The 121896-nt window shown below is 40.2% G+C and overlaps 6 protein-coding genes across 11 annotated transcripts; 3 read left to right on the top strand and 3 right to left on the bottom strand.

Moving 5' to 3' along the window:
• Nucleotides 1-5982: 5982 nt before the first annotated feature.
• LOC119726678 (protein BTG2-like) lies at nucleotides 5983-8259 on the bottom strand. Its single transcript, XM_038198462.1, has one exon. The coding sequence runs from the start codon at nucleotides 7746-7748 to the stop codon at nucleotides 7242-7244; it is 507 nt and encodes a 168-aa protein (XP_038054390.1). The 5' UTR covers nucleotides 7749-8259; the 3' UTR covers nucleotides 5983-7241.
• Nucleotides 8260-11282: 3023 nt separating this feature from the next.
• Nucleotides 11283-46575, bottom strand: LOC119726677 (scm-like with four MBT domains protein 1). The gene is made up of 21 exons (XM_038198461.1): nucleotides 46478-46575; nucleotides 39696-41548; nucleotides 38918-39148; nucleotides 38529-38674; nucleotides 37617-37729; nucleotides 36560-36657; nucleotides 35484-35736; nucleotides 34737-34834; nucleotides 33386-33626; nucleotides 32439-32548; nucleotides 31676-31925; nucleotides 31065-31147; nucleotides 29501-29735; nucleotides 28292-28337; nucleotides 27923-28011; nucleotides 27001-27250; nucleotides 25944-26125; nucleotides 24052-24377; nucleotides 20896-21063; nucleotides 15337-15471; nucleotides 11283-11673 (listed from the first exon to the last, which is right to left on the bottom strand). The coding sequence occupies exons 2-21, from the start codon at nucleotides 41415-41417 to the stop codon at nucleotides 11533-11535; spliced, it is 4917 nt and encodes a 1638-aa protein (XP_038054389.1). The 5' UTR covers nucleotides 41418-41548; nucleotides 46478-46575; the 3' UTR covers nucleotides 11283-11532.
• Nucleotides 46576-47163: 588 nt separating this feature from the next.
• On the top strand, nucleotides 47164-59170 carry LOC119726676 (store-operated calcium entry regulator STIMATE-like). The gene is made up of 6 exons (XM_038198460.1): nucleotides 47164-47645; nucleotides 53265-53313; nucleotides 54121-54219; nucleotides 55630-55864; nucleotides 57317-57400; nucleotides 58313-59170. The coding sequence occupies exons 1-6, from the start codon at nucleotides 47387-47389 to the stop codon at nucleotides 58556-58558; spliced, it is 972 nt and encodes a 323-aa protein (XP_038054388.1). The 5' UTR covers nucleotides 47164-47386; the 3' UTR covers nucleotides 58559-59170.
• Nucleotides 59171-74722: 15552 nt separating this feature from the next.
• LOC119726675 (non-structural maintenance of chromosomes element 3 homolog) lies at nucleotides 74723-88347 on the top strand. Of its 6 annotated transcripts, XR_005270851.1 has the most exons (11): nucleotides 74723-74829; nucleotides 75723-75839; nucleotides 76745-76861; nucleotides 79149-79212; nucleotides 80134-80326; nucleotides 81681-81760; nucleotides 82671-82716; nucleotides 83454-83519; nucleotides 84167-84281; nucleotides 86996-87198; nucleotides 87705-88344. XR_005270851.1 is itself a non-coding variant. In XM_038198454.1 (10 exons), exons 1-10 carry the CDS (start codon nucleotides 74764-74766, stop codon nucleotides 87131-87133), a joined length of 1002 nt encoding a protein of 333 aa, XP_038054382.1. In that variant the 5' UTR covers nucleotides 74723-74763; the 3' UTR covers nucleotides 87134-88347. The 6 variants fall into 6 exon arrangements, 5 of the variants coding, with proteins under 5 accessions (XP_038054382.1, XP_038054387.1, XP_038054386.1 ...); XM_038198454.1 differs by having other exon boundaries at nucleotides 86996-88347; XM_038198459.1 differs by lacking the exon at nucleotides 74723-74829 and adding an exon at nucleotides 74853-74871 and having other exon boundaries at nucleotides 86996-88346.
• A 6440-nt stretch (nucleotides 88348-94787) lies between these two features.
• On the top strand, nucleotides 94788-102254 carry LOC119726937 (monocarboxylate transporter 12-like). Its single transcript, XM_038198780.1, has 4 exons — nucleotides 94788-95034; nucleotides 99635-99778; nucleotides 100642-101505; nucleotides 102028-102254. Exons 1-4 carry the CDS (start codon nucleotides 94839-94841, stop codon nucleotides 102171-102173), a joined length of 1350 nt encoding a protein of 449 aa, XP_038054708.1. The 5' UTR covers nucleotides 94788-94838; the 3' UTR covers nucleotides 102174-102254.
• Nucleotides 102255-111265: 9011 nt separating this feature from the next.
• On the bottom strand, nucleotides 111266-114666 carry LOC119726409 (monocarboxylate transporter 12-like). Its single transcript, XM_038198063.1, has 3 exons — nucleotides 114662-114666; nucleotides 111890-112758; nucleotides 111266-111351 (listed from the first exon to the last, which is right to left on the bottom strand). The coding sequence occupies exons 1-3, from the start codon at nucleotides 114664-114666 to the stop codon at nucleotides 111266-111268; spliced, it is 960 nt and encodes a 319-aa protein (XP_038053991.1).
• Nucleotides 114667-121896: the final 7230 nt, after the last annotated feature.

Raw genomic sequence — 121896 nt, 5'->3', positions numbered from 1 at the left:
CTCCATAGGAAAGTGCACATGTAAGCAAAGTGTGACATCATCAGTACATAGGCTTATTAAAAGCCTGGCTTTGTTACTTGGAAATTGGAGCTGTTTATTACATTTGTACATTTTTATTACTTGGGTATGTATAATACTTGGAACTACTTGGGTATGTATGTACATGTTTTCACACTAAAACATCTGTTCACATTTTCTCTTTGGCTTGTTTACTGTCCATGCAATTGTCCTGACACATGAGGGCGCTGTTGTTGTGATACCATGTCAGACACTCCCAGTTTTGAGGAGTTGGCTTTTGCAAAGTGAACTTTATAGTAGTTTACTGTAAGAGTTTTTGCTGAACCTTTTTCTTATGGACAACCCCAAAATGAATTTCACTACTAAAAAATCTATAAAGCTGTCACCAATTTGCTCATGAATATGGAAATTTGTATATGCATGAGAACAAAATGACCTTGCAACACACTTCAAAAGTGGCAATTCAACTATAAAATGGACACATAATGGAGACAATATGGTGCATTACATGGATTTCATTGAAAATGTTCTATTCATTTCATGGACTCTTTAATGCCCTAACCCTCATCAGGTTTTCTTTGTGTACCTGTTAGATGTCCAACATCAACAATATGCAACAATATCCAAGACGGTTGAAATGAGAACCCTGCTAAATGCAACACACTGCAACAGTGGATTCTGTTGCATTGCACAGTGAACCCAGTACACATTAGCCATGACACTGCAGTTACCATGCAAAATGCAACAAACTGCAACAGTGGATTCTGTTGTATCAGCCTTGGTACTATGGGCATTTACCATGTTTACCCTACTAAATGCAACAAGATGCAACAAAGCTTGGGACTTGAGTTGACTACTAAATGCAACAGTCTGCAACAACTTGTTACCACTGTTGCAGCAAAATGTGACAGTGGATTCTGTTGTATCAGCCTTGGCACTATGCTAAATGCAACAAGATACAACCACATATGGGAATCGCCTGGTAAATGCAACAGTATGCAACACATTTTTGCTATTGTTGCTTTCTGTTGCATTTAGCAGGCTTTTGTAGATTGTAACATGGGGATTGATTTAAATCTTTTGTCACAGAAAACTTTGTGAAAAGTATCAAATAGTATGACAAGTTACCTCAGTATTAATAAGCTTTTTGTACATGACAAGAATTAGTTCCTTTTGTCTGGTATAATTGTTTCGAAAAATTGTCATACTCTGTCTAGATTGCTCAGCCTACTCGATGGCCAGTGTAAGTTTGAACAAGAACGAGGTTTGTGGATAACCCCATGTGATTTATTTATCTCTTCCATGAAGAACATTTGCTCTGAAAGAAACGATGGCCAGAATAGTTTGTCAACAAAAGTGAGACTGCTTTTCCAAAAAGCTAGCTTTTATATATCTACTTATCCTGTCTGAAATTGTGTTGCCCGGTGTGTAATTTTGCCAAGGGTGACATGTTTACGATTGTAACAATTACATGAAGAATTTATTTTCAACATGCTGTATATCTGTTTGAAAAAAAAATTATGAAAAACTTATAGAACATTCACAGAATAACAGGTATTTCTTTACTACACAGTTTTGGCTTTATTGAACTCTTAAATTGTGTTTAACTATTTATACCAATCCAATTTTGAAATTCTGGTGACGGTTCTGGTATCCATCACTAGCCTGAGTGCCCATCACACGTATAGGGGGGGGGGGGGTCATGCCATATTTTCAATGGGGAGCGCCAATAAAATCCTAAAATCATTCACACTATATTAACTACAAATGCACCCTTGTCACGACTATTTCTTTAGGGGGAGACCGTTCGCATGTACATCACAATCCTTCTTTTTGCTAATGCAAAATCTTTTTTACGGAATTTATTTTGGGGGGGCTAGACAAAATTTTTGGGGGGCTAACGCCACTGGCTTTTAAATGTTAGTTCATTTCAGAAAATTAGTTTGCAACAGTCAAATTGTTGGGTTTTTTTTAAAGTAAAGTATTACATAAACTGGAAATTGAGATGCCCAAAAAGAACTGAAAAGTATAATTTTGTACCCCAGCATTAACATGAATAATGCAACTGTGAAGCAGTATTATTGTTGTTTCATCACAAAACCTCTTTGTGTTTATTTTGTACATTCTGTGTTCCGTGTAATGCTAACTTTTCTACCAGGCAAATGGTATATGTTTTATCCTCATATACTGTACAATGTATATTTTTTTAAAAACAGAGTGTAGAGGAAAATAAATGTGTGTTTGCTGACATTGTTCCTGTATTTTTTGTTTCAAGAGAATTGCCCCTCCTCATTCAGCATCTTTCCGATTTCTCATCTTAGCTTAAAATCGAACACCATGACAAGTAGGATTCACTCTATGGATGGATTTCATTTTTTGTGTGTCTTGAACGTGGATGGTCAGTCAGCCACTGTCTTGCAATGCACTGTGTATACACTTGCTACATTTTGAATGTAGGCCTACTTCTTGCAGCCTGAGCTTTTTTTGCTGAAGACACCTTGTTGGATATTGGGTACTAGTAGTATACGTAGCCCTCCTACTGTTTAAACAGTCACAGACAGTCAAAAAATTCCATCCACTTCCCCCGTCATGCCTTTTACACAGGCTAGTCAAACAGTCAGATCATATCTTAAGCAAACACTCTGACTAGTCAAATTCAGTCAACAGACAGGAGCAGGAAACTGGTGGCACAGCTGTCTTATCAATCACCTACAGTCAAAGCATAGCTGTAGCAAGTTACATAAACAGTCACAGGCAGTCAATCCTGTTTTATGTAGGCTGATGGGAGCTCTTAACTGTTGAAAACAACTTGGCACAGACTGTATGTTTGCATAGGAGGGTTAATACTAATTTTGTTGCTACTACTACACATTGCACCTATAGACAAAGATAACATTTCCTATTTACTATTGTCAGACTCTGGCTTAATTACAAGTTTTGTAATTAAGTGGACCTGACAAATTTGTCAGAATTGACCACTGCACTGTGCTTGTCGGGTCGGATGGACTTGAAGGCAAAATGAATGCCATCATTGTGATGACAGCATGTAGGTGAATGTGCAGAATTTTCTGGATAAGACAATTCATTAATTAGTCCATTATCTTTCATCGACCATCAAGAGCGGTCTTGTAGTTGTATGATGTACTTGTGATTGGTCAGCCCAGCCTATATTTTGCTGTGCACTGTGTATACATGCAGCCCGAACCCTTTGAGTTCTTGGGCATTATTTTCCCCAGTGATAGTCTCTAAAATCAAACTGCAACTTTGCATAATACATTTGATTGTTACGCGCCTATCGAATGTCCCCCCCCCCCCCCTTGCAGCCCCAGGTCCGATGTTGGGATTTGGTCACATTTTTCATGCCCCAGGGTGGGGATTTTGGTCACTCAAATTACATTGTTACCATTGGCATGCTACATGGAAATGCATTTACTAGTGGGCCCCTAGTATGTATGTCAGGGCATGGTCGGGGATTGTCAATTAAATTTTGCCCGAGGGGTGGGGATTTTGTCACTTCAAAAGTGACAATCCCCACGTCTTGGGTGGGGCAGCCGGGGGGGGGGGAACAATTGATAGGCGCATTAATTACTGCTACACCAAGTACAAATGCTCAAGTAGAAACTTAGATGTAGTTTTCCCATTCACAGCTCATGCTTTAGTGCTAAATTAGACCAATTTGCCAAAAAGGAAGGTTTGTATTGTAATTATGTTTTGAAACCTGAATGTTGCTCATTCATGACTGCAGAGGTGCAGGTGTAGATAACAGTGAAAATTATTAACCATCCTTTCAGATACAACCACTCTGACAATGATGGCAACTAGCTATAGGTGGATTCGTTGACTTTTCTTGACAATTACGACAATTCGTATTGTTGGTTCATTATTGATTATTTCTCAGTACTGGGATAAAAGCAAAGCTCCAAACACAAGATAGGCCTATACATAAATCCCCTTCCCCCTGAAAATAAAAAGAACGAGGATTTCCAGATAAAACCCCCTTCACAACATAACAATGACCGATCCCTTCCCGGATGCCCATTATCTTGCTTTTCACGGCACCGATCGCTTTGTGTTCAGAAGCATAGTGGAGTTTGGATTTGTCAACAATAGGCCTAATAATGCACAGTATCAATAGACTTGCACTGGGCATGAACGTACACAACATATTGACATGCATCATGCACGGATATTTCTTGGAATATGGCTCTTGATCTGTTGCTTGGAAATATCCCTGTAATCTTCATAAATACCTCTGTTTTGGTAACAATTCATCTAGGTCTCAAGTTGAGCATTCTTTTAAAAACCTGAAGGAAAATCGAAGGGCTTAAAAAAGGCAAACAGAATGAAAGAATTTGACACTCGGCGATTGACTCTTTGAAAACAACCTAAAAGCTTTTTCTGAAGTTGTTGAGAAAATAAATATAAAAACGCAAACATAAACAGGTAATGGAATAGTCCAGTAATTCTCCACTCATTCTCAATCGTAGCTGCATTTTACCTTAATCGATACATTTTAATTATTATCTTCAAGGACATACAATTCTAAGTAAACAAGTCCAGACAAGTCCGAGTGAACAGACTCCCAGAGTTTCGCTGACGGTCCCTAATAATAACAAAAGCGTCGTAAAAGAAAAAAGTTGTACAGACTTTCGGGGCGACAAAAACAGGTTTGTCCTTGGATTGCGGGGGGGGGGGGGGGGGGGCTTGGCCTGTACTAGCTTGAGGCTCGATCAGCTGTGGGTCAAATCGTGCCAGAGCAGTGGTCAGATCGACCTGAGACGTCGGCCCGAGGGCGCTGGGATTATTGTAAACACCTGGGCCCGATACGCCAGTTGCCGAACTGAAAACATTGCTTAGCACAAATATTGACAGGGAAACACTCTAACTTTACAACATTGCTTGAAAATTTGGCTGATACTGTTGTCTCCCTTTTGGCAAGCAGATTCTTACTGCTTAGCTCGTTTCGTGCATGGTGACTCTCCATGGTTTCGGCCCCTGTGGTCGCAGGAATTCAAGGAACCTTATCAAGGAATCCCAAGTAGTATAGACCTGCAGGATATTCCACCGACAATATCAGGTGTTTTTGCTTCAACTGGCCGACAGATTTGGACAACTTGGACACAAAACAATGACATGGTATCCTTAATGCGAGTGACCCTTACAATAAAATCTCTGATGGAATGTTATTAAAAAATACAAGGTATAAACCCCCCTCCCATGGAAAAAAACATAACCTGAACAATAACATACCGTATTATTAATTTAAATGGACATTTCCAAAAACCAGTCTTTTGGACAAGATGGCATCCATATTTATAAACAAGAAATTAAACATGCACACAATTCACAATTTTTTTTTCAATGCTTGATATTAGTGAACACATTTATTACAAACACAAAAATTCAAATTAGAATAGATCTCAAATAGTTTTTCTGACAAAACATACAAATTGCTGCCTTTTAAATCGCACTGTGTTACAAAGTAACCAGAAACCGTTAGGGGAAAAAAGCACCATATCAAAATAGACCATAAATTTATAGGCATTTACATTATACATGTACTTGTAGCTGTTACACAGAAACAAGCCAGTGAGTTATCAAAGTCGCTTAAAATATGTCTGTACATGTACTTTGACTTTACATTTTTTTTTTACAGCAAGGCTTGTGCCAGTGTTTCGATGACTCACAAAATGCTATGATATGCGTTATGCAAATGCTTTGGTCTCACCTCAAAAAGGTACTGGCTTGCTGTAGGAAAATACAATGTGACTTCAATAATTCTGCAGAAATTTACATTCAGCGCCCATTCACAAGGACGGAAGTGAAAACTTTACAATATCTTTTGTGCTCGACACAGCTCAGTGAAGTCATATTGTCAACTCATATCACTGATAGTCTGATAGTGCTACAGATCTGCAAATGTAAGCAGTTTCAACATTTTACTGACAAGACAATTTTTTTAGTAAAAACAAATCTGATAGTAGTACCTGCATTTTGGATCAGTTGACTTTTTCATCCATGATTCTCGATAGAGACGGTTACCCTTTTTTCATGAAAACCTAGTACATGTAGTGTACAACTTGGCAACCATTTGGTTGGCAGTCTTGGCAATTTATAAATATGCACTACTTGGTTTTTTTGGGGGACATCCCATTGATCAAAATATGCTGTTTGAAATCTATGGCAAAGGTGTTGAATCGTTTTTACAAATAAGAATCAGTTCCACTCGTTGTCTTTACGATAGAAAAGCAGAAATTTCCAAACGCTGGATTATTGATAAAAATGACTTAAATCCAAAAGTGTATGCCATTTACAGCATATGGCATAACCGTGTAAATTGGGTACAGATAATGCGTGCCTCATAAATACTCATGTAATTATCTGACTTTGTGATCATGACGACAACAGTAGCATTGAAATCTAATGAAGGAAGGTCCACAAACAATGAGCCCAGTTAGCACATCATTAGTAACACACCGTTTTTTTTTTTAAATATGGCAAAACTTTGAAGGATAAAGTCCCTAGACTGTTGCATATCCGGTGTATAGGAGGTAGATGTCATTCTAAAACACGAAGAAATACAATTTCTGGCCTTTTTCTTGACGGAAAAATCCACATTTTTTTAACCTACCAGCTGCTTTTTCTTGTCACAGATATTTGGTTCTGATATACAAGTTAAAAAAAAACCCAATGAATCAAAAAACTAAAATTTAACGATCAAGCTCAACAGAGCCTTTGGTATTTATATAGTGTACATGTATTTCAATTATCAAGTTCTAGTTAGTAGAAAGATCATTTACAGTGTCTGTTAACAAAAACAGGCTACAAAACCCTGGACATGTTGAGTTGTGTATGTTACAAAGTATAATGCACATCAAAATAAAAGAACGAGGAAAACTAAAATGAACTGTTTTAAGTGATGAAGCTGACAATAAACATGATGAACGGGCAATAACATTCTGGAATTAATAAAAACTCGGGTGGTACAATTTCTCAAAAAAATTCAATAACAGGAGTTTCACTCAATTCACACCGGACTTAAAAAAATATTGGCATCTATATTTTGTCAGAAAAAATATTAAAGGATTGATCCATTTTTTATAATAATTCAACGATAAACACAGAATACATTTCAGTCCTTTGTCGGGTTCAAGCGGTCATAAACTTTGGTAAAAATCCAGCCGTTTTCATAGAGTTCTTCGTGTGTTTTTTTAGTGGTTGATTCAAGCCTGAACGGTGACGTCATTTCGGTTAAAGTCTGCAGTGTCCAAATGCTGGCGGGAGACGTTCTGGTTGCGCAGACGTGCCCGCATCTTGCAGTTTAACAAGTCCAAGGCACTGAGCTTCGTCTCACTGGTAGTTTGGGTGGCACCGTCATACAGGACGCAGATGGAGCCTTCCTCTCCGATCCGGTAGGACACCTCTCCCGGGTCAACCCACACCGTCAACTCGTTGGGAAGCAGTAGCTGCATCTCCTGCAAGGAAATGCTGACGCATTGGCCCGCCTTGGCGACCAGGGGATCCATCAGCATGTCGTTGATTCGCAGACAGCGGTAACCACTTCCCCGGAACGACTTGTCAGGGAACCAGTGGGACTTGTAGTGCTCGCACACCAGGTTGATCAGGATCTGGGAGAACCTCTCAAGACGGACGGTTTGCTGGCCCAAGTCCCTGCTTGAACGCAGAAAGTTCACCAGAAAGTGGACAGCACAGGTTACTTCTGTCTTCATGATTAATGATGTTCTTCGGGTGGAATGTTCGATGATGGCGTACAAAGTCAAAACAAAGAATCAGCCGTGACTACTTGGGAGCATTCACTGATAATTCGTGGATGGTTGTCTCGTCCTTCAAGCATGGAGGACTCCGGGAAAATGGTGAGAAAATTCCGATTTTGCTCGGGAGTACACTAAGGCAGTAGGCCTACCTGGCGCTTTATTGCAGGATTGTTCAGTGTTGATTGTGTACTGTACAACCTGTTATGTATGGTATACATGTACGTACACAGCATTTGGTGAGAAAACTGAGAAGATGAAACGCGGAAAATCTCTCCGTAAATCGGGAAACACTCTCCAATTCTTTGTACATTCAGCACTTACAAGAAGAGGCCATCCTGAGCAAGGGAAGAGTCCTAAAATACACAGAAAAGCAGCAATATTTACAGCAGAACTAGAGGCCAACTGCTACGGAAAACACCAAACGCTCAGAAAGACCGAGCAGGCAGCTAGCTGTGAAGCCTCTGGATTGTATGTAAATTAACAAGTAATCTCGTGACGTCAGACGCGTGCCTTGTTTGACCAATCGAAATGCTGGAATTGATATAGTGATGTCAGGTCAATTAATAGCCGACCAATCACAGTCCGATATGCTAATAAGTGTGTGGGAGATAATACGTGCGTCATTATAGCCGAAACCATAACATGAAAAATACTCCTAGGGGGTCGATTTTTTTCCTCACGTAACTTCCACAAGTGTAAGGGACCTTGTAAACAAACCAGAAATAAATATGACGAACAGGGTCGACCGGTCACAGTAGTACGAGCTTTTTGATTCGTCAGAAATGTCGGAACCTCGTAAATTTAATAAGTACTTTTGGTTTTGGTTGGTTATACGAGAGAAAAAGAGAAGGAAAGAAACAATTGTACACTTGAATCATTTGGGCCAGGATGCGTGTTCTCTAGTAGAACATGCATTTTCACTTTCATGACTCTGACACATGAATTGTACATTTGTTATATCAAAAGCATATTTATAAATATATTGTCATATCAAAAGAATATTTATCAACAGAGAAAAAAAAACACAACAGACAAAGCAAAAAACATCCGTTATTTGTAACAACTTGCACAGTTTATTCATTTCAACATCTCAGTGACTTCCAGTGTTTTATTTGTATTTTTTTTTACAACACTAAAAACATTACTCAAAATAACAACATAAAAAAAACACTTGAAACCTTTCTCAATTGAAAATATTTTCCAGTTGTTCAAAAACAAAATTTGTACATTTGTCATATCAAAAGAATATAGTTCTATATTACATGTAAGTAAATACGTTCAAAATAAAAGTCGTTATTCACATGTTCTCAATTCAAAATATTAATGTCGGATATACATTGTATTAAATGTTCACCAACCTTTGAATAATTCAGGTATTTTATTTTTGCAACAAATTTAAAAAAAAAATTGTTCTATGCATTTCTATAACTGTGACAACATTTTTGGCGACAAAAGACAAAGAAACCAACTTAACTAACAGATTTATATTTTCTTTTGCAAGTACTTGAAACAAGTTTATTGGTCTTTGATCACTGTATATGGAATCAACTGTCACTTTTGTAAATAATAAGTGTACAATAGTGAAATACACCCAGTAACAATTACATTTGACTCTTGGGCTACAATTGAATTTTTGTTCACGTATTTCACGTTGAAGAGACTGAGACCAATGATATTTCAAAGCACCAGTAACTGAATACAATACTTGTATTGAACCAAAAAACACCATTTGAACACCATTTTGCTCTCAAAAGGCAATACAAATAATGAGTAAAACAGGGTCGTTGGCATCAACCATAATGTCTGTTGGCATTTTACCACTAAGAATCGCATAACCTATTGTCCAATGAGCTGTGCTGAAGTACCCCCTCATTGGTAAGATGAGGACACTTGAGGGAGGCCACTGACAGAGACATTTGAAAGATGAAGATGACATGGCTTTGTGCACATACAAAATAAAATAAGTCGTGCGCACTTTGCGTTAAACGCACGAACCATTACGCAGTAAAAAGCACCCTCTCTTGTTTGCATACGGAGCCCATTGCGCCCAGTCCTAATGGACAGCACCCCATAAGTCCGATTCCTCCAGCTCAATGTCTTCGTTTAAAAATAGGACAGGATATCCTCTTCACTTTTCATGTGGGGTGCTGTGGTCCGATGGTTTTGGTGTTTGACTCGTGTTATGATTACTACACCACATGGACTGTGGTCCAATGGTTACGATGTTCGACTCGTGTACCGTGGTACAAGGGTTTGAATCCTGACAGGGAACATGGTGCTTGTGCACTTGGGCAAGGCACTTTACTATGATTGCCTCTCTCCACCCAGGAGTATAAATGGGTACCTGTGAAGGTACAGACAATATTGCGCGGGTCTCGAGCTGTTGCAGGGTCTCATTCCTGATGAACAGGGATAATAATTGTGACGCGCATTTGATCACATTCTTATGGAATTTGCGCAATATGAATGTATAAATTATTACAGTGGAACGCCACTATACCGAACACCGCTATACCGAACATTCGGCTATACCGAACATGGTGCTTGGCATTTTTTAAAACAAAACATACTGAACATTGTTGTTGAAAAATGTCATCAGAAGAGCGACAGGTGGCTATTATTTCCCCAAGGAATAGAAGGGGAAAGCCACCCATTGCTGTAAGCTCAAAAACTGTGTAATGACATGATTCAATAGTCGTCACATGTTCAAAGTCGTCTTTCAGTAACTATAAGTACCAGGACGTGCAAGGTGAAGTTCTAAAGGGAGCTATTTATTGAAAAATGAGTACCAGAGCACCGGCGGCTAATAATATCGTTATACCGAACGATCGATATTACGAACAATTTCTGTGGATCCTGCGATGCTCGTTACAGTGGCGTTCCACTGTACTATTATTATTACTCTGTACTCTAATATGAGTGGAAAACAATGCCATCACAAGGCAATCACAAGGCAAATATCAGGAACTAAACAATGACAAAGTAATGCCTATGTCACAGTTCATTGCAACAGTTCGTCTCTTAAATCCAGACTTGAATGAATTGTGAAACACCTGTGATGATGACGTGGATGCCATTTTGACCCCACCTTGTCAAAATGTCACATTGTTAAGGTCCTCTTTTGGAATGGGAAAACCTACCAAAAATGACATTGGAAAAATGCCAAATTATCTTTTGCTTACGTCTTCCATGTACCTTGTTCTAGTGATAATGAGATCCCGAGTGACTTTGTTATTAGTGATTCTAAGTATAGACATGTTTTCATGTATTTGTCATAGCTGGCTCTCTCCACATGTTACTACATGTAGTTTCAATTTTGGATAGCACAACTTGCAAACTAAATTTCATTTTTCTTTTAAGTCCAAAAAAGACCGAATTAATTTTCAGCTCTTTACTATAAACATGAAAATGTTTGATTCTTAGCTCTCTACTGTTAGAAGGGGTTATATTTTGTGGATATACAAAGTGATTTTTGTTTTAGTATGCGTTGCAAACCAGATACTGCAACTACTTTAGATTGGCAGATTGGGGAAGACAGGCTTTGGCCATGGTCCAAGTAATGATGGTAAGGATATTAATTTTGGGGGGTTGGTTAGGTTAAAGGCTGTGAGGGAAGGCTGGGGACTCAGCACACCATGTGGGGAGATAAGCTTGTGGGCGAAGCGCTATAAAAGTTGAAAGAGCAGAGCAAATCCTTGAACTTTTACAGTCGTTCTTGGCAAACTGCCCCTGGCAAGCCTCACTTGGCAAACTGGTCGTAGAAAGCGATCTTGACTCTCTCGATGTGGTGGCAGAGCTTGATGGCAGGCCCCAGCTTCAGGTCCATGCATTCCTGCACCGTGGGCAGGGTGAGCAGTAGTAGCGCCTGGCCGTCAATTTCCTGTTGGGGGGAAAAAGTATTGAGATGTACAAGGGAATGAAAATAGCAGGGAATTAGAAGAGGGTTTAGAGGAAAATCTGTTGTGACCCTGAGTCTCCCGCTACATGCTTTTCAATGCAGTAACACCGACAATCTCCTGTAATTATGAACTTCCCCCTTACACCATGTACACTCTTGACTTAGTAACATGTCACTTGCCATTTTTGCCAAGTGGAATTATACTGAGTGGCATCAAGGGCAAAAACTTGATAAACGTGGACTTTTCAGAAAGAATGATCTGATACACCGTACCCTCTGGAGACGTGTGTACAATAGGGAACAAAAGATCGTTTACGTCTCCACAGGGCAATTTCTATAGATGACGACGTCTCCACAAGGTTTTCACAAAATAGATATATGGACTTTACTCAAAAACTAGGAATTTCTGTTGATCTGTCACAAATGGAAGAGTTTTAGAAAAGAGATATTATGTCCGAATTTCAGCCAAGGAAATTAATTCTGGTCAAAATAAGAGCATTTTTAAACTACACTTTCAAACTCGAAAACTTTAGTACACGAGAACAAAGGAATGTCTCCACAAGGATACAAATTCCAGTATGGGTGTGTTATGCAAGAGTCACAGCTTTGTGCCAGCTAGAAGCTATTTTTCAGTCTATTACCTTTAGCTGGGGAGGGGAATCTTATTTTTTTTAAATTATTTTTTTTAAGTCGGTCTCTGGTCAGCGCGCGCGTCGATTTTAATCATGCGCGTCAATCTTTTTTTTTTCCAAAATGTTCTGCAGTAGCTCCAACAGCGCCCTCCATTGCCGCACCTCCTCAATTTTTTTTTACCAAAGAGCACCAAGGAATGGGAAATTGCACCAAGGCAAATGATCGAGAGCACCAAGGCAAATTATGGAGGACACCAATGTACATGAGGACACCAAATAGCAAAATAGTAACCCACCTTGTCTGTACAATCCAAGCTTGAAGAAAAAAAAAAAAAGCCAAAAAAAAAAAAAAAGCCGCGTCCCCGCGTCAATTCCGGAATTTTGGTCTGACCAGAGACCGAATATTTTTTTTTTTTGGCCTAACTGCTACATACATGTATTTTTTTCGTCAATCTATAGTGGTGTTCCCTAACATGGCGCACTTCCACATTTACCCCGACTTTCCACATCAGTGTTGCCAAACTTCTTTGTTGACAAACTTCAAATTCATTCACTGAAATACTGGTATTTTTACCTTATTAATGCTTGCTATTTTACCTCTGTGAACAATTTCAGTTTCATAAAATTTAATCCGAAATTCAACAACGGTGGCGTCCGGAAATTGGGCACAATTTAAATCGGCTGAGTGTGCCCTAACATGGCGCACTTGAATAAATCTCAGGAAAATTCCAAATTAACATTTAAGAATTTCTGTAAAAATGATAAATTCTGATAAACAATTATTATCTCTACTTACATACTCAACTACAAGCTTGTCAAAAAATTATTTTCTATTTTTTCAGGACATTTTCAAAGGGTTCACTGTGCACTTCCCAAAAAAATTGGAAAATCATGCCGAAATAACATTTTCCTCCAACTTTGTAAAGGGTAGATAAACTCGTGATTTATGAACGGGAGTGTTTAGAACTTGATGAAATTTCAACTTTTTGTGAAATTTCAGTTAAAACTTTTGCTCCAGCTAGGCGCTAGCAGGCGAAAAATCAAAGTGCACCACGTTAGGGGCCGTGCCACGTTAGGGTACATCAACAATATGTACTTTTAAAATTAAATGGTTGTGTCACTGCAAAAAAGTACACAATTTGCCAAAATTCACAATTTTATTTAATTGTAATGGTGTAACACTGAGATTTCTCTCAACAATTTGACATACTTAAAATGTAATAAATTAATTTTATGCAGTTTTTGTACGTCGTTTGTCAGTTTGTCTCAATATTAACCCTAACAGTCTTGCCACCTCCAATATTAATATACTTCACACACCCTTACTGCATCCATTTATTATACTCTCAGCCGTCACAAAATAAAAAAATTATTTTTTTTCCTCAGCATAAATTGCTTGGAAAAAAAATGAGATACAAATCTTGTATAGGCCTGTCAAAACAAATATCATTCGGCTCCAAAACTTGACTTACACAATTTTTCATTTGACTGATTATTTCAACATCATCCCCTACAAAATGATTGAAACAGATTTGCACAATATTCAGTGTACGGGTTGTAGCCTACGGCACGATTAACAGATGGTCCAATCAAATTCATAAAAAAATATGCCAGTCAACTTCAGCACCGCTGTTCAAGACACGAAGCAATTTTGATCATAATCCTTTATGGTATGATGGCATTGGTTTTCCGTTACATACAATTCTAGCTGATTTAATTTCCCTGGTATTAACTGACTACAGAACAATTTTGTGCAAACAAACCGGCGTATTTGTTTTCATTTTAATGACCGGCCATCTGTCATTTTAATTACATGCTCTGCATGCAATTGTTTTTTTTTGACTGGTTTGTCAAAACCTATTTTGGACCGACAAAGCCGAATCGAAAAAAAATAAAGGTGATCTATTGAAGCAGAGAAAAAATAACTAGTTTGAAATATTTGCAATGAGATACCGGTAGAGATGTGAATGTCACAAGTGTGCAGTAATTTGCTCTCTGGAAATTCCACATAGACCACATATCTTTACAAAAAGGAAGCCATCAATTGGATGTGTGCATTTGCAACAAATTGTACAGTATTAAATACAAAATAAGGACCATACTGACAGCACTGGTTTTTACATACTGATTAAAAATGTTTCAATTTTACAATGTGGTTATCCTGGATATTAACCATTTGATTTGTACTTAATTGTAGCTCTACTTTTTTGAATTTTGGGGGCACGTTGAAATGTAGTGAAAATTTAGATGATTTTTCATTTTTGGTAAAAAAAGAGAAATATCACAATATGTAAAAATTACAGAATACTCAAACTTGCTGAAACGAGGGAAAAGTGATTCAAAACAACAAACTCTTATGGCAGTAATAAATGACAAGCTTAAGTCATTGTGGGCTGTCAAAATCAATGCATTTATACATGTACGTGTACATGCATGTTCCTGTTAAACTCATGCCATCTTATCATTCGAGTGATTCACAATGCAGTGCGACACCAAGAGTTTGCTATGGAGAGTCCATTTTTCAAGTTTACAGTCGACAAAACACGGCCAATTTGAATGAGTCTCAGTAGATTTGAGGTAATATGCTATAGATTGGGGCATAGCGTTTTGCCGCCTTACAAAATTACCATATTGAGAAAAAGAAAAGAAAAAGGTCAAACAGATCCTCGAATCATACGCTTACGAAACTATACTGGCCGGAAAAACTAAAAATTTCATAATTTTCCGAGCTGTGAATTTGTCGACCATCTCCCACAATGCACTGTGAAACATGAACTCTCCGTAGCCAACTCATGGTGGCGCACTGCATTGTGAAACGCCCGAATTGTTACATGGTTGCATTTTAACAGCAACAGCTAATTAACATTTTGCCAAAAAATTGTCACTTAAATATCCCATCTTCTTCTTTTTTGTGCGTGGCACTGTTTGGGGGGGGGGGGGGGGCAGAGGACGGGTGGGGGAAGGGAGGGGTGGGGAAGGTTTTAAAATTGTGTAAGATAATGCATCTCCTGACCTGTTCTTCAAATATCCTGGCTAGTGTTGCACAGTCGGTTTTCTTGATGAATTTGACCACTTCACTGATGGTCCACTTGAGTGGATTGGACGTCAGATGAAGCCGGTCATCTGGTTTGTTGTTTGTTAACAATGCCTGGAGAGAAGAAGAAATTGACATCACATTAAAGCCAGAGTCCATCATTTGCAATTATCCAAAAAGTAAACTGACGTAATTATTGTTGACAAACATACTTGGTTGAAAGATAGTAAGGGGACTAAACTCCCTGTGAAATGATTCTTTCTGGCAAGCTGCCATTTTGAAGAAATCAACGAAAGAAGGCCTTTCCAACGGTGCGTCTTTATTTCCGTTAGTAGTTCTTTTTTTTTATTCGGCGAAGCATGCGCAAGCCTTGGCACGACGCACACGCGGCTGCTATAATTCGTCGGATCGGTGCACGACATCGCGTAGCTGCAATGAGAACGTGTCTCAGACACTGAATTCAGGCCCAATTCAAAACATGATTCAGCAACTTTTGATTTGAAATCGAGATCCTAGAATGCTGTTTATCTCAAAATATACAGCTGAAGCTGAGCTGAAACTTCATCAGGTTAGTTGTTCAGCACCCTTCTTTAGATCTTGAGCACTTTTGTTGATTCAAAACGAACAAAATGCACAAATTACAAATGATGGACTGTACCTTTAAAGAATGTGTCCTGAATTTACAAAATCTTATCTCAGATGTAACGGGGACAAGAAAAATTTGGACCCCACATTTATGGACTGATCCACATATTAAAGGGAATATACATCATTTGCTTTTGCTGTAATTTTCAGAAATGGATGGAATTGGGGGGTTGGAAATATATAGCAAATATAGTTACACTGACTTTTTTGAGGTTTTGGGTTCGAAAATGCTATAAAAACCAAGAAAAACAATCATTTTCCTGTAGTCTGGTTCCCTGACTCCATATAAGAAGAAACAGAGCAGTTTACATACATTGGGGAATTGTAAGGTCAGGGAACTAGTCTAGCTGGCTTGTACCCGTTCATAGGTGTGTAATCAATTGCAAACAAGTGCGATGGTCAATTGGGGCCAGTATTTGAAAAAAAGCCAGTTTTTTTCCAACGCTGGTCGGCCGACCAGCGTTGGAAATTGATACAAAAATACCACTTTTCTTGAAAATGACAGTATACCAGGTGCCATGATTTTACAGGATGCTTTACACTGTCATTCACTAACAGTTCAGCAAGGTATTTCAAAATGATTTGGTAGTTTTTTTTTTGATGTTTGCAAATGTTGTATTTTCCCTTTAACCCATTAGTACCTGCACTGTATTTATTTACAGAAGAATCCATAAAAGTATAGAGTACTCTCGCGTATTCAGCTGGTATGGAGCATTACAGGGACTGGTTAAATAAACCAGCGTCGTAAAATTGTAAATATAGGCCTATTTGTAAAAAGATAAATTGCAGGCTCCTTAATAAAATAGAACAGTTTTAGAACACAGCTGCTACCGAAAGCATAATCTATTTGTAATGATTCAAAAATGGTCCAAAAAACGTGTACACTATAATCTTCATAAAAGTGGGGCTGATAGGGAAATATATTTGGGGGAATTGTGCCTTTGATGATACAAGCATGGCATTTGGCACACAGTCAGTGTTCATGTATGTATTAAGAAAGATATTTGGCTATAGGGCTATCGCAGATTTGTACTTTGAAAAAAAAAACATTGGTAGAATAACAACCAATTTTCAAAATTTTCAAAATGGCTGCCATTGCTTGTTATTCTACCTATATTTTTTAAAGGACAAATCTGTGATGGCCCTATAGCCAGATATCTTTCTCATGACACACTCTGACTGTGTGCCAAATGCCATGCTTGTATCATCAAACTCAAAGGCACAATCCCACCACCTATCTGCCGTGCCATAAGATTTAATGGTTAAAATACAAACTTGCATGGGTAGAAAAAAATGTTAAATGTTCCGTCTGAAAAAGTATTCTTTTGAAATAAAACCTGGGATTTCAGGTATAAATACACATAGAAATTACAGTGTAATCTTAATTTAAGGTCAGCTTATTAATAAACAAGCAAGGGTACAAAAAATCATTCTATTAGTGTTCAAATAGTGTTCTGTTCTAGGAAAAGGGACCACACACATGTTTTTATTAAATTGAAAAGACTTGCCGCAGACTGTAGGATTTCTATATAGAAATTCCCAAAGCCTAGCTTTTAAAGCAATCAGTATGCAAATTTGAATTTGAAAATTTGTTCAGATAAGATACCTCCCTAAAATGCACAATTTCTTGCAAAATCATTGTCATCATTGATGAAGAAATGATTTAAGTACAATTTCTCATTGAATGTTTAAATGCAAGTAGCTGTGACGGCGATTTATCAATTTAAGATCACCCCAAATCTCAATGTACACACACACACAATTGGCCAGAGGCTGCTGATAGAATTTCATTACGCGATTTTACAATTGAACAATATCCCATTTAATAATACCGGTATGTAAAGCACCACAAATACTATTTTTTTTCAGCGGTGTGCTGCCATTTCGGGCTTACTGGTCAATTTGTTTGTTTTTCTGATAGTTTAAGACAAATTGACCTTTAGGACTTGTTTAAAAACATATTTTGTTCTTGCTGTTCACACCCAAGTCAACAATTAATTTTATCACTGTGGACAATGACTTAATTTGCGCAAACACATTGGCCTTTAGACAGAATCCTAAATAAACACTATATTGCACTAAGCCTTGCATCTAACCACAAATAATAGTCGATTCGCTTCTTCAAGATATCTTGATTATCACACGGAACCTTACAAAACAACCTGCTCATCTAAATGTCAAGTCTAAAAAAAAAGATAAAAAAAAGAAATAAAATAAAAACACTAAATGGACTTGTTATTCGATCTTCAGTAATCTAGCTATAAAGATTGAATCAGTCATCTGATAGTTTAACACGAGACCTCCTGAGGCGGAATCCACTTTTCTAGGAGGAGAATGATTTTCACCTCTTTATTCTTGTGGAGTTTCTAATGCACATGTAGGTCAGGCAACCGATAGGTATCATCTATGCCAGAGGCTAGATAATAGGCAGGAACTGAGGAAAGATTTGGCTGAATTGTAGCGGATGCAGGTTTAAGATTTCTATCCTAGAATTTCCAGGCATACAATTTATACCCTTGCCAAGGTTTCTATTCTGTATCTTTTATTTAAAAACCTCAATGGTTTTGCTTTTATTTCAATGTACCTCTCTCTTTGGTTCTTCTCAGAACTACAAACAGTTTGGGAACTACAAACCTGAGTGTAGCTTGATAGAATCTAAAAAATGAAAGCGACTTTGAAATTCTATCCTGTTTTGAATAATGGAAAATGAAAGGATGCCTGGTAAGAAAGTTGAAGGAAAAAAAGAAGTCATTCGCAAGTTATTCTTCATTTCTGTGAAATTTAAACCCCCCCCCCAAAAAAACCCCCCAAGGTCTGACTGCCATAAAAGACATTTTGTGTGCTGTGCCAATTCCTGTAAGATAAAAACAAATCTTGTATTTTTACTGGTTTACAGACATTAAAGTATGTCTGAAATAAATTCATGGCCAATATATGAACAGACACCGAGACAAGATCGGCTCAAAATCTGGCACTATGATTTGTGCGAAATAATTTTTACAGATCAACTAACAGATTATATAGCATTTTTGTGTTCAAGTGGCTGTGGCACCGAAGCCCCCACATAAAGATGACATCACTGTTTTGCTCATAAATATGGAAATTCACATTAGTATTAAAATTCCAAAATGCCTAAGAAGTACCATTTGACATGGCAATGCTTGGCCTGAAAAAAGAAACTACATGGGCTACAAATTGGCCTATTAAAAATAAAGTATGCTTCAAATAAACCCATCAAAAACGAAAAACTATAAAGAAATCTGGCACTTGCACAATTTTCTTAAAAAATAAAAACATTGCCACTTAGTGTGAAATTTGAGTTGCACTTTATGCATGTGTGCAAACATCTATACCTAACCCTCCCTCCTGCCTACAAAACCCAACAAAACAGGGCTTACAAATACTCAGCAAATGCACTTTAACACGTTGACTGCCGACAAAACTTTTACAGGGTGCCCCCCCCTTTGACAAGCGATGTACGTATGCACGCATATTGGTACTTACATGTACTAAAAAACAATAATTTGATAATTTAAACGTACTCATTTGATAGGTTTTTATTCCCAAACTGCCAGCAGCTAAATTTATTGCATTTTCAGTGATATAGGCCTATGCCAGTATATTCAGTTTACAATACAAAAGCCTTTGATTTACTACGAACATACTCGTAGTGGCCAAATCCGGTACGCCTGTCACTACGAATATATTTGTAGTCAGCAGGCAACACGTTATTAACTTATTTGAGTGTTTACGGTCACAAGAGGGCGCTGTTGTTATAATGAGGAAATGTGGCTTCGCTATGGATAACTTTATGGAATGTGTGCTATCCAATGGTGTATCTTGTAGGTGGGGGCTAGGCACAATATTTCCAAATTAATGTCCAAACATGTAGTACATGCTGAAAAAGCATTTGCTAAAAAGATATATCCATTTGATAAAAGTGAAAGAGTGAAACTGTTTTGAAAACTTATAGAAAATACACAGTATAACAGCTGTTTCGTAACAAAATTATTCACTTTATTGTATTTTCTTAAAATAAGGGAATCAACATGTGCTTGGCTGGTTTTACCGGCTAGGGGCCTGGTCGCGGATAATGGCCCAAGCTGAATCGGTTAAAAAGTCAAAATAAGTTAAAAACTACAAAATTCCAACGATTTCGTTCAACAATTTTACTGCATGTTTTGTGAAACACCCCTCTGGCCATGTGCATGGAAAGTGCCTCTCGTACTTGGGGCTAAAAATCTCCTTATATGCGCGATGGTGCGCAGAACGCAGAGGTGTTTTACTGGCGGTTTAAAACCAACCATGTGATGGGCTCTTGACCAATAGGAATGGGTAAACGGTCTCAGGTATTTATGAAATGTGTTTGTCTTTATAACAGCCGTCGATACTGACACTGGGTAAGCAGAAGAGGGTGGGATTCTAAATTTTTTGATTTTTTTTTGATTTTTGAAAACGAACTAAAAAACCAGTTTGAGTCGAACACACACTGGCTGTTTTTGCACACAGGCACAGCTGACGGGTTAATTAAGACGTCAAGATTGCCTCGACTCGCCTCCGGGTGACGTCTAAACATGCTAATCCCTCGTGCCTTTTGTACACACACACACAAGGTCCTTGAAGTTTGTGGAGGCGGACAGTGTGTTGATCTTGAATTGGCCGTTGTGCAGTTTTGGAACATATGAGGTTTCGGCAAGAAATATCGTACAAATACTGTTGAAATGACTCTCGCAAATCAGTATTTGTGGCGTATATCAGAAGTTGGCTGGTAAATTTTGCCTTTTGCGAAAATCCAAATTGTTCGGCAAAAATAATCCCGGCGCGAAGTGGTTATTCCAGACATTTCCCTTAAAGCAAATCTACTTTGTCAAGAGGAACAGAAACACCACTCACTTTAGTCTTTGGCTTGTTGTGGTTGACGGTGGAATTATTCTCTAGTGGTTTCTTCTCCTTCTCGACTTTCTTCTGAGCTCGGTTGGGGTTCAGAATTGCAGCAAACGTCTTCAGCTTTGTGCCTCTCTCTCGGTGCGGTAGTATCAGCTTGGGTGGCAGTGGATGGATCTGACAATGTTAACACAAGGTGTTCTTGTTAAAGATTAGCTATTTCGGTTTGCAGGCAGCAATATCAAATGAAGGAAGTTTCTGGGAATAACTTGTAATGAGTGAACTTCAAGAGAGCTGTGAACTTAAAGGAAACATGCAGTCCAAAGTTTTCATAACGTATTTTATTTTATATATACATTCATTTATGTGTATTAAATGTGAATTAAAAGCAGAACTGGTTCTGGTGTACGTTTAGTGAGGTAATTTGCCGTCCAAAATTGAACCCCCCCTTTTTGATTTTCGCGGCAACTCCAAATGAGGGCGCTGTTCATGACATAAACAAAGGCAGAGAAATCCAGGGCCCGTAAATGACGTCTGGGTATGAGACGGATTAGCGAAGCTACTGTGCTGTGTGCAGCCGCCGCGTACCCGTACGTGGCATTATATGCACACGTACGAATGTGTCTACATGGGATATGTACAGTACACACGTCCACGTGGACGTGCCACGGTGCCACCGTTGTCGAATGAACACAACGACGACCGTCATGACCGTAAAAGTTCCGAAGACCGTCCTCTTCTTTCCTTAGCGAATCCGATGAAAATGGTACAGATTCGTCCGATTCGAATCAGAGTTCTAATGATTAAGACACTGACTCGATGTTTTTTTAGGGGCATGCCCAAGTTGCTGTACAGACCAGCATCAAAGCACGACGGCTCAAAGTGCAGCGCAGAGGGCCGCGAACTCACTGGGCCCGGACCACTTTGCTCTGGTATTTACCTTCACTTTGGCTCTCCAAATGCTCCGATATTTCGGATTTACTGGAAACAAATGAAGGCTTACTCCATCCTTGGTAGTTTTGCTACACCCAGCAGCCACACACCTTGTCGGCATGGCCGAAAATCGGGTGTTATTTCTCCTCGATTCCGAACGAAACACCAGAAAAACTTTCAGTGCCGCAATGTATATGTACATGTATTATGATGCACGCCGCAATGCCGGTGCCCCCGCAGCGCGGCAAGTCTCTGCCTTCGCTTGCGTCATAACCCTCGCGAAGTTTTATGTTAATGAAGCTTCCCTTTGTGGGGCGGAGTAGTTTGACCAAACATGTTCACAAATTATTTTCCCCCATTTATCTTAGAAAATAAACACCGCCATACACAAAATATTGTTAAGAACATCATCCTTTATTGATTTAAGCAAAAAAAATGCAATCAAAATTTTATTTCATGTTCCCTTTAAGTTTTTTTAATGCATACTCTGTCCAGTTTTAGTTTATTGATGTTAACAGATTACATCTTTTGTCATTAATTAAATAGTAAGTAAGTAAATTCTATCAAGAGCCAATGTGGCCCATCAGGCCGGTCTTCATCTCCGGTGTTACTCCCCAGCTAATGTCGGTACCCATTTATACTCCTGGGTGGAGAGAGGCAAGTGGGGGTGAAGTGGCTTGCCCAAGGACACAACTTATGGCCAGTGACTGGATTCGAACCCCTGACCATCTGATCATGAGTCACAAACCCTAAGCACTAGGCCACACTCCCCCACTCTGTCTATCTAGAGTGGGAAGATGACAAAAATTCATGTGATTTTCAAGTTGTTGGAAAATCGTCCTGCACTATTTATGACAAATTGTTCACTCTCAGCAGTTTGTACTTTGGGCCCTAATTAACTGTGCTTCCGTGAAACGATGACCGTTGGAAAGATAGATTTTAATTGATCACACAACTACAAGTGAAAGACTTGTGGTTTTTATGAAATCAACACAGAAATCAGAGATGAAACTGGCATATGGCCAAAAAATCGGAAAATAGGCCGAACAAAAATATGTGTCCGAAATCTGGGCCGCGCTGCAGTTAAACACATGTACATGCATGTACAATACACTTCATGCCCAATTTCCGTACACCAACTCCTGCTTTATCATTTTCGATTCAAACAAAATTTTACGATGAAAAAAAAAAGGTCAGTGTTTTCATTGCATAAAACGCCTGAATTACCGTTAGAGTAATGCAGTCATCAACAAAGAAGTTCACTTCTTTATTTGAGAAAGTCGAGGAAAAAGTCTGAAAGACAAGGGCACCGTTCATGGTGCTTCAATCATGTCCATGATTCAACCACACAACTCAACTACTCCACTTGCATTCGTACGTGGGGAAAAATCAGGCATTATCGTCTTTTTCTTCCAACAAATGCCAGTGAAATGTTTCGCTAATGCTTTCTTCGCTATCCTCAAGATAATCAGCATGATTTTTAAAGCATTGCATTTTGTACAATTAAATCTGAAACCTCCGAAAATCGCACAACATAATGATTTTATCCACTGGATCGTTCACAAGGCTACCCGTTCCCCAGCGGCCATGTGCTAGCGCCGTACGGTGCGGTACGTACGCTGGTACAGTTGCATATCTTCTTTGTAAAGTACATATGAACGTACGTGCGACACAGTGATTTTTCCATGTCACCTGTCAATGTTTAAAACATTGACAGGTGACCTTTTGTCCAGCCGGAAAAGGCTCCGATCAGTGTTATGGCCTGTGTTTCTACCGTTGAAACACTCCAATAACGACTGGTAAAAGAGATTAAAACTACGTTCGCGATGATTTTAACGTGCCACTTCCATGGACTCTTCATTGACTTTTCTTCGAAATTATGATTGAAATAAAATGACATTTTGTGAAAAAATCGTTACAAAATCAAATTTTTGTAGGACACATTGTAAGAAAATCAGCAATTTCATTGGAAAATTCAAAAAGTCGGATTTCCGATTAAAATCTGAAAAGTTTCATCTCTGAGAAATGAATTTCTAGGTACGAAATCACTTTTTCAAAAACATGGCCTGTAAAGCATGCGCTGTCATTGTTTTAAAGGTCCCCACGCCTTTTTTATGTTTCAGTTTAAATATCTGGGGATGGGGGAATGATTCTATAGCCCATTCCAAACAATAGAGGGATATATCCCCCAGGATTTCTTACACCCATGCAACCCAACACTTAGAGCCTCACCTTTTTTCTCTTAGCCGACTGCAGCAGTGCGTGCGCCACCGTCTGAGACGTGGTGTTCTTCTTCATCCCACCCATGCCACCTCCTCCCCCTCCCCCTCTGCCCATCTCTTGTTTCCTCCCATCTTCCATCTCCCCATCTTCTTCGTTTCCGTCTGGTTCCCCGTCTTCTTGGGACAGGATGTGCTTCTTGCGGTGGACAAACGGCTTGCGCCTCTTGCGCCGCTTGCTGCCCCTGCGGACCGGGGGCAGGAGGGGTTTGACTGGGTTCTTCCTGCCTGGCGGCCGGCCGATGTGGTGGAATTTCCTCTTCTTGCCATACTGGTAAGCTGTGGGATGAAATATAGAAAAAAAGTTAAATGAGTGGGATTACTGTAAGAGAAGGGTCTTTTACCCTTTTGGAAATTACACTTCTCTGCTCTCTTTCAGACCACTGCCGTAACTTGATCCAATTTCATGCATGCGAATGTTTTGTAAACCTGTTGTGTGAGTGACTGAAAGGAACACCCATTTGTGGGTGCAGGTAGGATATGGCACACAAGTTGTATTCAATAACATCTGCCAGTGTTGCAGGTCGTATCCATCACAAGTCCAGTCAAACGTAAATCACAAGTCCAGTCACAAGTGACACATGATCAACAAAAGGCATGCTTTCGTCATAATTTTTTTAAACAGCTTGTGACTTAAGACTTATGGACTTGTGAGGACTTGTGATGGACTCGACAATAAAACCAATGACACATGCCGCTTGCATTTTCACAAAGGAGGATTTTCTTACAATGTATGCACAGAGTCCAGTTGGGCTCTGAGGAATAGCTATGTATTTCATGCTTAAACGGAAAGCGAAAGTGGAGCCACTTTAAATAAGGTAGGTTCACAGTAACGTTCTCCACTACCCTAACAAAGTCACTTTTCTCTTTATTTGAGTGAAATGTAAACCAGCCTTTAGAGAGGTTCTCTCTCACACCAGTGCGTGAAATTACAGTCGGACATCGGACATTTTCCGACCACTTTCATGGTTTGTCCGACCAAATGCAGATGTGCTCGGACAAAATGTCCGAGCGATTTATGTATTCTTTGTGGAGTTGTCTTTTTCAGAAGTATGAAATAAACGCTTGCACTCAAAAGTATTTTGTTGTTTATTTCCGATGATCCAGTCTGTAATACTTACCGTACGCTGAGCGGCTGCTAACTACATGTACGTGTTGTCTTATATTCACGCAATAGATGCAACGCGTTTACACCCCAATCATTACACAGTCTAGTACAGCGCGGCGTGCACAGCGATAGATTGGCATTCGTACGTACGTGCCGTTTGCCAAAAAATAGACGTGAAATCAAGTCGATAAATTGTGTTTCGATCAGCAGTCTTCGTGTTTCTTCTACAAATCAGTTAATACAACTTTTTGTACTTTTCAAGTCATTTTATGGAAATGAGCAGTGGCCGTTTGTGGAATTCCCAGTTAATTTCTATTGGGCAAAAGTGTTAAATTGGACCTGATTCAACCTCTATTCCTTGCTATAATGATTCGAACGAGCCTCTTTGGACATTCAGAACTGCAATTTCACCCAGTTTAAGTTATGTGTTCTGCAGACTTGAATCGAGTCTGTATAGTGACGAGTCGAAATATAGAGTATTATAAGGACATTGACGCGCATACATGTAATGAGAATTTAGCAAGATCAAAGTACGTTGTGTTGCGCGGTATGCTTTAAGTGCGTGATTGTTACTAAATTCTCACAACGTGGCTTACTACAGAAACGAGCGCGTGAATCAAATTTGGAACGCTAAATGGCAGATCAAAACTTGACAATGGCAGAACACTTTTGATTGTGCTCGGACATTTTGTCTGACCACTTTTTTTTGTCTAATTTCACGCACTGCACACACTTACTATATTTGGTCTTGGTGAGATTGGTGCAGTTGTCGGGGCATTCCTCCTCGTCTCTGACACACAGGAGAGACACCAGGTTGGGACAGCACTCCAGTTTGATGCACGCCGTCCTCAAGTAATCCGTCATTTCAGCCGAGGATTTGCAGATCTCCACCATGGATCGGTAACTTTTGCCTTTGTACCTGGTGGTCAATAAAATCAGTCCATGATACATCAAATAATTATCCCCAATAGTACAACACAAGTGGTGCAGTGGAGTTGCTCGTGATCTATCAATGACAAGACATCACAAGTCTATCACAAGTTAATTAAAATATTTCAAGTCCCCCCCCAAAAAATAATACGGCAAATATGTGATGGGATTGTGCCTTTGATGATACAAGCATGGCATTTGGAACACAGTCAGAGTATGTCATGAGAAAGATATTTAGCTATAGGGCCATCGCAGATTTGTCCTTCGAACAAATATAGGTAGAATAACAAGCAATGGCAGCCATTTTGAAAATTTAGAAAATTGCTTGTTATTCTATCTATATTTTTTCAAAGGACAAATCTACGATGGCCCTATAGCCAAATATCTTTCTAATGACAAGCTCTGACCGTGTATCACATTCCATGCTTGTATCATCAAAGGCACAATTCCCCCAAATATTCCCCTATCGCCCAACTACAAGTCAAGTCACAAGCTTTTTCAAATAAACCGTGACCAAGGCATTTTACTGTTCATCCCCTGTTATTGTACGTGGCAATGGACGTGTGAATTTGCTTGTGATTTACTTGTGAACAGACTTGTGTTGTAGTTAGATCCATCACAAGGATCTAACTACGACACCTGGACATCACCTGACCAATTGGGGCATGGGGCATGACTGGACACTATGGGACAGTAAGTGGTGCTATTCATTTTATGCACACCTCCCCTTTAGTGACAACCCTGCAGGTGAGTATGGTAGCTCAGTCAGACTCAGTCACAAGCACTGCCCACAAACAAAAGATGGGCAGGGCTTATTACCGAATCCGGAATGGTCCATTGCAAAATCTTTCGCCAGGTACTCACTTTGCTTTCATGACTTGCAGATGGCCGTTCATACCAGCGGTTTCCTCGTTCTCAATCTCCAGTTCCTTGAGGACCCGGGGAGGCTTGTAAGCAGCGTTGATGAGCAAGGACAGCACCTCACGCAGAACCAGGACCACAATGCCCGGCCCGACGGCCTTGGGCAGCTCAGCGATGCGGCCTTTGCTCAGGTAGGGGCCCGAGAAGCACTTGTGGTTGAAGAAGACCTTGCCTGTCCAGTCACTGTCATGACCTGCAGTGGGTGTAGTGCAGGGTGAGTACAAAAACACGAAACCCAAATGTCGGGACTATTGTTTTAGTGAAGCTCTGCATGTAGCACTTTCAAAATTAGGATATGAAAGCCCAATTCATAAGCTTTCTTTTATTACAAGAATCATTCAAATCACTCATGTACTTTTGAAGTTGCGGAGTTTAAACGCACTCACCGTTTTAAAGTTCTGTCCACGGATCACAAAAAAAGGTGTGTGTTCTTTAAGCAAACCGAAAACAATTCACACACATCCTTATGTGAGTTGTGTTCGTTTTACTGAAAGAACACTGCACTTTTTTGTGATCCGTGGACAGAACCTTAAAACGGTGGTTGTGTTTAAAATTCTGTAACTTGAAAAGTACATGAGTGATTTGAATGATTCTTGTACTAAAAGAAATCTTATGAATTGGATTTTTATATCCTAGAATTTGAAAGTGCTACATGCAGAACTTCACTAAAATAATGGACCCGACATTTAGGTTTCGTTTTTTTGTTGACTCACCTGTAGTTGGGAAAGTGTCATTTTCCCAAAGTGTGCATTCTGAATGCAATGGGGAATTTCTAATGGAATGGAGGCATTCTTAAGTTCTGGGTATTTTTGTTCTGGGAATTTTTCAATTCTTAGAGTTGTTTTTTGAACTGGTAAGACGTTACCTTCTGCAGAGTCCTCGTCTCTGCTCAAACTCCGGATCTTCTGATACAAATCTCTGCCCGGACTCATGGGGGAAATGGATGGCTGACGACTGCAAGGAGAAAAGGATGATTGCGCTGAAGGTTTGTGTTAGGTCCTATAAGAATCAGTGTCATCAAGTGTCTCACATATTTGCTGTAGCCCTACATGCCGCTCTATGTACAGACAGATTTTCGAGGGCTGTTAAGTAGAACACTTGCCCAGTCCACGAAATATATAGCCAAGTTTCATTCACAAAGTCATAAATATTACGAAGAAATACATGATAAAACCAAAGACCCTAGTAAGAGAATGTGGAGGATAGGAAACTCTTAAAAATTCAAAAATCTCACCTCTGTTTTTCTGGCCAAACAATGGCAACCTTTTTGGCTTTCCGTGCTGTTGAAAGGAACAAAAAATAGTGCATTTTACAATATGTTTACAGATTATTGGCTATTTGAAAGGGATGGATATCATACAGTCTATGCATAACTATTCCCTCAGAAATTAAATTCAATTTTGTTTTACTGGCAGACATTTTAGTGCCGCTTCTGTCACTTGCATCCTCCAAGCGCAGGTGTTTCTCTATATCCAAAACACTGTAAGTTGTACACATTCACACACCGCACTATTTGTGCAAACAGTCTTCGCACAGATGATGTGTTCTTTCATGAGTGCTGCATTGTGCCTGCATAAATAGTTTGGCGCCATCCCATTAACCCTCCGGTGCAGAATCTAGCCCTTTTGGGGACCCAATTTGGTTAATTACCTTAATTAAAAAAAAAATTCCAAACCAATTCTGGTGATCTTCCATCTAATCCAAGCAAGAGACACCCTCTACGGATATATGCAGTCACCTTTAGTGTGTGACCCCGGGTCAGGCATATCTGAGCATGACAACCTGGGCTAAGGACCGACGCAATTTCTGCCCATCCGGGGACCCACCATATACACGTGCACAAAACAACTCCGACGCAATTCTGCCCACCCGGGGACCCACCATATACACGTGCACAAACAAGGTCACTTGCGGGTAGACAGTGCACGGCTTGACCACAGACAAGGTATACAATACACCTCCTTAGTCCACAGACATGGCAAGATTGTGTTCATGTGGATACAGTGTTGTGTAGCCTCAAACCGTGGCGCTAAATATTTGGGTCCCCGGGGGACCCCTTACTGTAAGTGTGTTACTAAATGGGCTTTCTGCGTCGGAGGGTTAAACCGTTAACACTGAATGAAATACGTTCAGTGAACTCGACAAAAATAGCCAAGTAAGACAAAATCAGCGGACAAAATTGAAAGCCATTACTGAAGTGGGACCACGCTTGTGCATGTCAGGCGTGTTCTTAAAGTTGAGGTACGAGTACATTGTCATAACCCCATTGGTTGAAGTAACATTGACTGTGTGGGTACCAACAGGATGCGAGTGTGTCATTATATAGATATCAGTAGTTCCACCTCAATAATAATGACAACAAAGATGTGATCCACTTTGACAATCAAACTTGTACTAAACTGCACCATATAAACCCCATTATCATTGCATCATTATTATTTACCGATGAGTTTCTTGGGAGCCTTGAGCATGTATCCGTTGCTCTCACACCATCCCACGGGGAAGATGTCGAAGGATTCCGAGTCCACTACCAGATTGGGCAGTTTGCTGTTGTCAAAGTGAATCCACATGTGTCGGTTGACCACTTTGGTGATGGTGGCCACGCAGATCTCTGAAGGGCAGAAAGGGTTGACGGCTTCCAGCTTCATCATGGGACGGAAATCATGGTCTCTGGAATACTGCCAAGCAATGGTAAAATGAGTCTCAAAATTAGTAGTGAATCACATAGTGAGTATGAAATGAATTTCTGTTGACATGGAAATCAGTGTGTTTCTTAAAAAAAAAAAAAAAGTTCCGGGTAACGTTTTTCACCCCAATGTCAATCCTGATTGCATATCGATGTTCTTGATTGGAGTGATTTAATTTTGTTCATACAGGGTGAGTAAAAAAGAAAGTGACCCGGATTAAAGATTTTTCTTTTTTTAAAAGCAATCACATTTGATACACCAATGAAGTTTGTCTTAAATAAGCATGTTCTTCCACTCATCTGAAAAAAGAATTACTGAAATTGAGCCACATCAGAAGTTCTGCATGTTTTACTAAAAAAAAATATTTTTCTAGCTGTCCACTGAATATCACAGTATTAAGCTATTGAACTTAGTGAGAATTACAGATTACACACAAACATTCAAATACAAATGAGATTTTAATAATTAAAATCAAGACTGAAACATTATTTTTACTGTCAGATATTGTGTTTTGAATATGAGGACAAGTCAACTTTTTCTTCTTCTAAAATACTGATGGCGATTTTTGTCTGTTTTCCTTTTCATCCATGGAGGTGGGAAAACGTCCAGGTTTCATTGTACTCAATAGAACGGTAAATGATCAGTAGGGGACAGCCGAGTTTTGTGATCTTTTTTATTAAAAAATAGCCATAACGTGGGAGTAGATTATGCAAATTACGTGAAATTTTCACAGTTACAAGTGAATAAGATGTACTTTATCCCTATGTTTTTTTTTATAAAATGGAGCGAGCAACATAGTTTATAACCATTTTCCAAATGTGTTCGCATTCTTTTTGACTCGCCCTGTATTTTGAAGTTCAAACACTAAACATCCTTTTACATTTTCACTGAAAAGTAAAATCCCAACGTGGAAGTGATGACACTATGGCTCCGTGCGCCAACAAAAGAGGGCACATTTTACCACTTTTGAGAGCTCCATGGACACGACACACAGTGTGTGCGTACTGTACTGTACTGGTCCGCGCGCGAAGAACGCACGACTTCCTGAATGTGCAAAAGCTATTAGCCACAGCGTCTTCGCGCGAATGTCAAGGAGTCATCGGCGAGAAAACGTTGGAATTTAACTTGCAATGGTCTCCCAGACTAATCCCCGCCCCCAATAACTTTGGATCATTCGAAATACACAGTGGATGGACCGGGAACCAGTCTAGGTCACCCCCAACTCTCCTTTTCTGGCCGTTGAAGGAGTACTTGTGCACGGAGCCCATACAGCCATGCCTTCTACTACTCTCTTTTAAGACTTGCTCTCACATGACTTACAATTCTGAAGAGATCTCTGGGTGCTGCTTTTGCGTCAATCTTTCTCAGATAGGAATTCCACTGAAAATGGGGCTCTCCGTAACCTGAGGGAAAACAATTACCAATTCAAAATAATTAATAACATTTCTGAACATAAGATCTCTCAGGCATTGACAACTTTTAAGTTGAAATAATACATATTGGCCATTTAGAATGCTAGATGGGCATAGATCACACTCTGTGTCTTTGCGACACAGACTACTCTGATGAAATTCCAACCAAACACCACTTGCTTAAAAGTACAGGGGTCTGATTTAACTTCTGCTAAAGAGTCCAGCCAGGGTCACGGTGCGTGTGCCCTTGAGCAAGGCACTTTGTCACTCATTGCTTCTCTCCACCCAGGAGTAAATGGGTACCTGTGAGGGCAGAGATGGTTATTGTGATTGATTTAGCTTGCTTGCGCCTAACAGGCAGCATCGAGCTGTATACTCCCCAGGGAGCTGAGATGGTATTTGGAATGTTTAATTGGCCCAATGATCAGGGTTAATAATAATTCTGTGAGCGCTGTGATTTAGTTTACTAAAACGAGCGTTCTTAAATGCCAATTATTATTAAAGGCAAAGCGGCGATACCTTTAGGTGGCGTGAGTATGTATCCATACTTCTCACACCAGTTGACGGGGAAGATGCCGCCAGAGTCGGCATTGCACATGAAGGTGGTCTTGTATTTCTCGTCGGTCAAGCTATCGATGGTGACCAGGAAGGACTTGTCGTTCAGCCACTCCGAGACGGTGGCTGGACAGATCTGGGAGGGCACTTTTGGGTTGATGGCTTCCAGACGCATCCCTTTCCTGAAGCGATGACAACGGATCTTTGGCTGGTCCTGGAGTTTAAAAAAGTTTTTTTTTTAAAATGTGAGCCTTGTTTTAAAATGATCTTGTCTTGACAGGGTCATTTTTTTGCAGTTCACTTTTGCTGATTCATTTCCATGAAAGAAAGAAATATTCAATGCAAGTTGGTCTTTGGAAGAAGACAGAGTCAATACAACAAATTATTTTAAAAAAAACCCATCAAAATTGAGAATTGACAGCAGTATTTGTGTGGTCAGTTTGAAGTCGACACATCTGTATTTGGCAAATGTGTGGAACATTAAACTCAGATTAAGTATTCAAAACCAGTCGTCTTAAACACTGCTCTCATAAATGTATTTCTGAGAAATGGAACAGATTTGAAATCATTTTACAACATGGAACTTTGCATGCAGTTGGTCTTGAAAGAGACTGTTATATTCAAACTAACCAGCAGTCTTGATGTTCTTAACTGCCCGGTTTGCCAGTTCAGTAAGTTTGCAGGAATTTCCTCCCATGGTTTTAGGTTATGATGTACAATGTTTTACCTTGAAGAACTCTTTAGGGAATGAAGCTTCTTTCAGAGCTGCAGACAGTGCGTATTGGTACATGGTATTCCAGGCTGCCTCCGTGTTATTAGGAATCCGCTTTTTCACAACTATAAACATTCAACAAAAACAAAACAAATACTTTGAGTATTTCCAGTGAAATAATGGCTTTGGTTTGTTTACTGAATTCTTTGCCCTAAGGTATTTTTTTGTGGTGAAATTTGCCACTGGCATTAACATGCAGATTTATTTAAGTTTTCAAAGATCTGGAGCAAACATTAACTTGTTAACCAGAATTCAATTGTTCCAAAATTTGAAGCTTGTCAGACCTACTTTGCAAACTTTCTGGATAAAAGAAGTTCATCCTACAATGATAATATGTCTCAAGTGGTAAAATGGTCTTTCTACAATCCCATTACTCACTGCTTTGGCAGTGATTTACATTATAAGGCAAATCAATCACAACCCAAAATTACAGTTGTCACAGTTCATTTAAAAAGCTTATCACTTGACTTAAGAATGGATGACTTATGATTAATTTGTGATTGACTTGTGATGGACTTATGATTGACTTATGATCGACTTGTGACTGACTTGTGATGGCTTGTGATTGGTTATTGATTGATCTGTGATCGACTTGTGATTGACTTGTGATTAACTTGTGATTGACTTGTGATGGACATGTGATGGACTTGTGATGGACTTGTGATGGACTTGTGATTTATTTGTGATTGACTTGTGACTGACTTGTGATGAACTCGTGATGGACTTGTGACTGACGTATGATCGACTTTTGACTTTCTTGTGATTAGCTTGTGGTTATCTTATGATTGACTCGTTATTGACCTGTGATGGACTTGTGATTGACTTGTGATTGACTTGTAATGACTTGTGACAACTTGACTTTATGTAACAACTGTGTTCCTTGTTGTGAGTGTTGTGTTTACCTGCAGGGGGCTTCATGAAGACCAGTTTCTCCTTAGCCCAGCCGATGGGATGCACCCTCCAGGAGAGATAGAAGAGCCAGAAATCATCAGTATTGTCTTCGATGCCTGCATAGCGTAGCCTGAGCCGGCCTCCGTACGTCTCCTTGATGATGGCTATCCATGCGTGGCGGGGGTTGAGGTCGTCCTGTACCTCCACACGCATGCCTTTCTTGATCCGGTCCACTGGAGTTGGGCTGGACACCTGAACAAACAAGAGAATTATCTGTTACTTGGAAAAGAGGAAATGTCTGATGCGATGGGTATCAGTCTGTTGAGCTTGTTTTCTGACTTGACAGTTTAGGATTGTTTCTTCCGACATTCTTAATTTTCTAATGAAGCGGCCCATTCACAAAAGAAAAATTTTACTAAGACACATAATGTTGGGCTTTTTACTCTCACTTTGATAAACCAGTTTGCTAAATTGTCTACCACACATCCCAAAATTTGTAAAATATCTTACATAAAACATGACGTAATAGGAAAAGTCCACTGATGAGGAAACAAGTAAAATACAATACTTTTTCCTTTAGAAACCACACAATCTACTATTGTTTCCAGAACATTTTTATGGTCAGTGTAATATCCAAAGTAATATCAAACCGCCACTATTTTTAAAATGCTTCATAATCCCTTAATATCCAATTTGGAACCTCTTCGGTGGTTACTTTCTTTTGTACTCTCTTTGGCATATAATCTTTGAGTGTTTAATCCACAGACTGATTACAGTGCTTTTCACTTATTTTGAAATCTAACAAAGAAATTGACGGGAGGCAGGACTTTAATTTGTAAAATCTGGAAAACTGGTCCTCTTTCTATTGTCTGATTTCTTTGATGGTGCTGACAAAAAGTCATTTTCTCCTCAACAAACATGTCTTTAAGGGGAGACACTTCAGCTGCAGAATGACACAAGATATCATATGGGCTATTCCGCGGTTACTCACGTTACATTTTTGATGTACTTTCGAGTTTCCTTGGGCTGTAATTACCTTACTGAAAAGGTTTAATAACTGTTATCCCCATGGTAGATAGAGTAGACCTAGATCTACCTCAGCACCAAACATGACATCCAGAAAAATGTGTTATGTATGATAAACAAGACACACAAATTCGGTTTTTCACGTTACATTTTCATAACGAGAGTTACTTTTATTAAACCTTGAGTTAAAACCTATGAGTTATTTTCATTAAACCTTATCAGTAAGGTAATTACAGCCCAAGGAAACTCAAAAGTACATCAAAAATGTAATGTGAGTAACAGTGGAATTGCCCATATATCCATTACATACTTGTACTGCTTAAGCGAGAAACTCACCTTTCTGATGTACAGCACATACTCCGGTATACTCTTGGCCCCAGTGAGATAAGATACCAGGTAATCCTCCCAGTTTCTGGGGCCTTTATTCAGCAATTCTAGAGAAAAAAAATCGATAAACAAACTCAATGAAAGGAAAAGGGAATAAAACATATACAAACTTGAAACCTTAAACCAATGACCTGGAAAATACAAGTTGCCGAAAACAATTTCAATATGAGTGACTGTTACATGACTGTTTTATTGCAGTAAAAAGAAGTTAGGAAGTTACGAACAGAAATGTAGGTAATACAAACAGAAACAACCAACTGGTTGTTTTCCTTTTTCTTTGCAAAATTGGCATGTTATCCTTCCATAAGAGAAAAACTTCCAAACAACTAATGACTAGGTTGTACGGCGCTGTAAAGTATTCGGAATATTGGAATCATTTTTGTTTTTCAAATAATGAGATAAAAAAAATCGCAGAAGAGAACCAACTTCACAACATAATTCTTCATCAATGTCAAATCATTTTTGCAACCAGCGAAAGGATTATTAAGAAGCTTTTATAATGACGATAACCCTCAGTTTTATACAGTGTATTATTATTACAACTGCTTTTGTTATTTTGCTCTGTTGAACCAAAACCCTTCTTCTGGTAACATAACATAGTTGCATTAGGCATTTGGTCAAATTGCAATTTGCATATTTGAATACCAAATTATTCAAATAGCATCAACATTAAAACAACTCATGATCTTTGCATACCATCAGGAGGCCGTAGACTCCGCCCATTCCTGGCACACCAGCCAATCGGATGCAGCTCCCCTGTGGCCATATCCATCCAGAAATCAGCCGACCTGTCGTTGCCGTAACCGCCGTACCTCAGCAGCAGCAGGCTGCCGCAGGCTGAGACTACGCTGGCCACCCAGTAGGTCCTGTAAGGGACGTAAGCGCTCTGTTTGTTCTGTACTTCCACCTTCATGCCCAATGTGACACCGGACTGTAAGCTGGCCTCCACCTTGGGGACAATATATAGAGCAACATCTTGTTAACAAACAACATCACCAAGAAAGAACCACGATGGCAATAGCAGTTGCTTTTGCTGACATGCTCTTGAAACCCTAACCAGTGCCATTACACGGGCCCTGTACTTGATGCAATTGCAGGGGATGCATATCTTTGGTCAAGGCTTTCGACGATAGTGTGTTTAACGATCAATGGTCGGCCGCTAAAATAAACAATAGCCGCGCGCTATGTGCACTCACTTGTAAACTGTACAAACCACGAACAACAACCTCACGAGGCAAGGCTACAATATGCAAATCAGTTGTTGGATATGCAAATCAACTTGTTGGAGAATGTAGCCACACTATCCAGCTCTCTATCCATGTACAATATGAGCCTCCATGACCAAGAACTAATAATAATCCCACCGTTATTCACATACAAGGTCGCCGCTGGAAATCCAGCAACAAACTAAAGAAACCACATAAGGCAAGGCGAACGGTTATTCCAAGACGTCTGTTCGGCACCAACTGATTTGCATATTGTAACCTAGCCACGTTTTGTTAGGTCGCTGTTTGCGCTTCGTACAGTACTTGTGAGTGCATTGCGTGTGGCTACTGTTTATGTTAGCAGCCGACCAATCAATCATAGGACACTATCGTCAATCGCCTTGACCAAAGCTAGGGGATGCATGACTTATAGTGCTTTACTATTAAAGGGGTGCATGAGAAATTTGCAGATGGTTAGTGACAACGTCGACCCTAACAATGATGAAATTGTTAAGATGAGCCGTACTCTTGTTACTGGGATGTGTGCCTTAATCCATATGTACTTACATGCTTAAAGGCTGTATGAGGTGCAGCTTTGGAGCCTGTGATTTCCAAGTAATCCTCCCATGTGAACTCAATATTGTCTTCATCTTGCGCATCTGGGGCTGCAATTGCAACAGCGAAAAATAGCCCATCAGAACATGCAGAATGAAATCCTGGTTCAAATCATTAGTCGCGTTGTATTTTTAAAAAACTGGGACAAAGGAAACAAAATAGACTTTTCAAAACTTTAATCTGATCTTTTTGATAAAAAAAACCAACAGATCTGTCGAGAACACAAAAAATACATCCTTATCCTTTTAAGTTATATCCTTAAATCCAAACAAAAAAGAAACAATTTCTATTACAACACTCAAGTACTTCAATGAGAGGAGTAAATTTGAATTACTCAAGAAGCCAAAAAATAAAACCTTTTGAAAATCTGCCCCCCCCCAAAAGCAATATAACTTCGCCCATGTAAAAAAAAAGGAAAACGAAGGGGGGGGGGGGGAGAAGAAAACAGGAAGCACAGGAATATCAAAAACCAAATGAACAGCAAACACTTGTTAAATGTAATGTAGTATGGAGCCATTTTTATAGATTTGTGCGTCCTCTCTATAAGCTGCTGAAAGCTGCTGAATGACCTATCTATGTGGCTTCACAGGAAGCAAGGGCCAGAAGAAACAATCGGGGAAGGAGGGACACTACTAAACTTAACATAGTCAAATTGGGGGCCTACTGCTATAGAGAAGATGTACAGTCTGACTACATAGTCCGAGCATCACTCGTTCTTCAACAGAACCCTCTCCGTAGCCAACATCTGATACATGGGAGCAATGCAAATTATATGTGACCCTGCACCAGCCGGTGTTTCTGGCCTTCTGTTAATACTCCCAGGGCTGCGGAGTATTTAGGAGAACCACCAACCAAGTACCAAGTACAGAATACGTCAGGAAACACTCTCATCCAGTTATTTAAGATCCAACACTTGACAGTAGAGACCGATGGCCACATGACGTCATCCACAAACCTTATATTCTAGAATTCATGTCAGCAGTCGAGGCTTTGAGTCAGACTTACTAACCTTCCTTTTTTCCCTCTTCCTTAATGGTCTCTTTCTCCTCCTCACCATCTTCTATCTCGGAGTGTCTCCGCTTCCGCTGCGGGATGGGTGCTTGAGGGTAAGGCATATTATACCTGGGAGCGATGTACAAATAAAAATTACTTTGCCGCTGCTTTCTCAGTTCATGAAAGCTAGATTTGTGAATTATGCAGGTAAATTGCATTAGAGGGAGATGTAAATGTTAATATATCAGGTTTTACTATTAACACCGACTTCAGTGCCCATTCCTTTATCAGTTTATAACAAGCCAGCCGAAACTGGCAAGCACAGTGACAAAGTGGTTATGATGTTTGCACTAGTAAGCTGGAGGTTGTAGGTTCAAGTCCTGCCTGTGAATTTTTTTTTGCTCACCCATTCTCAGAAAGCAGAGGGTAAAAATAAAACCTGCTAATCAAAATTACATTTGTGAAGGGCAAGCGGGCAACACCAAATAATAAGAATTGGACATAAAGAAACCTAGGCAAATGTAAGTGGATCGCCGTGGTCCAGTGGTTACGGTGTTCGACCCACGTGCCACGGTACATGGGTTCGAACCCCGACAAACATGGGTTTAAACCCCGACGGGGAAAATGGTGCTTGTGTTCTTGGGCAAGACACTTGACTATAATTGCCTCCCTCCACCCAGTAGTATAAATGGGTACCTGTGAGGGTACAGACCAGATTGCGTTGATCTCGGCTGTAGAAAAGTGGCCTCATGGCGACAGGGGTAATAACTGTGGAGCGTTTTGAGACCTACCTTTGGTGGAAAGCACCATATAAGCAACACAAGTTATTATTATAATTATTATTAACCTTGACTACAAAAATGAATTACAAAGCAAACTGAATTGGCTGAACGGTTGTATTCTGCCTAAGGAATGCAATTATCATTACTTCAAAGCCACGTCGATGCTAGACATGGACTCCTTGGCAGCATTCTTGTCACCATCGGCGGTGATGGGAGTAAGTACTGGATGCGGTGAGCCGAGTTTGGGCGAGGGCATCTTGGGAGCGATCGGAACTGGCATGGACACTGGGCTCTGCATTGGGTAAAAGGATAAACAGACATAAAAATGCTAACTCACTGTAATTAAAACAAAAGCTCTCCTTCCAGATATCCTGTACAAGTCAATATCATTAGTCAATTACAAGTGAGGCCACAAGTAACAGGAGATGAACAATTAGGAATGCCTTTGTTATTGTTAAAACAATTGAAAAAATGAAATACCACCACTTGATGCCAGTATCTGTGAAACAGTCTTTGCAAGAATTTGGTACACTACCTGAGAGACTTGCTGGCCAGACGGCATGGGCAGTATAGGCTGCTGGGGCTGGGGCACGACCTGCAGATACTGCTGATTGGGCAGTCCGGTCACCTGCAGCAACTGGGGTCTGTAGGTCATGGAGCCCTCGGTCTGAGAGTGGGGGATAGGGGCCTGGACGGTTGCCCTGACGATGGGCTGACTGAGGGTGTTGACGGTTGCTAGGGACTGCTGTGACTGGGATAGGTTCACCTGTCAAGTTGGATGGAATCTGAATAAATAGTCGTAGCTACAAAACAGTTTTACTGTTTAGTTACTCATTAAAGTACTACATATCTACATGTATTCTAAATATATCGTTAATGTAATTCTTGCAGGAGGGGATCCGGAAGGCCTGGTGGGGAAAGTACAATGGTTTTGTGTGATAGTTTAATTTAGCTGAAATTCTGAGGGGCTCAATCACTGAGAAGCCTTTAAAGTCAGTGCATGCATAAGGCCACCAGCTGATAAAATACTTTACCATATTTCTTTTAGGCAAATTTAGGAACTTGCCCAGACCTGTGTTTGAATGTATGAAACCCTGGACCAGATCCAGGTTTAGAAGGGGAAGAGTAGGAGCAGGGTTAGCTCTTACAGCTGAAGGCATGCACCTGCTGAGAGGCAGAAGGCATGCTCCCCTAAGAAATGTTAAAATCTGCGACAATCGAGGGTAAAAGAAAAACATCAATGTACACAACTGGAATAGAATTAAAATGTGTTAAATCATTCAGTCGAGAGCGTAATGCGCTGTATTTCTTACCTGAATCAGTCCAATGGTTGCCTGTGCACCACATGTCTGTATGAGGTGAGGCTGTACAACCGAGGGTGATGTCGAACCCTGGACCACTGCAGCAGAGGCTTGATTTCCCGCAGCGCTTCCCGCTTTCAGCTGAGCTTGGGTGTATTTAGGCAGAGCTTGTAGCATGATGTTGGTCTGGAGACTCGCCTGTGTGGAGCTACCTCCTTGCACTGGAGTCTGGATAATCTTGGCCTGGACGGTGGATAGCGGCGTGCTTCCAGACTGGAGATTGAATGGTAGAGTGGATGGTACGGGAATGCCAGATGCGAGGATAAACTGTTTTGGAAGGATGGTCAGCGGTGTCTGCTGAGGGGCCAATATATTGCCCCCTTGGGTGTTTGCGCCTGCTCCCATACTTATGTTGGTCGATGGTGTTGTGGTGGATGTTCGGTGGTGGACGTTGGAGATGGCACCCACCTGGCCCAGGGTGATTTTGGATCCTGGTGTCAGCGACTGGATCTGCTGCTGTTGCAGCTGCTGAGCTTGGGATGTTATGGCTAGCGGGATCCTTGGTGTGAACTGAATCTGACCCAGGGTGGAAGTAGATGCAGAAGTCCCCACTGCTTGTAATTGTGTTGGTGTGATGGTTACCGCGGGGGAAACTTGAACGGGGCTTGTTGCCGTTTGCTTGAGGGCAAGAGGCCGTTGACCCATGGCGTTCTGTGTGATTAGATGTTGTTGCTGCTGCTGCTGCTGTTGCTGTTGTTGTGCTACTGCCAGCGCTTTTTGATATCGCTGCTGCCGTGCTAATTGAGCGACTGTCGGGGTCACAGTTCTGGTAATGCTGGCAGCTATGCCTGCTGTTGGTCCAACAGATGTCGGCGATAACAGGTTTCCCTGGGTGTTGGGGACGATTGTGAATCTCTGCCCTGCAGTGATTATGACAGGTTTGTTAGGTCCTGTCTGATGTGCTGTCCCTGTTGGAGCGGCCTGGACGATGATCTTGGGAGACATGGCTGTCTGCAACAACAAAGGCTGGCTCTTAGCATTGGAAGTTGGGCTACTTGCGCTAGACTTTCCTGTTGTGGCAACCACTTGGCTTCCAGATGTAATGCTCACACTGTTTGCAATGCTTCCCTGTAGCTGCTTTGGCTGCAGCAGAACGGCTGAAACCTGGCTGGGCTGCATCTTTGGCTGCATCAATCCCTGCATCTGTGCTGGCTGAGTTAGGGCCCCTGTCTTGACTTGTTTCTCAATCTGCTTAAGCTGCTGCATTTGTATTGCCGCAACAGATCTCTTGTACACTCGCTGGGGGACCTGCACGGGCTGTTTTGAGGGTGGCTTGAAGAAGGCCCCCACCTTGTTGGGGTGTTCCGCAGCGTCCTGTTTTCGGCCCTCCAATGTCACCTGCGTGGCCCCTAGCTTGGGCATCGTGGCTCCTGTACTGATCCCGGGTCTTGTCGGCTGTGCGGCAGGCTGCACAGTCAGGGTGATGTTATTCCCAAGAGAGAGATTGGCATTCTGACCGAGCTGGGCCTGCTGCAGATTGAGCACCAACTGTTGGCTGGATGGTATCCCCGTTGCAGTTGGGATACCCTGTGAAGTCGATGAAGTTTGCGAAGTACCTGCTTGATGAGGAGTAGTCTGGGCTTTATCCTGTTGGATGCTCACCTTTGGTACTATTAGAATAGTGGGCGGGAGTCCGGGTACTTGACTTTGGGATTTGGGCTGGTTGGAGGCCATTGTTCAGTCTCACTGAAACCCTTTCACACAGTTGTTAAGGCCATTTCAGTCAAAAAAAAGTTATTGGTTCTTTGTTGACTTTTATCAAAGCCCCATTTTACTGTTGACCAATGAACATCGCGATAATGACACTGTGAAGAAACAGAAAATGAAAAATTACTTTCTGAAAGTTGCAGGTTCAATTCCCAATTCCAGGCTATTTCTACTGTTCTATTGATTTTTGGAAAAAAAACAAACATTCTGTCAATGATGGGAATTGTTCTTAACACTTGCACAGATTGCATGCTTCCTTCATCTTTCAGTCTACAAAAAGTCAACAAATAAAATTGATTCCAAAGAAACTTTTTGACTCTTCATGAAAACTTTTGCTGAAAAAGTTATTAAAACACTTCCCCAACTGAAGGTTTTTACTTTATCTGCAAACCACACCATTATTTTTGTGTTTGGCAGATTTTGTTTAGATAACTTTTTTTCCCTCCAGAACTTTTTTGATGTGTAATAATTTTAAATTTCACATTAAAATATAATGTTAATGCAATTCGAGCGATTCACAATGCAGTGCGCCACCAATAGTTTTTCACGGAGAGTCCATTTTTCAAGTTCACGGTCGACAAAGCACGGTCCATTTGAATGAGTGTAAGTAGACAACTTGAGCTAATTTGATATAGATTGGGGCACAGCGTTCTACCGCCTTACAAAAACACCATAAAAAGAAAAGAAAAAGGGCAAACATATACTCGATTCAACGCTGATGAAACTATTGACAGGAAAACTAACAGTTTCAAATGTCCCCCGCTGCGAATTTGTCGACCATCTCCCACAATGCACTGCGAAAAATGAACTCTCTGTGGCAAAGTCTTGGTGGCGCACTGCATTGTGAATTTCCCGAATTGCTCATATTGTCTTTTATCAATTTATATAACTTGAATAAAATGAACTCAATCAATTACAAATGAATTATTAATTGTTCACACTTTAACCCTTACCCTACTAGACCCTCCAACGCATGCCAATATGTGCCTCAAGAAAATCTCCTATGTTTTTTGCATGGCCCTCCAATATCTGCCATGTCATTTCAAGGGTAACTGGACAGGCACTCCAATACATGCCACAGAGAACAATGAGAGTCCTCTGATAACAAAGTGAGTGCCCCCAGCTGGTCAGTATCAGGCACCCTCCAGGGCCTCCAACTCCTGCCAATTGGAGCCTTCACTGCTACATCAAAGTATCCTCCAATAAACTGCAGCTGGAGGGCATTGGCATAACCAACTGACATGCAGTAAACTACCCTCAGAGAGTAAGGGTTAAAGTTGCTCTACCCATGAGATTTTTTTAACATTTCCTACTAATTAATTTTTAATTTTCAATTTTATGGAAAAAGCCACTTTTCCCCTCTTTTTTTGACGTTTTCAATCCTCTGAAAATATGCTTTGTTTTGGGTTGCTTTTGCACCCACAACGCACGAGAGTCAATGTTTTGGTTGATGTCCATTTCAAAAGTGAAGTCAATGTATCCATGATCTTCTATAATTTTTTTTAAAGGGAATGTACATCATTGGCTTTTGCTGTAATTTTCAGAAATGAACTTTTTGAAGGGTTAGTATAATAGATCAAATGTTGTTTAATTGACATGTTTGAAGTTTTGTTTTCAAAAATGCTTGAAAAACCAAGAAAAACAAAAATGCTTAAGTAATCTGGTTCCCTGACTCCAATAAAGGTAAAATGGATCAATTTATAGATGTCGGAAAATTGTAAGGTAAGGGAACCAGTCTAGCTGGCCTGCACCCGTTCATTTGCAAATATTCCCTTTAACTAAAGGCAAATCTTGAAAAATAAAATGAAGAATGAAATTACAAAAACTTTTAAATGTTATAAATAAATGTTGAGTCTAGCACAGGGTTGCGCTGAGGGATTACTGGCAACTGAATCTAAAGCCGGATGTATTTAATTCCTATTTTTCCCGAAAAATATAAGATCAATTTCCTATTTTCCTGAAAATATCTAATGTCACATAGAATCCAGGCATGCAACAGGGAATAAAAAAAAGAGGAAACTCTAAACAACATTGTACAGTGTTTATCAATTTGTAAATTTGGCATTCATGAGAAGTAAAAAAACGAGGAAATCAGCGAATCGGAGGAAAAGTTGCCTGCCTGAGAATTACATCCCTATCATATTTTGTACACTGACCATCTTTACCATATTTTTTTGTCAGGCATATGCAAACAAGATACAAGGCTTCAATTGGTGTTCGAGCGTGCATAAGATAACAGTGCAGCAGTGGAGTCCTTTACTGAGTCTGACAAGTAAAATATAAGGTGGCGTATCAGGTATAAAAGCCTGTGAACCTAAAATTTGGCTTTTGAATACTAGCAATAATCATGACTTTGGTGTAAATTTCTATACATCACATTACAATGTCATTCAAAATACTTTCCTGAATGGGGGGGGGGGGGGGTTAAAATAAAACATCTACATGTCAGTTGAACAGTTGTCATTAGGAGAACATAACCAACTTTGTTGAAGAGCACTGACAGTAAATCAGTTCAAATATTTTTTTTTTTTTTTGGGGGGGGGTTTAATATAAGACTTATCACCCCCTCAAATAAATACAGTATTTTCAAACCGAAGTTCAAATTAGCTAGATCTAATTATGAATCATCAAACAAATAAAAACAGGGAATTGAGAAGTGACAACACAATTCCAGTGCAAAAAGTGGGAATCAATATTTTTTGGGGGCGCAAGTTTCATCAAATCATGTACAAATGCAATAAGAAATGGTAAATATTTAGGCCGAGTACATAAAAATAAGCAGATTCTCATCCAGCCTTTTTGTAAAAATGAAGTAGGCGGGTGATTTTTTCCTTCCTCCCCCCCCCCTTCCCCCTAGATGGTGGACTTTCCAAGATGACGGATGGAGTCTTCAATGATCTCGACTATTTTACTGATACAAACTTGTGTTCAAAGGAGCCATTACATAATTTTGTTGGAAACAAATAAAAAGACAATATAATATTGACAATATACTGGACAAAAATAATTGCATTTTTATGTATGAATTAAAAAAACACCCAAAAAACGGCCAGGATAAAAGGAAGCGGCGGAGACAAGAAACTGGTTTATTTTTGTACTCTGCTTTAAAATTGAGTGTGCAACTTCACTCCCCGAATTTGTAATATAATATGCAACATCATGGTTAAGCATTTTAACAAAAATTCTCAACATTAATCAATGTTTTCTTCAAAAGCTAGAGCACAGTAAACATAATCTTAGAATGTCTTAATTACGGGAGTTGAGTTCTGTCATTCAAGGGTTTGAAGTCAGGCACGCACCTGGGAAATTAGAAAAATCGAGGAAACTCCCAAACCACACAAGACATTGTACAGTGTTTTTTAATTTGTAATGGCATTCATGAGAAGTAAAAAATGAGAAAATCAGCGGACCCGAGAAAAGTTGCACGTAAAGTTAAACATTTGTAAAAAAAGAAAGAAAAGACTATTGCATGGATCATTTCTCTGAATTATTTTGAAACATGATTTGGTCATTTAAACGATTGTTTTAAACACATGGGCCTAAGACTTTAACAAAATCTGTATTTTGATTTTTTTTTCACAGCAGAATCAGTGCATAGATCTAAACATGATGGAGGCCACTCTAGTCTGTGACTCCCACTTCACATGAAAATCTCGACATATTATCAGCCACTTCGGAGTTACAAAAATGTACTACAGCGCGTGCACACATCAGATTCAACGATTTAGTTTCGGGGGATAAAAAACAAAACAGATAAATGCACACAAGTCTATGGGGGACATGGTAACCAAATTCACATTTTGCAATTTTTCATCGAATCAGAAAGAAGATGGAACCTTCTGTTCTCCAAAAAGTTGGAGAATACAAAACAACTTAAAATCACGGTGCCATTAAAAAAAACCTCAAAGTTTGCATTTACTTCAAAACAAGAACTTTTCTTTGATTTTGTTGGTACCCCGCTTGGATTTTGCACGCGTGTTGCGAACCTTTCATCCATAAAACTAAATCATTGTATCTGATGTGCCCATGCACAGGAACACATTTTTGTAACTCTGAAGGCAAAGTGGCTTATTCACTCCGATTTTTTATGAAAACTTGTTGGACAATTTGTAAATAGATACTCTTGATTTGAAGATGGTGATGTGCTTCTATTTGGGCTTTAATGCATGTAATGGTTAATAGTTGGTTAACGGCTGGTTGGTTAATGTATGGAGAAATAATTCCTCCATGGTTAATGCTAATGGTTAATAGATATGAGAGGGTATTTTAACAATCAAATACACACACATACAAATAGTTCCAGGAATATTTTTATTTTACACTTGTAGTTGTAGGGTCTCAACAATTTAAGGATGACACTTGAAAGTTACTTTCAAGTATAAAATGCAAATTTAAATGTAATAATAAAAATAGGCCTAAAGCCCTTGAAGTTCAATCAAATAGTGAACAAAATGTTGAAAAAAAAAAAAATCATGTTTTTTTTCATTTCATTGCTGTTTTCATTCTCCGTTGGGAATTTGTTGGGAATTTAAAACTCAAAATGTAACCTGCAAATTGCAACTGCATGCCACTGAATTTCAATTTACGTCACTTTTTAACCAAAATTTAACTTCTTTCTGCAATTTCTTTAAATACAAAACACGCTCAAGTGACTGATCAAAAACTTATAAAATATTGGTGAAGTATTTATCGAAATATATTCCATTAAAACTGCAAAGAAGTGACCATTCTTAACGTCTTTTTGCTGAAACCGCTGCGCTAGTCCCTAAATGAACCCCAGCGATCCACACACCATCTCATACCCATGGCGCTTTCTGCATAACTAATGAGTATGCAAACACCCCTGTACGTACATGACGTAGCGTTCGTACGTACGCATGAAGTGCACGCTAGGGCAAAACAACTTCCTTGCAAGCACACTGACAAACATTCGGCAGCAGGAAATCCACAAATACGACACAAAAAATCAATCAAGTACTCCCAGTACATGGTATAGGTCACACACTTGCGAACAAAAGTATTCTTACCCCACAGATGCGGGTTTTTGTGGTGCTTTTCGACAATTTTCCACTCGTTTCTGCCGCGATCACCCTCTCAAATCTTCAGCAAAATGGCACCTGGTAAAGTAAACTGCGCATGTGCAGAATCATGCATTAAATAGAGGGGTAAGATGTATGTACAGACGGGACTTTTGCATATTTCGCTATCTTCTTTGAAGGTCTAATATAACCAGATCAATCAACATTTAAATTCAATAATATTATCAAAACACTTTAAATATTTGTAATGGAAATATAAAGCCTTAACTTCAGAAATGTATAAACAAAGTATACGAATTTGAAAGCAATACCTATACTTTGTTCTATGTCGACGAATCCTAATCAACATATGGGTAGGTGGAGTTCGCGTTGGTGAAAAAAAAAATAGAGGCAGGGGGTGTTGCAATTTCGGGGCAAATTACACAAATATTTGAGGTACATCAGTCGAAAAGACAATAGTTCTAAGAATAATCAATGACAGTGCGCCAGTTTTTCTTGAAGACAAGATCATTTTCATGAGGTCTCTCGCTCTTCGATGCAAAACTGTCTGCACCTCCTGGTTGTGAAATAGAACGAGACGTCAACACTTGTTATATGAATATTTATAAGGTGCAACAACACCGGTGCCGCTGTTTGGCTGCGATTGCCAAAATGCAAAATAGGTGAGCACCACGTGGGCGTCAAGACGTGAACTTTGACACACCGCAGGATCTCGCGCGAAATCGACTTTTATGCGGAAACATGACATCATTGCCATTGACAAACTGATTGTGATTGAACTTCGGAATTACTCAAAATTTAGAAATGTGATGGGAAAGAAGCAGATTTCCATCTTCGAACAACTGATTATTGCCCCGTTAAGTTTGTAGTATCACTGACCACTTGACTCGTTCGGGAATGTCGATTTTTCTGTTAGTTTTCAGCGTGGTTATTGCTCCCTTCGCGAACAGTCTGTCGGCCGATCCGGGCGTAACTATGCAATACATGCAATATGAACGGGAACGTGCGACTTCCGAGCGAGACATGCTTCGTAACATTAGCCGGGTAAACAAGACGGAATCACCCGCCGAACATTGCCGTCAAGGGGCTCTCACTGACGGGTTTGGCATGATCATCCAAGGCATTCTGGCTGTGCTGGCATTTAGTAGCTTAATTGGTGAGTTCCATGAGAAAATTGTTTTACTATATATGCTATACTATTAATTACTAGACATTGCTAGACTAGACAGAATGTTGCATTCGATTTCAGGAGACACCAATTGTTGGTTTATAAAGGTCAAAGAAGGGCCTACCGCCTAGGCCAATAATGTTTTCATTTTAACAAACAATGTAGTTTAATGATTAATTAACGATTATTTAGGATAGGTAGGGGCGGGCTGAGCTGACATGACGGTCATCCGATGAAAACATCTAGGGCGGCCTCGATGTACCAGTTTTCGAGGATGTAAGGATTTATTTCAAGCAAGAGAAAAACACCGACATAGCCTTCGCGTTCCAATTTTTTTGTGGAACACGTACCGCACACAACAAATCAACTAGTGGTTGTGTGGTAAGAATCTGCGCGTGTGTGCGTTCATCCCTACAAGATCAAACCTCGAAAACTTGATGCCTCGAAACAGGTACACGACAGAGCTGAAAATGATCAGCCCTGTGGATGTGCGGGGTGTCTCTGGCTGACAGTGACAGGTTGTCAAGTGAGGAATTGAGGAGGGGAGTTTGAATGGAAGGGATCTTTATCGTGTTGAGGAGGCACAGGCTGAGGTGGTTATGTTCACATCATTGAGAGAAAGGATGATGCCAGTTGGGTCAAAAGGTGTACCAAAATAGACGCGGGTGGGCCCAGCGCCCACACCCGTTGGCTGACCGCGCAAGACGCGGCAGAGTTCCGTGACTGATGACATGCGACTGCTTGGAGTCAATGCGAGGGACGCGACGGACAGGGCCAAGTGGAGGAGAGCCATAGGGAGAAAGCAGGCCAACCCAGAACAAACTGGACAACACACAGCCTTATTTATGCCCATTTATGCGCACATGCGTGTTTGAATTTGAATTTTTTTTTAGTGAACTTGGTCTATGGTTCTTGAGTCTGGAGTTCTGTATAGCATAGGAACTGAACTGATAGAAACTGGTGTGCAAATGAATGGATGTTTTCATTGGATCACTCTGCCCAGTTCTAATTCATTTGCACACCAGTTTTCATCAGTTGCCTTCTGTAACCAATCAGCAGAAAGAAATTCTGGCCAACTTTACTCACTCTTAAGCTGACAAAATTCTCCAAAATTGTCATGAGGCAAAGACAAGGTCCTCAGTATTTCAACAGCCAAGCTCAATTCAATATTTAAAGACTCTCCTTCAACATGTTGTGCCAGTGAGAGTGAAGCCAAGTGATTTAAATTTGAATCCTTAATGCTAGGCTTTGGCTCAAATACTGGTATTAATTGTGAGCCACACAGTGGGGAAAAGTTGGGGTTTTTTGGAGGAAATCAAAATTGGGAGTTTTTTTTACTTGATATTCACAGTGTGAGATACCTACCTGGTTAATATTAAACCAGGGAAAATCAAAATGCTGACATCTTTTTTTTGGTTGAACTCAATGTAGATTTTGCCTGAAAATTACAAGATAACTAGACGCCTACAGTAACAGAACTCAATTTTTCCTGGTTTTTAAAAAGGTCAGTGAAAAACACAGTCCCCATTTGGATTTCCTCAAATCAATTTTTCCCCACAAATACTCAGCATATGACCACCATGTGGCTCCCAGTTCAGAGGAAGCAGTGGCAATGGTGTGTTTAAATGTACACCAAGCATTCCTGTTCCGTATGACTGAGTGGTCATTTATATAAAATCAAATAAATAGGATTTGCAGCAATCAACAACCAGTTGCTTTGAAAGCAAGGGCACAATTATAGAGTACCGAAGTGTGGAGTTAGAACCGGGACGTGCAAACGAATGGAGTACGCGTGCGTGTACTTCACGGGCTGAATCACGCGCTAATGTCTTTTACACACATAATTGTGCGCGTGATGTATTCACTTTGGGTACACTCTTTAGAGAGCAGGTCTCATCTCACATCTGTAGATTATGCATGTGGGCAAGTTGTGCACACAAGAGTGATATTATTACTCTTGTGTGTCCAATGAACCGGTACCATGGCGATGGCTTATCCATGTCATCGACCTTACCAGTGCTAATTCAGCCTCAAACACTCTGTACTGGTTCGGAAGAACTGTGCCCTTTTGAGGACTTTTTAAAGTATAAAAATTAAAGGTACAGTCCATCATTTGCAGTTATCCAAAAAGAAACTGACGTTATTGTTGTGCATGGTTTTTTTTTTACTGTTTTCTCAGAAAGTGTATTACATTCACTGAGCTGAAACTTCAACAGGTTGTCATGGTTGTAGGTTTGAACATTCTTCTTCAGATGTTGAGTGGTGTTATTATTCATATTATTAGAAACAAACAAAATTTGTGAACGGCAAATGAGGGGAAAACATTCTAATCTCCAGTATCACTTGTCCACTATTTTTAGAAAGGCTTTGCGTCTTGTGGTACTGTAGTCACTCATAATCATGTACAATGTACATATTTTGTTCATCTTTTTTTCTTAAAGATTGTAATTTTCTTTTTCTTCCAACACCTATATTTTGCCATTTGAAGTTTGTGTAACATGGGGGTATTATGGGCAAGTATTACCATGGATACATGTATTTATTCATTCTTGTGTTTGAAATCTGGTGTTTCAGTTTTTAAAGTTGATGCTTTATTCAGACCACGTTATGCATTCAGTTCAAGCATTAGGCATTAATATTAATGTCCTCTTCCACTTAGTGTGTATTTTGCACATGTCTGTCACGTTCAAAGTCCAGAGTACCCCGTAAGAAATTCATCTTGATGGCGACCGTGCATGTCGTATTTAACTACATGTATTAATGATTAGACAAGCCTCACAAGATACAATGTCGTAGTTGTGATTGCTAGTGCTAACAATACACAAGGATTTCTGTACTGTATGCAGATCTGTGTTGATACAATGTATTTAGGCATAGAGGGCTCTATGATTTAGGCAAGCTGTATATACTAGTACATGTATTAGCATCGTGTGTGTTGGTTGCAAATAGACATAATAAATTAGGTTTATTTGTATTTACATGTAATTAATGTATAATGTATTTATTTAAATGTATTTATATGTATGCAGTTAAAAGAAGCTCATGGCACTTGTACATGTGTAAACGATGTCCCAAGAGATTTGGATTTCTGTGCCGGAGTGATGATGTCACTGACGTACATTAAAACCCTAACCCCCTAGTAGTTCCTCAGGACTGCCCCGCTAAATCCAATGTTCCAACCGGTGTTTCCTGCTCAATCCACTGTGCCTTATTTTCAGTTGTCTGCTGAATCCGACAGTGTCTAACTTGGCGTCATTATGCAGTTTAGTTGCCTGCTACATTTTGTAAATCCAACATTTGGCATCAGGAATGTACACAAGGGGTTTACTGCTCAATCCAATAGGCTCCATCGGGTATATGATATAGTTGGATCTTGTTGGATTCAGCAGGGTTAGGCTTACTTGAACATTGAAGTATGATTATATCTCAATAATACTATCCTGTTTTGTTTTGTTTCGGAAAATAACCCAAATTTTCATTTCAACTGCAAAAAACTAGACGAAAAGCAATTGACTGCTCATCATTTGTATTGTTCTTGACTTGCAACTGATAACTGGTTGAACAGAGTTTTTTGGTCAAACAGTTTTGCTATAAAACAACAAGAAGAATTGACAAATTGAGTACAGCCAGACAATATTTTGTTACTTCCCAATCTGTAATTTTTTTGTACACTTATTATGGGGATTCCTTTAACACATTTCTTTTTCCCACGGAAGGAAAAATACAACTACCTGTAGAACATTTCAAACCTTGGCATTTACTCATATTACATTTTGTCGGGTGCCTGGAAGAAGGTCGTTAGTGCAAAAAAATGGATTAAAAGTTGACATTCGAAATTCGAAAATCTTTCATTTAGTATACATTTTGTCTCAAGGGGCTATTCTGACGTATTTAATTGTGTGAAAACGATGGAAGGAGGATTTTTATTATTTGCTCCTGGCGTAAGGACGTTAGCGTGTAATTCTAATGTAACAAAATACATTCCAAGTGCGCTAACGTCCCACTGAAGTGGGTACGCAAAGCCAAGTTTGTTCCCGGCAAAAGGACGTTATGATTTAACTGCCACTTAAGTGCATGTTTAAGGCAGGGGGCGCTCCCAGTAAAAAGTCGTTAACATAAAACTGTAAATAACTTCAAAATTAAGCAATACTTTGAAATAAAAATACCCACTATTATTTCAATTATTGAATAATTTCATAAGTCAAAATTTCAGCCTCATGTGATTTTTAATTTAGAAATTGAAAACACAAATCCTTTCAACTGTATTATCTTCAAAAGTGTTTTTGCGTGCCTGGGTTTGCTAACGTCCTATTCCTTGGCACGCGATGGTTTGTGGCATTGTCAGTGCAAGTTAGAATTAATGGCTTTTGTGTGAAGGTCAGTAAATATCATCAATGGCATTCATATTGATAGCAACATGTACCTACATGTAGTACCTACAGTAGGTTTAGAGAACAAATGAGGACAGTTACTTGGCCTTGTATATGTTAATTATCTGACCAACAGTCATACAATATGTGTGTGTAATTTGTTGTGTTTGTCATTTTGGATTATTGACCCTTGATTTAAATTTTTTTTTTTTTTAATTTTCCTATTGGAATAGGTCAACTATATCCATTGATGTATCAAAAAGTGACTGAATAATGATGGGAAAATTTATAAATAAGGAAGGGTTATTTTGTAATCAATTTTTTTTGTACATGTACCATTGTGTACCGGTATCTGCTGACAGATATCACTGGAGATTCCAAATCCTGGCACTTTTTCACTATTGATGGGATATTTTTGTGTACATGGCATGAGGAATGATTTTGTCTTTTTCCAAGACTCAATAAAAAAACAAAACAACTTTTAAAGAATCTTCAATTCTGTAAATGCAAATGTATTGATCATTGTTTTAGAACCCTTAACAGCTTTTTTCAAATGTGATGCGATCAAGCTAAATGAGTCGTTTGTTGAGGAACTTTCATTTGGAGATTCAGGCCAAAATAGGGCCACTTTATTACATCACTTCATCACATCTCTTGATGTTCTGACTTCCATGATTTTTTAAACTAAAGATGGTACCAGCATGCGGTTTTCACAGCAGTAATGCTGAGATTGTGCTCTTTTTAAATCTGTAAAAACACACACAATTGACCAGGGTCGACAAACGACTCATTTTTAGCTTGATCGCATCACAAATTTTGATAGCTGGAAGCTCAAGTCCTGATGAAGTGCAGCAGTTGACCTACATGTACTTGTATCGCGGTAGAATCGCGTAAGAATTGCGTCAACCCAGCTTGTAAATTATTGTCCAATTACATGGTATACAAATGGACGTGGAACGCGCAAAATCTGAGACAAACAAAAATTAGTGTACAAAAACTCCATAGGGTTGTCTAAGGGGCGTGGCTAACTCGCAAGCGGCAAAAGGTCGATAAGTTGCATTTACAAATGTACATTGAATGACAGGACTGGACAACGAAACAGACTGGACAACGGCCTCAAAACCGACGATGATAACCAATAACAGGAGCTTGGCTCTACAAATATTCTGTTTCTATTTACGCAATGATATTTGACCTTTAATTAACATAGTTGTGTCATTTTGGCTTTATTTCGTAGTGAAGCGACTGAGAGAACCCAAAGAGGACAGGAGGTCGTGGAGAATCTGGTAAGATCATCAAGATGAGCTTCAAAGCTTCGGTATCAATAATTATTATAATTTGGCCAATGTTCTTGTCACAGAACAGTTTCCTAATAATGCCTATATAGCTGATGTATGGTGAGCTTGATTTGATACGTGACTTATACTGCCTCCCACACAATATGCGAGGTACATGAACGTAAACATGTTGACGGATATAGCGTCTTCTCCATGCATGCAGTGTGTGGATTAATAACCCTAATCGCCCTGAATCCTTCAAAGTCCTCTTTGCTAAAGTGGAGGAATTTGGAGGATTGAGGTTGCATGGCAAAAGTATGTTACTGATTTTGTAGGATGCACTTTGTCAAGGTCTTGAACTGGACGTTGTGTTTTGGTTTTGCTCAGCCATGCATAAATAGAGGCCTGGATTATGCTTGAAATCCTCCGCACTGCTCCAGGATGTCACTGGCCAAGCCTCAACATATTGACAGTCACTGCCGCAGGATTTTGCAGGATTCAAGCAGTGGTCACCCCTCCACTGACCATAATCAAGAAATAATGGAGGAATTTGCGGGATTGAGGCTATGCTTTTTTTTCCATGAGGCCAATTGGAGGATTTTGCAGGATTGAGGCTACATCCTAGCAAAAAGGCCTATAGGGAGTTAGGGTTAATACAGAATGGTTAGTTTTTAGATGGATCAGTAATGGACTAACAGCCTATAACTGAACAGCGTATGAAGGCTAAAAAAAATGTTACAAAAGCTTTCATTGCAAAAGCCTTGATTGTGTGGATGACATTTGTTGAATGAATGTGTTGGACTGAATTCATTGCAGGTTTTACGACACCTCCAAGCAGGCCCTAGGAGCTGGGGTCATTCACATCGCCAACGTGTTCCTGTCGACAGAACTGTCCAGTGGAGACCCCTGCATATGGTGAGTGTTTCCATCGGATGCCATGGAGCGGCAAGCTCGGTGGTCGACCAGTCATAACTTCAATATTAGGTTTTGCCCTGCACGGATGTATGAACACTGTATACACAGTGTGTTACCTCCATTCATTCATATTTCATTCATTCATATTTATTTCCACTTAATCATTTTGAAGGGAAACGGTTTAAACAATAATTTAGATAACAGGATAAGATTAAGCGGTGGGCTTCTCCAAAAAGCAAGCTTGTCAAGTGGAGAAGTCCATTATGTGTAGAAAAAAATATATATTAAATACATTTGTACCTTTAACTTAACTACACAGTGAAGTACACTTTAAGTTACACAAACACACATATACAAGGGACCAACACAAACGGGACAAGACAAAACAAATCAAGTACAATCAGAGCCTACATGGGAAATCATAAGAAGAATATGTTCACAGCAAAAAATAAGTAAAACTAAAATTAAACATTAAGCATTATTGTAACTTTCCATAAGCAGAGACTTTAGCTTCTTTTTAAATAAAGGCCTACTGTTGACAATTCTAAGAGTTTGATTTAATGAGTTCAAAAATTTGGGGGCCTGATAATGAATGAACTTTTTAGTGAAAGTGGGAACAAAATCACTCGGGTGGGATTCGAACCCACGACCTCCTGCTTTCTAGTGCAGACGTCTTACCACTCGACCACCAAGCTAACGGGATCGGTTGGCTGGTTCGAATCTCATGTACAAAGCAGCAGGTGCAGCATTTAGCTATTCACGTTTTTTCCCACTTTCACTCGGGAGGTAACACACTGAGTATACAGTGTTTATACGTTGGTGAAGGGAAAAACCTAATATTGATTTACATCACCCCGACGCAAACATTCCAACTCATGAATAGCAGTCATACATGTAACTTCCCAACTGACACTTAACCATTTATATCAATTCAACATACTAAATGGTATTTAGGTGGTACCCCTGGCAAATTGGAGGTGGTAAAATCTAGCCAGAAATGATTGATTTTGAATAAGGGAAAAACCTGATTTTGTTCAACAAGTTCACTTCATGTTGTTTGAAACACCCCTCTAGCTAAATAACGGAGTGTCCAGCTGGCGAGTAAGATGTAAACAACTCCTTTTATGGAGATTTGGCGCGCGCGTCGTGCGTACTGTGCGATGACGTGCCGAAACCACCTGGGGCGTTTTGTTGTGAATTTGTCTCACTGGTATTATTGCGCATGCCTACGTACATGACGTAAGGATTGTGAACGTTCAACCAATAAAACGGTAAGAGGCACTGGATTTTTAGGAGTCCAATTTTCATGTGACGGGCTCTCGACTAATAGGAATGGATTAACTGTCTTAGGTATTTATGAATATCTATTCAAATGTCTCAATGCTAGTTTGGGATTGTTCATTTCCCCAGGTACATCGTGTTCTTCCTACTAGATTCCACCTTCGGCCTTTTCATTATCTACATCTGTGTCAAGATCTCGCAGTGTATCGTCAAACTCTGTAGCTGCAAGACGCTGTATTTTGGCGAGTACGGTGATCCACCCATGTGCGAAGCCTGGGTTGGCCAGTGCGGAGTCTTTGTTCTAATTGTGGTTCTTGAGAAAGTGGTCATCACCATCTTTGCGAGTCTTGACTTCTGGTCTGAGGTGAGTGAAGTATTTGGAGGACTAGCTCTGCCAAGGTTAGAGCTTAATTGTAAAGCTAAGTTCTGCTCCATTTGTATTGAATGGTGCCCAGCATGGACGTTGCTAGGGGGAGTTGAGGGGGAAATCACGCCACATGCCCACATTGCACTGCCATTTTTCACTTTTGCGATTTTTGGATTGGTGACCATGCAGCCAATATTTAGCTTGTAATCTTTAAAACTTTTGCTAAAGAAAAATCAGGGGAAAGTAGCCAGGTTTTCACCTCAGATTGTCTCTCAGAGCATCTAAAATTCAAACATTTTCAGGGCCCTTAAGCAAGCCCTGGACCCCTGGCTGTAAGGGTTTTCGCGCTCCGTGCTCACATAAGTCATCGAGCAAATTTGCACACCATGCTTTTGCCCGCCTCTAGAAAAAATCCAGGCGATGTGCATGGTGCGCAGTGCTAGTAAAAACAAACATACATGTAGTGATGGGAGAAATCAGAGATTCAAAATCCTGTTATCCTATTTTTTTCCAAACTGAATAACGGTTATCCAGTTTCACCAGAAGCTCCCATCCAGCTCTCAGTCATGCCAACAAAAAGTGACACACCATGTGCTTGTACTGGCTCTCATGTGTATAATGTGAATTGCGCTTAACCGATTTTATTCTGAATGTGCACCAAGCCATAGCGTCTTCATGTGAGAGTCAGGTGTCCTTTGCAGAACGTTTGAATGTCTCTCCCAGTGGTCTCCCCCAAATCTCCTGTTCTTGCCATTGAGGGGGTACTAGTGCACGGAGCCCATAGATCTTCACACTCGTAAGGGTTGGGAAATGTCCAAATCATTTTTATTAAAGAGGTTGTGGAATGCTCAAAGACATTTCCGTCATTTTTTGGGTATATGTAGCCTAAGGTGTGATGAAATACAAACAACTATTGTGTCTGTCATGAAATGAGTACAAAAGGTACTTTTGAGAGCTGTTTTTCAGGACCTGTTTCGACCCAAACGTGCAATTTGTGTAAAAGTCGTCGTTGGGGGCAGCAAACAAAACATAATAAATCGTGACGTAATAAACCGGACTCCCGATGCAACGTAGTATAAACGAGTCCTGTTTATTACGTCACGATTTTTCTCATTTTACGAAGAACCCGATGACTGTTGATTTCAATTATGGGCTCGCCGACCAACAAATTACTCGATGAATTTCAGTTTTATAAACATATAAACGCACATTACAAAAGAATGGGACTTTTTCATTATGATATATATTGGTCTACTCTACAATAAAAAAAATATAAAAAACAAAACGACTTTCAGCATTCAACAACCTCTTTAACTCATGATGTCCCGGACTATTGTTCAATCCTTTGCCTCGTACACCCATTCCTTCTCCAGGCTTAGAACAGATCAACATAAGCCAGTCATGCATATGGTCACCAACTGCAGTAACTTTGTTCACGTTTGATTGCAGGTTGCCAGAACACTCCTATCACCGATACATAACCCTAAGGTTGAAGTAGTCATTGTTATGCTGCTGGTTCCGTTCGTTCTCAATGTGAGTATGCATTCAGTTATTTGGACATTCACGTAGGTCGGGGGGGGGGGAGGGGAATAACAAATTAACAGCGAACTATATCCCCTGCCAGATTCTTCAACCTCCGCAAGATGTTGGAGAGAAGATTGTATGGTTGTGGGAGGTAGAAGCCCACTTTTACTTTGCACGGGGCTTTTAAAAACTGTTTAAATACAGCAAACGTGCTGGGTTCATGAAGTGCTATTTTCATGATTTTTTTCCCAGTATTTTGCAAGAAAAAGCTCTCAGCTTCAATCCGATACCAAAAACATAAAAAATCCACCGATCCTTTATTTTTTAAAGGCAAATGTTTTAGGGTTGCATTTTTGTTGGGTCACCCGGTATAAAGAGAGTTCAAATATGTTCCTGGCTGTTAAAGGGAAAATACAACATTTGCAAACATCAAAAAATAAAACTACCAAATCATTTTGAAATACCTTGCTGGACTGTTAGTGAATGACAGTGTAAAGCATCCTGTAAAATCATGGCACCTGGTATACTGTCATTTTCAAGAAAAGTGGTATTTTTGTATCAATTTCCAACGCTGATCGGCCGATCAGCGTTGGAAACACCTGGCTTTTTTTCAAATACTAGCCCCAATTGACCATCGCACTTGTTTGCAATCGATTACACACCTATGAACGGGTACGAGCCAGCTAGTCAGGGAACCAGACTGCAGGAAAATGATCGTTTTTCTTGGTTTTTATAACATTTTCGAACCCAAAACCTCAAAAAAGTCAGTGTAACTATATTTGCTATATATTTCCAACCCCCCAATTCCATCCATTTCTGAAACTTACAGCAAAAGCAAATGATGTATATTCCCTTTAATATTTTGTCTGAACAAAAGAAAGTTTTTAACATGAACTGTAAATCTGTTTTTTCCCATTTCAGGCAATTATGTTCTGGGTCGTGGATAACTTCCTCATGCGGAAACGGAAGAAGTTAAAAGACAACCCTGGCAACGACAAAGCCCAGGTGCGGTATTTCAAACTGAAGACCAAAACAAAGGACGACGGTCGTGGGTCCGAGTCCGAGGTGCTGCTTTCACAGGATGAAGAAAATGGGGAAACAGTCGTATTGTCGCCGAGAGGGATGGATGATACGTGCAGAAATGGCAGAAATATTCAACGGTTGTAGTATTTGTTTTTGAATTGTGTGGAACTGGAACATGTTTTGTACAACTGAAAGTGCGTTGTAGTGGACTACTTTTTGATTATCAAACTTTCTGCCAAACATTTAACCGAGTTGGTGTGAACAAAGCTGTTGGACGTTGAACTGTCACAATCGTGCTTTTCCAACATTTATTGTTCTCAAAAACTACTTGAATAATTTCATACCAGACCATCTTTGGCAGTAAACTTGGTTCTTGAAGCAGAACTTGTCCACAAAACTGACAAAGCAATGGTGACCAGTTGTACTTGTATATTTCGTGTTACATTTTCCATTTCAACTGTTTTTCCCCCGCCAATTTTTCTGGGAAAAAAAAACAACACAAGGAAGTCTGCTATTAAAATTGTCGGAAATTGTAGTCTGTTCATTTTCTGAATCTACATCCAATGTTTTATGTTCCCAAGTCACCTAATGATATATATCAGAATTGTACATGCATGTTTATATTTGTATAGCACTCAATAATGTAAGTACAAAAGAAAGTGTCTATGGTATATTTTGTACAGAGAAGAAAATATTTGCCCTGGAAAAAGCACCTGTTGAACAAGAAAACACTCAGCTGAAGATGTTTGTATTTTATTTACTCTGTTCCCCCTTGTTTCTTTTAAAAAGAGAATGAGTGAATTAGTATGTTATGTGGTATTAAAGGGAAAATACAACATTTGCAAACATCAAAAAATAAAACTACCAAATCATTTGGAAATACCTTGCTGGACTGTTAGTGAATGACAGTGTAAAGCATCCTGTAAAATCATGGCACCTGGTATACTGTCATTTTCAAGAAAAGTTGTAGTTTTGTATCCATTTCCAACGCTGATCGTCCGATCAGCGTTGGAAACAACTGGCTTTTTTTCAAATACTGGCCCCAATTGACCATCGCACTTGTTTGCAATCGATTACAATCCTATGAACAGGTACGAGGCAGCTAGACTGGTTCCCTGACCTTACAATTTCCCAATGTATGTAAACTGCTCTGTTTCTTCTTCAATGGAGTCAGGGAACCAGACTACAGGAAAATGATTGTTTTTCTTGGTTTATATAGCATTTTCGAACCCAAAACCTCAAAAAAGTCAGTGTAACTATATTTTGATATATATTTCCAACCCCCCAATTCCATCCATTTCTGAAAATTACAGTAAAAGCAAATGATGTATATTCCCTTTAATGACAATTATATTAGTTATCCCACCAGTGCGAGTGGAACATGGAATAATGCAGTGCGCCTGTGTCCCACATGCCACGAGCCCGAAGGCTGAATTTTACGTGGGATGCAGACGCACTACATTATTCCGTGTTCCACGAGCACGAATGGAATAACAAAATTATCTTCAAGCAAACTTGATGCGCAGTAAAGATGGAACATGTACGCAGCACGCGAACTTTTCAGCGGTTATCCTATTACAAGCGCGTGCAGCGGGAATGGCGCACATGTCTTGGGATAGCGCTATGCGCAGAGTGCGTATGGACCGTTGTTATACCTAATAGTACTATTAGGTATAATATCACACTGTTGTTGCCATGGATCGACTAATCAGGATCAAGGATTCAAGTTTGCTTGAAGATAATTGGTATTGTTATTATTTGTGTAACAGTTAACAATAGAATCTGCAATGGCAATACTACCTGTGTGAAGAATTACACACTTTGTTATATGTGTGTTGTATCTTGGTTTGAGAGGGGAGGAGCAAAAGCCCATCAAACCCCCAAAGTGGGAGGGCCCGGAGGGGTAGCAAAAAGCCACGGGATTGAAGGAAACTGATTGTGTGTTTTACATTTGTGTGCTGTGGGTTTTTTGGTCAAATGTTGGCAACATGTATTTTTGAAAAGCAAAAATTTGAGCAGTTTTTTTTTGGTTGCTCCTTCCAAACCTCTGAAATAAAGTTGGTCATGGTGAGGGAACAACTAATAATACCAGTAATGATAATGGTATAACTGAAAAATATACAAAAATTAGGGAGAAATTCCTACAGACTTGTGCACAAATAATAATCCGACTTTCCTGACCCCTTACCCCAATTTCCCATGTCCTACCCCAACAAATTTTGGCATTTTTTTCTAAATGGACCATGAGCAATCGATCTAGCCTATTTGCGACAATAAAATTTTGCCTCTAAATAGGAGCTGAGGCATTAGGGTGACATTGAAATGTCTCCTTAATTCCACATATCTCCCAAAGGTAAACCTCCCACGCTAAAGTGTCTCCCAAATGGTATAATGTGGGATAGTAGTGGGGGGGGGGGGGGGGCAAATCATCCTTACTCGTAGCTGAGGAGCTGAATTGCGAAGGACGCAGCTACAGTGTGGTCGAGCCGAAGGGTGTTGAATATTATACCTCAATTAAGAACCATACTTTGTAGATTAATTTTCAACAGGTCTAGAGATTTACAAGTTCGAAAAACATTCTGTCTGATTTTCAAATGGTAGTGCTGTTGGCCAGTACCAGTTCACAAACTTGACAATGGTTTAAACATTTTAAAACTGCGTAAGTTTAAGTAATGTAAGTTTGATAAGTGCATGTAAGGAAACAGCATTAATTTCAGGGCACAATTGAATGACTCCATGCAGTAATTACTTTATCACTGATCATGTTGGAAGAAACAAATGACCAAATAAGCAAGATGGAAAAGTCAACCAAGGCCCAATTTCTTGGCTCTGCTTACAGTCGGCCAAAAAATCCCTGCTTACTTAGCCGAATATTCCATGCTTACGGTAAGCGCATTTCACGCGTCAGTGAGGAATTTTGGCTGATGCGCATGCGTACATTCTGTAACTAAGGATTCTGTGCTTACAGGGTTAGGGTTAAAGGGGATTTAAATAAGTCTGAAACGGTGACCAAATGTCTGAAATATAATAGCCATTACCGCTGGCCATGTAACTCGATTACTTGAGAGTAGTTTATGCTACTCATTGTTCTAATTGCAGTTTTTCATCAACTTAAATACTTGTCCTGGCGCGAGTAGAAGCAGGTACTCACTAAAGTTAGGGTTCACAGCTTAATACGTGCCCTGTAAACGGCAAATCACTCCCTCCTTCTCTCTCCCTGGGATTCCATTTGTCCCCCCTAAAAAATTTTTTTCAAGTAAATGACCCAAAACGTTTCACAATAAGGATATCTCAGTGCTTAAGAATGTGGTGGGACTTGCAATCTAGTTGCTTGTAAGTTACTTCATGTCACACTTTACAAATATTGAATGCTTCGAGTGGTGTAGTAAAACTAGCCTCCCTCGGTGATCCATGGACCATTCTATTTTCCCGAGGCGAAGCCGAGGGAAAATAGAATGGTCCATGGATCACCGATGGAGGCTAGTTTTACTTCACCACGAGATAAAGCATTCAATATTTGTTTTATAACACTTCACCCACAGATTCTGCTTGATTTTAATATTTTACATTATTTAAATCTGAACACAGTTGAAATAAACTTCAATTTCAATACAAAATTGGTGGAAAATGTATTTCTCTCTTAAGAACTAACCCTTCACGAAATGTTTGAACCCAAGTCTGCGGCGCGCTCTCTTTGGAATAATACGCGCTACGCACAACGCGCAAACCAGCATGCATTTGCACACAAATACCGCGCCGTGGAAATAGTACTTTGGTTGCTAATGGTATAGTACTTTGGTTGCTATGCGCATAGTACTTTTGGCCGTGCACAGAAAGATAGCAAAATTAGAAAGTACCATGTGACTCGCTCTCGGCCAATCAAGACACAGAATCTGTGGGTGAGGTGTTATAATATCGTATATATGTTATTTTTCTGCTTTTATGGGAATTCGGTTAACTACTCGTGAGTACTCGACTACTCGTGAGTAACTTCTTTGCAAGCACTCGAGTAGAAAAATCCACTACTCGCCCAGGCCTTATCGTCACTGTTCACGTTTCAGACGTGTTGTCCGAAACAAAAGCCTTTCAGACATTTCTGTTTCAGAGTGTCTGTTATTATGTTGGTGCAAATGATTTATTTAACAGTACTTAACCGTGTGGAAAATTAATAAATTTGGTTGAATTTAACATCTTGCTATCGTATTTTTGTTTTGATCTGACTGTCAGTGACTAGGATGTGCAATGTATTATTTCTATGGTGTTTATTTTGTTTGGCTGAAAAAAAAAATCTTTGCAGGTTTCTGAGTTTGTTGCTCAGTTGCCATGTGTTGCCATAATGATTTTTTAGGAGAAAGAGTAGGTTAAATTCAAATTAAATTGAAATATTACACTAGTTGTACACAGTGGTGCCTTATTTAGTGTGTTTACAAACAAAACCATTAATAAATAACTAGAAAGATACTGTATGCATCAATTATTTATTCTAATACATACTTCCAGAACTAAAATGTATAGTTTTGCAGCTGTAGTGGACTGGACCTAATTTCATGGCGCTGCTTAAAGGTAAGCAGAAAATTGTGCTAACCTTAAGCACTATATCATTGCGTGGATGTGCCAATGGTTACACACACATGGAGATTTCTATGGTTAGTTCGCTTCCTTAAGTAACTGTTTCCTCTGAGGTAAGCTCTCCTTTTGCTATGCTTACTGCTTACAGTCTCCATGAAATACACGGAGGCTCTGTTAGCCGAGAATCGTGCGCTTAGCAGCGCCATGAAATTGGACCCTGGATGCCTACAACTGTTGTCTAGTGAGAGAGGGAAAATGAAGATTTCTTTAACTTAACCCTTCTAGATAATTTTAAACCCACCAGGAGCAATTGCCAGGTTTTGAAGGATTGGGGAAAGTTGTATATATTTATTTGATAATCGGTAATTACTAAATGACTTGCATCTCATGACCTTACTTTTACAAATGATTCTTGAGAGTCCAACTTCAATTTGTAAACATCTAAAATACCACTGCCTTCAAAAATATCTACTGTTTCAACATGTATTGAATGACTGTGTTGAATGATTGTAGTAAATAAAACAAACTAGCAGTTCCAATACCACCGAAATAAACCTGATTGATGACAACACAAGTGTCATATCTACATTTTTACAAATGTATCCCCAATGGAATTAAATTAGGGCCCATACACAAAATTCCTGATCAGACAAGCAAGTTTTTGTTTTCTTTCCCCAGTCTTCGATGACCTGCCCATAAAATTGTACCCCAGTTAAGGCCAAAAAAAAAATATCGGTCTCTGGTCAGCGTGCGCGTCGATTTTAATCATGCACATCAACCTTTTTCCCCTTCAAATTAACACGGAAGCTACAACAGCGCCCTCTATTACAGCGCCCTCTATTGCCGCGCCTCCTCAAGTTTTTGTACCAAGGAGCACCAAGGAATGAGGAAATTGCACCAAGGCAAATGATAAAGAGCACCAAGGCAAATGATGGAGGACACCAATGTATAATGAGGACACAAAAAAGCAAAATAGTACCCACCTTGTCTGTACAATCCAAGCTTGAAAAAAAAAAAAGCCACCCCCCCCAAAAAAAAACCGCGTCGCTGCATCAATTCCGGAACTTCGGTCTGACCAGAGACCGACTATTTTTTTGGGGGGGGCCTAACATTTGAATTGATTTTTAAGTCAGTATTAAAAGATCGTTCTGAAATAAATTTGTCTGAATCCTTTAAAATCCACCATGGATGATGTTGCAGGATTTTGGCATTGGACCTCGGACAGTTATAATATAAATAAGATTTGGTTTTCGGTTGCACAATATAACAGTCTCCTGACGACTGGCACATCATACTGTCTAAAATGTTGAGTTTCTCTCGGTTCTAGAACCTCACAAACTCAAAACGAGATTTGTCACATGGCTGCAATTGTAAACTTACTCTTACTGCTAGCCTCACCTTCAAATCTTACATGACATTTGATTTGTGCTTTTTTTTTTTTTAAGTTGAAGGATTTCAGAGACTTCAGGAAGTTTTTGAGCAAAACTTGCGGGAGATTTAGGACTGAGCACAGCAAAACAAAGCCCATGCAATACACTGTTTAGTCCAGATTGTCCGTCACGTCGCCTTCATCACCTCTTCTCTGGTGGAATAAGACCAGCTGCTACAACCCGGTTCTCGCTCACCAGATAATTAAACGTGGAGCAGGCATGAGGCTGGAAAAGATCAAGTGAGAGGTGTTTGTTAATACTCCAAGCAAGAAGCAAGGAAGGTTCAAACCAAAATGCGCACACATTTGAAACTGATTAGTGCTTGGAACTTGCTGAGCGAGTTTCAAAGTCTCCTTCCCTCTTCACTGATGGTGGGGGGGGGGGGGGTGACCTCAATTAATGCTTTGGGGTGATTTTTTCCTCCTTTTTCTTTCTTTTTGGTAACAGTTCTGGAATCCATACAGAGAAAGAGGATTAGGTATGCTATTGCATTGTCTTCATTCCTTTTTAAACAAGTACCAAGTGGTACAACCAACGGCGGTCCCACAAACAGTACAACCACAAATTTTGCAAATGGGGCGTGATCTAATATGCAAATTAGACGCATGTGCAGCAGTGTCACAAAGCTGTAGATATTCCATAGAAACTCACTGGCAAAGCTGTGATACACGTGTGGCATGGAAGAGTATAATACACCCCGAGTAAACTGTCCACCAACCAACCAACCCACCCACCTACCCACCAACCCATTAACCAACCAACCAACATAAGCAGCTCAAGCCAAATTGGTATTTATTAATTAACTTTTGGGAGGGGGCCATGGCTCCCCAACAATCTGCCTTTTGAAAAGGTGCAATGTCCTGAACAACCCAACAATAAGAAAGTTTTTACTTCATTTGGAAGTCAAGATCGCTTTATTTTATAGAACACTGTGATGACGTAAATGAACAAGTCTACCAAATAAGACAAATCATGTTACAGGTAAATTACTCATTTTTTTCATGGCACTATTTTATATATTTTGTTTCGGGTGTGAGAATCATTTTGTAGCTATTATGCTTACCGTGTCCTGGACTTCAAGAGCGATGCCTTTCAGCCTCATGAACTTGTGAAGTCCTGGATCCAACTTGTGATTGACTGCCCCGACTCCAAGAACCAGGATTTCTTCAGCGACAAACCATAAATGAACAGATAAACCAAAAGGAATTACATTCAATATGTATATAAATGGCTTAAATTAATATTGAGAACTTCACTTCAAGGCTGCACGGAATTGTTCCCAACAAGAGTGTGGTCAGTGAACATCTTCCCAAGTTAGGGAGACTCACAAGCCGACATGAAGATTATGATTATAGGTCACTCCAATGTGTTGGACGTACACCTTGGACAATGCAACTGTGTGCATAATGACAGTTATAAGCTTCAAAATGATGTACATTGTACATATTTTATTTATGGCATTTGGACATTTTAAAATTTTGGCATCGAGGTTTATATTTTTGTGGAGTTGCCTGTAAATTAAATTTGGGAAAGGAGCCGTGACTGAAAAAAAAGTTAGAGGAACATCCTGGATAACCTTTGAAAAGGTTGACTTCTTCAGTGATTGCCTAATGAATACGAGGATTTTAGAACTTTGTCCAGCTTTCCAGCAACACACACTGCACACCCAGTCGTGTTTGCTATACTCTCGAGGACAATGCTTTGTGTTTCCTTTTGTCCCTTTAATATAACACTCTCCCATGGACTATTAAAGCACACAAACTTACTACAGAGGACCATTTCCAACAAAAGACCCAAGACCCAACTCGGTCCTCGGGGGCTATGTAGAACACGTACATAACTGCTTTGTCAGTAAATTGTCTGAATGATGAATAATTATCTGGCCACATGACATTTGCGAACTACATCTGATGGGTCAGTGCTCAATATTAACTTAAGACATAATTTTCTTTTTATACAAAAACAAATTGGTTGCTAAAGTCCTCACCTATTCTGGGTTCCAATAAATGAAACAGCGAGAGACTTTCTTCATTGATGTCTTTTACACTGCCCACCTATTAGGATGACAAAACATTTTAAAATTGTGTCACAGTAAATGGCATGGTAAGCAATCTTGGTTCTTAGTCTTGGAATTTAGTTTTGGTCTTGTTCTTTGCCTTCCATAAGGAAGTCTCAAATCTGCTTTGCCAGGAATAAACCTGCCCCCTTGAACCTTACTCTGGATGACGTCACTATACAACAATGCAACACAGTAAAATTGCTTGGCATCTTCATTCAGTCAAACCTGAAATGGGATAAACACGTCAACTATATCGTGAAGCGAGCCAACAGCCGACTGTACATGCTTCGTAAACTGAAATACCACTTCTTGTCAACAAGTGACCTTGTCTTGATTTATACATCGTTCGTACGACCCACAGTAGAATATGCAGCTCCTGTTTGGTCGAGTGGAATAACAAAACAGCAACGCAACACCATAGAGCGTATCCAGAAGAGAGCGTGCAGAACAGTCCTCGGTCCGGACTACGTACGATACTGTGATGCTCTACAAGTCTGCAAACTAGACACACTTGAGCATAGACAAGAACAATTGAGCATTGCATTTGCGAAATCTCTCAAGAACTCAAAACTTGAGAGTCTAGTTCCGCAAACAAGGTCAACATCTGGCTACAATCGGAGGAACTCAACAAAATTAACTGAACTCAAGTGCAATACCTCCAGATTTAAGAACAGTCCTGTGCCACATCTGATCAATCTTTTGAATACAACTCAATACATATCTATTTATTTTGTCAATGACCATTTTGCGGCACTGCAAAGCAATGAAATTCATTGTACTAAAGTGCTTAGTCCTACTCTTCCAGTATTTTTATTTTTTAAAAATCTTTTGATATATCTTTTTACTAATAACCTTTTTTTTAACTGAACGTATAACTACATATTTTCATAATTGTAATTGTTGGCTCGCTCTTCTTAATTTTTTTTGTGTCTAACGCTGTGTGCTAATTTTTGGTCGTTTTATACTAAGACTATTCTACTTTTTATGTAAATTGAACAAATGTATTGTTTTTCCCTAATTCAGCCTTTGGCTGCGATGGAAAATGTTTTTAATAAACCATGAATAATAATAATAATAATAATAACAAATGGGTAACTGCCCACCATCATTCAGTTTAATGCAACCTTTGAAATACAAACACAGCCAGAGCTTGCAAGGAACAGCCTTATCAGGACAGGTCTTTGCTCCTCTGCGATACCTACAAGTAGACACTTGTACTTTTATTTATCACAGAATTGTAATACCGTAATTTTCGGAATATAAGCCGCGCGGCGTACAGTGTATAAGCCGCAGCACGCAAAAATCTGCAAATTAAGATTTGAAGTCGGCGTATAAGCCGCACTGGTGTATAAGCCGCACCGACCGCAGTGGTTTAAATTTTGTAAGGCCTCCAAATTCTAGTCAAAATGCTCTGAACCAGTTCCATTTACACTACAGAGCTATAAAAAGGGCCACAAAAGTTGATCAAATCATTTACAATCGACACTCTGTACCAAAAACTGGCCGGTGAGCTTGCGCCTTACAAGCCCTTTGTCAAATTTACAGCTGCAAATTATGGCGCTAGACAGTGAGTGAATCCACAAAAATTACATTCCAATTGACGAGACTTCTTGGCAGCACAGCAAGTGGTCCGATGACTCGATCCCCGCTGACTGTAAAGCCATGGTGGCTGTAGCTGGATATGAACGGCAGACCTTCAGACTCTTTGGCAAGGAGGGATATTGTCGTTCGCACGTAAAGCTCGTCATCGGTGGGGTTCAGTCTGCCCATATGTCTACATGCATATCTAACAAAGATAAAGGGATATCATCAAATGAACCACAAAGGGAAACTGACAAGGATTACTTGTAGTCTATAGACAAATCCGGGGGCATCCATTTTCTGCAGTGGCACCAGGCTCGTGCCAGTCACGCTCAGCTAGTTCACATGCACTCTGGGCTCTTTTGACCAATATGAACACCAAAATCTGCTTGCGCCTCTCGCCTTTAAGAACACGTGCGGCATGCGCGTAAGTGTGACGTACACCACCGCAGTAAAAGCTTCAAATTCTGGTCGCCGGATTGCGCTATAGATGGATTGCATTCAGCAGCCATGTTGGAGGTGTTTTGTTATGTTAATTCATTAACAATTAATGCACAAGTGGTGTACAAATATATGTGTCCCTGTTGAACACATAATTAGCACACACTTCCATTTGAGATGGCTGTAGTGCAAACAATCTAGGAAAAAATGTTGCAACCTGTCGCCACTTCCTCGTTTGTGTACTTCAAAGTCAAGAAAATAAGTATTTCCTAACAACACTGGAAATGTTTCTCAGTCCCAGATTCATATCTTATCATTTTTGCAATGAATGACCTTCATTGAGATGTATGTATGAAGAAACAAGTCAGGTGTGTTTACAAACACAAATGCCCCGCAACCGTGACTGTTCCCATGACATAACACCACTCTTTAACATACATCTGTCGAGCGCAAAGTGAGTCCCCCGCGCAAGTTTAAACTTGCGCACGCAAGTTTAAACCTGCGCGCACGCAAGTTTAAACTTGCGCGCGCATTCATTTCCTTGCTACAAATAGCGCACGCAAGTTTAAACTTGCGCACTGCATAGATTTTCCCGGCCACGCATACAGAGCCGCTAAACTATTTTGTAACATTTATGTAACATTATTTTTAAAGCAGATTTTTTCTCCGATTTAATAGCATCACTGAGCTTCGGGAGACAATGCCTTAATGCCTTTGTTTGAAATATTTGATTAAATTCATTAATTAAATTATTTGCAAATTTATTTACTTTTTAAAATAATTACCATTTTATATGCATAGCGTTTTTAAGTTGTAAACATTTTTTAATATGAATTATTGAGCCTGCAATAAAAAATATTTGTTAAAGTAATACATTTTATTAATTAATTAAATTAGTAATGCATTCATTAATTTTTTTTCAAATTAAGCATTTTTGAAGTGTACACAGCGCTCGAAATGTTATGCAAGTATTTCTAAAAACAATATGAATTATTGTACCGAACAATTTATTAATTGTTAAATTAATTAGTATTTTTTTAAGAGTAAGTACTTTTTTAATTGTAGAATACATAAGCATTTTAAAAATAATGTAAATGATTAGTATAATGTCAAAACTTGAACAATTGAAGGGATCATAATCATTCTTTTTACGTGAACAGCGGGTTACACCTAGGAAATTATGATTTATTTACATTCAAGAATATAAATAAAATGCTAATTAGGTTTACAAAGCAAAAAACTTGAAGCTGGTCTCCATTTTTGAACAACTTCAGTACACTTTCCAAGCAATCGCCGCTAGTGTGCTTAAGTTGATTGCTTGCCCCGTCCCCTCCCTGGCCCCGCCCCCACGTACCCTTAAACAACTTCTCTGATAAGCACTGCTAAATCTCAATGTTTCCTTTTCATTGACGCTAATTGAATTCCCCTTTTTATTTATTTCTTTATTCATTCATTTATTCCATTATTTCTCCATGTACTCGTGTTTTGAAAAAAAAAAATCTTCATCAATGAAAATCCCGCCCGCAAAAGAAGGTTGCGATCGCCTTTGCGCAAGTTTAAACTTGCGCACGCAAATTAAAATGGCGCGGTGTAATTTGCGTGCTTCAGGAGTCCCTCGCGCAAGTTTAAACTTGCGCGCGCAAGTTTGAACTTGCGTGGGGGACTCAAATTGCGCTCGACACATCTAGTGCAAAATGATGTTTTTTCTTATTTATGACACAGGTCTTGTAAAAATAGTTCAGGTCCAGTATCATTCTTCGGTTGCTAAAAAAAATGCTAGACCTGCTGTCTAGTACTAGTAGTGCTTTTTTTCATGAAATTTGAGCCCTGGCATGCCTGGGCTTTTAATAACGGGATAATTTTATATGAATTGTAGATTCTTATACTCTGTATTTTGTAGGCACAATGCATAACACAAATTTTGGGACGGCAATGGAAATAAGTTTTTAAAAACTTGTTTGCGTTATCCCCGCATTTTCCACAGGATTTTCCAATATTTTAAATTGTTTTACAATGTACTAATAGTAATACTATACTATTTTTGATAAATTTTGATGTGTTCTGTTTAATCTTAACTTATATTCAAACTGTATCATCATTATGTGAAAAATGCAAATAATTTAAATCAAATCAAAACATGCTTAAGGCTTAAGCGCAGTACCGTTCCTTTCGTAACTTTCCATCTATTTCCACAACTGCACTAGTTTCGTGAAAAATTGAGGACACAAATTTGAAAAGTCCACATGCTTCTGTATCTGTATCTGTAGCGTACTGCAAGCAAACTCCACTATGGGATATACGGTTGCAGGCGCGTGGTGGCTAGCAGCATCCCTAAACAATTTTGTTAGTAGGCCCCCTTAGTGTTGAAGACAACTGCATCTCATGGAGTCTTGACTTAAAGGACTCCACTGAAGTAGCTTCCCTGACTTCTGGAGGAAGTAGGTTCCACTGAGCTGTTGTTCTTGGTACGAAAGAGTATCTGTAGCAGTCCTTCTTAGATGTAGGGTGAACAAAGGATAATGAAGATGATTTTCTAGTTGACATTTTGTCCCGTTTGGAATCAACTTGGTACTGATCAACATCAATTGCGATTTTGTGGTGAATGGATTTGTAGAGCAAGGTTAGTCTGGATATGATTCTGCGTTCCTCCAATGATTTCCATCCGAGGTGGGTGATCATGGATGAGACACTACTTGTGCGCCTGAAGTCCTTACAGACGAACCTGGCCGCTCTGCGTTGGACAGCTTCAAGTTTATTTTTGTGGTCCTGATGGTATGGATCCCATATGCTGGCGCAATATTCTAACTTGGGTCTGACCAGGGTCTTATATGCAGTTTCTTTAACTTTGGTGGAGCAGCTGAACAGATTCCTGCGCAACAGTCCAAGAACTTTGTTTGCTTTAGTAGTAGAGTTACTTATGTGTTCGGCCCAGTTCAGTTTGTTGTTTAATTCTACTCCCAGGTAGGTGTGATTTGTGACTGTTTGGAGAGAATTGCCGTTTATCTTGTAAGATGACAGAAGAGGTTTCCTTTTGTGGGTCATGTGCATGGCGTAACATTTGGTGACGTTAAATCGCATCTGCCACTTGGACTCCCAGTTACAAAGGGTATCGATGTCGTTTTGTAGTTTCTTGTTGTCTTCTGGAGTTTGAACTTCACGGTATAATATGCAGTCATCTGCCAGAAGTCTCACTTGAGATGAGATTCCTTCCGGAAGGTCGTTGAGATACAAGATGAAGAGTAGCGGTCCAAGCACAGTGCCCTGGGGCACTCCTGATGTCACAGCTATTGAACTAGATGAACTGCCCTCTAAGACTACTTGTTGAGATCTTTTTGTAAGGAAAGTGTTGATCCAGTGGAGTAGAGAGCCAGAGATCCCAACATGTTTCAGCTTTAACAATAATCTCTGATGTGGAACTAGGTCAAACGCTTTGCTGAAATCCATGATGATTACATCGGCTTGCCCTTGGTTATCTAGGATTTTAGCGAGGTCGTTTACGGTCAGGGTGAGTTGGGTTTCACACGATCGGCCTTTGCGGAACCCATGCTGTTCATTGTTGAGAACGTTGTACTGATCAAGGTGACACATGATGTTAGAGTGGATAATATGTTCAAGCAACTTGCAAGGGATGGATGTCAGTGAAATTGGCCTGTAATTTGATGGATCTGAACGGTTTCCTTTTTTGAAGATAGGTGAGACGTTAGCCCTGAGCCAGTCGTCTGGCAGCTCCCCGGTATCAATGGATTTCTGGAAAATTTGTTGTAGGAGTGGAGCAACACTGTCAGCACATTCCTTCAGGATCGTTGGAAGGATGCCATCAGGGCCTGGTGCTTTCTGTGGTTTTAACTCTTTCAATAGCTTTTTGATGCCTGCAGTTGTGATGGTAATAGAAGACATTTGTTGAAACTTCGGACTGTCAAGGTTTGGGATGTTGTCACAGTTTTCCTTAGTAAAGATAGACTGAAAATGACTGTTTAAGGCATTTGCTTTGTCAATGGGTGTTGTAGCAATACCATTAGCAGTGTTGAGTGTTGAGACACCAGTTGAGCTTTGCCTGAGACTTTTAATGTATCTCCAAAAGGGCTTGGTGTTGTTTGATGTCAAGTTTTCACCTAAATCCAGCAGATGTTCACTACGAGATTTTCTTAAAGTACGGTCTAAGAGGCGGCGCAGCTGTCTGAAGATTTCCCAGTCAGAGGTAGCACCCGTACTTCTGGCTTTATCATAGGCTTTACGCTTACGTCTCATGATGCGTTTGTGCGACTGCTTGAACCAAGGAAGACTGCTGTTGGTACTTGTCATCTTAGTGGGTATGTGTCTTTCCATTGCAGTTGTTAGTGCGTGTTTGAATCCCATCCAGAGTGTGTCTGTAGACTGGGCGGAATAAACTTCTTTGGAGATGGAGTCGGCATATTCATTAATGTCCTCTTTGATTTTATCAAAGTTTCCCTTCTTGAACAAGAATATCTTCCTACGTGGTTGCCTGATTCTTTTGGAAGAAGTAAGAATCTCCACAGACACGATATCGTGGTCGGATATACCAGGCAGGATGTTGACATTCTGGACGAGTGAGGGAATGTTTGTGAAGACCAGATCTAAAATGTTATCTTCCCTAGTAGGGCTAGTCACAACCTGATGCAGATTATGATCTTGAGCGATGTCGATCATTTGCTTGCTAAGGGCTGGGTATCGACCCCCGGGAGTGAAATAAGTTTTCTCCCAATCCACGTCAGGGAGGTTGAAATCTCCAGCTAAGATAATTTGGCAGTTGTTGGTGAGTTTTGAAATAGCAGCATCTAGTTCCTTTAAGTAGACCTGGTTGGTTGCGGTAGATCCAAAATGGCGTCTATAAAAGGCGCCGAGGTATAAGGTAGGGTTGCCCTTGATGTGGATACTGGCCCATACAGATTCACAGTTTGTGTTCAGATCAGGTTCTTCTTTAGCCATAAGATTGGATTTAATGGCCAAGAAAACACCACCGCCGGAGGTATCGGTTTGTCGATCATTTCGAAAAATCTGGTATGATGAGGGCAGGAATTCGCTGGAGTAGACTGAGTCGTACAACCAAGTCTCTGTTCCTGCGATTACATCCGGGTCTTCAGTTTCTAGCATTGCTTGGAATTGAGGTATTTTATTACAAATGCTTTGAAAATTTATGTTCAGTACTTTAAGCAGTTTCTTGCGTTGATTACGATGGCCAGGTTTTTGGTGATTCTTTGGCATGTTTGGTTTGAAGTTTTGTTGCTTTGGGCTGGAGGAGTGTATCGGGCTACCAATGCCCTGTACATGTTCGGGGGCAATACCGTTACCACTCCCATTCGTAGTCACGGTGTTAATCAAGTCACTGAGAATATCAAAGGGGTTTGACACATCAAATGAAACAAACAGTGATGAGTCTGTAAAGTTTGGCATCCCACACTTGAAACATATCCAAACATAAGAATTATGCTGCGTATGTACATGGTATAAATTGTCACTCATACCGACACATTTGATATGGCACCATGTTACACATTCTTCACATTCCATGGCTTTATGGTTGGAGTTCACATTTTTCCCACACACCCCGCAGGGGTATTTAGGTGCTTTTGTAGCTCGTGGGCCTGGGTTCAGTTGAATGTCCCCAGACAGCAACAGGATAAGGATTGCAGTTGTCACAGAATGGCTCAGATTACGAGTTCTAATGTGCATGTAGGGTCCGCCATTTTGTAGAACACATGGGCGAAGCTTTGAGAGTAAATGGAACGAACTCACCCGGGAGATGATGGTTTCACACTTGACACTAGTAGAATTCGATATGCTGTAGTTGTGGGTTTCACTGGTAGAACAGTTCGTGGTTTTGGCAAGAAGTAAGAATCCCAGAAGAATCCCAACTATTGAGTGACGAAGATCCATTGCAGCTTACACAGACAGCTATACACAGTCACGTTGCATGAAGTTAAAGTCCAAACGAAAACATCTAAAAAACACTTAAAAGTCCAACGTAGAAGAGAACTAACGCGGTCAAAGACTACAAAAACTAAATAAAAAACAAGGACGATCGGTTAAAAAAGTGGATGCATGTTAAAAAACGAGGATTAAAAAGGATTAAAAAGCTCATCGAGAGAAGAGCAAAAATGAGTGCGTCTGCTAGCCACGCATGCGTATCCTTTAAAAGGTGTACCAATAAGACTGCATGGGAAAAAAGTGTACCAATAAGAAAACATGGCAATTTTCAATATCAACACTTAAACACTAGCCTGAAAACTTGCGGTCGTCCAAACCCAACGATGAAGTTCCTCGACCCTGCCAGTATGGGGGCTGCCATCTTGCTTCTGAGACTCTCGACCTCACTGGTAATCGGCATCACTTTGTAGGCCTAGTATTTGTTTCAACGGGTACGTACGTGAAGTATACCAGTATGATTTAGTGCATGCGATTTTTTTTCGCGGGAATTGCTGTCAAGTGCATCTGTAGTGTTTTCCTTCCTCCTTGATCAGTGTGTGTGAGTATGACTGAGTATTTTTTTTTCTTTCTTCTACGAAATGTTTATAATATTGTTTTTAATCGATTGGTTTTTAAATTTTTTAAAATAGCATTTGATAATAATATGTAATTTGTTTTAGTGAATCATGATACTTTTAATAGTGTGATAATTAGGCCTATGTCACCATGTGTACATTTATTTGCTTGAGTTGAGACTTGAGAAGCTGTTAAGTAGCTCCAGCTGACAAGTGACATGCTCATCAATCAGGAATTAATTCGACATGTCGCATGTCTTCTGGAGTTACTCAAGCTAGTTAGAAGTCATGGAACTTCAACTTGGTAGCTTGAGTAACTCAAGCTTCAGTGCTTATAATATAAGTTATATATAAGTTATATTATTTATAACCTAAGGCTAAGCATGTAGGCCCTATGGTGTAGGTACGAGCTATAAATTATAGCCAGTAGACCCACTAACTGGGGCATTTAGAACTCTTTTTTTGACATTTGGGATGTGGTCTGTCGTACGTCTAAGCCAGTAGTATGTACGAGCTATAACTTCAGTGTAACTATAAGGCGTACATACGAGTTGTAAGGTGTATAAGGCGTACGTTTTAGTTATAAGGGGTATGATGTAATAAGGCGTATGCATTGGTTCATGTGGTTAGCAGAAGTAAGACTGAAACGAAATTCACCACGTCCTTAATACAGCTTTCAACATGTCAGTGCTTGATTCATTGGAATGTTGTGATTCATTTGAATGTAGATAATTGTGACAACTATGCCGCGAGTGCCAGCCTCAAGCCAGAGGCAAAGCCAGAAGTCTCAAGCGAGGAAAGGAAGGCCCAGGAATGTAGTGGATGCTGCTGCGTCATCAGACTCCGTAAGTCTGTGACTAGCTGGATACCTAGACCTCATATATCGAGATATGCAATGCCTTCAAGGCTCCTCATTGGAGTCTGATTGTCCCTGCCTTCATACAGGTGAAGTGCAGCGCAAATGTATGTATACATACATGTATTTAAATTGAGACTTCCTGCATCAGGACTATATCGTAATATGTTCAGGATGAAATGTTTGTCTCTGGCCTTACCAAGCATTAACAAATCTATGTTCTTAGCGAGAGCCAGCTGAGAACCATTCACAGACAATACAGGGTGAGTAAAAAAAAAAAAACGAAACCCAAATGGCAGGACCAATTATTTTATGAAGTCCTGCATGTAGCACTTCGAAAATCTGGGATATGAAAGCCCAATTAAAAAACTTTCTTTCAGTACAAGAATCAATCAAATCACTCATGTACTTTTCAAGTTACATAACTTTGAACACAAACACCACTTTAAAGTTCTGTCCACGGATCACAAAAAAAATGTAAGCGTTCTTTCAACAAAATGGAAACAATTCACATAGGGATGTACTGGTATGTGAATTGTTGTCATTTTGCTGAAAGAGCACTTACCTTTTTTTATGATCCGTGGACTGAAGTTTAAAACAGTATTTGTGTTTAAATTCCGTATAACTTGATGAGTGTTTTAAATGATTCTTGTACTAAAAGCAAGATGATTAATTGGACTTTCACATCCTAATTTTGAAAGAGTTACATATAGAACGTTATTAAAAAAGAAATGGTCCTGACATTTGCGTTTCCTTTTTTTTTTACTCACCCTGTATGCTTCATTTGGATGTTTTGACTGGTAACCCATTTTTGCCAAGCAAACATTTTTTTGGGTACAGTCAAGTTTGGGGCATAACCTTTGATTTATTTAAATTGTTTTTTTTTCTTTTCAGGATGATGATTATTTTCAGGTTAATGGCACCCAGGCAGCTAGCCAATCACAGACACAGTCCATGACCCAAGCCGAGAAAGCTGCGGCCAAACTCACTCCAGAGCTCATTGAGCGCAAGGTCAGAACATTAACCCTAACTATAATAATAATAATAATAATAATTTGGGAGGCTAATCATCCTTACTGGCAGCTGGGATGCTGAATTGCGGCACGTAAAGCTGCCTATGGCTGCCGGCCACATCGACCCATATATGACCACGGAGCACAGCCTGAGATCGAAAGTGTTTGATTTTTCCGGAGGGAGGAAAACCGGAGGACCCGGAGAAAAACCCGGAGAAAAACCCTCGTGGCACAGGAGAGAACCAACGCACAACTCTACTCACATGCGATCCGCGGCCAGGATTTGAACCCGTGGTCACCTTGGTGAGAGGCGAGCGCTTTACGCACAAGCCACCCATGCCTAACAATCCCCATCCAGTCAAACTCCAACACCAGGGTTTGTTGGAATCTGTTGGAGTGAATACTGTGATAGTAAACTGATTACCCTTTACATGGGGTTAGGCATACCACCAATGCACAGAGTCAAACCGTGTTTTGTACAGTTTACCATGGTGTTGGAATTGGCGAGAGTGAAGAAGGTTCCTAGTAAATCACTCTAGGGGTTATGGTTAATTAGACCAGTGAAGTCCATCAGAGGTCTTGACAAGTCCATCACATGTCACCAGTTTCAAGTCATAAGCTGTCTAGATAAAATTGGACAAAGGATTCCTTTGTTACTATTCAGCCACTTGTTACGTGTGATATGCTGATTTGTGAAATACTTGTGACTGGATTTGTTATGGACTGGACTACAGCACTGTCGTACAGGGAGGTCTAAGATCTTAGAGTTTGGTTCACGAAGGTTGCACTTGCTCTGGAAACATACCTGTGATCATTTTGATGGTCAAAGTACTTGTACTGGAGTGGTACCTGACAACTTGTTGGTACTGAGCAGTTCTTTGCACTCATATAAAAGTACTGGACTATAACACGGGCGAAGAGTATCCAGAACTAAGTACCCCTATTGCCGTCACGGGCGTCACCAGGGGGAGGGATGGGGAGTGGGGTGTGTCAATGGCCTTTATACCAACTTGCATTTGCTCTGAAATGAGGACAGATGTCTTGACCCTGGAGTCGTAAATGTATGGTGCAAAGTCAAAATTGTGTTTAAAAAGTGCTGGGGGAGGGCAGATTGGAGCTAAAGATGTAACACAATTTTGCAAATTTGTAAGGCCAAAAAAAGAGATAGTTCTGCTTCCGATTACATGCCTTTCAAAAATAGGGTCGGTCGGTCGGAATTTTTTTTTTTTTGCCAATTTTTTTTATGCAGATTGAATGGGGTATTCAAATATATGCGAAGTTTTAGCATGAACTATTTCCATTGCACTACACTTACACTACGAAAGCTATACACGAAATGGCAACAAAAAGTGAATAAAACCTACCTTTAATTATTGTCAATATATTTACGTTCGATAATTTAAAAAAATAATGGAAAATTCAGGTCGTTCGCACCATATGCACAACGCTAGTCAAGACGCGGGGACCTGGCCAAAACTCCGAGGTATGTGATCATGCTTGCATGTGTGGCGAGCGGCCCACCATGGGCCGACAGACCTGTTTTGACGGTCAAAAATTTCAGGAAACACGCGGCATGTATCACTCCAAATACGAGTAGTGCGATCTCAAAATGAACTCTTGAACACAGAAAATTCATACACAGACAAGCTAGATCAATTCTGTACATTAACTTGCAAAAATGTTCTTTCTCCATCGGTGTTTTCTTGGCATTTTTACGATGTCGAATCCGACCAGTTGACAGTGGCCTGCACTGCTAGCGCATAGCTGTGGACTGGGGACTGGTTACCGCATTTTCATCATGTCTTCTAAATTGGCCCCTGCGCGGCGTGGTGGGAACCAGTCGTCGCCACGTGATTATAGTCACCGTGACATCGAATTGCGAAGTAGTTATATCGCGAAGCGAATTTGTAAAAATAACGGAGGTTTCTTTTGAAAAAAAGCGAATGTAAGTAAGAAAACAAATAAATACAAGCATTTTTTGATGCAAAAGGTTTGTTGAGAGGTATTTTGTGAAGACAAAAAGACAAAAAGATTTTATTTTTATTTATTCAATTTTTGTTTTTTGTTTTTTTGTTTTTTGGAATTGCCGATAAAATTTGTAGGGTCGCAGCCTAAAAATAGCAGAACTATTCTTTTTTTTGGCCTAAGCATTACCCAGCTGTAGAAGAATTCCAAGCCTGACTGTTTGGACCATTGAATGGTTCCAGATTAGCTGAGAAGATTTTTCATGTGGTATTAAATCTCTTCTGTTTTGAGCTTTAAAAAAAAAAAATTTCATCTCAAAGGTGGGAGAGTTGGTCCAGTATCTACTGATCATGGAACAGAGAAAGATCCCAGTGAGAAGAGGAGGTGAGTGGTAACGGATGAAGTCGTGGAGTTTCATCAGGTTTCCTTGAATATAGGTCATTCCCAAAGAATTCCTGGGAAAGTCACCGAATTCCTGGAAGTGTCTTTAAACATGTCTTGGAATAGATGAAGATCCCAGTAAGGATTTGCTTTGGGGGCTCTTGGCGACCCTCATACCCTCTGGGGATTATTTTGTGGATTTTTTTATTTTCTCCCATCTCATCCATTTATGGCAATGCACTCTTAAAGGGAATATACAACATTTGCAAACATCAAAAAACAAAACTACCAAATTATTATGAAATTACTTACTGGTCTGTCAGTGAATTACAGTCTAAAGCATCCTGTAAAATCGTGGCACCTGGTGTGCTGTCATTTTAAAAGAAAAGTCAAGTGGTATTTTTGTGCAATTTCCAATGATGGTTGGCCGACCAGCTTTGGAAAAAACTGGCTTTTTTTTCAAATACTACCCCCAATTTACCATATTTAGTTAGAACAACCTAAACATTTTGTTTGTAATCGATTACACACCTACGAATGGGTACAAGCCAGCTAGACTGGTTCCCTGACCTTACAGTTCTCCGACGTCTAGAAATTGCTCCATTTCATTTTAAGTCGGGTCAGGGAGCCTGACAACAGAAACATGATTGTTTTTCTTGGTTTTTCCTTGCATCTACAAATACAAAACTTCAAACAAGTCAGTGTAACAATATTTGCTATAAAACCCTAACCCCCCAAAAATCCATCCTTTTCAGAAAATTGCAGCAAAAGCAAATGTTGTACATTTGTATATTCCCTTGAATCCCTGTCAGTTTTCCTACCCCTCTCAAAGAAGTTAGCTTGAATTGCATCTGTGATAATTTTACCTACCCCCAGCCCCTCCCCCCAGAAAAAAACCTAATGGTGTTCATCTTTCCACCTCAGATATTACCAAGAATATCCTGAAGGAGTATCGCACCATCTTGCCTCACGTTCTCGAGAGAGCCAAGAGGAAACTGAAGTCGGCGTTTGGCCTGGAGCTTGTAGAAATCTTGCACAAGACTGGCAAGACTACAATTAAGATGTACATACTGCTGAATAAGATTGACGCCGAGAAACAAGGAGTCTTCTTAGACAGGTAATAGTTGATTGAATTTTGATTTTTTTTTCTTGTGAAATCGAGTAGAACCATCCACAGAAAAGGACAAGCAAGTGAGTAAAGCCTCTCCCGGAGTGCACACAAATTGTTTTCAATTGATTTAGAATGGCTATTCGCTAGAAGTCTTTTTATGCATCTGGTCAACAGTGGGCCAATATGCAAATATTGAGTGGCTCAGAGTGAAATGGGAGGAATAATTATTGCAAGGTAAAATCATGACTTTTCCATTCCACGAGGCAAAGCCGAGTGAACTGGAAAAGTCCAGATTTTACTGAGTGATGATATTCCTCCCATTTCACAATTTAAAGCCACTCAATATTTGTTTTTATATAATTGACATGTAGATCGTTGTCATTTGATATATTTGAACTTTTATTTTAATACAAAATTGGTGGAAAATGTATTTCTTTATTTCAAACCTCCCCTTAACGAAAATGTTTGAACCCAACTCTTTAGCGCTGGCTCTTTGGAACAGTATTCGCAACGCTGAACGCGTGCACCAGCACACATTTGCACACAAATACCGCGTCATGGAACAAGAATGATCCTAACTGTTGAATATAGTATTTCCCATTCCCAATGGGCGAATGGGACTTTTTGAGCCCCGGCGTGAATGGGAGCAATAACGAACGACACGTGATGTGAGTTCCACCAATCAAATGACAAGGATCTGTATGTCAGTTATATAAATGAAACCCATTGACTGGTGTTTCTGGGTGATCCTATACGATAGCACTGCCTGGGCTACACATACCAGTTGTACAGTCAGTCAGTCAGTCAGATAGGTACAAAGAGCGCCACACAATTCTGGCCACCTGGGATTAGCAAAAACAGTTTGGTTATGTTTTTCCGCAGATTTATAATCTTCATTTTGTTGAGAATATTGACTGTGGATAAACAAAGGGAAAATCAAAAGTATTACTTCTGGAAAAGAGACCACTTAAGAAGGTGGCTCTTTTATGAATAATTCTACGGGAAGAATTCCATGCATGGACTTCACTAATGTTTCCCTGCAGAGACCTATCAGCCATCAGAAAGGGATAACATGTCCTGCTAAAAAGTCAAATTTAGCAGGAAAAATATTAAAGCATTTACTGAGAAAACACTTGGAATTTTTTAGACCAGTCTCATAGGGTTTGTGCACAGAGTGTCAAGTGATGTCCAGGTATGGAACTCTTTCCGTTTCTACTAATTATATTGAGTTGGGCTTTCATGGTTGGACTGACAAGAGTCAAATTAACAGTAGGTTCAGTTTGGACAAAAAAGTCCAAAAGTTGACATAAAGAATGTGTATTTATAAAGATCAATCCTCCACTTTGTTATTTTCCGACAGCTCCAGAGACGATCCTAAGGTTGGCCTCCTCATAACTGTGCTCAGTATAATCTTTATGAGTGGAGGTGCCGTCAATGAACGTAAGAACAAAGGCCCAATCTGTACCAGGATATTGAGAAAAACATCTAATAAAGGAATAAATTATGTGCTTGGCCGGTATTAAACAAGTACATTTAAAACCCACTAGGGGCCTGGACACGGTTAAGGGCCTGAGAAGAACATCATCGGCAACCAGGGCCCTAACCAGTTTTAAACGTATTTGTTGTTTAACACAGACCAAGCACATTTCCATCCGTAAATACCTTTCGGTCAAAAAGTCAAAACAAGTAAAATATTATGAATTTCCAACGATTTTGTTCAACAATTTACTTCATGTTTTATGAAACACCCCTCTAGCTTTGTTTATGGTATGTGCCTTGGGCGAGTAGTACTAAAATCTCCTTATATAAAGATTGGGGCGGGCTTATCAGAATAGCCTAAATGTGTCTATCAATCCAATGAGCTTACATAGGGGTGTACAGTTACGAGTAATACGGGAACCAATACTTGATTGAAATAAAAATGGGTACCTGGGTACCCATTAAAGAAGCCCAACCCAAAATTCAAATCTCAGAATTTGCTGCTCAGATTTTTCATAAAGATTGGCATGACAATACTGCCACATTGGTGTGTGTCAATGCAGCAAGATACAAGTGTGCAAGATGCAAGCTTTATAGCTTGACAAAAACTGCAACTTTCGCGAGCGTCATAAACGTGAATTATGTTTTGGTTTTACCATGTAGCCTGGCTTTCATTTTGAAAATTCCTTACAAATGGCATTCAAAAGCTTTCTTTGTCATTGTCTGAGAAATTACCGTGTAATATGTAAAGTTGGTTACGGGTACCCGATCCCATAATCTGGAACCGATTCCTGACATCAAACGTCGGGTACTTGATACCCGATTCTGACGCACAGCCCTAAGCTTACATTTTTTGTACTTTCTCTCACAGCTGTCCTGTGGCACACGTTAAAAAAGCTGGGCATCAAACAAGACGAGTAAGTTTCCTTTTAAAACTAAAAAAAAAATATATGCAAGTAGCCTTTGTTTTAAAACAGGTGTAACCACTTGCAAGCCATCTTTTTGGTTTTGTTGTATTTTGATTTTTATATTACAAATAAATGAAAATACCCAGAGAAGTAGATAACCCAATAAAGATAAAAGATTTACGGTTGCACCGTGTGACAAATTTCTTTTGTGAGTTTGTGAGATTCTGAACTGGGGGGAATCTCAATGTTTCGGACGGTATACTCTGCTCGTCATCAGAAGACTGAAGGGATTCTAACGGAGAGGGTTTGTTTTGTAGTGGGACTGGAAGCAGTGCAGCATGTGAAGGATGCAACAGTGGAGTCCTAGCTGGAGCAGGGGATCCTGGCTGATCAGTGAGGCAGTCCCTTCAGTCTTCTGACGACGGGCAGAGTATACTGTCCGAAACGTCGAGTTTTCCGTGTTTTTTTTTTTTTCAGAACCTCACAAACTCACAAAGAGATTTGTCACATGTGCTACCGTCATAGAGCTATATTAAATTACTAGAGTGCTAACTCCTCATTCTTGCACGCGGAGACGCTTTGAAGCCGTCCTGGCCGCAGATATTTTGAATTCATGTGCGTGTTTGTAGAACATGAGATTAGATGGATTGAATTTTGAAAGTGTACTCTAAATGCAACGCTCAGGTAGAACCGTACGCAAACTTCTTACGCGTGTTTTTTGCTTTTTTTTTTATATTTGGATGCAGGAAGAATCACGAGGTGTTTGGAGATGTGAAGAAACTGTTGACGTCTGAGTTTGCCTCCAAACAAATGTGAGAGTAGAAGATGGCAACTTTAAACTTGGAGCAAGTTTGATCAAGCATTATTCATTGGTCGACTTGTGGTTGATTCATGACATACTTTGTGCCTGTAATGTTCAAGTTTGAATATTTATTTCTTATTTTAACTGCGTGGCCCATTCAGTGGAATCCACTGGTTTCCCATTGGGCCCAGTAAAGAGAAGACAACGTGAAGAAATTACAGTTTTAGATGTGGGAGGAAAACCCCAGAAGAATATATTCTGAGGAAAACCCACGGAATCAAGTAAGGACTGAAAATCCAATCCACATATTGGTCCGGGCAGGAATCGAACCCGGGTCACAGCGGTGGAAGGCGAGGAAAGTACTGTACGCCAACCTGACTCCTCTAAAGCCCGGTTCATACTCGGCGCGAAAGCAAAAGTGAACTCGAATTGGTGACGTCATGGCAAGTATTCGTGCTGCGAATTCGTAAAAGTTGAACACTCTCAACTCGGGCGAATTTCGCAGCGAACGTTTCTTGACGTCAAATTCGCTTCGCATTCGCATTCGCGCCGAGTATGAACCGGGCTTGAAACATCAAAATTTGTCTTCAACTACAACACTGATCATGAATTGATGTTGATCTGTAATTTGTGTATAATGGTTTCAATCATTGCCAGGTATTTAGACTACAGTCGCATCCCAAACACGGATCCAGCAGCTTACCAGTTCAAGTGGGGCATCAGAGCCCAAACTGAATGCACCAAGAGGAAAGTGCTGGACTTTGTGTGCCAGGTGAGGTGCTGGGGTCCTTGTAGCTATTCACTTGTACCAACCATAGGCATCGATCAGTTGGGGATAGGGTTGGGGGGGCATAACATGTGGGGGACTTATACAGTGGAGGACTGTATAAAGTGGGGGGTAATAAATCGTCTCCCCCCCCCACACTTTTTTCTTACACGAATAAAAATTGTAGCCTACATTTGATTCCATAGCTCAGAATAGCTGATTCAATGACTCCAAACGGAACAATATGTTTAAATGATGATCTTTTGCTAAAGAAAATGGTTAAAGAGGTTAAAAATTCCTCAGATCCCACCACAGAGTGTCTAGAATACAACATATAAGGCTTCGCGCTCACATTAGTTTTGATCATGTTATGCCCCCCCCCCCCACACTTTTGAGAAGAGATTGACACTCTTGCATAGCTGCCAACTGTTACTAATTTTTCGTAATTATTACGAATTGTTTGTTAAATTACGAAAATACGATTTGCCACTAAAACATTACGAATTTCCCATTTTCTACCTAATGAAAAAAAAAATACTTGTAAAGTATCGTTTTTGACCGAAAACTTCTGGCGAACTGTCGCGATAATGGATGGACTGGTGACAAGTCTAATAAGAATGCAGTCAAGCACCTGATAGACATCAATGCAGTGTGCGCAGTGGAGTACTTGAGGACCAGACTAAAACTATTTTTCAATGGTGTGTCATTTGTGTGCATCTCGTGGATGTGTGGTTGTGTGTACTGTATGTGAGTACTTTTCAGTGACGATCGTGAGCACATTTGGTCGCTTTTTGCCGGGTTGAGACCCATCAGTGCGACAATTTAATCATGGAATTTAATAAGAGTATGGTTGGAATAATTGGTATTACAGTTTGAGTTTGTCACATTGTCCAGAAAAGATAAATCAGCATGCGTTTGCAAGGTATGTTGGCGGGATATTTCTATTGCATACGGTCATGACGGTGGCCCTAAATCATTGTGTGTAAAAACATTGATACGAACTCGAAACTCCACATCGATAGCATGCATCTCCCAAAAAATATGCGCATATTTTATTATTGTTATTATTTATTTGACTGCAACAAACAAATACAGACATTAAAAAAAAATTATTAAAAAAAAAAAAAAAAAAAAAAAATTTTTTTTTTTTTAAATTATCTTTTGGCCTACATTACATTATTATTCACAAGAAGAAGGGTATGCACATGTATATGTACATGTAAACCATGTACCTGTACTCGATGTTGGTAAAGCTTTTGATAAAACGAGCAGTTGAAAATGACCGCGCGGGTTGATTACTAATTGGGATTTTGAAATGTTGGCAGCTATGCTCTTGGCACGAACTGCTCCATTGATGAGTGCTGGTGATCTTCGTTGCAACTCTCATTTGATAAACTTTATTTAAAGGCAGATAGGATTAGTTGCTTTTCATGCATTTTGTTCGTTACCAATAATAAAACCACTCAAAATCTAAGGAAGAATGTTTAAAACCTAACCTCTTGAAGTTTCAGCTCAGTGGGAATAACACTGGGCTCAGTAGATATATCAACCATGCACAACCTTTTGATCACGTGAAAATGATTTTGTCTAACTATAGAATTCTTTATTTCCAAAAATCAGTCAATAGACTGATCGTTGGAAATCGCCTACATTTCTTGATTCTTCTATAAAATGACAGTATAAAGCCAGGCGGAATTATTTCAGGGGGTGCTTAGTACCAGTACGATCTTAAATCTAAGTAAGCTTTTTGATAATAATTTGGCTACTTTTTGGATAAATGCAAATGATCCTATATGCCTTGAACTGGTTACCTAGGGTCAAATTTCACCATACACATTGTACACAATGAACGTGCAGTGATAATAGTTGTAAGCTACCCATGCCGACAACAATTTCTGAGCTGGCACCACGGCACATGGACATGATCACAGACAACTAAACAACAGGAGAACATCTTGCCAGAGCTCATGTTCATTTTTTGCTGGGCCCCATTTCATGATGCTGGTTGCAGAAAATGCTGTGTAGAAAATTTTTCTTGTTGATCCACAAGTATGTAATTTACTTTGGAAAGGAGTTGTGATGGACTTGCGAAGGCCGTGAGTAATCCCTATGGAAATAGACTTTCCCCAGTTAAAGGCATATGAAATTATTTGCATTTGACGTAATTTCACGAAATGGGCTGATAATAAGGGCTATTAATCTATAGCAGACATCGTTCCACTGAGCTGTTCAATGTTTTGTGTCAATTATTGCTGGAAGGATACAAAAAAGCAAAAAAAAAAACAACAACACTTCATTTTTAACCGTCAAAGTACAGCTCGCGGAATCTGACGTGCATAGAACCTATAGGTCACATAGAGTGCTAGCTCTGTCATGGGAAAGTAGTATATACACATACCTATAGCGTACCCGAGTGTATGCATGAAGTCAACAGCTGGCTTGCGGCTGTTCAAGAGATGTAATTTGTGAGAAAACTGTTCTTGGCAGCGATGGTTAGGTCCTAGCCATCGTTAGTACTGATACAAAATTCCACTTCTTTTGAGAATGACAGCATACCATGCTCAACGATGTCACATGATGTTTCATACTATTATTTACTTGCACTCAAGTGGGCGATTTCATAATATTTTGGCAGTTTTGTTTTTCGAGTGTTTGCAAATGATCCCGTATGCCTTTAAGAAACCCCAGTTCATTCTGCATTGGTTACTGTTTTCTGACAGATGTATGGAAACGACATGGACGTCAAGACCTGGAAAGAGCAGTATCGGGAGGTTTTGCAGTCGGAGAGTACTGGTGACAATGACGAAGACAACTCGGAATCGTCCGAAAAAGATGAATCCTCAGATGAGTCTGACTAGGACGGCTGCCAACATTCCCTAATCAACACACTGTTTTCCTTTCTGGAGACAAATCCGTTTACTTTTTAACCCTCCGGCGCAGAATCTAGCCCTTTTGGGGACCCAATTTGGTTAATTACCTTAATTAAAAAATAAATTTCAAACCAATTCTGGTGATCTTCCATCTAATCCTAGCAAGAGACACCCTCTACGGATATATACAGTCACCTTTAGTGTGTGACCCCGGGTCAGGCATATCTGAGCATGAAAACCTGGGCTAAGGACCGATGCAATTTCTGCCCATCCGGGGACCCACCATATACACGCGCACAAAACAACTCCGACGCAATTACTGCCCAACCGGGGACCCACCATATACACGTGCACAAACAAGGTCACTTGCGAGTAGACAGTGCACGGCTTGACCACAGACTATGTATACAAATACACCTCCTTAGTCTACAGACATGGCAAGATTGTGTTCATGTGGATACAGTGTTGTGTAGCCTCAAACCGTGGCGCTAAATATTTGGGTCCCCGGGGGACCCCTTACTGTAAGTGTGTTACTAAATGGGCTTTCTGCGTCGGAGGGTTAAAAAGCTTAAGGCTGGTTTATACCTGATGCAAATGAGAATGCGATGCAAATTTGACATTAGGAAGCATTCGCATTTGAGTTGAAATGAATTCGCAGCATGAAAAGTTGCCCTGACGTCACAAATTCACGTTCTATGAACCAGCCTTTATACTATATGGATTCCTGTAGGAACAACAGGTTGCTCCGGTTGACCACCCACATACGCTCCAGTGTTAGCAGTGTTTGTGGGCATGTCTCCAAAAACAATGTAGCAGTCAAACAACATTTTTTCTGAGGAAACTTAATATTTGTTGGGTACAAAAATCTACCATGAGACGATAGTGTTTCTTTATTACCCTTGACAGGAGTTTTGTTCTGTGTGATTTGGACCTTTTGTTTAAAAGTTACGGCAAAGCTTGTAAAGACTGTCAAATCTGTTTGGGACACTTTCTTATTTATTGTTCACAAATCTTTATACCTGTTCACCGTTTCGTAACATGGGTTGAGGATTTTTCCTAAGACAATGATTTTAGAATAACAGCTTTGTAAGGCCAAAAAAAATAAGTCTCCGATTTCTGGTATGGAGCTTGCCCAAAAAGTGGTGCGGCGACGCGGCTTTTTTTTTTACCTGTTTTTTTTTGCTTCAAATGTCGGCTGATGACTGCAAATGGTGCCCGACTAAACTTCGTGCAAATATATGGGAGTCCAGAGAGGCCACATAAAGCTTATTCTCGATCATAACCCCATCTAAAAACACGTTAAAATTGTGCAGCAGCAGGATTCCAGTCAAACCAGTGAGTTTGGCGGTTTGAGACATCATCTTTCATTGAAAAAAAACTTTTTTATTTTGCCGACGTGCATGGTTACGGCGACGCGCGCGCATACCAGAAACCGGAGACTTTTTTTTTTTTGGCCTAAGTAACAATTCTTTGACATAGTATCATTAAATCTTACTTTATTGTCCATTTAAAAAAATTTTTTTCAAACTTTGTAAAGTTGGTAAAATGATATTGCACTTGCTTGGTTTGAAGTCCAACAACACACCTTCTTGGTATGTGAATGTCTTTCATTAGCTACCAGATAATCGGAATAGGTGCCCAATTTGGAATTCAACTCCTCATTTAATTTATCTGAGGACTGGGATGTCCAAATAAGATGGGATAAAGACCATTGTGTAGGGTATTTATTATGTAAGGATGTGACTTTGCGTTTAATTTTGTAAACGTTTTGCAAGTATTTTAAGCACTGTTTAAACGTTTAAACATTTAGCCTTTCACAAAGGCTGCAGCTGACACATTCCCATTATGTCTGCAGTGGGGATCAGTGTGATTGACATCAATCAACATTGGCAGCTACATGTATTGAAAGAGTAAAACCTTAACTACGTACGTGTGCCCCGAATGTTGAATCAAGTATAGAAGTGCTTCAAAGGTTTTGTAAAATAAATATGTTTGGAAACATTGGTATAATTCAGGTTTAGTTGAAACGATTTTGGAAAATTTCAGATTTGTAAACGGCTTTAGAATATTTATGTTGAGCTGAAATCTTCGAAGTTAGGGACTCAAATAGCATCCGAAGCCGAAATGGGGACGACGCCGAGTTTTGGAATACCCCTCGGTAAGTATGTATACTGGATTGGACGGGAAATGAAAAGAAATCGAGTTTTGCATTACAGAGTAATCCGCATGATGATATCGATGGACAACGCGTATTATTGTGTCACTCAAAGTGTTACTTTGATCGATTTTTACAGAACCCTTTGATGAGATGTTCTTTGATGTCAGTCTTGTCAAATTTGTACAGGAACTATGACACTGAATCATTCTATAGTTTGCATTATCCTCCGTCATGCCAGTCACATCATGCGCGATGTGTTTAAAATCGAAACGACCGAAATCACAAACATGTCTGTTGCCACCAATAGTTTCAATGGGGTCTACCCGATGTTCCCCAATACCCATGTTCCCCAATACCGATGTGCCTCGAAATCATTATGGTTATAGGGTTAGGGTTAGGGTAGTGATTTCGGGGAACATCGGAATTGGGGAACATGGGTATGCACCGGTCTCAATATTGCTACATTTGTCGTCAAAAAGCACAGAATCAGCATAATCATGGGCGTCAATCCTGGGGGGACAGGGGGACATGTCCCCCCACTTTTTGAAGGATGGGGGACACAATATCAAATGTCCCCCCAGATTTTGAACTCGTACCTCATTTACAGGGCCCTATTATGTACTTCAATGTATCTTTTGCTTAGAAAATATTGCATTGGTTAAAGTGGTCAGACATTGCCTCAGATCGCTCCACAGAGCATTTAGAATCCATAATTTTTCGGGGCCCTCAAGCGGGCCCCGAACCCCACGCCTTTACCGGTAGCTTAGAATATAATAGCTTATTCATTGACTTCAACCTCGAAAATGATGTTTAAATCATTATCTTTTGCTCAGAAAATATTGGTTAAAGTGGTCAGAAATTGCCTCGGATCGCACAAGGGCGGATCCAGGGGGGGGGGGGGGGGCAAAGGGGGCCATGCCCCCCCCCCCCAAAACGAAACCAGTTTTTTTTTTTTTTATGTGACATCGCAATAAAGGCAGGCAATGAGTACACCACCATCTTTTCCTCAAAAAAACATTGGTTAAAGTGGTCAGAAATTGCCTCAGATCGCACCACAGAGCATCTAGAATCCAAAAAATTTTCGGGGCCCTTAAGCAGGCCCCGAACCCCACGCCGTAATTTTTTTGACCCACTTTTTGGGGGGACCAAATTTTTTTTTGGCCCCCCCACAAAATTGTGTTCTGGATCCGCCCTTGAGATCGCAACGCAGAGCATCTAGAATCCGATTTTTTTTTTCGGGGCCCTCAAGCGGGCCCCGGCCGAACCCCACGCTGTAAGGGCTTCGCACTTCGCGCTCGCATTATTTCTGATCAAGGCATGCCCCCCCCCCCCTCCCCACACACACACTTTTGAGAAGCGATTGACGCCCCTGAGCATAATACATACGTTTAGAATTTTTGCTGGAATCAAGTTTTTGTTAGGCAGATATTTTTCAGTGCTAAGCAAATTTGCGTATTTCCAGCTCCATGACACTCATAAGCTAAAAGTTGTAGACCTGGAAACAGTTACAAAGCACCCTCGATATTGGGCTGCTTTATCCAAAGGTGCTATACGGACCTAGTTTCTTTGCGCTCTCGTAGTAGTACGGATTGAACTCGGTGACCTGGGTTCAACAGTTTTACGGTCGACTTTTCTGCAAGTTTCAGGTTCTGGCTCCAATAGAACAATATTAACGCCGCTGATTTAGGACAAAACTAGTGAAAACATTGGCTGATGCTTTAGCGTCAAATGCAACCAGTGAGGTTTCGGAAGCCTCGGACACATGGGCATCAAAGAACCACTTAGATGCCACTGCGTCCTTGATGCGTCTGGTCTTGACACTTATTGTCATGTTGGTTGGAGTGCCAGGTAACTGTCTCATCCTCCGTGTCTACTGGACCAAGATCCGTAAGACCAGCACCCACGTCTTAGTCATGGCCTTAGCGTGGGCAGATCTCGCTGTCTGCGCGCTCAGACTTTTGACGATATTGTTTGCACTTCTTTCTCCTTCCTTCTGTCCTTATAGCGTCGAGTATGGGCGTTATGATAGTTAATATAGTGTGCCTGATTGTAGGATTTTATTGGGGCTCCCCATTGAAAATATGGCACGAGTCCCCCCCCCCCCCCACCCCCACCCCACCCCACCTATTGATTTTCGGAGGCCTAAGTGTCTCTAGAAAATAACCGGTCTACATTTCAGCACACCCTGAAAAAAACCCATTCTGGATCCGCCCTGCTAACCCCCCAAATATATTAGCTCTAGCGACTGCGATAGCAGTTCAAGGGCTGCATGCCCTGCAGTAGAATCTGTAGAAATGACCCCGGAAAGTGAAATTCACGAAAGAAAGTAAAACTCATAACAAAGAGCCAGGCAGTTTTTGGCTCAGTGGAACGCCACCCCTCCCCCCTCGATCCCCAAAGGTGAAAACCCTGGCAAGTCGTCACTGGGGTAAAGCGTAGTCCCATCCGTTCGCTAGCTGCATTTGTTGGGCCAGCATTAATCATTACGCCTATTACGCAAGTTTATTTATGCACCTGGCGATTTTGAGTTCGACTTAACCAAGTTTCCGGTCCGAAATTTCGAGTAAGTGTGGGCATGTTTAAATATGATTTGCGAATCGCGGGGAAAGTAATCGCACGCACTCCATATAGATCTCAGAACAGTCGTTCATCATAGTAGACTAGGCAATATTTAAACAAATGTTACATGAAGAGGCATTTTCGAGTAGAAGTTGGGTAGCATACCTAATTCGGAGGTGCTGAATCTGAAAATGATGGTTACCAAGCTTTTTTTTTTAGTGGAAACATGCCTAATTTCCATAAATCTTTAATACCTGTCGAGTAATATAATTGTTCTCATATTTGGGTATATTTTATATTATTTTAATTTTTGAAAAGTTTATTTTGGTGATTCTACTTGCACTTTCTTGATTATTTCATTACAATTTTCCAAAGCATACAAGTGACTGAATAATTATGAGGACATAGTAACAATCCAAAAAGGGATACTATATTACACCTTAAAGTTGCGCGCATTTACCTTGTCTCCAGATATCATCAAGACAGTATTATCTTGCCAAAACTCAGTATGGATGAACTTCAAATTCACCATGTTGCTTACTGGTATAGTTACCGTATTAAAACCTCATGGAAAATCATTTGAACAAAGATAACATTGTGATATGAAACGGGGGAAAACCGAGGTGTCAGTAAATTTGGCAAAAAAATAGTTAAAGGGTTGCATACCGCCTAACGTGGGAGACTTGAACAAGTTTAAGTAAATTCCCAATATAATTGGTAAGAAAACGTTTTGACGTTGACATACTTATTGTAAGCAACAATCATCTTTTATTCTGGGGGATTTCCTTGAAGTTGTTCAAATCTCCCACGTTAGGCAACCCTTCAACTAATGTTAAGCCCAACTTACGGACACCTCATTTCCCCTGTTTTCTTTTTTGGCCTACTTTTTCACATAATGTCCCATTCATTTTTGTTAGGGTAACTGTGCTAGTAAGTAACTTTGTGAATTTGAAGCTCATCAATACTGACATTTGGCGAGATTATTATATCTGAGGAAAACCAAATGTGCGCAACTTTAGGGTGTAATAGCAGCCATTTTGGATTGTTTGTTTATCTTCATAATTATTCAGTCAATTATATGCTTTAGAAAATGTTATTAAAGTAAGGAAGTGTAAGTAAAATCACGAAAATAAACTTTAAAAAATTAAATAAAAATACCCAAAATAAGAAAACAATATATTACGCGACAGGTATTAACGATTTATGCAAATTAGGCCTATTTCCACTTAACATCTTGCTTGGTAACCATTATTTTCGGATTCATTACCGGCACACTTTCGCAAAAAGTGGTTCGGCCAGCAGCTTTCTATGCAACTCCTCACTGGCCGAGGGTTTTGGGCGTAAACCTTATCAGTCAGCCGATCACGCTCAATTGACTTAGGCAAAACCGCAAGTCCCATCATAAAGAATGTATATTCAATAAGTTAAAAGGACCTTTTTTTCCAAGAGTGTGTCTCTAATGTTCCGTGAGTCACCCCAAAATTAGGTAAAAAAGCTTTGTTACCAACTTCTAATAAAAATGCCTCTTCTTGCCCTAAATGGGCTCTTTTTTTAAATTATCGCCTAAAAAGTAGACTATAGGCAGTTTGGACAAGGACCATTAGTCGACTAGTGGTTGATGTGTGACGTACCCTATGCCTGTGCACTAATAGCAACGTGCGAACGTCTCTATAGTCAACGCTGGTCAGAATTCATCACAAAACTTCTGGCTCCCTGTTGTACGTTATGAATGCGCGCGGCTAGGCTATTGGTCACCAGCTTTGCAACCAGCCCCAGTAAGTTGGTTCCAAGTAGTCGACTAACTTTTGTCGAACTATATGGTTAACCATGGAGCTATCATCCTTTTTATAGATCCATGGGGTTAACCAACAGTCTTGGTCAACAATAATTCTTGTGCAAACGTGCCGCAGTATGTGTAAGCTCCTTGGCCAAGCTCAGCGTAGCCTTTAGTCAAGTCCCACGCGCCTATACCCGGACCATCCGGACAAGTAACGCACCCCGGATGCTGGCACGTAAAAAGACTAGCACGAGCGGCGAAGCCGCGAGGGCATTTACTATCTCGTGGAACTAATCACTTATTCATTTATTCACATATATATATAAATCAAACAATATAAACCAATCATCTAACGGTGGTTTGCAGTTACCAGCAACAGCACCCGCGCCATGGCGCGCGTGCTGTCTGGCGCCAGACGACGGCTGATTTACGTTAGTAATTCTGCATTTTCATTGGTCAATTCACAACGGGTAATGCATTACGCATGTCTACCAAATCGGTAGACAAATGTAAAGAAAAACATAAGCGTTCTCGTCGAGATGGCAAAGGCCCTCGCGGCTTCGCCGCTTGTGCTAGTCTTTTTACGTGTCAGCATCCGGGGTGCGTCACGTGTCCCGGTAAGCGCGTGGGACTTGACTAAAGGCTAAGCTCAGAGCAACAAAGAGGCTATATAGCTTCCGTGGTACCTTTGAAGCGGCTTTTCACTGAGGTGGGACTACTGTGCAACCCCAGTGAACCGTGACCACTCACACACAAGTCTTTTCATGCGGGGATGCAACATGATTTGACTGGACGTACTCCAGCCCGTAACAGCAACAAATTATTAATGCTGGCCAAAATGCAGCTAGCATGTAATTATATTAAGTCCCAGCGAACGGATGGGACTACGCTTTACCCCAGTGACAACTTGCCAGGGTTTTCACCTTTGGGGATCGAGGGGGGAGGGGTGGCGTTCCACTGAGCCAAAAACTGCCTGGCTCTTTGTTATGAGTTTTACTTTCTTTGGTGAATTTTACTTTCCAGGGTCATTTCTACAGATTCTATTGCGAGGCATAGGCCCTTGACCTACTATGCTCATGTAATAATCCCATGCAGTGGAAATAGAATTGTCATTTGTGTTCATCTTTTGTTGCTTAGTTTTGCGTAGGCAACTACACAGCGAAGGCGAAAACTACTAGAACACCAGACAGGGCTTCATTATGGGCAGGGTTCAAGTTGGCCATTCCCACCAGGGCTGGTACGCAGTTCTCTGCTTCTTTGTCAGCTTCGTATTGTGGTCGTGGGTCCTCAAGGCTTTGGGAGTGATGTTACCAATACTACAAGAGCAATTTGCGACCCAAACCTGGCTGGTCGGCTGGATGATAGCAATCATTAATGCGGTCTCATGCGTTACCGGTAAGGTTTGGAATTATCGCATCTGAGCCACTTTATAATCATGTGCGCCTGGTCATAAGAGCAGTACAGCACAAACCTGATCTGACCCAAGGTTTTCATTAAGTGTTTCTCAGCTAGGATAAGAAGTGGATAACCTGTACCTCAATATTGATGTTTGGGTTTTTGTGATGGAGCTGTTTTAAGTGAGTAGTTCACATAATTATTCTTGTAGCACAAATGCACAAAATATGCATCATTTTTTTTTCGAAATGTCCACACAGATAACACATTGTAAGTGTTCATGTAAAGCGTCTGTACAATGATGGGAATGTTGATTAGATACGGGAGCATTTTCCTGCAACACAGGCGTCAAATGTGAATGTAATTGTCTCTTACTAACGTTATAAAAAGCTAATAGAGCCATGGACCACGGGGAAACAGTAAAATGCAGTGTAGTGTAAATTATGCGATGACTGGTAGAAAATTTGCATTTTGGAACCAAAAATGGGAGTCGGGAGGAACCGGAAGTAGTGCTGTGGGGCGGTATAGGTAGTGCCCGGCCCCCTTTTTTGTGCCCGTTCTATGGGGAATTATTGGGGGGGGGGGGCGGTTTGAGGAGGGAATAAGGATCAATTGTAAAGGCTATTCAATAGATAACAGGATTACCGGTTTATGTGAAGCTCAACAGGGTTTAACTTACCATGGGTAAATCAATCTACCAGACGAGCCATACGCGCAGAAAGCAGAGACAAGGCCAGCAATCTGGACGCCCTGCTGATTGGTTAAAATTTAAATCCTTGCGTCGCTCAATCGACAGAGGTACTGAAAGCTCACCAGCGATATGTCAATGAGGTGATAGGGGAGAGCCTAAAGAGTGACAACACAAAGCCCTTCTGGAGCTATATCAAAACCACAAGCCAGGAGGTGTTTGGTATATCAACTCTCTCTACAATGGGACGCTGTGTCTCTCTTGCTGCCGATATTTCCAGGCCATGATTGAACAAACAGTTCTGCACCGTCTTCACGAAGGAAAACCTGAGTGACTTCCCAGACTTGGAACCAAATGACATCCCAGATTTACCGAATTTCATCATAAACACAGCTGGCGTAGAAAAGCTCCTCGCTGACATTCAACCCCCCAAAAAGCATCAGGACCAGACCAGGTTTCTGCCAAGATTTTAGAAAGCTGCTCCTCCGGCCTAGCTCCGGTGCTGCAAAAAATGTTTCAGAAGTCTGTGGATACTGGTACTCTACCAGACGAGCCGCGTAAAGCAAACGTCATCCCTACATACAGAAAGGGGACCGCACAAATTCCCGCAAATTACAGACTGTTGTCACTAACTTCAATTCCAAGTAAAATCTTAGAACACATCATCCACCGTCATATCTTGGACCACGACACATTTAAAGTTCTCTCATATCATCAACATGGCTTCCGTCAAGGTAGATCATGTGACACTCAACTCGCAGATCTAACTGATGACATTGCTAAGATCTTGAACAACAAAAGCCAGGCAGATCTGATCATATTGGATTTTAGCAAGGCCTTTGAAACGGTCCCCCACCAAAGATTACAACGCAAGTTGGAGCACATCGGCATCAATAACAGCCTACTTAAATGCATAAACACCTTCCTCACCAACACACATCAGCGTGTACAAGTTGAGGGGGATGCCACCAGAATCTCCAGTTACATCAGGAGTGTCCCAGGGAACCGTGGGCCCTTTTCTCTTCTTGTTTTACATCAACGACTAACCAAAGGCAGTCTCATCAAAAGTCAGACTGTTTGCAGATGACTGCATAATTTATAGAGAAATTGCAAGCAACCATGATAGGCAGCTCCTTCAAAAGGACATCGATTCTCTATGCTACTGGAAGCCACAATGGCAAATGTCATTCAATACAACAATGTGTCATGCGATGCACGTCAGCCACAAGGTCAAGCCCACCGTCCATGCGCACAACATGAACGGAAGTGCTCTTGAAACAGTGAACCACCACCCATACCTTGGAGTGGAGATCAGCAAAGACCTCAACTGTGCACGCCACATACATCAAGTCACAAGTAAAGCAACTTAAGCAAACTGGGTCTCCTGAAATGTCCACTCGTGCAGCAAATCAGTCATAGTCAGGTGGCTTAGATCTAATTTTCGTCAAGATCGTGACCGACTGGTCCAAAGCACCAAACTTGGGAGATAGACTCTTATAGACCTAGAGAAGATATTTAGAAGGTGTGACACCTGAAATTCTTTTTGGAAGAGTGCCTAATTTGCATAATTTGTTAATACCTGCGTGTAATATATTTATTCCCATATGGGGGTATATTTGAAGAAAAAAAAAAGTTTTTGAAAAGTGTATTTTGGGATTCTACTTACATATCTTTACTTAAATAACATTTTCCAAAGCATATAAGTGACTGAATAATTATGAGGACATAGTAACGATAAAAAATGGCTACTATTATGCCCTAAAGTTGCGCGCATTTACCTTGTCTCCAGATATCATCAATTAGTCTTGCCAAACATCAGCATTGATGAACTTCAAATTCACCAAGTAGCTTACTGGTACAGTTACCCTATTAAAACCTTATGCAAAATCATGTGAACAATGATAACATTGTGATATTTAGCCCAGAAAACAAAAACTGGGAAAAAACGAGGTGTCTGTAAATTGGGCTAACAAGAAGGTGAAGGGTTGCCTAACATGGGAGACTGGAACAAGTTCAAGGAAATTCCCGAAATTATTGTTGAGAAAAAGTTTTGGTGTAGACAAAATTATTGTAAACAACAATAATCTCTAATTTGGGGGGATTTCGTTGAACTTGTTCAGGTCCCCACGTTACCCTTCCCGTAGTAGCCCAATTTACGGACACCACATTTTCTTCCCTGTTTTGGTCTTTTGGGCTAAACATCAAGATGTTATCAATTTTCACATGATTTCCCACTTATTTTTGTTAGGGTAACTATGCCAGTAAGTAACTTTGTGAATTTGAAGCTCATCAGTACCCACGTTTGGCGAGACTAGTTGATGATATCTGAGGAAAAGGTAAATGCGCGCAACTTTGGGGTAAAATAGTAGCAATTTTGGTTCTTTACTATGTCCTCCTAATTATTCAGTCACTTATATGCTTTAGAAAATGTTATTGAAGTAAGAATATGCAAGTAGAATCACCAAAATACACTATTCAAAAAAATAAGAAATAAAAAATACCCAAATATGGGAATAAATATATTAACGGCAGGGATTAACGATTTATGCAAATTAGGCACCCAAAAGAATTTCAGGTGTCACCCCTTCTAAATATCTTCTCTAGGGCTATAAGAATCTATCTGCCAAATGGGGCTTTTGACCAGTCGGCAATAGCCTACAAAACCCTCATCACCGAAGCTTGAGTACGGCGCGTCAATATGGGATCCTCATCAGGACAACAACAAGGCATCTCTTGAGAAAATCCAACGCCGAGCTGCTCGCTTTGTCCAAAATGACTATAGTAGGAAATCAAGTGTCATTAACATGCTGGCAAACCTACGATGGGAACCTCTCGAAAGTCGTCGTACCAAACTTCGCCTAATCTCCATCTTTATAAAGGAAGTTCATAATATTACTCCGTCAAACGTCAACTGTTGTCACAACATTATAAAATCCACCAGACTGCAAACCGGGCCTCACATCTTAGAAACCCCACCATTCAACATGAACTGTTAACAGTATTCATTCTACCCCCCAGACTAGTGAATAAAACATCCTCCCAACATACATTAGAGCTCAACCTGACATCAAATCATTCAAAGAGAGACTGGGTAAAATAAATATGGATGAGCTGGTCAAAAAAGTTCATTACAAAATGTAATCACCTACGCCACACTGACCTATGCGTTATAACCACCATCTAGTGGTGCTTGCATAGTATCCAGCAGAAGCAGAAGCAGAGGCTCCAACTGCCTGTGTGTTCACATCCACGAAACACTTGTCCACAGTGACAAATCAAACAGGCTACCGTTAATGTCGTCCTAAACCCATCAATGAATTATGTTATCATTTAAACGTACGGTATACAGACCTAAAATATATACAGTAGAGTTATTATAAGCATCTGTGGTATATCCGTATTAGTGTTGTGTTGTTAGCATAATGGGCCTATTGTTCTGACCGCCGTTTTAAACCTATATACCATTCATCCAAACGACAAACAAATTCATATATAATCCCAACTCAATACATCCGGTAATCCTCTTATCTATTGAATACCATTTACAATGGATCCTTATTTCCTCCTCAAACAGTCCCCACAATTCCCCATAGAACGTGTGCAAAAAAGGGCGGGGCACTACCTATACCGCCCACAGCACTACTACCGGACCTCACCCAAATAAAAACAAACCCAAGTCGTGTTTTATCACTTCAGTCAGCACGTGTAAATCAGTTTAGCATGCGCATGTAAAGGTCAGCATCTAACTTGGTTACAGGAAAATGATTCCCATAGTTTGTGGACAGTGCTTGATGAATGTCCCGATTTTTCTACCTTTAAGACTCCCTCCTGAGTTCGTTCAGATATAGGCGAACATGGGCCCATTATGATATATCACATAAAAACACGTTACCCTTTTTTATGTTGTAATAGGTCTCCTTGCTACACCACTTGAGGTCATGCTTGGTACTCGCACGGTGGTGACGGTCAGCGGTTTCATGCTTGGTGTCTCTATGATCATCGCTTCTTTTTCCACTAGTATTGTCATGTTGACATCAATACTAGCACTGGCAGCTGGTAAATATGTTATAACATGTACTTTTATGAGGTCACACCGTGCAATGCATGTTAAAGGGGAATTACGGCCTGGAATCCCCAATAATTGTATGTTTTGGATTGTTTACCTATCATATTCTTGATCCTAAGCTTTTGTTGAAAGAAAACTTAATGTCTTACCGTTCCCAAGAAAAGACCCCAAACCCCGGCTGTGTATATCAGCGCGGCGGACATTTTGTGGCATGAGCATGTATTGCAAGCCGTCTCTATTCAATGTACAGTTGAGCACTGTTAATTCGAGTTCGGGTTGGGTTGGGATTAATAAGACCGGGAGCTAGGTTAAGGTGGAGTTTAAATAAAAGTTTGAACACAAAAGGTTTGACGGTACCAGGCCATTGTCCGTATAAGGGGGTAGTTCTGAATTAGCCATTCTTAAGTTGCCCTAGGCCGGATGGGGTCAGGGGACTAAGGTCAAAATGGCCAAAATTTCGAGTCTAATTAACTTGTCGCGCAAAAGCGCCGTTTTGGATTAAAGTGTTGAGATTGACCATATTATGATACCAAAACTGCTACTAGTTAAGAACAGAAAAAGGTCAGATAACGTTACTAAAGAATGATTTGAAGATTGTATTGATATATATTTCATATCCTGGTAGAAAGTGGAGCTGCTTAGTTTTACCCAAACCGTGCTGGAATTTGTGATAAGAGCATGGAATTCGGCTTGCAGAGCCAAAACGGTCTGAGAACGCTTTGGGCACGGTTTGGACAAAAAAAGGGCCTACAGCTCCACTATTGACTAGGATATGTATAAGCATGGGGATCCTTCATATTAATACGTTTGTCGAAGTTGATCACTCATTGATTTTCTCGTCTAATATCCGCAGGACCTGCTTTAAGTATCGTCCCTATACTGACAAGGGCGCTAATTGGGCGCCGTTTTCCGACAAACTATGGCATTGCAGCAGGAATTGGGGGTTCGGGAGCTCCAATAGGCCTGATCACTGCTGGCCCATTTACCCAACTTTTGCTGGATACGTATGGCTGGAGAGGTGCTTTGCTTATACTTGGAGGGTTCGCCCTGCATCTTGGGGTGTGTGGCGCCATCCTGCGTTCATCGTCGACTGATGAAACCGAGACGAATATCAGCTATCAGCCGGTGAGCACCGACGCCAATGAGGAACCTCGAGCTGGTTCATCAAGTGCTGAGGAGAAAGGCAACTTGAAGCAGTCATCACGATCATATAATACCTTCAAAGACGCCCTCAAGGCCATGGTGAAACACGTTGGAATCTCGGTTTGTTTCCAGGTCTCATTTTGGTTCACAGCAGTCATCTTCATATTGGGCCGCTTTGTGGCTGATCATTGGATGATCTATTACGTTTCTCAAGCAGAAGCCAAAGGATTCTCCCCATACGAGGCTGTGACATTCACCACAGCCGGAGGGGTCGGCAACGTCGTTTCCAGGATTGTGTTTGGTTTTATCGTCGACAGAAATTTGTTGAATTTACGACCGGCGTTGGTGCTGATGATCGTACTGAGTTCCTCGGCTCTACTGATAGCTCCCTGGTTAAATACCTACTGGCTGATGATGGCCGGCTCCTTCGTCTTTTGTGCTGGGATTGGAGCAATTGCCTTATTGAATGATCTGTACACCAGGGAGCTGCTTGGAACTGATCTCTTGGTATGTGCTTTCGCTTGGATGGAAATGTTGACGGCCACTTTAGGTTTTAGCCTTGGATTCTTTCCAGGTAAGGCATTTCGTGTCTCATCTTATTGCTTTTGAGAGAAGGGAATATTGTATGCAGGGATAGTGTCATTATTCTCAATGCAATTCTGATGTCTTAGGTCTGTCGACCAATACATGCCATGTAAATACTGTATACCATCCCCATCGACCAGTACATGCCATGTAAACATTTTATACCATACTCATCGACCAATACATGCCATGTAAACACTGTATATTATCCCCAAACCAATGATAGTGGGCGCTATCATCACGAATACAAGTTGTTCCATTCACATTGTCGATGGTCACCTCTTTTAAGGGTTCTCACATTCATACACCAACGGTAGTTGCTTCGTGTCCATGGTAAAAAGTTTATACGTGAAACATTCTATATTCCCTACCATTCCCCCGCCTCTCTAAAAAATACCTGTTGCGTGATCTTTAAGGAGACATTTTTTTGTTGATTCAAATTAGGTATGTTGACATACAAAGCAAACGAAATGTCAACTGTCTGGAACTGTTTCACTTCTCTTTTTTTCAGGTTGGATGTACGACCAGACTGGGAGTTTTGATTGGGCCTTTTTTATCCTGGGATGCATATCAGCTCTCTCGCTGTTGGCGCTGTTGATTGAATGGGTCTTGGCGAGATGCAAGTCCCAGCAGACGGCAGGACTTACGCCTAATTAAATATTAGAATGCTGACGGGTGACATTAAAAATTTTATAGAAAGGATCGTGCACCATTTCATCTGCTTATTATAGACGATAATCGTAGCTATAAAAACAATAACTATCTTTTAAAGGGAAGATACAGCATTTGCAAACATCAAAAAACAAAATGATCCAAATATCACGAAATACCGTACTGGATTGTTAGGGATTGACAGTCTAAAGCATCCTGTAAAATCGTAGCTCCTGGTGTGCTGACATTTTCAAGAAAAATTGTATTTTTCCCAACGCTGGTCGGCCGACCAGCGCTGGAGAAAACTGGCTGTTTTCAAAAACTACTCCATATTTCTTATATTTAGTTATTCCACATTTTCTTTGCAAAATTACTCACCTGTGAACGGGTACAAGCCAACTAAATTGATACTCTGACCGTACAATACCCCAAAGTCTATAAATTGCTCCATTTCAACTTAAGTGGGGTCAGGGAACCAGACTACAAGAATATAATTGGTTTTCTTGGGTTTTTCCAGCATCTACAAGCCAAAAACGTGAAACAAGTCAGTTTAACAATAATTGCTAAAACATATAAATCCTCCAAACGGCACTTATTTCTGAAAATTGCAGCAAAAGCCAATGTTGTTCATTCCCTTTAACAAGGGCACATAGTTTAATGTCCGCATACAGTACGGTACACCGTCGCTATAACGAACAAGATGGGGGTCCACAAAAGAGTGATAGTTACACTGGTCGTTTATTAAAGCACTTTTAGACCGGGGCGCGATTTTTTTCCGTAGGCGGCATGATCCAAAGTCATGCATAATTCAGTTTTCCTCTGAATCGTTGCAAGACACTTAGGTTCTTGTTCTCTTTTTCCCCCAAAAATAAAATAATCTGAACGCTACATTCAGAGAAGAAAAACAGTCGATGAAAATGAGCAGAGACAACGTGGACTCCAACAAGGGATCTTTCACGCTATCAACTAGGCTACTGTGTGGTAGCTCGAAGACGTCCGTACTTTAAAATGCCTTAAAGGTAACTGGTTGACTAAATAACAACAATGCTCTTGATATCATTGTTCTGTAAACATAAACATAGTGGCCCGATATTCATGACTTTGGAGCATCCCTCCTACGGAAAAGAAATTCGCGAATGGGGCGACCAAAACACAAGATGGCGACGCCCGTGTTGCCAAGTGCGCCCTCTTTGGGAAGAAAGCTAGTTGATGTGCGCCCTCTTTAGCTAACTTTAGTGACGGAATGTGCTCGTTGGTATAGGTTTTCCCGGCCACTTTCACCTAGTTTTCATTCAATTTAACGCCTGGCTCAGTCGATTTAGATTGAAATTGAAAGATCACGCAGATGGGCATTCGACAATAAAAAGGAATCATTCAATTTCACTATCCGAGCATTCTATCGCCTTTAAGCTTCACTCGTCCCTATCAAAGATGCATTCATATTAAAAGTAGGCCCCCCCCCCCTATCGCGTTGTTCATTCAATTTCGTCTAAACCAGTAGTAAGGGGTTGATCGGGCATTCGTTTTCATTAATGGGCAAACATATTACACATTTTGTCAAACATCTTTTAAGACTTCATATACGTGTCCGTATTCCTTAGCGTATTAAAATCATATTTGATGTCTTCAATCCGTAGATACCTTTCTTTCTTAATTAAAGGGTATGTGCAATGAATTTTTCTCAGGATTTTTTTGTGCAACTCTTTACTACTGTGAAATGTAAGGAAACTACACATTTGACAACATTTTGTTGTTAAATCTTTTGCAAAAGTGCACTTTTTTAAACATTTAAAAGTGTCCATGCTTTGTAAGATTTGAGGCTTTGCATGGTGAAGATACTAAATAATGAAAGGTTTGCGGAAACACCATGTGCGAATAATTTCTCAACTAAGAGAATGGTTCTGAAAAGAACCAGAGGTATATGCTTTTCCGGACTACGTATGAGCGCGTTGTTATTGTGATGTCATTTCAGGAAGACGCTATTCAGTTTAGGGGTTTTTCTTTCATTTTATTCATCCAAAATTGCTAATTGAAAACATTTGTGGGAAAGGGTTGCTCATTGGCTTACTGCCATGTACTGACACATCATAGAATCACCAAAAATTAAAAAAAATTCTGTCAGCAAAATATCCAAAATTCTAGCAACTTTTTGTGCTGAAATAGCCATGTAACATTAATCATGCCCAGAATGCCATCATATGTTTTCTAATGAATATGAAACTTTGCATTAATAGCATAAAAACAGAAAAGGCACCAAAACACCTTTCAAAATGGAAAATTAAACTTGCAAATAAGGTTAAATGTGACACAAAGATGTATTTTTAATGTTTGCATTGAAAACTTACTTTGCATGGGCCCTTTGAATACGGTAAGCTAAGTTTAGTCAGACATACGCAAGAAAACATTTAAGAAATAACGCAAGAGAGGTGTTCCTGATGATACAACCATTGCCAAACATACGTGTCCCGATGTCTTGCACGTCAAGAAATCGTCAACGTAAAGATGCCCCTTGCTCAAACGTTTAAACAAGTAGAAAAGATCAACAGTGAAAAAGAAATTATCTTAGTTTCTTTCAGTTGATTATTTCGTTACATCTTGTTTCCCTCATATCAGTTAATTAATTTGTAACATTGTAAAAAAAAAATTTTGAGGTGGGGGGGGGGGGGAATGAACCTCGGATGAAAATAGGAAAATAGGAAAATATATATCGATTAAAAAAGTTACTAATTTAAATGACCAAACGATGAAAGTGATTGCCCATAAACGAATAAGAAACGAAAAGCATGGTTGTACGTTTTAAGCGCACAGATGTTCGCTAATTTGAATGCATCAACCGTCAAAAAATTGCAAAGACTTAATTTAAGACTGCTACAAGTTAAGTCGTGAATGCACCAAAACGAAATAGGCAGCCCGAAAATGAAAAAGAACATTCAGAGCAAAATCTTGGCTGCCTAAAAATGAAATTGAATGAACCCAAAATGAAAAAGAAACCCCAATTTGACCACATGTGCAAAACTCACGCGAAATTGAATGGCTGATAATGAAAATGATTAGAAAAATTAGGAAATTCGCCGGGAAAACCTATATTATGTAAAAGCGGTTCATGTAGTGCTCTCAAAATATTCTGATAGAATTTGCCGGTTTCGCTTGTTTCAGGGGTGTTCTTCATCCGGTGATAAAGATAAAAGCAGATGTTGTTACGTTAAATTTCGAATTGAAAGATTAACTTTCAAATTACTTTTTGTTGGGTGAAAATGTTATTTCCTTTATTATCATTTGTAAATAGCATCATTTTATTTAAATCCCAGCATTAACCCGTGCTACGTTCGGGAAAATGAAACAGCACAATACGATATTAACTAGTCAATTTGTCTATACATAAACTGATTATGTGAAGACATTGACAGTTGTGTGATTCATATTATTTTGGCGTCAGTGACCATCTTCTAGACAACAGGAAACTTCCCCTGTTAACCTTGCAGGTGTTTCCTTTTATCCTTTTGGGCAGCCAGATGGCCGATGGCTGACATTTTCCAAGATGGCCACCAAAGGTAGTATTATCTTACTATATACAATTCCGGGAATCTCTCTGTGTGCGTTAGTGTCTGTCTGTCCGTCGATTACATCCAGAACCGGGCACTGCGTATGAAGTTGAAAATCGGCAGGGGTAGTGCTCGGGACCCCAGATTAATGTGCAGTGTCAAATTTGAAGTTGTTTGGATGAGCGGTTCTCAAAAAAGCTGGCAAAAAAGGAAAAAAAGCAGCAGCAATACCGGAGGACTAGACCATATACAAACGTGTATACAGACCGCGCCACGCACTGCTGCACACTTTGTATGGGCACTATACTACGCCATGGGTACGGGTACGGGTACGGATAGTGGTTGTGGCTGTATGGGCTCCACCATTTCCTACAATCATGCACATTATTCGTTCCGAATCCACACTTTGTGACCAGTGTAAGAGATTCGTAGATCCGAATCCACACTTTTAACAATAGTGTGACGTCATAGCAATGGTTTAAATAGGAAGCGCTGATCAAATCCTACAATCATGCACGCTATATTACTTTAACGTCGGTTTAAATGAAAATACTTGTTTGGGTACCGACATACAACTACCCTTGAATGCCACAACAGCTGCCTGATGCCACGTCAACTATAATCAAAATACAGTAAAAAGGTAAACAATAAGTGTATAAGGCCCCCCCAAAAAAGTCTCCGGTTTCTGGTATGGAGCTTGCCCAAAAAGTGGTGCGGCGACGCGGCTTTTTTTTTTTTTTTACCTGTTTTTTTTTGCTTCAAAATGTCGGCTGATGACTGCAAATGGTGCCCGACTAAACCTAGTGCAAATATATGGGAGTCCGGAGAGGCCACATAAAGCTTATTCTCGATCATAACCCAATCTAAAAACACGTTAAAATTGAGCAGCAGCAGGATTCCAGTCAAACCAGTGAGTTTGGCGGTTTTGAGACATCATCTTTTATTGAAAAAAAACTTTTTCATTTTGCCGACGCGCATGGCTACGGCGACGGACGCGCATACCAGAAACCGGAGACTTTTTTTTTGGCCTAATGAACAGCCATTGAAATTAGTATAACATAGAGCAAGGAACAAGCTCCCAACAGTAAGTAAGTATGGAACTCCACCCCAAGAGGGCGCTGTTGCCTAAAACGGCAATCTATCCAAAATCACTTCAAATTTACCACAGATGTTCGGCCTATATGAGTTGGAATAATTAGATGAAGTTGAGATAAAGAATGTGCAAGGGAGTGAGGCCCCGATGAGGGCAGAAATTATGCCAGAGTCAAACAAAGTGTCACGATACAAGAATACAATAAAATGCACTACTTTTGTAACTGACAATAAACCCATCCCACGACCAAACATAGCTTATTTTACCGCCCAAATTTCCCTTCTAAATCTACAATACTACCAAACGTTATTATTATCAATAACATTTTCAACGGTTTTTAGCGGGGGGCGGCTTGAGGGGGAAAGGGAGAGGGTTTGACACAAAAACCACCGCTCTGGATCCGCGCTTGGCCGGCTATAGCGAATTTTTTTTTTTTTTTTTTTTTTTTTTTGGGGGGGTAAATCGTTCGCATGTGACGTCACCTGCTAACACTCGCTATTGCTATTTCATTTTTTTTTGGGGGGGGGGGTTAACAATTTTTGTTGGAGGGGGGTGGTAACCAAATGTTGATGTAATTTTTTTTTTTGGGGGGGGGGCTAAATCCTGAACCCCCCAGCCCCCCCCCCCCTTACCCCGGAACCGCGCCTGGCCTTAATGACCGATGGCATATTAATAGCCAACACCTGGCGCCCTACATGAAATCCGTAAGATCTCGCGATAATGTCATTGTTTGTTTTTCGCGACATCTGGAACGAAAATATTCATAAAACTTTAAGCATAACCACTCCTTGTGAAAGATAAACTTTTGACAAAGTTGTTTAAAACAAAATTCATATAGGCCTATGAAGTATTTCCCCGGAAAAAATTCAAATGAGACCTGGTCAAAAAAGTGTGGGGGGGGGGGGGGGGGGGACCTACCCCCACGTCTTGAACGTTGTGTTTCTCAGAAAATATGTACAATATGATTGAAAAGTTAAATTATAACGGAAGAAGAAATTCTTAGCTTCATGTCAGTGAAAAAAAATCGCCGTCATCGATGCCGAAACGTCAATACTGGTTACTGGTGTAGCTGACCTTCAAGTCTGGAAGAAATCTTTCGAAAACGTCCCCAAATCTCTGTGTTTATATCTATTTCTAGGAATTTCTAAAAATTGTTATTTCACGAGTAGTTGAACACTTATATCATATAAGTATATTCCGAATTATAGGTTAATATGTTGGTGCGAACGCTAGCGCTACAATTTGAACCATCTCCATGGACAATTTTGACGATGATTTCTGCCGACCCAAGTCACATGCATTGTTCAGCAAAGCGCCGATTTCGGCCAAGCCACGCAATATCATATTGTAGATTAGCATATTCATTAGCGTCACTCGGCGTGTTTTGGTGTGGGTCTCGGTATCGACCAATGGAAGCCGGCAAAAAGGGTGATATTTATCAATAATTACTCGTGAGGGAGGCTTTTCTCAAAATCTTTACTGCACACCATTATGGATACTAATATTCGTGAGGCTTGAAAAGATTGACAGCTATTGCAAACGTCAGCGTTACAACTTTCAATGATGCACGTAGCGTAGTTAGCACATACTTGGATCATCAGGAGGAAAGTAAAGCCTGAAAGTTGCATGAAGATACGGTCTTCCAAACGGGAGAAATTAATTTCAAAAAGTTCGCCCGCCAACGTGAACATAATTATGTGTGCACATGTAGTTTCATTCAAAATGAAGTGTTACGTTACCTTTAGAAATCGCCCTTCGCAACCACATGACTGTTAAGCTTTGGAGGGGAAAAAAGGGCCTCCTCCAAAACACGATTTTTTTTATTTGGCCTAATGAAAAAAAAGTGGAAATTATTACCTGGACAACATGAAAAGGAAATTATTAAAGCTATAGTCCATCATTTGCAGCCATCCGAAAAAGTAACTGGCGTATTATTGTTGAAAAACATACTAGGTTGAAAGATAGTAAGTGAACTAAACTCCATGTGAAATTATTCTTTCTGGCAAGCTGTCATTTTGAAGTAATCAACGGAAGAAGGCCTTTCCAACGGTACGTCTTAAGACGCACCGTAGGAAAATTTAAATTAGTAGTTCGTTTTGTTATTAGGCGCAGCGCGCGCAAGCATTGGCACGACGCACAGACGCGCGCGGTTGCTATAATTCGTCGGATTAGTGCGCGACATCGCGTATAGCTGCAATTCAAAACAATTCAAAACATGATTCAGCAACTTTTGATTTGAAATTGAGATCCTAGAATGCTGTTTTGCTCGGAATGTACAGCTGAAGCTGAGCTGAAACTTCATCAGGTTAGTTGTTCAGTATCCTTCATTAGATTTTGAACACTTTTGTTGCTTCAAACTAACAAAATGCACAAATTACAAATGATGGACTTTATCTTTGATATAGCTCTATGGTCTTTCCTGGTCTCCAGTCAGAGTTTGACCTATCGCGGTAGAATCGCGTTATAAAATAGACGTGGAACGCGCAAAATCTGAGACAAATAAAACTTAGTGCAAATTCCACGGGTTGTCTAAGTGGCGTGGCCAACTCGCAAACGGCGATAGGACAATACCATAGACATGGTTTTATTATATGTCTATGGTCAATAATCGTCACCCGCAGCGTTTGTAAATGGCAGACGTAATTTTAATGAAATGAAGTGTAAGTTAGCTACGCGCGTAAAGGAATAAACCAAAATTTGAGGGGGGGGGGAGAATATTTCATACCAATGACAATAATATGAATCATACAACGGTCAAATTCTTTGCATAATCAGTATTTGTTTATGAATTGACTAGCTTGCTATTATGTTGTGCTGTTTAATTTTCCCAAACGTAGCGCTAATGCGGTGGAACGTCGCTATACTGAACACCGATATACCGAACATTCGGCTATACCGAACATCGTCCTTGGCTCCCGATTTTGTGTACAAAAGGTACCGAACTTTGTTGTTGAAAATTATCAAGTGGCTATTTTTTCCCAAGGAATAGAAAGAAAAAGTCACCATTGTTGTAGGTAGTAGGCTCAAAAACTGTGTAATTACATAATTCAATAGTTGGCACGTGTTCAAATCGTCTTTCAGTAGCCAAGGCGTGCAGGGTGAGATTCTGAAGGGCGCCATTTGTTGAAAGTGAGTACCGGAGCACCAGCAGCTTAAAATCGCTATACCGAACGATTGCTATTACGAACAATTTCTGTAGATTCCTGTTCGTTATATCGGCGTTTCACTAACCAGTATTGACATAAAATTTACTAGGCCTTTAGATTTTCCTGGCCAATTTCGCAAAAACAGCGTTCAAATTCATCTTGATAGTGGCCGATTTGAAACGAATTACCTCCTTGCTGTCATTCGATCGCTTGGTTCGTATAAGTTTCCAGACGTTCAAATTCGTTTGTCAGACCTGACATTTTAATTGTTAACACATCCTTCAATTTAGCAGTCTGTTTGGTTTAGGGTTATTTGCATAAGAAACCTATTTTCGTTTTCATCTCCGCGCGTCCCATTTATTACTTTCTGCATTAAAAATAATGGGAAACGAAGGCAAGATGCGAGATATATATTTGTATCACTTTTCACATGTTCTTTTATTATTGGTTTCATGCTAGTCTCTTTTGTTCAAAGTATAATTATGTTAGGCCTATCTGTCTTTATAATCTGAACAAGTAAAAGTGTAAACTAGTGAAGCGAAATAATTAAACATCGTACACGAAAGTCGACACATAAACAATAAACTTAGGTAACATTGAACTAGGAGATCCTTACCTCTTTTTATCGCGTTCACATACTTTTTTAAACGTTCTTGTAACCTTTTGCTCTTTAATTAAGTTGCGATCTGGGTTTTCTTATATCTCTAACCTTTTCCTCAATTAGCTTTATTTTAAACATGCTTCATTTCAGTACACGTGCTTTATTTTTATGCAAAAATATAGTCATTTGTAGCCGAATCTCCGGGAAACAGTTAGTTTTATGCATTTTTAAATTGGAACAAAGAAACAAAGAACAAACTGACGATCAAAGTAATTATATGAACCGGCTTCGAATACTTTTGCTCATATTTCGCAAATGCTTGCTTAATTGCGAATTCGAATTCCCAAACTGACGCAACGTGAAGCTCATGCGAATATGAATGAACCGATATGACATTTTATTAATGCATTATCATTGAAATTGAATCGTTGAAAAGTGCAATCGCATATGCCTTTACATTTAAACTTTAGTTAATTGAATGTTGATCTAAACGTGCATCCAAATTCGTGCGAAAATGGGTGATTTGTCACCAATTTGGCTTATTTAACTATTTATAAAATAATGATATCATCCACAATCAACAAATTGCAATGAAACGGTACACGATCCTTTCTATAACTTTTTTCTTTTGATGTCACGCGTCAGCATTCTCGTAGTTTAATTAGGCGTAATTCAAGCCGTCTGCTGATACTTGCATCTCGACAGGACCCATTCCATCAACAGCCCCACCAACGAAAGAGCTGATATGCATCCCAGAATAAAAAGGCCCAATCAAAACTCCCACTCCGGTCGTACATCCAACCTGAAAAACACACACACACAAGAAAAGCAGTTCCAAACAGTTGACATTTTGTTTGCTTCGTCGATGTCAACATACCTAATTTTAATCAACAAAAATGTCTCCTTATATTACGCAACAGGTATTTTTTTTAGAGAGACAGGGGAATGGTAGGGAATATAAAATGTTGAACGTATAAACTCTTTAACATGGACACGAATAAGCAACTACCATTGGTGTATGGCTGCGAGAACCCTTTAAAAGAGGTGACCATCGACAAATGCCACGTGTATGGAACAAATTGTATTCGTGATGATAGCGCCCACTATCATTGGTTTGGGGATAATATACAGTGTTTACATGGCATGTACTGGTCGATGGGTATGGTATAAAATGTTTACATAGTATGTGTTGGTCGATAGGGATGTGTACAATGTTTACATGGCGTGTATTGGTCGACAGACCTAAGACATCAGAATTGCATTGAGAATAATAACACTATCCCTGCATGCAATATTCCCTTCTCGCAAAAAGCACTGAGATGAGACGCGAAATGCCTTACCTGGAAAGAATCCAAGGCTGAAACCTAAAATGGCCGTCAACATTTCCATCCAAGCGAAAGCACATACCAAGAGATCAGTTCCAAGCAGCTCCCTGGTGTACAGATCATTCAATAAGGCAATTGCTCCATTCCCAGCACAAAAGACGAAGGAGCCGGCCATCATCAGCCAGTAGGTATTTAACCAGGGAGCTATCAGTAGAGCCGAGGAACTCAGTACGATCATCAGCACCAACGCCGGTCGTAAATTCAACAAATTTCTGTCGACGATAAAACCAAACACAATCCTGGAAACGACGCTGCCGACCCCTCCGGCTGTGGTGAATGTCACAGCCTCGTATGGAGAGAATCCTTTTGCTTCTGCTTGAGAAACGTAATAGATCAACCAATGATCATCCACAAAGCGGCCCAATATGAAGATGACTGCTGTGAACCAAAATGAGACCTGGAAACAAACTGAGATTCCAATGTGTTTCACCATGGCCTTGAGGGGGTCTTTGAAAATATTATATGATCGTGATGACTGCTTCAGGTTGCCTTTCTCCTCGGCACTTGATGAACCAATTCGAGGTTCCTCATTGGCGTCGGTGCTCACCGGCTGATAGCTGCTATTTGTCACGGTTTCATCAGTCGACGATGAACGCAAGATGGCGCCACACACCCCAAGATGCAGGGCGAACCCTCCAAGAATAAGCAAAGCCCCTCTCCAGCCATACGTATCCAGCAGCAGTTGGGTAAATGGGCCAGCAGTGATCAGGCCTATTGGAGCTCCCGAACCCCCAATTCCTGCTGCAATACCATAGTTTGTCGGAAAACGGCGCCCAATTAGCGCCCTCAAGTTGTCAGTATAGGGACAACACTTAAAGCAGGTCCTGCGGATGTTAGACGAGAAAATCAATGAGTGATCAAATTCGACAAACGTATTAAAATGAAGGATCCCTATGCTATATGGGATTTGGCAGCATTGTGTTTTTGTGAAGGCCTAATATTTATTCGAAATTGTTAACGTTGCTTCCATTAACTTGTTTAATGTAAAAGGCCAATGCAATATTCCAGTTTATATAACTGACATACAGATCCTAGTCATTTGATTGGTGGAACTCACATCACGTGACATTCGTTATTGCTCCCATTCACGCCGCGGCTCAAAAAGTACTATCCGCCCATGGGGAATGGGAAATATTATAACACCTCACCCACAGATTCTGTGTCTTGATTGGCCGAGAGCGAGTCACATGTTACTTTCTAATTTTGCTATCTCTCTGTGCACGGCCAAAAGTACTATGCGCATAGCAACCAAAGTACTATACCATTAGCAACCAAAGTACTATTTCCACGGCGCAGTATTTGTGTGCAAATGCATGCTGGTGTGCGCGTTGCGCGTTGTGCGTAGCGCGTATTATTCCAAAGAGAGTGCGCCGCAGACTTGGGTTCAAACATTTCGTGAAGGGTTAGTTTTTAAGAGAGAAATACATTTTCCACCAATTTTGTATTGAAATTGAAGTTTATTTCAACTGTGTTCAGATTTAAATAATGTAAAATATTAAAATCAAGCAGAATCCGTTGGTGAAGTGTTTGTTATAAAACAAATATTGAATGCTTTATCTCGTGGTGAAGTAAACCCAGCCTCCCTCGGTGATCCATGGACCATTCTATTTTCCCTCGGCTTCGCCTCGGGAAAATAGAATGTCCATGGATCACCTCGGGAGGCTAGTTTTACTACACCACTCGAAGCATTCAATATTTGTATACTATTCAACAGTTAGGATCATGACGCGGTATTTGTGTGCAAATGCATGCTGGTGAGCGCGTTCAGCGTTGCGCGTAGTGCGTACTGTTCCAAAGAGCAACCGCTACAGCGTTGGTTTCAAACATTTTCGTGAAGGGGTGGTTTGAAAGAGAGTAATACATTTTCTTCCAGTTTTGTATCGAAAAAAAAAGTTCAAATATATCAAATGACAAGGATCTATGTGTCAGTTATATAAAACAAATATTGAGTGGCTTTAAATTGTGAAATGGGAGGAATATTATCGCTCGGTAAAATCTAGACTTTTCCAGTTCACTCGGCTTCGCCTTGTGAAACGGAACAGTCCAGATATTACCTTGCGATAATATTCCTCCCATTCCACATTTGAATGTTGTGTTCTTTATAAATTTCATCCAAGAGCAGCTGATCTTAGCATTATCATCCAAATATATCATGTGTTTGAAATCTACAAATTAAGAGTACGTTTTTAAAACTTTTGCAGACTGTTATCCAGCCTTTCATTACCTACTGAAAATAATAAACGAGTCTTCAAAAACTGGTCACTTTGATTGGTCAAGCGACGTTACTGCATAATTATGCATAGGGATGGTGATGCATTTGCATCGATGAATACGTGCGCGTACACGCGATGGGGGGTGCTGATGGTAGATTGATTAAGTCGGAATTGCTAACTTTAGTGTGTGCGCATTGTTATACGGCACTGAAGTGGAATGTGTGGTAAATTGTACCTTGTCGTGCTTCTGGAAAGATGTTTATAGCTAAGTGATTTTTGTGATTCTTTTTTTTGTAAGATACCGACATAAAGCAATTCTCTTCCTCCTTTTTTTTCAAAAACCCGGACGAAAAACATGTTTTGTTTTTATTCGGCCCCTAAAAACATGAAATCGTTTCCGGCATTTAAGTTAAAAAAAAAAAAAAAACCGACGTATAAACACTGTATACTCAGTGTGTAACCTCCCGAGTGAAATTTGGAAAAAAAATATCACTCGGGTGGGACTCGAACCCACGACATCCTGCTGTCTAGTGCAGATGTCTTACCACTCGACCACTGAGCTAACGAGATCGGGTGGCTGGTTCGAATCTGATGTACACAGCAGCGGGTACCGCATTAACTATTCATAAGATGGAATTTTGCGTCGGGGTGATGTAAATCAAATTAGTTTTTGCCCTTCACCAGTGGCGTAGCCACGGGGGGGGGGGGGGGGGGGACAGCCCCCCCATGAAACCTTGTCGCCCCTCCCAGTCGCCCCCCCCCCCCCACTGAGAATTTGAGATTCTCAAAAAATTATCATTGATCTACATGACGCCCCCCCCCATGAAATGTTCCAGCACAAAGTGCTTCCCCGTCACTGTAGCGGTCCGCTCCCGCTTCAGTCCGGCCGTCTCTGCGAAGCGATAGCTCGTACCGTGCCCACTCGGTTCAGCTAGAATCTTTGGCTTACTTGGTTCCCCCAGTTAGTGTTGTGAGACTCCGACAACCGGTGTTGAAACCAAGGAAAAGTCTGACGTTGGAGGAATCCGCACAAAGTTAAATAAACGACAATTGTTTTTTTTACTTTTACATATCCGTGGCAGCCTGTCCAACTTTTAGCTTTTATTTTATGTTTTAAGATTTAAAATAAAAATAATTGAATCAAATAAATCAAATAAAGTTTCTTCAAGTCTTTATTACGCTGGAGATTTCCCAATCGCAGTACATATGAGAGGCAGCCCAAATAGGCGCGACCTAATCCGGCCAAATTACGATTTGTATACTAGTTTATCTGTAATAATAAAGAATTTTGGCCCCTCCACTTGAGGGTCTGTATTTGTAGAAGTGAAGGGTCCAGGTCCCTGAATTTGGATTTCTGAACAAAACATTTGAATGGAATCTATATTGATATGGAGTGGAAGGAATCTGTTTGTTTTTTTTGTTTTTCAAAATGGCGATGGGGTGATCATCGTTGGAGGGAAAAATCACCAAAAAGTCATAGGTCGACCCCCCCCCCCCCAAAAAAAGATTTCCAAAAGGTAAAGAGGATTAATTCAGCTTTCATTTGATGTATGTTTTGATCACCCGTGAGGGTTCAGAGTATGTTCCCCGGTTTGTTTAAATTGGGGTATTTATCTTTGGTGCCTATGGGAATTTATGTATTGGTGTGCATCCTTAAACGGAGTGCTGTAAATTCAGGGATCGCATCAACAACTGCTTTTGAATCACACAGTCATGTTTGTGTACCATACTTTCCCACACATAAACTGTTCATCTGGAAGGCTCATGTCACAGGAATGTCCCATTAAATTGTTTAGAAATTATGTTGAAAATAACATCTTCATGGATTCCCAGCACAACTCCTCACAATAAGCCCAGTGTTAACAATATTTCTCGTTGTGGGTCTGAAAATGAAAATTGTCGGTTTGTGTATTATGAATATGATCAAGTGAAATTATTTATGCAGTATTTTGCCCATTTCCCTCAAAATTGCATATTGTAATATTGTACATTTTTATCAATTTGCTAGAATATGTGATACCTCACCAACAAGTATCTTTTAACGAAATTCAATCAGAATATTTATCAATTTGTAAAATATTTTTTAGTTGTTTTGTTACTTGTTGGTGTCCCTGCCACACTGTACGATGGTGTAGCCGTGCGTTATGCACGTGGATTGTTTACTTTCGTTTTGACGGGGACTTTACTGAATAGAGTCTGGTGACTGTACATAGAAATTTCTTTGAATAAAAGTCGAATCGTTCATTCATGTGCACTTGTTATGCAAAGCAGGGGCAGTGGTTCAAGGATATCTATGTCGACTTGCAGAAAGTGTGCAAGAACGCGACTTGAAAGTTTTTATGTGTTCACAATACAACGACGCTGTTTAGTTATTTCACTGTGTGACACAGTGAGAAATTTTGGAATCATAATGGCGTCAGCGATACTTGCTGAGGAGCTCTTGCGTACGACTTTCTGTACTGTTGTCTCCAGGACAATTGTGTGTACGGTAACCCGACGTACCCAGATTTTTAAAGACGAAATTGCCGACCTCAAACTTGTTAGTGCCATATTTGGCAACTATATGTGCGTTATTAGTTTAATTAAACAAATGAACAGGTTAATTAAACATAGTACCATTGAAGGTACCTAAAAGTAAACATAACAGCATAGAAGACCGACAGACGATCATAAAATGTTACAAAATAAACATATTTGTCTGGATAAGTTTTTAGGGCGTTACCGGCAAGTTAACACCAACTTGGTGTCAAATAGATCATGGGAGTTACTTTTCTTTGACTTTTCATACAAGGTTACATAAACTTTAACTGTATGACCTGCAGTGGCGTAGCCACGTGGGGGGGGGGGGGGGGCGTGGGGGGGGGGGGCACAGCCCCCATGAAACCTTGTCGCCCCCCCCCAGTCGCCCCCCCCACTGAGATTTTGACTCAATTATCATTGATCTACATGACGCCCCCCCCCATGAAATGTTCCAGCCCCCCCCCCCCCCCCCAGCGCCCCCCACTGAAAAATTCTTGGCTACGCCACTGCCCTTCACCGACGTACAAACACTGTATACTCAGTGTGTAATATTTTGTCTCCGATGGATAAATTAAGCTGTTGAGTGCAAGTTGTGAATCGCATTCTACGGATGTGTAAGAAACAACATTGGTGTCACGGGCGCCCGGGCGTCGCTAGACCATTTTGAATGGGGGTGCCATAATGAAATTGGCCGACGGACTGTCACGCAAACTGAGTGTAATTGATAAATTCCGCCCAAAATTATCCCTTTAAAATTCCATTTCTAATTTTCTCCACAAATATATGCATGGTTAATTATGTTGATTACTTTGAATGGGATTATTTTTTCAGTGGGATAAGTTCAACTTCAAAAGTAAATCATCATAATTTGGCCCTATCATATTGAAAAGTTTTGGACATTTTGCTCATCGTAAAACTTAACTGAGTTAAGTAGCGACGCCCGTGATTTGTGTATTGGTGCTATGTGTTTTACGTGACCCACACAATGTGTATAGTACAGTCGATCACGATTATTACGAGTACGGTTGCACGAGGACACGGTTATCACAAGCATATTTCGTCAGTCCCGACCAAAACGTGCACATTTGTATGGGAGAAAATTGGCTTAATAAAGCATTAACACGAGAGGACGGTAACCATGGGCGTCGCCAGGATTTTTTCGGGGGGGGGGGGCAAAGCAAATTTTCCCCAAAAATTCCTTAACGTTTTCATTATATTCTCAATTTATCATTTTTCCGAGCGTGAGCAGGGGAGCATTTGCCCCCCCCCCCCCCCCATCAAATTAACAGCAATATGGCTCCGCACCTCTTTTTCCTTTTTTGAGTGGTCGGGCACAACCCGACCCTGTTTGGAATTGTGTTCATAAATCTTCTTTCTTTCCTTATTTTTCCGGACAATACTTCTCCGCGGGTTTTCTCCTAAACGGTATATGGTATGAACTTGTAACTTTCAACATAAATTGACCCTCATCCCTAGTGGTGCATATTACTCTAAAGTCATGATGACGTCATCGGGTGTCAAATTACAAGCGATTTTCGTTGGAAAAATGACGAACTTCTTTCACCTATAACTCTTGAACAACACAATCAATCATGTTCCAACCTTGTATTCAGATAGACCATAAATTGATAAACATTTTTTGTCGTGTGCATGAACTCGCTTGACCTTAATTTCCGGGTCAACCGGAAGGTCAAAGTTAGGCGAATTCAAAATGAAGACATTAGGCTGAAATCAAAACAAAGCAAAATTTCTTCCTAACGGTTCACGGTCTGATCATAAAACATAGTATGAACTTGTACCATGTTACAAAGATGTTATAAATTGTGTTATGTCATCATGACGGTCATCAGATATCAAATTACAAGCGATTCCAGGGCAAATTTTGACAAATTCGTTTGCACTATATCTTTTGAACTGAATAGAGTATCGTGTTAATTTTTTTGTGAGGTTGTAGACTATGCCGTGAGAAACATTTCTTGTCCCCAGACACAAAACCGCTTGACCTTTACTTCCGGTGTTACCGGAAGTGCAATAAAAACCGAATATAACTCAAAAGCGGAAGCATTTTACTACACACATATAAATTATGAAAGTGTTTAGTGAGAAATGCCAGTCACAAAAAAGTGTGATGACGTCATCATTCAAAAGGACGCCCCCTAGCGGCACATTTAATATTGTTTGCTTTCTTTATTTTGAAAACCATCCGTTCAAATTTTACCAAAATGCCCCTTGATATTCTCTGATTAACCACAGAAAACTTGGCAAGGTTTCAAATTCATGACGTAATCAGACCGGAAGTAACTTCTATGAGAATTTGAAAATGATCATATTTTCAATTAAATTCTATCATTTGATCCATGTTGTATATCTTCGTAGTCCAAATAACGATATCCATTACAAATTTACAATGTTCACCTTTTGCTTCCAAATACTGTGACGTCATCAAACCGGAAGTAAGGTGTTATAAATACTACACTTATATTTTCCAGATTTTCATGCGTTAATTATAAACTTCACAATGGATATTTATCCACAAATCAGTATCACTTCCCGTTTGTGAATAATGACGTCATCAAGCAAGAAACTAGAGGTTCGCGTTTGTTGAGTTACAAACGCAGAGTGGTCGGGCTGGCATATTTTCTTGTGTTTACAGTGACTTAATCAAAATTGAACTGCACAATACCCCTCCCATTACCCTGCACCCATTACCCTGTGTTTTTCACAAAGAAAATCAAACAACCTGCAGTTGAATTTGTTGCTTTACCTCGACAAGACTTGTAGGCAGGCGCGGTTCTACGGGGGGGGGGGGGGGGGGGGGCTTGGGGGGGGGCTGTAGCCCCCCCAAAATTTTGTCTAGCCCCCCCAAAATAAATTCCGTAAAAAAAAAGTGCATTAGCAAAAAGAAGGATTGCGATGTACATGCGAACGGTCTCCCCTTAAAGAAGAAATAGCCGTGAATGATTTTAGGATTTTATTGGCGCAAGCCATTGAAAATATGGCATGAGCCCCCCCCCCCCCCCCCCCCCCCCCACACCTATTGATTTTCGGAAGCCTAAGTGTCTGGAAAAAATAACCGGTCTACATTTCAGCACACCTTCCTGAAAAAAATTCTGGACCACCGTGTTAGCCCCCCCCCCCAAAAAATATTGGTTCTAGAACCGCGCCTGCTTGTAGGCCTATCAGGAAGCGAACATCTGGTGCTGCATGGATGGCTACTCAAGCATACAACCAGTTGGGACTATTGGTGGAGTTAACGAAGCCTCTAACGTCGTTAGAGTTTATGCGAAAGAATTATGCTAATCTTAAAATAAAATGGCTTTTTGTTTTATTTTGTTTTTTTCTTTTGCATGGGCATAATACAATTCTGCACTAAGGTTACTACATTGGTAGAATTGACAGAGCGTCTCACGTCGTTAAAGTTTATGAAACATAATTATACTAATTTTAAGATAAATTGGCTTTTATATTGTTTCTTGTTGTTGGTCTTTTGCATGGGTATAATAAAATTCTGCACTGAATTTATGACAACGGTAGACTTGACGGAGCCTCTAACGTCGTTGGAGTTTATGAAACATATGCTAATTTTATCATAAATGGCTTTTATGTTATTTTTTTCTTTTGCATGGGCATAATAAAATTCTGCACTGAATTTACGACAGAAAAGTTTGTGGCTACACGCTGTAAAAATATTAATTTTTAGCATTCAGATATGAGAGGAAAACTGGCGAAGCGAGATTTCAATCGGTTATCGCGAAAAATATCAGAAAATGGACGAGAATATTAAAATTGAATTCATGGTCAGAATTGGAATCGGTAGACTTGAGGGAGCCTCTATGACGTGTATATGCAACATTTGATAATCTCAATATCAAAAATAAAATGGCTTATGTCTTTTGCATGCATGCGCTTCCTAAAATTCTGCTAGTTATCCTCGCATATCTGAATGCTGAAAATTAATATTTCCACAGCGTGTAACCACACCTTTTCTGTCGTAAAGTCAGTGCAGAATTTTATTATCCCCATGCAAAAGAAAAAAACCCATCAAAGCCATTGTATGATATGATTAGCATATGTTTCACAAACGTCAATGACGTTAGAGGCTCTGGCAAGTCTACCAATAGTCCCAACTGGTTGTATGCTTGAGTAGCCATCCATGCAGCACCAGATGTTCGCTTCCTGATAGGCCTACAAGTCTTGTCGAGGTAAAGCAACAAGTTCAACTGCAGGTTGTTTGATTTTCTTTATGAAAAGCAAAGAGTAATGGGTGCAGAGTAATGGGTGCAGGGTAAAGGGAGGGGTAATGTGCAGTTCAATTATGATTAAGTCACTGTAAACACAAGAACATATGCCAGCCCGACCACTCTGCGTTTGTAACTCAACAAACGCGAACCTCGTTTTCCAGGGGGGAGCAAGTGCCTCCCCTTGCGCCCCCCCCCCCCTCGCGACGCCCATGACGGCTACGACGAGCATTTTTGGCGACCCGGTTGATTACAAAACATTATTTTCAACATCTTTAAGACGAGTGCATTTTGAAAACCCCTTAATTAATCCCAACCCAACCCGAGCTTGTTTTAACAGTGCTCGACTGTACCTTGAATAGAGACGGCTTGAAATACGTGCTCATGCCACAAAATGTCCGCCGGGGGGGGGGGGCTTTTCTCAGGAACGGTAAGACATTAAGTAGTTTCCTTTCAACCAAATTAGCTTTGAAATAGGATAAGTAAACAATCACATACGATTATTGGGGATTTCAGGCCGTAATTCCCCTTGAACATGCATTGCATGGTACGAACTCTTGAAAGTACAATGTACATGTAATAACATATTTACCTGCTGCCAGCGCTAGTATTGATGTGAACATGACAATACTAGTGGAAAAAGAAGCGATGATCATAGAGACACCGAGCATGAAACCGCTGATAGTCACCACCGTGCGAGTACCAAACATGGCCTCAAGTGGTGTAGCAAGGAGACCTATTACAACACAAAAATGGTTGGTAATTTCTTTACGTGCTTTATCATATGGGCCCATGTTTGTTTGCCTATATCGGAACGAACTTTGGTGGGAATCTTAAAGGTAGGAAAATCGGGACATCCAACATTCCCATTATTGTACAGACGCTGTACATGAACACTTCAAATTCGTTATCCGTGTGGACATTTTCAAAAAAAGTGATGCATAATTTTGTGCATTTGTGCTGAATGAATAATTATGTGTACTACTCACTT

Source organism: Patiria miniata, unplaced genomic scaffold (genome assembly GCF_015706575.1).
Source record: "Patiria miniata isolate m_02_andy unplaced genomic scaffold, ASM1570657v1 HiC_scaffold_2, whole genome shotgun sequence".
Classification (NCBI taxonomy): Eukaryota; Metazoa; Echinodermata; class Asteroidea; order Valvatida; family Asterinidae; genus Patiria; species Patiria miniata.
This window is presented reverse-complemented; position numbering and strand designations above follow the sequence as displayed.

Coding starts and splice junctions, on each gene's coding strand:
- LOC119726409 (XM_038198063.1), bottom strand. Junction 111,352..111,889: donor CAGCCTTGGATTCTTTCCAG/GTAAGGCATTTC, acceptor TGTGTTTTTCAG/GTTGGATGTACGACCGGAGT.
- LOC119726678 (XM_038198462.1), bottom strand. CDS start 7,748: ATGAAGACAGAAGTAACCTGTGCTGTCCACTTTCTGGTGAACTTTCTG.
- LOC119726676 (XM_038198460.1), top strand. CDS start 47,387: ATGTCGATTTTTCTGTTAGTTTTCAGCGTGGTTATTGCTCCCTTCGCG. Junction 47,646..53,264: donor GGCATTTAGTAGCTTAATTG/GTGAGTTCCATG, acceptor TTTATTTCGTAG/TGAAGCGACTGAGAGAACCC. Junction 54,220..55,629: donor AGTGGAGACCCCTGCATATG/GTGAGTGTTTCC, acceptor TCATTTCCCCAG/GTACATCGTGTTCTTCCTAC.
- LOC119726677 (XM_038198461.1), bottom strand. CDS start 41,417: ATGGCCTCCAACCAGCCCAAATCCCAAAGTCAAGTACCCGGACTCCCG. Junction 32,549..33,385: donor CTTCATGAAGCCCCCTGCAG/GTAAACACAACA, acceptor GAATGTTTATAG/TTGTGAAAAAGCGGATTCCT. Junction 29,736..31,064: donor CCAGAGATCTCTTCAGAATT/GTAAGTCATGTG, acceptor ATTGCTTGGCAG/TATTCCAGAGACCATGATTT.
- LOC119726937 (XM_038198780.1), top strand. CDS start 94,839: ATGGGCAGGGTTCAAGTTGGCCATTCCCACCAGGGCTGGTACGCAGTT. Junction 95,035..99,634: donor TGCGGTCTCATGCGTTACCG/GTAAGGTTTGGA, acceptor ATGTTGTAATAG/GTCTCCTTGCTACACCACTT. Junction 101,506..102,027: donor TAGCCTTGGATTCTTTCCAG/GTAAGGCATTTC, acceptor TCTTTTTTTCAG/GTTGGATGTACGACCAGACT.
- LOC119726675 (XM_038198454.1), top strand. CDS start 74,764: ATGAAGTTCCTCGACCCTGCCAGTATGGGGGCTGCCATCTTGCTTCTG. Junction 74,830..75,722: donor TGAGACTCTCGACCTCACTG/GTAATCGGCATC, acceptor ATTTGAATGTAG/ATAATTGTGACAACTATGCC. Junction 83,520..84,166: donor GAGTTTGCCTCCAAACAAAT/GTGAGAGTAGAA, acceptor AATCATTGCCAG/GTATTTAGACTACAGTCGCA.